The sequence below is a fragment of the Calliopsis andreniformis genome, chromosome 9 (genome assembly GCF_051401765.1).
Source record: "Calliopsis andreniformis isolate RMS-2024a chromosome 9, iyCalAndr_principal, whole genome shotgun sequence".
In the NCBI taxonomy this organism is placed as follows: domain Eukaryota; kingdom Metazoa; phylum Arthropoda; class Insecta; order Hymenoptera; family Andrenidae; genus Calliopsis; species Calliopsis andreniformis.
This window is the reverse complement of record NC_135070.1, coordinates 20,208,861-20,330,756: the sequence shown is the minus strand read 5'-3', so window position 1 is coordinate 20,330,756 and position 121,896 is coordinate 20,208,861. Positions and strand designations below refer to the sequence as shown.

General features: G+C 46.4%; 6 protein-coding genes and 2 long non-coding RNA genes across 12 annotated transcripts in view; 5 read left to right on the top strand and 3 right to left on the bottom strand.

Moving 5' to 3' along the window:
• The first annotated feature begins 21,560 nt into the window (after nucleotides 1-21,560).
• LOC143183027 (uncharacterized) lies at nucleotides 21,561-25,491 on the top strand. Its single transcript, XR_013002550.1, has 2 exons — nucleotides 21,561-21,714; nucleotides 25,089-25,491. It is a non-coding gene; the product is annotated as an uncharacterized LOC143183027 (long non-coding RNA).
• Nucleotides 25,492-25,505: 14 nt separating this feature from the next.
• On the bottom strand, nucleotides 25,506-27,957 carry Atf-2 (Activating transcription factor-2). The gene is made up of 7 exons (XM_076384402.1): nucleotides 27,654-27,957; nucleotides 27,481-27,571; nucleotides 27,251-27,396; nucleotides 26,857-27,179; nucleotides 26,564-26,777; nucleotides 26,127-26,472; nucleotides 25,506-26,055 (listed from the first exon to the last, which is right to left on the bottom strand). Exons 1-7 carry the CDS (start codon nucleotides 27,702-27,704, stop codon nucleotides 25,655-25,657), a joined length of 1,572 nt encoding a protein of 523 aa, XP_076240517.1. The 5' UTR covers nucleotides 27,705-27,957; the 3' UTR covers nucleotides 25,506-25,654.
• Nucleotides 27,958-29,226: 1,269 nt separating this feature from the next.
• Nucleotides 29,227-30,908, top strand: LOC143182740 (large ribosomal subunit protein uL16m-like). Of its 2 annotated transcripts, none has more exons than XM_076383924.1 (7): nucleotides 29,227-29,414; nucleotides 29,507-29,702; nucleotides 29,781-29,849; nucleotides 29,923-30,080; nucleotides 30,160-30,291; nucleotides 30,369-30,479; nucleotides 30,551-30,908. In XM_076383924.1, exons 2-7 carry the CDS (start codon nucleotides 29,663-29,665, stop codon nucleotides 30,764-30,766), a joined length of 726 nt encoding a protein of 241 aa, XP_076240039.1. In that variant the 5' UTR covers nucleotides 29,227-29,414; nucleotides 29,507-29,662; the 3' UTR covers nucleotides 30,767-30,908. The 2 variants fall into 2 exon arrangements, with proteins under 2 accessions (XP_076240039.1, XP_076240038.1); XM_076383923.1 differs by having other exon boundaries at nucleotides 29,504-29,702.
• A 5,581-nt stretch (nucleotides 30,909-36,489) lies between these two features.
• Dtn (transmembrane protein 132C dtn) lies at nucleotides 36,490-96,417 on the bottom strand. Of its 2 annotated transcripts, none has more exons than XM_076383921.1 (10): nucleotides 96,009-96,417; nucleotides 54,396-55,455; nucleotides 47,718-47,861; nucleotides 43,697-43,970; nucleotides 40,209-40,352; nucleotides 39,129-39,974; nucleotides 38,606-39,044; nucleotides 37,620-38,053; nucleotides 37,242-37,522; nucleotides 36,490-37,165 (listed from the first exon to the last, which is right to left on the bottom strand). In XM_076383921.1, exons 1-10 carry the CDS (start codon nucleotides 96,103-96,105, stop codon nucleotides 36,490-36,492), a joined length of 4,395 nt encoding a protein of 1,464 aa, XP_076240036.1. In that variant the 5' UTR covers nucleotides 96,106-96,417. The 2 variants fall into 2 exon arrangements, with proteins under 2 accessions (XP_076240036.1, XP_076240037.1); XM_076383922.1 differs by having other exon boundaries at nucleotides 37,620-37,954.
• Nucleotides 96,418-96,946: 529 nt separating this feature from the next.
• LOC143183356 (uncharacterized) lies at nucleotides 96,947-99,767 on the top strand. The gene is made up of 3 exons (XR_013002588.1): nucleotides 96,947-97,173; nucleotides 97,323-97,498; nucleotides 99,445-99,767. It is a non-coding gene; the product is annotated as an uncharacterized LOC143183356 (long non-coding RNA).
• Nucleotides 99,768-104,454: 4,687 nt separating this feature from the next.
• On the bottom strand, nucleotides 104,455-105,350 carry LOC143183355 (ras-related protein M-Ras). 2 transcript variants are annotated; one of them, XM_076384882.1, is made up of 4 exons: nucleotides 105,161-105,349; nucleotides 104,850-104,992; nucleotides 104,676-104,780; nucleotides 104,455-104,590 (listed from the first exon to the last, which is right to left on the bottom strand). In XM_076384882.1, the coding sequence occupies exons 1-4, from the start codon at nucleotides 105,318-105,320 to the stop codon at nucleotides 104,501-104,503; spliced, it is 498 nt and encodes a 165-aa protein (XP_076240997.1). In that variant the 5' UTR covers nucleotides 105,321-105,349; the 3' UTR covers nucleotides 104,455-104,500. The 2 variants fall into 2 exon arrangements, with proteins under 2 accessions (XP_076240997.1, XP_076240996.1); XM_076384881.1 differs by having other exon boundaries at nucleotides 104,676-104,992; nucleotides 105,161-105,350.
• A 488-nt stretch (nucleotides 105,351-105,838) lies between these two features.
• On the top strand, nucleotides 105,839-110,392 carry LOC143182919 (116 kDa U5 small nuclear ribonucleoprotein component). Of its 2 annotated transcripts, none has more exons than XM_076384242.1 (8): nucleotides 105,839-105,949; nucleotides 106,913-107,187; nucleotides 107,264-107,535; nucleotides 107,611-108,299; nucleotides 108,372-108,601; nucleotides 108,681-109,399; nucleotides 109,476-109,756; nucleotides 109,815-110,392. In XM_076384242.1, exons 2-8 carry the CDS (start codon nucleotides 106,942-106,944, stop codon nucleotides 110,318-110,320), a joined length of 2,943 nt encoding a protein of 980 aa, XP_076240357.1. In that variant the 5' UTR covers nucleotides 105,839-105,949; nucleotides 106,913-106,941; the 3' UTR covers nucleotides 110,321-110,392. The 2 variants fall into 2 exon arrangements, with proteins under 2 accessions (XP_076240357.1, XP_076240356.1); XM_076384241.1 differs by lacking the exon at nucleotides 105,839-105,949 and adding an exon at nucleotides 106,598-106,733.
• A 4,755-nt stretch (nucleotides 110,393-115,147) lies between these two features.
• LOC143183110 (uncharacterized) overlaps nucleotides 115,148-121,896 on the top strand; it is a 6,774-nt gene continuing 25 nt past the window's right edge. Inside the window, exons 1-4 of the mRNA XM_076384537.1 lie at nucleotides 115,148-115,288; nucleotides 118,098-118,240; nucleotides 119,063-119,661; nucleotides 120,029-121,896. The exon at nucleotides 120,029-121,896 is cut by the window's right edge and continues 25 nt beyond it. Of these exons, the coding sequence (XP_076240652.1) occupies nucleotides 118,123-118,240; nucleotides 119,063-119,661; nucleotides 120,029-121,780 (2,469 nt within the window). The 5' untranslated portion in view covers nucleotides 115,148-115,288; nucleotides 118,098-118,122 and the 3' untranslated portion in view covers nucleotides 121,781-121,896. The remainder of the gene's footprint in view (nucleotides 115,289-118,097; nucleotides 118,241-119,062; nucleotides 119,662-120,028) is intronic.

Here is a 121,896-nt window from a genome sequence, read left to right as displayed (position 1 = left end):
AGATTACTCCGAAGAAAGACGAAGATCGAATGCGCATAAAATTAATTATAGCTGAGAGCATTGAATCTCGACTATACTAGATCCATTTTGAAGAAAGCTAAATCTTTTTCCACTTGTTCGGCAAATATCAATGCCTGCCATTCGCTAAATCCTCTACCAATTAGATTAGAATAGCTCTCTGTTAAACCGAAGTGAACCAGTGTGCAAAATGGAGTCCAAACCCGCCGCGGCTTCGCGATTCCCGCAGCGCTGGCCAGGCGCATTGTGGCCATCGAGATTATCGACTACATAACGATCCTTATTGAGGCGGTATTAGTACACGTATCTGTCGAGTTGCACGCGTCGCGATTATCGTGTAGACTGCAACACCTCCGTCCCCGTTCGCCCCTCGCTGTCCCGCAGCCGCCTCTTTCTCCTGCCTCGATCTCGTGACAAAATGCCTTTTGTCGATCGCTCTAGTGGCAAACATGCGTTTAACTTGGCGAGCCTGGTTGCATCGAAATCGAGGGGGAGAGATGGAGAGATGTGGCAGCGACGATGAAGACGGCAAGAAGTGGGGGGGCTGGATGGACGACAAGGGTCAGCTGATAGCGGACAATTATCTCTCAGTTTAACCCGAGCGATCCGTGCCTCTGGCCGCGATGTTGTGGAACGTTATTGTGCGTACTCGGTTGATCGTCCACTACGAAATCAGTTTGATCAAACACTCAGAAGGGGATGAAAATTTGAGGTGGATGGTTGCTTTTCTTTATACGTTAATTATATATAAGTTAGTGAGTTTTGAAATGTGGATATTGGGTGGTCTGACAGAGAAGTCTTCAAGGTCCATTTTCAGCAGCATTTATCTAAGGTAAGACGATACCAAAGGGGATTAGAAGAATTGTTTGCTACAGTTTAGTCTCCTTAGTAAGCAGACGAAGTATTTCCGTTGCTTATCGGTCGCAACTGGCTTTTGCTGTATTATGTCATCGGTTGTATTAGATTCCTCGACGTGGCACGTCTCGCTGCTCGATCCGTCGTGTTTTCCAGTGCGAACTGCAAGCTGTCAACGATAAGGACCCCTTGATTTTCAACGAAACGAGCATATCATGTGACCCGTGCAAATTGATTCGCGTCTACCTTGATGCCTCGATCGAAGGGTCAAACAGAGTTATGGCTCGCAGCAATTAAAATTGTCGTGGCAATTATTTGAAAAGCTGTTAATTAAAAATGGAATAAATGACTCTGCAGATTACTGGGGCCCTTAAAATTGAAATTACGGAAGTTGGACAGCCGAATCCCCTGAACGGCATTCTCGCCTCCCCCTTCCAGGATTTGCTTAAGAAAATAGCTGGTTAGGATGCTCTTCGTGGTCCACGCTCTTCCACTTCTCCCCGTCGGGGTCGAGATTTCTCGTTAGAGGTTAATTCGCGCAATTGAGGCGGTTGCCATCTTAAAACGACTCCCCCTGCCTCCTCCTGTCGGGTGCCGTGTCTCCCTTCCCCCTGGCTAGTCGGGAAACCGTTTCCCGTTCCAGATACAGGTTTACCCCTGGTGTCTAATTTGACCAAACCGTGCAAGCGGGCGGAAACGGAAAGGGTACGGAAGAAAAACCAAACAGAGACGCGGTAACAAAGGCGAAATGTAACAGGGCCGAACGAAATGAGACACAGACGAAGGGGAGAGAGGCGAGAAAGGAGAGAAAATACGTTGGATAATGGCCACAAACTGGTTTCGCTCGTAGCAGATAAAACGGCTTGGAGGAGCAAAGAAACACGAGCAGTGGAGGACAGTGGATCGAAGGGTGCCAAGACTCGTAACGCAGCAGCGCGAAGTTGAGGAAAACCTTTACCCCGAGGCCTACAATTTAAAATTAATTCGCGGTTAAGTTCACGGATTCTCTGGTTAGAGGGGTAGTGGAGACGGCGGTGGAGCTTGCGAGGAGTGGCTTCGCGTCGACGCAGAGGGAGGGTTTACGCTTCCTGAAATTAGTTTGTACACGGGAAATTTATCATAACCCCACCCTTGGCCTCGCTCCAGTAACGTAAATACTATCGTAAACGTGCAGCCGTCGTTTGCGACCCGGGCGAGGAGCTGTTTCTCCCCGCAGAGAAAGAGAGAGTGACTCGGGGCACGGAGGGAAAGGGGGTAACCGGGGTCGATGTGCACCCATTCGGCTGGATTTCCATCCGAGCGACGAGAATCCGTCACGTTGAATACTCGTCACGAGACTAATGGCCCATTTCCGCTTCTGTGCTTTCGACTATGTTTCTCAGGTTGCTTTTCTTGCGACGCGAACTCTTTTTCTCCGTTCCCCCAGGCCCGATCAAGGGGAAAAGGAAACGTTTGGAAGAGGGAAGGGGAGGTGAGCCAGGGGATGGCACAGAAGAACAGTTAAGTGGATTATCTTCCGTGATTCTGAGGAAGCACGCTTTCCTCCACGATGATTGTCCTGGAGTAAACGTTCACCTTGTAGAGCGACGCTTTTCCTTACTATTTTCCAAACGGAGTAGATTTACCTAACGTATGATTGTACTGGGTGGAATTTGCTTCGTTGGTTAAATTTTCAATATTTGAAAATACCCTTGAAATAAATATTTTTGAATATTTGAAAATTTGAAGATTTGAAAATTTGAAAATTTGAAAATTTAAAAATTTGAAAATTTGAATATTTGAATATTTGAATATTTGAATATTTGAAAATTTGAATATTTGAATATTTGAAAATTTGAATCCTATTCAAAGACTTAAAAAGAAAGAGATAGGTTTTGTTCGTAATTACAATCTTGGAACAAAATCGTAACTATAGCCACTGTACAACTGCTCTACAAAGGTATCCAGATCATCCTGTTCACGAGTCTTTTTTCGGAAACGTGAGATAGTAACGAGAGATTTGGAAAAAAAGGTGAACAAGGAACGCGGCGTACAGGACGCGACAGGAGCAGGGGGGTGATTTGGGGTAGAGTGGTTCAATGGCCGGAAAGCACAAAACCCGATGCTGGAAATAATGCCCTCCCGTACCACACGGAAAAATCGCAACATGGCTGTCGCATCACATGCACTTTTCACTTTTTTTTACGCGATTCCTCCATGATTGATTGACAGATCATACCAGTTAGCCTGCGTGTCTCTCCCCGTTATCGTATATGTAATATTGCTGCGTTGGAGGGTCGTTTCGAACGCGAAGAAGATTCGTATAGCTGCCCAGACCACTGACAGACGGTATTTACCACTATTCGGGTGAACATCGTATCGGGACAAACGCGCTTGTCAATTTCCATTAAAATCGTATTCTATGAGACAAGAAATGAATGCTTTCAGAGATGAATTCAAAGTCTTTTCATCGCAATGTAATGAAAAATGTTACAATTATTTACAACTAGTTGAACTTGTCGATTTTTCATGTCTCTTTAATTCAGAAAGCCATTTCAAACTTTTCACCAGCAGACCATACATATTTCATAACTTGCTGCTTGTGGTAGCTGTCGAATATTCGTGGTTGAGCAAAGTCATCCGTAGTATACGAGTTGAAGCTCGACGAAAAAAGGCGTCGCTTCGTTAACGACACCCTGGTACTCAGCCATCCATCGACACGGCACACACAACGCCATATCCACATCCGACAGTCATCGTGATCATCTTTCACCGGAAGCTTTTGCCGCGCTTTCTCCGGACGCGTCAGCAGTAAACGGCTGGAGCACCTTTTCATCGCGAGTTTCCCGCGATCGAGCAGCTGGGAACGAGAGGCGAGCACGGAAGAATGAAACGCTTTGTCGCGGGAGAGGAACGGGGAGAGACAAACGAAGGATGTCGACGGAAGGAAGAGGCACGGGAGGATCGATCTGGACGATCCAATAAAAAGTAATGGTTCGAAAAGCCCGGAGTCTTTGGCGAAAAGTCGCCTCGACACCTTTTAAGCCTGTAGACTGTAGACGAACGTTCTTCCATCCACCCCTTTCGTTGCCCTTTTAGCTTAAACTGAATGCGACGGGCACGATCATCCTCGCGAGACACGAAATTAAGCTGCAGTTAAGTGCAGGCCTGATGAAAAATTAACAGTGACTGCAGGCGCAGATTTCCTTCGTTCCACCCTTATGGAAATTTCGGGGCGAAATTGTTCTCCTTCCCTTCTTTGCCACGCGCCCCTTGCCCCTCCCTGACCCCTCCATTGCTCGACTCGCAACGAAATTGTTTCCAAAATTTATTAGAACGCGCACTGTCTCGCTATCCTCGGTCGCGATTTGTGATTTCAATTACTCTGCGCACTCGTTTCTGTTCCGAGTCGCGGTAAAACCGACATAATCTCGAAATGTCCATCGTACATCCATCGTGGAATGGTCGACGTATAGCAACGCTCGCGGTGGTAATTTTCTGGTAAACGTGGGAAAGCTTCTCCTCCGATTCTTTGACACGACAGATATCGAGTGTGTTCAAACGCATACATACGGGTAGGATAAATAGCGGTTGCTATCGATGTCCGGCTTATCATACATCATCGATAACGAGCCCGCCGCGATGATGTAACGGTTAGATTTTTGCCATTGGAAAGCACGTGTGTCGAGTTTTCAACTTGCGCGCGAAATTGTGATTCTCGACGGGCATACGTCGAATTAACCACGGTGGGATCGGAGATTCAGCCAGGCTAGACCGATTATTTCTTTCAGCGGATTGACTCGCGGGCGTTAAGCTAGAATTCCCCGATAATCATCCCTCTCGAGCAGAATTCTCTCGAGTAAGTTGCAACGGCTGACAGAGAGGGTCGAGGAAGCAGGAGAAAGGAAAAAAGGACCGTGTCCCAGTGGTTATCAGATGCATCCGCGAATTTCATTTTCCCTTCTCGCACGGTTCGCAACCCACCGATGCGAGCGTATCCCGTCCCAGAAGGATTTCTTCTCCTTGCACCCTGTCTCTCTCCCTCTCCTTGCGGTGCACCCCTGCGAACAGCCTCCTCTCGCGTTCTTCTTCTCCTCTTCTTCCTCTCTTCACATTTATCCGTCGAAAGCTCGAGCCACGGAGGCCGCCCATTATCGCTGGAAAGATAATTAAAAAGGCAGGCGCGGGAGAAATATTAAAGCGTCGAAGAGAGGGTAGACTCTTATCAGCGAGCCGTTATCGTTCGACGGCCATGTTGCGGCTAACTTCTTCCACCCCCACCCTTAAAATTCTCTGCATCCTTGTCTCGTTCACGGTCTCGGTATATACCCCCTTCTTTCTTCATTTTTCCAGATTCTTTTCTTGTGTTTTTATTAACCTGTTTGTAACGAATCAATATTCGCTGGAAACCAGATCTTAGCTTTTTTTAACAAGCCGTCTTTCCGGTAAAACATCCTGTTTCGTTTTTTTCCTACCCTGATCCAGCCATGAAACCAGAAGAGGGTCGAGAAATGTGCACGTTCGCACGATGTTGCCCCGCAACTACCGTGGGGGGCTGCTCACGTGAGTCCCGTCGAGAAGGAAGGTAGAAAAGTGGAAGAGACCTCGGTAGGGGGGTGAGAAAGCTCCAGTGACGACACGCTCGACATCTTATTTCCTACGTGTCCGATACGACGCGAGTAATCTACAAAAGGAACGAACAGGCAGCTGCTTTCCTCTTTCTCTCCCTCTCCTTCTTTGTTTCTCTACCCTTCGGTCGGCGGAAGTGGCAGCGAGAACGCACGCAGGATCTTGACCCGGCTAGGGCCTGTCTCTAACGTGGATCTCGTGTGATAAGGTTATCGGTGGACGAGGAAAATTGCGCGCTCGATTCTTGCACCGTCGACACCGGAAAAATCTAGATCTTGCTAGCTACAGATTACATCACGACGCGAGTTTGAAGCAACCTGAAATAGTTTGCTGAAGTTTGTAGAAATTGTCCAACTAGCTTGAGATTCACTGTGCGTTTCTGTAGAATAATCCGTCCGCGTGTTTAACAGAGGCATTCGTGGCGGTTTAATGAACTAGATGAAACGACAGCATTAATATTCGAGATGGAACTGTGATGTCAGGCCGCGTGGGCAGTGTTCCACTTTAAGCAGGTGTCAGTTGCATACTGGATGCACCGATGCATCAATTTTGCAGCTCGTGGCACGTCTTCCCTTGGTCCCTCACGGTTTAGCCATCCAATTATATCTTAGTTACGACTCAGTGAAACCTCGACAAAGTCCAATCCGAAGGAAAGGAAATCCTCTTACGATTCAAATTTTATTGCCGAGCCACTGGGCTAGATTGATCCATTTAACGAGGCAGCAAATAAAATTGTCAAGGTCTAGTCTTCTCCGTTAGCCACGCACAGCGGAGCCTTTCACACCGACACCATCGTTCATTTACGAACGAATGAAAAGATTGGGCGCAATTGTCTCGTCCTGTATCGGGTCACATGCGATTCCTCCGTACCCTGCGCGTGCTTCTAAGGTCACCGAGTTTCGACCATGAGCGGAAGTTACGAAATTCTCGAGCGACAAAGACCGCGAGGTCAACTTCTACCGACCATTCACACCGTGACCGTCCCCTCCGTTTCACGCCTCCTGAATCAGATATACTGGAGTGAAAAGAAAAGTTCATTGGTGAAGTCTCCTTGTCAGTAGTTATTCTGACATAATGTATTTTGCTTCTGTGATTAGTTCAAGTAAGTACATCTTGCCGTTAATTGAGCCAGACCTATTCAATAATAAAAAATTAATTTATCATATTTAACTCCAGTAGTAAAAGGAACTCTGTAATTTACATGTAACAGTGCTAATAGCTCGATTAAAATACTCGAGACCATAAGAGAGAAACAGAAAATGGATAAACTAGTAAAACTGCAAGTATCGCTATTCGCAGCGGTCGTTTTTGTGGATACGCTTCGCGCTTATTAGCGGGTTTGCTGTTGTTAAACCAACCTTCCGGAAACAATGCATCGTCTTGATTGTTTCAAGCGGCGCTGCAACGAGGTTGCAGCCATGTTTACGCGTAACTTCGTTGCTCATTTAACGCATTGTGAAAGCCGCTCGGGATTTCACACAGGCTCGCGGACATGTCCTGGAACAAACAAGCCGTTTACGTTTTCTGATTAATTTCATTTACGCACGCTGTGAATATGTGTTAGCATAATAAAATATTGTCCCAGGGGCGAGATATAAATTCAAAGAGTTTATTTTAACCGCTGGTGCATATGAGCTGAGCACACAGTCAATTCGATTCGTTTCAGACCAAAAGTATTACAATATTCGGCCAATTCTGTTCTTCACTGTTGACATTCAGTTCTGAAAATAGGTTCGTCAGAGTTCCTCTATTTTACAAATACTTAACCATCCCCGAAGCCGTTACTTTGTCCATGCTGTTCCACCCTGCAGGGCAGCGTAATATTAATGTCGTAAAGTTAGCCTAGTTCTGTCCGGAAGCTCGTTTCAATGTTATTTTCTTCGTCATTAATAGCGCTCGTATTTTACACGACAGGAGTTAATTAAAACATTCACGCGAAATTAACAGTCTATCTCGTCGGTCCACCAACAACGCCAAGCGTCTTAAACATTTTTTCTCTCATGGCGATTAAACCGTTTCTTTTGGCGGCGGTTTTCTCAGACGCAAAATCGCGCGATATTAATTGCGAAGATTATCTCGGGTTGGCCGCGTTTCCTGAGACGCGCCGCCTCGAGAGCCAACTATGGACAATTTAAAAAATCGATCGTTATCGCGCTGCTTCTTGGCTACTGTTAGACCTTCTATCCAGTTGACCATTCTGGTAACAATTCACTTGCGTGAAAAGAGGTAATCGAATATTATAGATAAGAGTAGTAGCGCTGACAATGATATTATATAATCATTTGTTTCTATCGACACTTGTAATAATTCGCAAATGAGATTCGACGCCTGCAATGGCCAACACTTAAGATCGACGCTTCTGCTCCTAGTTCGACCCTTTTTCGACTTTAGGGTCTATCCCCTCATCCACATTCTCTTGACGGTTCGGTCATGACTTGCCCAGGGCGAGAATTAAAACGAGTATTAAAAATGTATTCTCGCAATCTGTGACTCATATTGCAGTTGATACACCCACATGAAATAGTGACGCAATCGAGCAAGGGCTGTAGGGGGTAAAAGATACTCCGACTAGAAAGGCAAAATCCGTGGGACTCGGTAAATGTCACGGCGACTCGTTTCACGAGCAAATAACGGCGTGTTCCACGACGTTAGCCTACTTTTATCGGAGGTCCCCAATGGTGGTGGCGGCTGGCGGCGTTACTTTTCCACCCCCTTCCACAGCGGGGGTTGCTTGAACGTCGCCGTTTACGAGCCGACTAGGCTCTTGCAACGGCGCGGCACATCGCTCTGTACACGAATACATATTGCCTGCTGGCGGTAGCGGTGCAATTAACATCACTCCTGCTTCAAACCCTCCGCCCGATGAGTGACGAAGGACGAAACGAGTCGGAGAACGGAGCAAGACCGCGGCCAACGAAGAGAGAGAGGAGAGAGCAAGAGCAAGAGCAAGAGCAAGAGCAAGAGCAAGAGCGAGAGGGAGAGAGGAGAGTAATAGTTTTCCCAGCTTTCTCTCCCCTCGCTCTCCTCGCTCCTCTCCTTCTCTCGCGTCACATGTTAACGGTGCGTCTCTCTCTTGACTTGTCTCTCGCAGTCTCTCCTGCCAGGCAGCCTCCCCTCGACCAACCCCTCTCTTCACAGTCGCCATGGCAACCGCTCTCGGTATTCTGTCCATGCGTCTCTCGTTTCCTCCCTCTCCAACCAACTCGCTCTCTTTATTCTCTCTCTCCCCCCGTTCTCCGCTGGGCTTCGCCCTTGCCACCGACCGACCGTCCCAAAAACATTGACCTTAGCATCGAGATTGCTGCCTCGTGCTCTGACGCGTACGCATCCCGTATTCGTCGGCTCTCCGCGACGTGTGAATCGAAAGCGGAAGCGCTACCCTCGAGAACCGTCTGGGTCATCCGGTCTGGCCTGCTCGGTCAGACTCTACTGGCCGCAGAGAGGCTCGCGATGCGAACCACTGCGTACGCGACACGTGTGCGTCTTCCTCTCGACCCGCCAGCTACCCGATCGCTCGATGCTCGTTTCCGTATCGATCTTTACCGCCCGCGGTCCATGCTGCCCTTGTCTCCCGCCACGAAATTTCGTGTTCCAGCTTCTCGAGTGTTGTACCCTCTGCTCGACCACGCGCGTTGCTTTATGAGCTTCGAACGAACGCTAGAGAAGCGTTGCACGCGCTAGAGCCTGCACTTGCTCGAGTGATGTGGTCGAGATGAAAAACGAGTAGCGAGGAAAAGGATCTCCGGGTACATCCGTTCCGCGAGCTTCCATTATAGCGTAAGAGACTGCCATCGGATTTCGATAGAAACGGAAGCGAGCAATCGTCGCTCCCCGCCGGCGAGAAATAAGCGGCGATCTTTCGAATAATGCACCGTCAGCGAAAAGCTCGCTCATAAGCGGCGATAATTTATCACTTTTCGAGAAAAGTGTTTCGTTGTCGGTTCTAAAGGTGCTCCTGCCCGCGACGCTCGCTCGTTCGACCGCCCTTCGATCAGATTAAATTCTTTACGGCTCGCGGAAACGTTGGCAATTTATCGATTAACGAACACCTTCGTACCACCGCCCGGGGAAAATTGCACGCTCCCCATTTCCTTGGGAGAATCCCCGCGAAGTGATCGAGAACCGAAGAGCGCTGGATGTCCAGTAATGCTGGAAGCGAGTGATTAACGACGCGCGGAACTAATCGTCCTGAGTCTTCGTATGGAGTTCTTTGGTCGAGCGAAAGGAGCGCGAAAGATACACGCGAGGGTGGACCGTCCCATAATCTGATTAGCCAAAGTGTGTTTGATCGTTTAAGGTCGGACACCGTTTCGTCACTACTATCGGCGAAACGCTTTTGTTTACTCATGCTCTTTCGCTTTGCATACTCGAATTGAAGCCAGAAGTGTTCCTGAATCCATTAACCATCGTTTTAGCTTCGGTTTACTCAACGCCCTGGGAATCTGCCAAGAAAGCAAAAACCTTTATTAGACGAGGACACTCTGCGACATATTTCTCTCGGAATTTTCTGTTTATTTTCTCGGGAGATATTCTTTCCCTCGAGCCGCGGGTTACACGTACGCTGCAGCAATTTCATCGTCGGACGTCTCGTGGACTGTCAACTGCAACGTCAACGCGAATTACGCGCGACTCGACGAACCAAAGAGACCATTCTCGACTCGACAAACTTCTCCTTCCCACTCTGCTCGCCACCGCGTGCTTCATCAATTTTAATTAAACCGACCTTACGTAAACCGTCATTTCCAGTCATTTGCCTAGACACGCTAGATTTCGCGCTGAGTCCCCACTGGCTCGCCGAAAAATTCCTCCGAGTGCATCGGTTAATTATCGAGCATGCTCCTCTCGACAGAAGCTGGCCGAGCCGTCCTTGCGTGGAAATGGAGCGAGCTCGCATGCGTGGACCGAATCCGTAATCGAGCGGAAACAGATAATGCCCCTGGAGAAAAGTCACCCTATTAACCCATTAAACACGTCGATGTGTCCTGTTTGCTCTTTTATTTCCGTTTCTCGCGTGATCGAGCTCTCCCCTTCTTCACAGCAGCTCTGTGAACTACTTTCCTTTACTCTGCTTTCAGGCTTAATCTTTTCCATTATAATATTATTATCAAAACGTATACTGAAACGAAAGTAGAGGCATACGTAGAAAAGCGAAATCAGGCGCAAGTTAAAAAATAAGACAAGCAATAAAATAGAAACGATTTATATCCGATCGATATCAAATTGTACCATTTAAGAATTCAATACGAAGCTAACAAACTATTCTCGGAATTGAGTGCACAGTGCACAACAACGAGCTGATCGAAATTGCCCGGAAAAGGGGAAAGATGGGGTCAAGAGAGTGGCACACGGTCAAAATGTCTGGTCAGTAGGAATTTACATATGTAATAGTAGACTCGTTGGAGCGGAACGAGCAACTTATGCGACCTCGTAACGACCGCCATCGCGAGAAGTGCACTCGGGGAACTTCAATTCCGTGGAAAGTCTTTCTCCCCTCTCTCCTTTACCCCTATATCTCTCAACTCGTATAAATATTTATCGGGAACGGGTCGAGCGACAGATAGGCGTGTGTACGATACACGGGTTTAACAAGGCAGGCGTGTTTCGATCGCGTGAATCGCGAGACGAACGAATGTTTGCTTAATTTGCCATTTTGCCTGTGGTCGTCGAATATTTGTCGGTGTCTGGCATACGTGGGGTCGCGCAATCGCCAGTCTTGCAAATTTTCAATCAATTCGGTCACGATCATGTTTCAAATTGCTTGAAATATAATTCCAGATTCAGAAATAATTATATACGCGATACTCGTGTCGAATTTTTAGGCATATTTCGCTCTCATCTCCTTCGATGATCGTTGCGTAAGTGTATTCTTTCGGGTCTCGGAAAAAGCATCTTTTTCAAATTTTGGAATTGCATAAAACTGAAATCTCGTTGCGCAAGAAAAAAGAAAGGACTAAAAAGAAGAAGAAGAAGAGAACTCGTCGCGAAGGACTCGACCTCGCTGACAGTTCTGCGGAAAAACAGCTCCTAATTTTAACAATTAGCGCCATTGTGCCCTCTTAAGGCGCTTATTATAGCAGTACCCTTGTCGAGTCATTACTCGAGCTTTCCGCGCGAACTTCCAGCGGCCGGGAACGAGTTCAATTGTCAAAAGATAGTCGCAAGGAAGTTCGCTCAAGGTGACGCATAAATTGCGAGTCTCTTCTCCCCCTTGTGCCACCTCCACGCCCTATTCCCCACCCGTGCCGTTTCAATTTTCCGTCGTAATTTCGGGGCTTTTAAAAAGTTCCGCGCAAAATCTCATTTCTTCTCTGTGGAAAGCAATATTTGCATGCGCCGACAAGCTAATATCGCTGTTTACTTGGGAAACATAATAATCGTCCAGCGTGCGGGTAAACTTCACCAAGCGAGAAGGTGAATTCCTAGAGCGTTGGCCCAGCTAGCCTTTCGACGTATCGACGCGAGAAGGAAATCTTGCGCTTTGTCGTTCAGCACCTCGGTGAATAACGAACCGCCAGCGACAGAATCGTTCGAGACTTTAATGTTCGCGCAGCAGCCAGATTGCCGCTCCAATTTTCCACAGGCGTAATTTTTTTCACGCGATATCGCTCCTCTCTTTTATGCGTTTATTTTTTCCGCCCCCTTTTTTTCGTGTTTTTTATTGTAACGACGGCTTTAAAAGTGCGTTCGCTAGGCAAATGCTTCGATGCTTCCCGCGTGCAATCACTATTCGAAATTCTCTGAAAAATTCACCGTCTCTACTGCAAACGAGTTTGTATAATATCGAGGCATTGGTCCAGAGCCGTGCAGATAAACAACGTTTCCTCTCCAGAGCCGATGCTTTTCGCCGGAAGAGCGCGTATGACCATTTTCGCAATCCAAAGCTCGCGAATTCCCACGATTATCAACACTTGCCTCGCGCTGATCGTTCGAGCTATCTGAGCTCGATGTTTGGATGGACTTGCCAGTTGAAATTTTTAGTCGATACCCTGCCCAATGGTGGATTGAGAGACTAGGAAGTAAGGAAAAGATAGGACCCGTCTCAAAGGAAGAAGTAAAATAGGAAAGCTTGACAGTTCCGTTTCTGCATATTAGCATCCAGAGAAAATTACAATTTTAAATTTCGTATTAGCATTTTACTTACGTCGGCCTCCGAGAAAAATGAATATACAAGCGAACGTGGCTAGTCGACTTATCCACCAGCGGAACTGTTACCGCGATAGAATTTTTTAAGAGGGTTTCAACGCCGATTCCTTTCTATCGATGAAAGATCACTAGTGGCTCCTCTGAATGAGGTTTGAAAACGGAAACGAGGACTTTGCCCATCGAAACTTCATAATGGATACTCGGTGAGCTTCCCTCGAAATTAACGAAGAATCCAGTGGAGTAGGTCAGGTGCAAGAAGGAACACGAAGAAAGTTTAAATAAAAAGATGGAGTTTTCGAACCAAAGGCGAACAGCTGGAAGTTTCCGTTAACACGAAAAAAGAAAAGTCCTTCTCTGGTTGGCATTGCTGCTCGTTAGCCGTTGTTGCGTTAACTTCGCGATAGTTTCTTGCTCGCCTATCTTGTTTGTCTTCCATCAAGCTTGAAAATAAATCAACTCTCCCCGCTATTATTCGAATTCTCGCGAATATAATCTCGCCATTTCGATATGAACTATAATCGAATAAAAAATCTTATTTCGATAAGGTCAACTGTAGCCCATGAAATCACATTTCAAATTCGATTTCGAATTATCGTATCCATTTCGAGCAATAACACTTCCATTGTAATACAAATTTAATATACGTCCCAGAAGCGTTATCCTTGAAATAGATCATAAATGATCGCGTTCGGTGGCAGTAGCGTTAATTTTGAGGAAAGAAGAGCGCTGTTCTTATATCGTGCGGTTAACAATAACACCACATTCGAATACAATGGTCCGCTCATTAGCATTTCATGCCCCTTGTGACCCGTGTCACCTCTGACCCCATCAATGAAACGGCCTCCCAACCGATACAGACCCGCGCGAATCTTTTTCTTTCCACCCGTCCACCAGCTGGCTAACAAAATGCTCGCTCGCTGGCTCGTTTGAATAAAGGGTGGCCTGGATTTAACGGTGGCCGAGCGCGGAGAATTCATTCTTGGATTTTTCCTTCTTCCCTCCGACGAAAATGAAGATTCAGGGAACAATCACAAGGTACACGTTGACACGAGAGACTTTCTCGCGAGAAAATACGAGCAGCCTCGTGTTCTCGTTAACCAAGAAAGGTTTCGATTTGAATTATTCTCCCGTCGTTGTCCCCGTGAAAAAAGAAGCGAAAGTTTCTCGTATTCTGAAGCATATCAGTCTTCTCACTCGTTCTTTTTCTTCCAATTAGATTCTTGACGGAGGGAAAATATGATCTTCATACTTTGACTTCTGCTTGGATAGATCTATTCGTTCCACGGTGGGTCGGGGTCAGAATCTTGTATTTCCTTATTGGATTTGGATACCATAGAATACTGCATTATTCATTATATGAATTTTAAAATGAAAAGTGAAGGAATGGAATGGATTGTCATACGTCTCTTATTAACTAATAACATATGTATTCTAGATAATACTCAGAAACACTGTCCATTTCTACGTTCCACATAAGGCCAGAATTCTCGATCCGCCACTGATTTCACACAGTTGATTAAACTGACGCAAAGCTCCAGCGATTACCACACGAAAGGCGTCGCACGAATGCGTTCTCCAAAGCCTTGCACGAAAAAGAGGCGAAAGGGTTACAGAACGGAGCAGTATCTCTTTTGATTACAGCAGCGCGCGGATGGTTGTTATACTTAATTAGGAAAAACCGTGGCGATACTGTCGGTTTTCGCGTTGAAAAAGAACCTCCTTCTCCTCCTTCCCCTTTCATGAAGCCACGGCGAAAGGATTCTCGAAAAGGGCAGAAAGCAAGGAGGAAATTTCCGCGAGGCTTTCGAGTCGGCAGATGAACTTTGAAGGGCCCTGTGCCGAGCCGCGCTGATATTCTTCCTTCTCGGCGATTCCGCGCGCGATTCACGAGGACGTCCCCGTGGATTTTCGTATTTCCCCGCGAATTATGCTAATTACCAGGCTCTCGGTGTCACGACATAAACCGAGGCGAGTGGTTTCGGCCGCTGCACGTTGTTTCGACTCCGAAGAAGCGCCTCGAGCGTTAATTCTCGTCTCGACTCCGGGGGGAAAAAACGAGCAACAGCCAGCTGGATGGCACTGCTGCCAGACACCGACCACCGCGACGGCCCGACGACCAGCTCCGGAAGAAATCGATTTATTCGACGTTACAGCCGTCGTTCCGCGCTCCTTTCTGATGGGACCAGGAGCGACGATGAACGGGACAAGCTGAGGACGATGCTAAACGAAAATGTGGGAATCGATCGGCGGTGAAAAGCAGAGAAAAGTGGAGAGAAAGGGGAGAGAAAGGGGAGAGAAAGGGGAGAGAAAGGGGAGAGAAAGGAGGGGAGCCGTGTTCTGAAGAGGAGAGTGAGTAGAGTTTATAACTCCTCCTTCGCTATCGTCGTCTGTACTCCCATTCTGAATTCGAGCCTTTCGGATGGTAGTTGGAAATCACGCGAGTAAGCTTGCTGCGGTTTGAGGTCTTACGCAAAGATACCCCACTGCGTTTATCAGCGTTCCAAGTACATACGCGACAGTAGAGCTCTCACGTTTGAATCGAGTCGAAATTGTGCCTGTTATAGCCAATGAAATTCGCGACGCGACGACCCGATAAAATCACTCGCAGCTATTTGCAACGTTGATTGTGTACAAGTGAGGCTCGATTGAAAACGGATGGGTGTAAAACGCAGCCACGTGGATAATTCAATCATGGACGAATTGCATGTGACTGGATATAATTAACGTTATATCGAATTAAAGAAATTCAATATGTACGTGTTGATCGAAATTAGTTGGAAGAGCGAAGTTTCGTGGGCGATAGATTGGTTACAGGGTGTAAACCCTATTCCATGATAGTGGCAAACAAAGAGACACGAGAAGTTCGATTCCAAGGTTCACGGAGCGCCGTTCATCCGTTATCTAACTTTCAGCTGCGCGCGATAAGTTCGCGTTTGATAAGTTCCGTGATCGAGATAGCGGCGAAGTTGGCGATAACAAACAGTGTAGGCGTTTTATTCGACGGCGTGGCCGAGGAAAATTTGTTGGAAAGGTATCGGAGGCAGGGCGATCCCTCGGTTGATTTCGATCTCGAAGCGCGCTGGCGTTGAATTAATCACGATCGGAAGGGCCTTTATCGTTCTCTGTTCGCAGTCCGATAAAAAGCCCGATCTCTCAATAGGAATTTCAAAGTCCACCAATAATTAACCGATGAGCGTCTAGTCGTTTTTTCTTTGGTTTCATCGGCGCGTTCCTATCGCAAATTACACGCCGTCGAACGTGTCCCAAATCTAGTCCTTAATGAATCATAATTTCCCGATCTGCCAGCCAGTCGTTCTTCTCCCCACCTTTCTCCCATTCACTTCTCTTTTTCTTTCCCTCCTCGGAGAGTCGTTGAAAACGAGGCGCAGCGACCGAGCGCACAAATGTACCTCAGCCCCACAGGAATCGAGGCAGGAAAAAAGTCGTGGGAAACCGGTGGAAAGTGGGTGGACCGGCCTCGCAAATGCGATATCTTGCTAACGAGCCAGTAATGTGCGGCGGGCCACACCAATAATTTCAATTTACCAGTAGCTGCTGGTGTCGAAGGTGGTGGCGACTACCCTGGCCAACGCACCTCTGAAAGGGGTGTGTTTCACAGCCTCGCAACTAGCGTTTCTTGCCTTTTTAAAAATCCTTGCTTCCCTTTCTACCGCTAACTTCTCGCCGCTTGTGAGGCCAACTCTTTGTAACTAGGCCACATCGGTCGACTGGCTTCAAACCTACTTGTCACAAATTAACTACGGAGTTGGGAAACCGAAAAAAGTCGAGGATCGACATCAAAGGAGGTACAAATGGTGGCTCTACGAGGGCGTACTTGTCCTTCAGCGGTTAAGTTAGACTCGTTTCCATTGATCACCCACAGACAAGGTGGATCGAACGTTTTAATTAACGGGCGAGGGTGGATGAGAATGTTAGCGAGTAGCCGGGATGCAAGATTTGTTCGTTGGCCAGGTTTCGGAGCTGGAGGATATCGAAAATTCGTCATCGAGGATAGCGCGCCCATGACATCGCGCAGCGCGTTAATTAATGACGAAATTGGGCTTCGAGGCATGCCAGAATTATGACGAGAGCGAGCTTGTTCGAAAATAACGCACCTGTGCCCCCTGATGGTCGACGACTGAGATATCACTGCCTCTATAAAATTATTTGAACGTGAGTGCTCCTATAAAATTATTCTCGGGCCGCGAGTCGGATTATAAATAACCCTTGCCACCGAAATCTACTTAATACGTCTAAATATAGACGCATTTAATAGGAACAGTGATATCGCTTTCCTGACGGAACAACCATTGCTCTTTCGTCGACCCCCTTTTTCCATCTAACCCAGCCCCGAGGGCACGGTTTGCACTTTTCACCCGAATTTCTCGATAGCACCGACGACATCAACCATCTCATTAGGAAGCGACGTCTCGACCTGGGAAATCGGTCTTACTCTCCACGGTTCTTGCTGTAATCAGTGCGTGGGCGGTGTCTTGGGACCCAACCTGCGACTCATTACTCGCGAAGTCCGTTCATCCCTTGAGACCGTGTAGATCTTCTCGAATCAACGAGGCTTGGAGATCAAATTTGTGTGACTTAAAGAGATACTCTGAGTCCATTTATCGATTGATTAAAAAAGGAGGTTCGATTCTCTTAGCAAATAGACTGAACCATTGGTACATCTTTTTGAGGAGCTTTTTGAGAGCATTCTATCATTCCTCTCGAAGCAACGAAGAATCGAATTCCATGAGTGGGCGACAAAAATACGGCTGACAGAAACGAATAGAAATAGGGAAAGAAGGGAAACGTGGCAGGGAGAAACAGTCACCGTGGTGAAACACATGGTACTCGAGGTTTAACCTTGACCCTTGCGGGAACCCGAAACTCACCACGCCCCGAAGATGAACCACCCTCGCCCCTTCCATAGATTTTCATGAATGTTTTAAATACTTCTTTGATTTATAGAGGGTTTCCAATTTCTTCTTGCGTCCTTCCCTGGAAAAAGTATACACTTGGAAAACGTGGAGGTGTTTAATTTGTAATTCGCTACAGTTGAGTTACCATAGCAAGGGAGGAACTTCATTTCCCAATCTTCGCAAATTGTTTCACCGAATCACGCCCTCGATTCCACTCCTTACCCTCTTCTCGCTCAGATAAAGGTAGAAAAAGAACTTGAGCGCAAACAGAATCGTGTGAGTTGAACACGCATGGAAAAATAGGGGAGGCAGTTTAATTATTCAGTGGAGTAAAACGAACGGAAGATGCACCGAAAGACAAATAATTGCGCTCCCACGCGGCGACCAAAAAACAGAATAGGTTAATTAAAATGAGCAGTATGACACGGCACGAGGCTGCGATAATTTGCAATTCGTCTCGAAACATTATGTAAATACGATTTAACCGCGGTTTGTTTTCGCGAAGGGTTCTCTTCGCAGAGACCTCGGTAATCGCAGCCTCCTATTTTTCCATCTTTCGATCCCTCTATGCGGAAGATTAAAAGCGTTCTCTTGGCATTCGCGATTATTACGGGCGAGCCGAGAGTAGCCGAGCTTTTACATTATACCCGCCCAGAAAATTCCGGCCTTATCTCCTCCGCAATGTTTCATTCTTCCTCTCCCTGTCTCCCCCATTATCTTCATCCCCGAGCGACCAGCATTCACCGCGCTCTTGCAAATTTTCAATCGCGTCGCGCGGTTTCGAATCGTTTCGAGCCATTCTCTGAATCTCAAAAAGGTTCAAAGCACGTCCCCTGCAACGATCTGTCTTTTCACTTGGGGCCCGCGCGCGTTCTCTATCAACGCATTTGCAGTTTAGCACTGTTTCTACTGTTTTCTTTCCGAGCTTTACGCCTGAATTCTCTTCGCTTTTAAATTTCACGAGCCAACTACGCGGATTGTCCCCCATGGAGTTTACAGAAATTCAGTTAAAAATATTTATCCCTCTTCGGGGCTGTGTGCATAGATGCAGGAGCTCGTAAGAGTCTCTTGCATCAGTAGAATTGCAGTTTCCATTTTTTCCTGTTCCGTGATTTCGCATCGCGTCGATCGTGCGCGATTTCAGCCGCAAGCCATTCACCAATGCCATTTCTCGTGCGATTGCAGGTCCAGAAAACAGCTGTCCCGAGAATGAAGGTCGCTGGCCATGGAATATAATTAGTCCGCCACTTATGGACCGTCAGGCCAGCTATGGGTCCACTGAAACGCGCGCACCAGCCACAAGAATCCACGGTGTACTTGGAAATCGGCCTTTGTACGAACACGTGCGGCCACAGCCAGTCTATTTCCTTCTCTGACTGGCCTCTTTCCCTCCATCAAACGCTCACGCAGCCACGAAAGAAGCTCTGGGAAATGCCCGAGCGGTTGGCGGTCAGAAAATCCTTCAAGAGAACGACTGCTTTTTGGGAAACGCTTGAGCTCGCATCGTCAGGACTTCCCGTGTTCCCTTTATGGTCACGCTTGCTTTACGACAGGATTTTCCAAATGAGGAACAACTGCTGGAAACGGTCGGGTGACTAGACACGTGCTATTACTGACAATTGTCATGGATGTTGGACGGCTGAGCAAGGTTTCTTTCGAAAAAGGATCATTGTCCAATTATCTTTGTTTTGTACTCAAATCTCGGATTCGTTTCACTTAATTGACCTTCATAAAGTTTCTCGTGATTGCTGAATTTCAACTAGAAATTACCTATACATTTGTTAATTAGTCTATTATCTACTTAAGTTTGCTAAAAGAAACAAAGAAAATGTTCCAGAATCTGGCCCACCTTCTCGACAATTTTTGCAGATTTTCCCTGAAGGAGATCGAGGAACGTCCAGGGCACGAACCGAGGACTCGAAGGCGACTCCTTGAAATTTTTCAGACAATTCGTTTTGCGATAGATGGAAACGGGGAGTCTGATGGAAAAAGGGAAAGAGCGAGGAACAGCAATTCCTTCGGATGTCGAGACGAAGGAGGCAGCAGGTATTCTTTTTAAGGCGGAACACTTTACTGCTGCTCGTTCCACGCTGGTAATGGAGAATCCCCCAGCCACCCCGAAGAATTAATTCGGGGCTAACGCCGAGACACTCCCCGATATCGAGTCACTTGCCTCCACGGACCCGGTGTGAGTATCTGCTTACCACGCTGTTGGTTAGCTTTTCGCCGTACTTTAGCCACTTTAACCAAGGACCACCTTTACTCTCCTCTTTCGTTCTCTGCTCGTTGGAACGATTTCTAATTCACCCCCGAATCTCGCCAGCGATCCTTGAACTCGTTTCACTAGGTCATTTCTAGGAAAAGGAAAGCCGATTTTTCGGGAGTCCTCTTTGTTCGCGATCTCCGCGCCCTGGCCTCTACTATGTTCATTCTTCTCATAGTTTAGCCCTCACTGTTCACCGTTAATCGCATCTTCGAGGAGCAGAGCTCTTTATATCGCCGAGAACACGGTTCTCAAGATGAAAAGCAAACTCCTGGCGACGTTCCACCGAAGTCGGCAAAGTCTCGGGAGTCGTGCGCGCGGAGCTTTTTAATTAGCTCGAAAAGAATTCGTCGGGGGACGCAGAAGTGCAGCCACCTAAATACGTAATTAAAACCTCGTTGAATTTCAGTGGTTACCGAATCTAGGGGTGTAATTGCCGCGCGATTCACAGAGGCTAATGGCGCAAAATTATACTGTCACCGACGAGAAAATCGGCCAGGTCACACACGGCCGACGTCTGCTTTCCCACCATGGTTTTCCCGAGATTCTTGGCGCGGTTTCTTGTCCCTTCGCCCGTCTTCCCGGAAGCCCTCCATCTCTTTATTTGTCCCCTACGAGTGAAATGGTCGCGCGTCTGCGCTGCCAACCGACAGCCACGCTTGAACCGCTCCTCGAACGAACAAGTAATTGATAGTAGACACGGGGACTGGGTTAAAAAGAATATCGAGGGGATGAAACGCGCACGGTATTGTGTCGAGAAGGTTTTCTTACCGCACGTTGCACAGCAGATGAAAACGCGATAATTTTGAGGCTTTTGAAAGTGAATCTGTTCAGAGGATATATCTAAAAAGATGGTTTTCTTTTCGAGATAATTGCCATTCGAAGCTATTTAAGAGAAAACTTCCCTTAGTCCAATCTCCTCGAGCTGAAAGTTGTCTCACAGATCTTCATTTTTTGTCGACTTAAAACGAGATTATATCATTTTGCCATCTAACCACAGACCTGTGTACTGCGTCGGTGTAGTTCTAAATAGCTTTTTCATATTTTACAAACACCCTTATATTGCATGAAAGTCTACGCAAGGAGCCTCTTCACCGCTTTTTCTCCCCGTCAAGTGGCTCCCCTTGACCAAGGAATAAAGACCGTGGAAATCCTCCACCCTCGACGTTTTTCCGAAGAAAGAGAGAATTCGCAAAAACGCGCTCGTGACCCAGAGCGATCAGGCTGTCTCCCGCAGAAGCATCTTTAGAATTTAGACACAGTTGCTTTTGCGCGCGCCAAACAGACGAGCGTGCTCGGGAGGAGAAGTGAGGGGACGAGCGAGAGCCGACGGCGGGGGGAAGCAGCGGCAGGAGAAAGAGAGGGAGATTCAAAGATGGCGCCACGCGTGCACGCGCGACAGAGATGGGAGAGGGACGAGGAACAGAGAGGCGACGACATCCACTTCCTTCCCTTTGGTTCGTCGTGACTGGGCCGAAACGTCCGAATCCGATCGTCGAATGGTTCAGTCGTGCGCGAGACACTTTTCGTGACATGTGGGTGATGTGTTCCTACTTCTTCCGAGCATTATTCACGAATAATCGAAAGCAGCTTTTAGGATACGTGAACTGCCTCTAATCTTCAGTTTCGTTGCGTCCAGCATCCCGACTTCGGTCCATGATGAGAGTGTCTCGTTTCGAGGATGGGAGTTGTGCTTCTGCTTCTCGTGATTTTCGCGTGAGAAGTGATCATGTACCTACCTATAACTGTGACGAAGATTCGCGTAGGGGATTCCGCGAGAGCAGACGCGTCCAGACACACAGGACGGAAGAGAGAGAGGAGATAGGGTATTTTGGACGCAGATCGATCGGTCGAGGCCGCTCTGGTTCGCGCCATGTGACCGGTCAAAGACCACTCGATGCGGGCTTCGAGGTTAGAAACGTCGCGCTTAATGCGTCCGAATTGGCCTACCTATCATCCAGAACATTACGAATCTTGATTATCTATAGCTCGAAGGTATATAGTGAACTGGAATGTACGTGTCCTTTGCAATTGTCCTTCAATTTTAATGCGCGCCGACTGCCAAGAGGACGACGTCTGTTTCCATATAGGGATAAGAATCTTGATTCCATTATTATAACGTAATATCGGTAAGAGCTTTAACGTAAATTGGAATTGATTATTCAAAATTGAATTTACGAATCAGGACTGAACAGACTTTACCAAATAAACTGCTTCAAGGTTAAAGGATCATACATGGCCATAACGTTGCTAAACATTAAACGTGAAGACAAGGTCGACTGGGTTTATCTAATCTGTTCATTCTACCTACATTTACCGCTTCAAATTACTGAGGTAGTTCGGTATAACCAGTATCAGCCTCGAGGCATACATTACTTACAATTCTTATTGAACGCGTCATTTTCCCTCGTTTCTCAATACAACATATACAATTTATTCTCATTTCAATCCACAGCACTTTAGTCTGATCGTTTAACTTCGTAAAGGTGCGCTTAGACCAAACGATAGGACATACACCTAGCGTAATTGGAACTCATTTAGTATGAATCGCCATCAAGCAACCATTATTCGATGTTCAACTTTCGATCCTACAAACAATTGAATCGCAGTCGCCTCTAAAAGTTTACTGGAATCTTGCAGAAGTGGTGGAAAAAGAAGTATTCACTCGCTTGGACTTGACGCACCTTAACATCCTATAGAACGGTAATCGGCGCATCAGAATCGAACGTAGATGGTCATCAATCGCTCGTCCCGGCGAAGGAAAGAGAAAGAACCGTTTCTATTTGTCTGATCGCAAATTGGATGTATACATCGGCGTGGCCAAAAGAAATTGGGACAGTGGGCGAACAAGTAAAACGCGTCGAGATAGTTCTGTCTCTCAAAATGGTAGGGGGATCTCCCGTCTGGGATAATCAGGCATCAGGACCAGCCATGATCTTCGCGAGAGACAAAACTGTATCTCTGTAGACGAGGGGGTCGTGGTCACAGTGGCGGGCGCTCTAGAGTGTCGTTGTCTCGGATCAGATGTAAAAATAAAAGGAAGCAGACGTGTCTCAAGGCTATCGAGCCGCGTATTGTCTCTGCCAGGAGCGTAAAATCACGCGTCCGTCTCCCTCGTCGCCCTGTATTTCGTGCTCCGCCGATATCCTGTGACGCCCGCGCCTCTTATCGCGGTTTCGCGCGCGCGTGTGCCAAGTTTAGGGAACAACGTAAAAGACGCTCAAGGAGAACATTTAGCAGACGTCTCTCTGCCTCCTTCTAAGAGAAATCGCGCTTTCAACGGTTCCTGAGAAACTATCGCCTCGTTTGTCGTGGGTTACGCTGAGTTGGGTTATTGCTGTGCAAACTTCGGGACGCGTCGATACAACGAACCGCTTAATTGCTCTGTTGATAAATCCGCTCGGAGGCAACGGGTAATCGATCTCCTTGGCTCCGTGCTGTTCCTGCGAATTCTTGTCTGCCGCGTTCCCTTTCGCGAGGCGGGAACACAAGAAGATCGTCGTGAACAAGGGACGAACGGAAAGTGATCGTTCGTGCGTGAAATTCCCCTGGAATGTATTCGCAGGAAGACAAACAAGTCCCGCGGACCGCCTTTCTATGTATCGACCGGTACGCCTCCTGCAATTCGGTCGAACGATCGTTCGATAGCGATGAAGGCTAACGGTTACGTGTTCGAACGTTTCGATACGATATCTGCGCCACGGTCAATGCTTGCGCGATCCGTGTGCGACGATTCCTCGGTCTCGGGCCAACATTGTTGCACATGTATGCCGCACGTCCCATGAGTCTCTCCAACAAAAGCTTTCCTTTTATCTGTTCGATTCTCTTCGCTACTCTACCGTAGTGGCCAAAAGGAAGATTAGTAAATTTAGTAGACCTTCATTCGTACCGCACTAGCGATGCGCGACAATTGTTCAAAAATTGTTTGCTCAGAAATAAGAATTAAAATAGTTTTGTGGTAAAGAAACGAAACAATGTTAGTAGATAGATATAACTGTCTGCGGTAGATAACATAGACTTATCTGGAGATCGAGATCCGCCTACCGAAACCTTGACAACTGTAGATTAACTTCAATCACCTCATTAAGTTTGAATATGCTACATATAACGTTTTTGTTTTGCCATATTGACGAGATATATCGATTTCAATGATATAAAAAGTAGAAGCTCGCGTTACTGTATGGCAATTCGTACAGTAATCGTATAGCAATTAAGAAGCTTAAGGAAAATTATTGACTTGTCTGTAGCGTTTTCCATAGATCAAAGACGTCAAAGCGAACTATTTATGGAATATTCTTCGTAATAATTGAAAACTAAAGAAACCAGCTAGTCTGGTCCAAGGTTGAGAGATTGCGCGCGTTGTATTACAGCCACGCGGCTTGATTCAGGGCCGTGAAACTCTGGCGCTTGCATAGAACCATGTGATCTATTTTTACTGTGGACTTGGATGTGTGAAGTATGAAAATGCGAAGATTTTGACAACTATGTATTATTTATCGCGAAAACAACTGCAATTCTCAGCGATATCTGCCAGAAATTCTCAATTCAATCATCAAAGTTACATTAAGTTAAATACTTTGTAAAAGTTGTTAGTTACCCAACGATCGATCGCTTGTTTTTATCAACGTGTATCAGCTTGAAAACTATTCTGTTTAGTTTCTGCTAGTTTTCTAGTTCGTTATCTTTGTCGTTCGCGAGGTCTGTTGCTTCTCTGAGAAATGCTAAAGTTCGTTGAAATGTAACAAGAGGGTTCTTTGCTTTATCGAACCCTCTTATCGGTATAGGAAAGCCATTTGGTTGGTATTTGCAGAGCAACCGATAATTCAGGTTACATCTCACTCGGCTCGTTGTATCGCGGCGCAGTGAGTCATTGACATGATTCAAAAGGAACAGGAAATCTTGTTTGCTGAAAAGCTGAGCGGTTTTTTTAATATGTTTCAGTTGATATTAACTTCTTTATTGGCAGTTGTTGCAAGCCTGGAGAAGCGTAGAAGTTGCTGACAAAATACTAGATTACGTTGTTCCTTGCTAACGCGACGCATTCCGTAATCGGGAATAAACATAAATTTCTCCCGCGATTAGATAATATTATGCGACAGAAGGGAAATGCGGTGTGTACCGTTCACCGCCGGAAGGAACGATTGGTCGTTAACACTCGCTTATCAATGCTGTCGTTCATCTAAGGGAGAAAAAAAGGGCGTTGTAGTTATACGGGGACCAAAGTATCGATAGAAATATCTTTTTCAAGGCTTAAAGGAGATTTTGTAACGTTGGAAACATTCCAGATACCATGGACTGGCTCAGGTTTCAATGATGGCACATGGTGAAGGCATACATTTCGTGCCCAAAGCCCCTTATCATTCTCTTGTCCGGTGTAAAATTGTCAGACGACTGGACGGAGAACTGATAAGGGCCCGAGGGTCACAGAATCATCGTGGGATTTTGGCTCCACTCAGAATATATCTCGACTTACCTATTTGCTACACTTTTGGGAAATGTGTTTATGTAAACAAGAACATTCTTCTATCTGTATGAATAAAATATGAAATCGATTACAAATTATTATTCTTTACCCTCGTCGATGCTAGGAAGATGTGACTAGGTAAAATTGACAAAATTCTATTAGAAAATACTTCTCTTTATTGTAACAAATAAATAATAAAAAAAATATCTGTAATGCTTATACTTACATAGTCTTTTACGTTCATTCAAATACTATAAATTCCTTTTCCTTAAACTAATACAGTAATGATCATTTGCAACTATTATAAAAGTTTTATTCAACATATATTGAGCAAGAATTTTGAAATTTTCAATGATAATTTGATTTGCAGTAGAGTTCAAGTTATATTCAAGTTGTGGCACTCTTTGATACAGTATGTTCTAATTCATAATTGGGATTAAGTTGAATTATTTGCCTAGAAGCGTTTTCAATTTTCCTTGGAGGATTTTGTACGATTAGAATTTGTTTTGTGTCCTCTTTCTCTGTTAAAAGTTGTCCCACTCCCATAATTTTGAGAGTGGGTATTTGTTTAATTAATGTTGCGTTCGGAATTGATAAATTTGTATTATAATCCATTTTTGGAAAGATAACAGGGTTTTTAGTAGGTGCCAAAGATAATTTTTTCTTTGGAACGATAGGCACTTCTGTCGAAGGGAACGATCGCTTCATGGAAGCCGCAAGTGGTGGTGAGTTAGTAGTCAGATCTGAATTTAATGATATTATTTTAGGACCCAGCAGTATACTATTGCCTATGAAAAATATGTAAATGTAAATGCAAATAAGTAACATCAGTTTTTAACTTTTACATTACTCTAAATACCTCTTTGCATCGCCTTTGTAACAGGACAATCTTTGTGAGCAAGTAGAAGGGTTTTCAACTTTGCAATTTCAGCGCGTAACACTTTTATCTCCATCTGTAGAGCCGCATTAGTCTCATTTACATTAGTGACTGTCCTCTCGAGTTGCTGTATCCATGCTCTTCTTTTTGCTCTTGCTCGCATCGAGCTAGCGCGATTTCTTTCGAGGGTTTCCTTCTTTTTTATCTGGTCTTCTATTGTCTTGTCTACATTTTCTTTTTTAGAATTGTTTGACTGACATTTCTCTAAATTATCATTGGGTTGCTGATTCTGCAAACCTGTATTCTTTGTTAATGCTTGTTTCAGTTTCTGTAATTACAAAGTAATCAAAAAGTGATTTCTTAAAAAGATATGCATAAAAATATATCATTTGAAAAAGACTCAAATGAATAAAAAATACCATTTTTGCTAAGGACAATGCAGAACTTGGAGGCTCGTTAAGCTCCAGCTTTGTAGTACATTGTAAAGGAGGTTCTGTCTTTATCACAACTGCTTGCTGTTTCATGAATGGAGTATTTGTAATAGTTGAATCACAAACTGGAATAGCAGATAACTGCATTAGTTTACCATCTGCTGTTTTTAAAAGTAGCTGTACTTCTTCGCCATTTATTGACCTTTACAAAAATGCATTTAATATCCTCAGATGAGAACTACTAAATATGCAATGCATTAAAAAATTAATAATATACCCACAATTGAGGTGTAGATTGTTCTTGTAAAACCCTTGATATCATTGGTGTACTTGTAACATGATCCATAATATTTTCAGTGAGTGTCTCATTTTTATGTGTACCTAACTTATCCTTCAAGAGATCATCTGTCCTGGTCAGCTTGATACTAGTACAGACTTCAGTGTCAATGACAGACCTTTCCTCTGTACTCTTTTCCGCGATTGAAATGGTACTAGTGCATTCTTGAACACTGCTTTCTGATAACATTTGAGTACTGCCAGATAGAACATCTGCTATGTGTGGAAATATATGAGGTGTATGGAGAGTGTCATCTGTAATTTCAACCTAAGGAAACATAAACTTAATCTAAAAGCTCTAGTAATATTTTTAAATCCACCTTAATACATTCTTTTTACCTCCGGCACTGTCAATGTACCAGTGTTCCCTGATTCCACCGCCCTTCTGAATGTTTCCTCAAAAGGATTTACATTTTGTAGATCTTGGAATAAACCCACCTCTTCGCAATTTCTAATAAAACGTGTAGGAGTTGGTGTTTCATCCGCTACATATTCGACAAAGGTATTTATTATTTTCTATTTCTTTTTAATAATATCAAAAATTATATTACATTAAATGAAATCTTTACCCACAAAACCAGTATTCTTACTGTTCCCTAGATTCAGCATCATGTCATGCTTTTTTTTGTGTAGTGTTAACTGATCTTCATCCGTAAAACTCTTAAAACATAAAACAATAATTATATTTCTTTTATTACTATACTTACAAACAGGAAAATAAGAATTAGAAATGCAAATTTACCATATTGCAACCGGATGACGAACAAACAAAAGGTTTCTCAGTATCTGCCATTGTTAACTAATATTATAAAAAACCTTACAATGGTTCACAGGTGGTACAATACAGTACAAAAACATAGCTGTAAAGCTTTCGAATAAACGCCGAAATGTTGAAAACTATCATTTTTTTCGAGTATCTTGTATGGACAACACATTTTCTATAACGGCAACAATTATTGACTGTTGATTGACTTGTTTAAAGTCCGGCAAACGAAGATTAAAGAAAAAAAACAAAGATTGAAACAAGTTTTGACGCTTCGATTGGAATCAGCTGTTTTCACATTGAATTGATTTACTGTCATTGATAAATGATGCACAGATGCGAGTGCAGTGTGTAACATGGCTTCTCAAACTCTATAGCCATCTAACGGCAGTACTAGAATTATAAAAATTAAAAAACTCGGTTATTAATCAATTTATTCACAATTCGAAGTAGTAAAATTGTTCTAGAGACGCTACAATGTATTATGCAACAATACGATGCGTCAAAATTGTTTATTTATCGCAAAAACAACATTTAAAAGTTATGACCAAAACACGGACAGTGAAACGCTATAGCCAGCTAGCGGTGAAACCTATGAACTAATCCTCCCATTTAAACTGAATGGAAGTATAAATATTTATTTATATAATTACTTTACTTGCAATTTAACTAACTATAATAATAGTAGACAGTCCTAATTAATTATAAATAATATGTGCATGCCACTGAAATAATAAATAAAGCTATAAAATAAACAAATATTATTGCTTTACTTATTTCTGCTTAATAAACTAATTGTTTATCGATTTATGTACACAAATGGCAAGTTTCAAACAAACTCTACAATATTCCATAAGTTTTTGCATAAAAATATTTCATGTTTATTATTTATTTAATGTTTTAAATATTTATTTCTGAGAGGGCACCAGAACCTGATGTTACGATCCTGACTGAGCCACCGCGCTAGTGGCGCCATCTATTATCGGCAAAATTTTTGAGTTTCCCCCCGCGCACCTCTCACCACCAAGCTGACCAGGGGTCGGAGCGGTCACCATCCCAAAGTTGACATCAGCTGCTTAACGTAGAATAACGCTGGACAATATATCTACTGGATTAAAAGTTAAGCAGCCCATATCGCGTTTCGGACTAAGAAGGGTGATCGCTATAAAAACTTTATTTATTTAATTAACCAATAAATTTACATTTTTTATACTTGTATGCGCTGTATAATACACAATAAGTTCTCTATAACTATTTAAAACCTGCAGATTATACATAAATTAATTAATAAATAGGTTTTGTGTTTGTATATTAATTATATGTTTAAAGCAGTTTTTAATTACAAATAAGCGATTTTAATGGTTAATATCGATGCGTAATAAAGTGTAGAGTCCTTGAAATAATTTTTTAGTTACAAATTGTTAATAAATTTATAAATAAATGAGTTTTTAATGCCCTGTGTATTTTATATGGGAGATTAGTTTGGGTGTTCTACCGCTAGATGGCTATAGCGTTTCGGTGTCCATGAAATGAGCTATTTTTTAAAATGTGTTAAAAAGGTTTTTAATGGCAATATTCTTTTGAATTAATTATCTAATTTTAATTCTTATCCTTCATAGCATTATAATGATATTTATACTCCATTAACAATATCAATCAGAATCTGCATATGGCATGCCCGCATACCCTATCCAGTATATCAAGTGTATACAGACCACTGGTTATAAATTAAATATAAATGTAAATGTTTACAATATAGTAGTAGATCTTGAATAAAAAATTAACCGTAAGTTGTATAGTAGTTGATTAATGATCTTTATTTCTTTTAGAAGTGTTTATAAACGTTGGAAGAGTTGAATATGCCTAGACGTACATATGTGGAAACTTGATTATAGGTTATATGGCTAAAATATTAGAACGCTAAACGTAAAAAAAAAAATTATTGATACAAATTTTGACAATTGTGATTAGATAATTTTATATACAAGATGCAAGCATTCAGGTGTACTTTGAGAGTGTTACTCTCACGTAAGTTGCCATTTTACTATTTTTATATAATACAAGTTAAAAATGCATTTTACTAATATTTGTTACTCTTTTTTGCAGCACATTCCTTGCATAATTATGTTCCAACAGCTGGAGTAAAATCCTTTTCATCGCCGAAATCTTTTGAATGTAATGAAATCATGATACAAATCAAAAATGAAATGTGTAAAACAATACTTTTAATGATATTTGTATGTTGTAGTTCTTGAGTATCCTGAACGTTCAAGACTAAAAGTGGTTTCTAAAGTTCCTCAGTATCCTCCATCAATGCGTCCTTTTAAAATGCAAAAAAGACTAGTCTTAATGCGTGGTCCAGAGATATATCATAATACTCTTTTACACAAGCAGTATGGTATTATAGTAAGAGCATAAATATTAAATAATTATTAAAAGTTTTCGTATATACTCTTTATACATATGAATTTATATAAAATTTTAGGCAACACAAGGAGGTAGAATGAAACATTGCCATTTTGAAATGATACGTTTCACATTATTAAAGAATATGGATTTTTCAACTGGATTTGCTGTCTGGAGAGTTCAAGAGCCCTGGCAACCAGTTACTAAAAAGGTTTTCATTACTTATTTAATATTAATAGAAGATTCAAGGAGTATACTATAATTATAACATTTTTTTTTATGATTTAGTCTCAAGGACATCGTATGGGAGGTGGAAAAGGATCTATTGATCATTATGTCACACCAGTAAGAGTTGGACAAGTTATTGTGGAAGTTGGAGGACCATTTGAATACTTTACGGTAATAAAACCTTGAATTATGATTCCAATATATTGTACAGAGTAAGAGATACATGAAATAATTTTTGTTAGATCAAACATGTTCTGAAGAATATTGCAAATAAATTACCATTTGCTGCTATGCCAGTTACCCAAGAAATACTAAAAAATAGAAACGAAACAGAGAGAAGATTAGAAGAAGAAAATCAGAATCCTTGGACTTGGAAGTATATTATCCAGAATAATATTCTGGGATGCAATAGTTGGCTATCGAGATACGATAGGAAATGGTTTAAAAAATACTTGTAAATTTTAGGCCATCAAAGTTGTAAATATAATAAATGCTAATAAATAAAGTTTTTAAATAAGAATGTTTCAAATCCAGTTTTACAAAATTGTAAAGTAATATTACTTCCATCGCTATTTTGTTGTCGTAGTTACAGTTCCACTAATTAAGCACAACAAATTGAAGGGATAGTAAATGAGCGACATCGATATGTTACAATTACAATATTTTATATATATCTTTGATGACGGTTTGGTGGTAACAACAGGTAAATACTACATATTGTACATTGAGTAGGCGATAGTCGTATCTTATTGTTTAGTTAACGTATCGGTTACGTCGATGCGGATAGCGACGTCCACGACGACGACAAACAGAATTAACGACGGGACGAGGGCGGTGAATACAGCGATAACAACAGCGGTAGCAGCAACAACAACAATCTCGATAACAATTAACAATAACAGCAACGATGACCGTACGGTGATCAATAGAATATAAAGATAATAGAATTGTGGCGACATGATACTGCAAGTAGGAATAAGTACAAGAAACTATTAGATTGTGCCTATTACAGTACATATTTATGGAATGGGCATTTGTCATCACCATCTTAACTGAAGCTACATATAAGTTTGTAATAGTTGTACTTAGAGCCATATTATCGTGTTCTGTTATAAGATGAAGAAGAAGGAAGAAAGATCAATTTCAAGCACCCTGCAAGACGTCTTCAAGATTCCATGCAAGAATATCGACGAAAATTAAAGCGGTATGTAATTTCAAATGCCTTAGCTTACATGTTACATATACCAATGACAAATATACAGTGTTTGCAAACTATAGGTACAAGCTTTACTGGGTATTAGACTGTACAAAAAGAAACGTTCCTATAAACATAAGTGTCCAGACCTATTTGTACTTGAGACATTCAGTTTCACACTAAGAAGCTTTTTTAGAACTTTCTAGTAAAAATATTCATACCTCAAATAGAAATAAATGCTAAGAAAACTTGGAAGATAATTCCTGTATTTAAAAAACAATGAAACCCGATAATAATCGAATACCTCAGAAACAAGTAGTTCGTACGCTTATGTATATTTAAATTTTTTAATTTCTTTCCACGAGTTCTATCAACCAATTAAGTTTGTATTTACATTTTTGAACCAATATGCATATTACATATAAGTTATTCGCGAATAGGATCGTCGATAATTGCCATCGTGGTCGTGGTCGCGGTCGTGGACGTCGTCGTCATCGCCGTCCTCGTCGTTTCCTTGTCGCCGTCGCCTCGTCAATCGATCGTCTCTATTATCATCATTATTATTATTAATATTAATCCGCATTTATCACACTTAAAACGTAGAGATATACAGCGACGACATCGTGTGTCTTTGAGGAATGTGTGTGAATGCAGAGTTTCAGCGTTTTCTTTGCGACGCGATCATATCTTTAGATTAGTCTATTACAATAGTTTTCCTTTCTTATGTATACATATATGTATATCATATGTCATCCTCCCTGATTGGTGGGGAACTTATCAAAAATAAAAAAAGGGGGAAAAGAGAGACCGGCAGCTTTTCGACTGTTAGGACGCCGTCACGGCGCTTACGCCTCGAGGATCAGCGGCAGAGAAAAGCTCCTCGAGGATCATTCCATATAGAAAATTCGGCAGTACGTTTGCATCGCGTTCTCCAAGTCGATCCTTGCCGATTCCGAGCGCGCCGTTTCGTTTTTCAAGACATCAAACGCGCGCCCGTGAATCGCGAAGGATCGATAGCAATGATTCGCTTCGAGTTTTCGCAGTGGGCGAAACCGTCAGCGAGAGATGATCGAGCAAACAGCGAAACTACGACAAGCGAGTCGAGAAACGTACCTATAGAACGTTTCCAGCTGTCTTTCGTTTGTGGGTTACGGGCCCCGAGCGATGGAGAAGAAGGAAAACGCGTGTCTCTGCGTGTATATACAATTGGGCGTAGTCAGAGCTGGAGGAAATAGTATTCTAAGTAAAAAATAGTAACTGTAAAGTCGTTTGTACGGCGATATCGGGCCGATTTCGTTTCTTCTCATTAAAAACGCAGCAAGCGAACATTCAGACAGCAGAAGTGCACGTGCCGTGCTTCTTCATCGTTCTCCAGATTATCTACACTTCCTGCTGACGACGAACATACTTGGAAACGAAAATACTTTCGTCTACTTGACGAATTTTGTTCTAACGCGTCGAAAAGGATACAGGAAGCCATTAGAAAGATGTTAAATTTGAGAAGATGACGAATAGGCGCGTACGGAAAGGCGGAGAACGTTTCGAGGAACTTTAGCGAAGCATCGTTGTGATCGTCGAGCGATCGAAGAACGTTCGTTATACAATTACCTCTGCCTTCCCGTGCGAGAAGCACCGCACGCAGTGTTTCGCGCGAAACAGCCTCGCAAGCTCTCCACTATTTTCTATCGTAAATACTATTTTTGTCCGGCTCTGCACGGGACACCTCGCCTCGCCGCATGGAATCGGAAAATCGATCGATCCGTTTCTGCAGCGGAAACGGAGTTTCGAGAGTGGACGAGGCTCCCTTGCTCACGATTCATTTCCTTTATGAGTAATTAGCGCGCGTCTCTCACTCACCGTACTCGATATGATTGATTCGTCTCTTATGTTCCACTGTCTCGCTAACGAGGAGCTTCGCGTCGCTCCCCGTTGTGAGAAGAGATGATGGCCAGAGCCGAGGAATGACGGTGCTTCGGCCAGCCTGATGATTCGAGGATACGTGTAGTCAGGCGAAAGGCAACGTAGATCGCGCTTCGCGTTCGTTAGTATTAATAATAATGCGATTAGTTACGCTATAAGACTAGAATTCTCGGCGGAATATCTTACGTTGTCTCTAGCATCCCTTAACCCTCTGCAGCTCGACTCGACGCGTCAGGGAAATGAAGTTCAACGAGCATGAAACGTGCCACCGTATATGTGATATTTACAACGATGTCGATTTACAGATCTACAAATGCTTGGTGTTAGCGACTCTTCTCTTTTAATGATAACAAGAACGACGAATATCGTCTCAATTAAATATAACAAAAATACACCAAAAGGTGAGTCAATCTTCTTAATAAAAATAAAAAAAAGTGTTAAATAAATATACTTTTTACACAGGATTGCAGAGGGTTAACGTGCGTGGCCCGCGTCGACGCGCCTCAACGCTCTTGGACGCCGACTTGAGCGTCGTCTCTGTTCTCTTTTTATTTTTCCTGTATTCATTAACATTATCACTATGCTCCACGCTCGACGTGCTACACACAACTTACAGATACATACATACTTAGACATGTAGTCCTTAGATGCCTATACAGGACAGGATCCATTGGGGATTCGCGAACCTATAAATCCCTGCGTATCTGCAGGCAGATCAGTACTTTTTTTTATAAGATAATCGAATACTAAACAGAGGAGAACAAAAATTGTAAGAACAAGCTAAAGAATTACTTAAATTTTACACGATGCAGTCTTTTGTATATTTCTGAAAACGCAATAGCATAAGAATCAAAAATAAGGACACTGTATCTTATACGAGACACATCGTGTACTGATTTCCTCGTGGAGATCGCAGGGAATAGCGAGTCGCCTGATTGGATTCGCAACAGGAAATCGAACCAATGCGGAAGAACGAAGGCTATGATGGGGGATGTGCGTGTATCTTGCATGTCTCACCCTTTCATTCTCCCTTCCATGCACACACACACACACACACACACACACACATCTGCTCGCGCACACACACAGACAGACATTCATGCTTGTATCTCTCACAGGTGTGTCAGGTGTGTACGAACGTGGACGCGTCTTCGCGATGGAACTAACGATGGCACAGATGCAGTTTACGCTTGCATTCGCGCGGGGAAGCACGCGCCAGGACTCCGACGCTTAGCTTGCGTCTTAGTAACGGCACGTACGCGGGCAATTGCGAAATCCAATCGGATCGGGGAGGTAAATCGTAATTAAAAGCGATATGGGAGCAGGATCTCGGGCCGCCGCGAGTTGAATTAACGTTCCCCACTTTGCTGTTCGCTAATTGTCAAGTTATCTGCCGATATACTGTACTCTGAGACTCTCTCGAGTAATCTCTTGATCTTCTGAGGTATTTCAGGCATTCGTGGCCTGGGATCGCTACTGTTTCAGACTTTAAACGCAATTAAACTCCTTTCGCAAGTATCTTGCGATGTTTCGACGGCTTTGCAGTTGACTTCCGAGTTCTGAAGACTTATAAGTTGAGAGAAATCGAATGAAAAGGCGATATTGCCGAAACGCGGAAATACTTTTTTAGAAGAATGCGACTTGATTTTATCTTTCGCTCAATTCTGAAGCAATTTGTAAGATAAAACGAGAAACTACGTTGAAGATCAAAGAGTTGGGAAACGTTGCTCAGATATTCTAGCTTTTAATTAGTTGTCAGTTAAGTAATGAAGAATATTGGTAGACAGACGTACGCGGCCCGATGTTTGTATCTCCACTCAGCCCCATCGTGCGACTAATACGCGCTTTGCTTTACGGATTGCCGTACAAATTGTTAACTTCTTTTATCCGTTAAGTCCTATAATTAACATGCGCTAAGTCGCGTATATATAATATATATATGTACACAGTCTTACAAAGCAAAATTTACAAACATTACGACGTACGGTCGATCGAATAAATATTATATACGTCTCCCTCGGCGCAGATCGGAAAGAAAAATGGCTGACCGACTCCGTTCGTCACGGTATCGGTCTCGAACGTGACTGAAATAGCGGTGGGAAGACTCATAGGACGACGATTTTAAAATAAAACACAGGAGAAAGACTTCTTTAGGAACAACGGTGGTTAGTGAACAAAAGGTCCTAGAAATGGTTTAAGAAAGGCGAAACCACTTGGGTGGTTCAGTGTAGGAGCCGAGATCGATATCGAGACAAAAAGGTCGGTGTTTTGTGTCGGCCATTTTGTGGTGAATGCCCTGTCCCTGCATAGAATCGAGAGTTTCATCCGAGTGACCCAGGGGCGAGGACTTGAGCGAGAGGATCGATAGTGTACGGAGGCGGAAGCGAGGATCGGCGGTCGATCGATCGTCAGACAAAAGAGGAGAAAGCTGGTCGGATCGAGCGCGCGATCTACCTACCCCACCGGCCACCGACGATCACACTTTTTTTTTTAAAGCCTCTGCGAGTGTTTATGTATGTGTGAGTGCGTGCAATCGATGCAAGCGACATAAAGAGCTCTTCGGGCAGTGCTGGAGTGATATGAGAAATTCGGAATCCTCCTTTCGATTACCACAGCTAGTAGCCATTGTTAGCAGGATTCCATTTACCCGAGCAAAATACTGCTCGGCGTTCAATTTACTAAACAGCCACCCGAACTACAGACTTCTCTCGATTAACGGGCTCGCTATACCACCTCCAGCGATTACACGCGTTTGGTGTATGTGTACGTGTATGTACCTGTGTATATGTTCATGCGTTTGCGCGATACTCTTGATGTGCTGCTAGGAAGCTGACTAGATTATAGCCTAGAATACGAAACGTCCAGGGCGTGTGTCGAACGGACAAGCTCGGCCCGCGGTGGTTCTCTGATGCGAATGTGCTAATGGCGAGAGGAAAGATAGAGGAAGCGGAGAACGCGACCGAGCTCATTCGCGAGCTTGTTCCCGATTTACTCGAAGAGGACTGCCCAACGTTTCGTATTGCCTGTTGACTACTCTCGGCCTTCTCGAAGGCCGAACGCCTTCACCTAGGCGTTCGACTCCTTCAGGTTGTCGAAGTACTGCATGATCTGATTGTAGTCCATGCCTAGATTCAGGTCGTCCAGCGCCACCGACTCCTCCTGCTCTTGGGACGAGGTCGAAGAGGAGGAGGAGGCGGACGAGGAGGCGGAGGACGAGGACGGCGACGAGTTAGGCGGCGAGGAGGACGATGAAGCCACGGTCGGGCTGGACACGTTCATCGAGGAGGCGACCGCGGACGTCGAGAACGACGAGAACATCGGATTACCCACGATCGTCGCCCTCTTCACCTCTCTGGCCCTCGCGTCCTTCGAGTGCCTGTTGTCATCGTGATTCACTAGCTCCACGAACTCCTCCTCCTCCGCGGTGTTCTCTTTCGGACTACCTACTCTAGCTTTACCATGCGGCTTGATATAATGGGCAGGCTTGCTATGACGCTGGTTGTTCCCGTGGTGACTGCCACCCGCGCTCCCGTTCGACGCCCTGTGACGATGCTTCCTCGGGGTCTCTGGCAGCCGCACGATCACCCCCGTGTTCCTGTGCGGCGGCACAGGCGGCTTGTAGTCTTCGTTACCGTTGTTGTTCGCCGCGCTGCCTGCTGGACCCAGGTTCGCTGTCGTAGCCATCGCGCTGCTTGTCACTGGCACTCCGTGCGGGGGTAAGGGTGGTGGAATGTCGTCGTTGCTGCAACAGCGAGTGTGAGTATAGAGTAAATTCAAGATGGAAGGTTTAGGGCGTAAAACTGATTTGAAATAATTACTCGTTTCGTGAAGTGGTTACTGTAGAGGTTGCCATAGACGCAGGAGTGGTCACCGTAGTCGCGGTGACGGTGGTTGATGGCTTCGCGGCAACCTTAGAAGCGAAACTGTTCTTTGAAAGCTTATCCCTCTTGCAGTACGTCGTCGTATCGACAGGGCCGGAACTACTGCTGCGTTGCCCAGCAGACGGTAGCTCGATATGGTTCGGATTGTCGAAGCAGGTAGCCAGTTCACCAGCTTCCCCCTCCGTTTCAGCGGCAAGAGGGTTGTTGGTTACCCGTACCTGAACCGAGCAATCGCGAAAGTTGCGTGTCATGAAATTTCAGGGAAGATTTGAGGAAGATTTGGGGAAGAGCAGATGTCGAGAATGAAAGACTCACCTGCTGGGGGGCGCAGGCTGCTCTCTCAAGGGTGGCTCGTCCCAACCAGACCCAGTCATGGGCGTTCGTGGTGGACTCTCTGGGAGGTCTTCGTCCCGACGCCAGCTGGTTGGCCGCGGCTCTGGCCCTCGCTGCACCAGAGAGAACCGGAAGCGCGGCTCTAGCTAGCGGAGAGTCCGGCGGCTGGGGCTTGAACTTGCTGGCGTAGACCACGCAGGAGACGACAAATACGACGATGGCGAAACAGAAGGCCGCCAGGAGGACGTACATCCCGATCTCGAGTGGGCTCATTCGCGCTCCGCCGTGGTGCCGTATACCGACGCCGCCCATTCCTCCTGAAGACATGCCATTAGCTATAGCCGTGCGATGCTGCCGTGCCTGCACCAAAGGCTCGTGCTCGTGCTCGTGCCCGTTCTCGTCTTTCAGCGGTAGCCCTTTGCACAGAAAACAAAGAGACAGAAAGAGAGAGGAGAAGAGTGAGAAAGACGCTCTGAATGGAACGCGGAGAGCACCGGAAGCTGCGTTAATCCTCCCGCACGACCAGCTTGGCTGCAGAAAGCGAGACGAAGACTTTGTGAGCATGCACGGGGTACTCTGACGGGACGATGGGTGGAGGATTTCTCTTCAATGTAACATAAGGCGTTCAAAGAGCTAGCCATTTTTTAATCCTTAACCCATCGCGTTAAGTAGTCTAACAACAAAAGGTGTTGACAGAAAGCGACAGCGTAGCAGTGGCGAATGAGAAGCAAAAGGTTCAAAGGAAGCAACAAAAAGGCGGCCACGAAAAGAGGAAACCCGACAATCCGACTCCCACGACGCTTCAGCGACGATTAGGGTTAGGAAAAGTCGAGAAAGACGTCAAGTAGATTCAGGTAGAGAAACAACAGCGATAAGTGCTACCAAAATGTAAGCATACACAGTGCGGCATTCTCGAAAACGAAAGTGGTGCGAGAGTGCTCGGGCAGAGGGGAACAGGGTCTATTTACCGATTAGAATGTCGTGTAAATCGGGTGCCATCTCTCCCCTGCTGGTCTTCCGTTCCCTGTGATGATGGGAGCCCACAGTTCCGCCTCCGTCGTTCTGCACGAACTCGGGTCTATTTGGGAGATCGCTCGAGGCAAAGTCCACCTCAACGTTAGCCGAAGCGCTGGCTAATGCCGAGGCAGTTGCTCTCTGAGAACCTTTCCCCGATCTCCTGCCTGTTAGGCGACAAGTGTCAGCCAACTGAAGGCTGACTCGCAGTAAATCGCCTCGTCCTTCGCCGACTGCGATCACTCGAGGATGATGGGAAGCCACCATCGGCGCGAAGGCCACCACTTCGGGATCTAGACTCTCGACTAGCAGGTGGTAGTCGCTGACAGCGATCTCTCTCAACGGTGTTCTAGTACTGTCTGAGAATTCGACGTCTATGTCTAGCAAACCCTCCTACATTTGGCAGAAACAATTCATTGTAGTATTATTCTTCGTCCTTCCTATATTAATTGAAATGATATTATCTCAGAAGCCTACCTGGTATTGGGCAGTCAGCTTCCTCGTTACCGACGTCTCCGCAACATATCCATTTTCGATCGCAGCATCCGGGCTGATAGTCAGCTGGAGACCAGACACGACCCTGACGGATAACTTGGTGACTGCTACTCGATCGTTCCCAACTCGTACCTCCTTCGCTCCGATCACCCTTCCTGTAATCGGCGAGAGTACTTGCACTTCTGTTCTGCCCACTCCTCGGCCTTGAACGATCCTGCTTTGCATGAGGGTCGCTATTCTGGGGTCAGACACCCTGATCATCCCCATGACCAAGTCCGTGACGCGTAGCCAAGTTCGTCGGTTCACAAAATAAGAGACTCTGCCTGAATCGTGATCAACGGCGAGAAATCTCGCGTGAACCTCGACTGGACTCTGCTGAAATCGGAGTCTGCAGTTGGTCGCAGGTCCCCTGTCGATGGAATTGATGGCGTCCCAGCCGTGTTCATTGCCTCGGTACCTCTCCTCCTGCTCGTCCTCCTCCAAGATCACGTCTGAGTCCTCGACGTCCATCGAAGTGTCGTCTATCGAATCCTCCAACTCAGCTGCGCTCCTCTTTTTCGTCTTCGGAACAGACTCATTGTTCCGCGAGGTCGTGGCATTCAGACTGCGTTTGCTTTTGGCCCCCACGGCGTGTTCCTCGGGAATTTTCCATCCCTTGATCTGACTCAACCTGGTGTCCCCCACAGTCACCTCCAAGGGGAATTCCGGCATCCACACGGTGAATTTGGCCAAGCCCGTGTAGGTTCCATACTTGACAAGAACTGAGGCGTTGCTAGAGCCCCGGATTTCCGTGCCGTCCACGTACACGCTGCTGCATGAGGATGACACCTACGGATGAACGTAATGAGAGGACACTTCAGGACATCAGTTTGCTACGAGGCGAAGTCTTGGTACTAGAAGCTAATACAGAAAGTGTCTCTATGCACTTGACAGCGCTGTTATATTCTAGTACTCTGTTCGCTTGTTCACTGTATCCTTTCCACTCGAGATGCAGCGGAAGTAGAGCTAGAGATTCAGATCGCAGCTCGCGCACGAGGCGTGCTAAGAATTCCGGAAGAGTACCTTGAGCACGCTCTCGTCCTCCGAGTGACAAGAGGATTGCAGCGTGACGTCGGCGACGGTTCCAGCCTGGCTCACGATGAACACCTTCATCCCCTGGGACACTTGTCGGCCCGTCAGCACCGCGGTGTTCATCACTTCCCAGTTCTGCGACAGTGGAACAGAACGAACTCGATTAAAGCGCCAGGCTTTGCCGTTGCGAGGCTCGTTAAAACATTCCAACTCCATTTACGGAGTCCGTTCTATCCTCCTCGATTTTAGGAGGTCGTACGATCGTATCGTGCGCGGTAGCTTTTGTTTGCTCTCCGGAACACGCTGCCGGAAAAGTTTCGCGAATGGTCGCGGATCGGAGTCGAGAAAAGGAAGCTTTTAAAGGGCAGACCAGACATAGATGTGCCCGACTATTTCATATGTACACGTGTACACGATCGCCTGGACGCGCTATGGAAGTTATTCTAGCCTGGGCACATTCGAACGAGAGGTCTGTGTGTGTACACACTTTGCAGCGTGCGCTGACTGTGGGAAAGGGGACGGCAGGATGAGGGGGACGAGCGAGTCCGGTGCACGAAGCCATTTCCAAGTTGGCTTCCGTACAGTCTGCCCTTTGGAAGGAACATCAAACGACTCGGATATTGCAGCGAGGGAATTTAAATCTCTGACCCCAGAGCGGCTCTCCATCCATCTACCCACACCCCGTCGATCTTACCCGTGTCCGTGTGTACATGGCCAGTCTGCGTTTCCACGCTGGCTGGCATCGATGAGCGGAAACCGACGTCCTTAAGCATGATAAAAAAGGTGTCATTGAGAGCGGTCGAGTGGCCCCAATCGGACTTTTTTCTCGTTCACCTGAGATATTTCCCCAGGTTCCCAGTATCTGCATGTCCTTGAGACATAGAGTGTGGCGTGGGACTCTCGAATGAATCGAGGCTGCAGAAATTCAGAGAATCATGCGGTTAAGAGGTGGATCGTGTCGCGATTTTCATGTTTAGTGACTCATAAAGACCTTGAGATATCTTTATCGCTCTAAATTTGTTGGACAGGAATTGAATATTAATCGGACACAGTTCATTCGGGATAAGAAAATGCGAGATTATTTTTCTGGCGAAGAAAATAATTAGCATGGGCAGCCTACGTGAATCCCTGAAAAACCGGTTACCATTTGTCTACGAAGGAAGAGATCTAGCCCTGTAAAACCAGCTATGAATAGCTCCCATTCTATGGATTCTACAGCCTTCTCAAGGGCCAGCCATTTCACTCGGCGGAGGGATCGTTCGACAAGCAAAGTGTCTTCGATCGAATACCCGTTTCCCTTACGCTGTCTGGTTTCATCAGCCGTTCCGTACACTGCACAAAATGCGAGCGTGATAGAAGCTATATCTCGAAACAAACATTTGAATGCATCGCAGCTGCCCGATCAGAGAGGATCGAAGTTCCAGGAAACTTCTCCGCAAACTGTAGGCGCGTCTGCATAGTCAGGAACAGTTCGTTGGCGCTGAACTAGCCAAGTTTATCGCAAATCTCTGATCCACTTAGCCACTTCGGTTCCCCCGTGTCGGTGAGATTTAGCTATGCATTATCGAGGGCTAGCGCTCCTTAAAGGACGCGTACCCCAGAGTAATACCTCGTGCAGATCGAGTTTCTTATTCCTTCGACCTGGCTGCTACCATTCGCTATTGTATCAATTGCGACCGAAATATTTGCTCCCCGCTAATTAAACGTTCAAATGCTCCTCCTTGGTTGGATGGCAGAGGCTGGTGTCAATGTCGGCGCTAAGCTGGACCCGGTGTTAGTTTACGAGAACGCCGGATGCGCAAGGCACGAAAACCAGAGCCAGGATTCTGTCTTTTAATTAAAAACCCACCCTCCCCATGCTGCGTAGGAGGAGGGAAGGGCAATTAGAGTAGGAATAATCAAGAAACGGTGAGCTTCCAGCAACTTCTCTGCGCTGTGATGTTTTCCGAAAATGTAAACGCGTTAATTAGCTGATTAATCGATTAAAGAAGCTAGCGACAGTCGAGCGATTGTACACAGCCTCCCCGTTCGCCGATCGAGCGTCCTGATTTCGCCGAGGGATCTACAAGCAGCAAAGAAACCGAGGAAACTTAAGAACGAAATCAATTAACCCCCGCGCTCTAAGCTCTCGAAATCCCGGTCAAAGAACCGAGCGTCGAATAAATTTCACCCGAATGCCGTATCGCTGGCGGACTGGCGATAAAAACTGCACAGGAGCACTTTATCTCGAAGACGAAACGGATGCGTAGCCCTTAGCGCTTTAGACAAAATTTATTTAACGTCGCCATTCTTTCTTAAAAGGAGGACACTATATAGAAATGATGGGCGAAAGAAGACACGAACTAAGTAGAGGATGGATAGAAGATAAGAAATCACGAAACTGAAGATTCAATTCCTACTCGCCACCCCACAGATACTGAGTCCTAAGGAACCCTTTAGCATTCCTAGGGCTAATCGATGCCCAAAGAACTCAATCAATCCATTCCACGTAGTCGAATTCTACCCCACATAAGAAGGGTAAGAAAAGCCTCACTTCGTTTGCGCTGTCATCGCGGGGAAGGGGCTGTCCTCCACACTTTTCTCGAGTTTCGACCCCTTAGCAGAAGCCTTAGCCCTGCTAGAAAAGGGTGGGCAGATCGCGGAGCGAGGTGTCGCGCGTGGAAGCGGAATCTCATGCTGCCATACGCCACGTACTCGCCCGTATCGATCGGTACTTCTGCCGCCAGTTATCGTGCAACTTAGCGGATTCTTTTTCAAAAGATTTCGAGGAGGGCGTGGAAGGGTGAGGGGCGCTGAAAATCGTGTCGGTTCGTCGAGTGGCGATATTAGTTCGCGCTGTCCTCACTCTTCCCCAGCTCAGCTGGGTCCTCCTATTTCCGGACGCGTCGATCCCGTCGCGAAATCTCCGATGCACGTTCCGGGCACAGTTGGCAGGAATGAAAATCGACAGGCACGTACCCCACACGTTGCGTTGGACTTCTCGAACAACGATTCGGGATTGCTGCGCTCTTATCGCCACGGTTCCCGAGTTTCTGGCCACGCGAGTCGAATGGCAAGCCTAACTCCAAATGCTTTTGTTGCTGAATAAAAGAAAGCAGGTTTCGAAGCGCTTCGGGGCACGTTCCTAGCTGCAGTTACATACGGGGGCGAAACGCTTCGTAGGAGAGTAGCTATTCGTAAACGTGGACGCCTTGGTTAATCTAAGGCGGGCCAATCTTCTGCTATTTCCTGGCACTTAAAGCGTTCGAATTCGGTGGCAGTACCTGAGAGGCTTCGCGACAAGTTCGGGTATCGCGCATCCTGACTTCAACATCACTGGTTTAAGATTTCACCCGTGAGAGTGCACTCCGAGGCATAGCGAATTCTTCGTCCTGCACTTGTAGTGTGGCGGAAATCAATTTCACTTCGGGTGGAAGAATCGAAGAGTAATTAACATAAGCACTGGGAGTTAAAAAAGGGATTCGAATTGCATCGCTCACCTTCGAGATGGGCAAAACAGCCTGGATATCGTCCTTCTGTATCTCAAGACGCGCCTGCAACTTCCGTCTCTCGGCGTGGTGATGATGATGGTGCTGCATCTGCCTTTGTTGCAACCTCTGCTGCAGCTGATCCATTCCGTTCAGCTGAGAGGCGTTGTCCTCTTCGCCCTCGAAAGCGTAGCGCACACTCCACACTATACGACCACCGTCCCAATTTCCTTCCACCCCTTCTTCGCTCGCTTCCAACAGCATCGTCAGAATCTCCTCTGCCGATCTGAAAACGAAGGAGAATCGTCCTGATAAACGCAATCTTTGCTACGACTGCCGCTATAAACTCAAATTCCGTTTCAACTTCGCTGGCAAAAGTAACCTCTGCGCGAGTTGACTCTCGAAAATCGCTCGCGATTCCTTCCTTTCCGATGTGGCCAATGGATTGAACAGTAAATTGCGCCGGCACTTGTCGAAACGAGAGACGACGGGGGATGTGTAATTGGATCCATCAGGAAAAATCAAGCTGAAGAGGAGAAACGAGTTTATCCGCTTAAATAGTCGCCGCGACGCGAAAGCCAAAGGGAGAAAGGAGCGTCGAAGCGTCATCGTGGCAAGTGTTTGTCGAGCTTCGAGAAGTTAACGAGAGAATTTTGTTCAACAGCCCATCATCCGGCGCGGCGAGATGTGGAGAGTGCATATCTCTCCCGTCGACGGCGCGTTTCCAGTTACAAATCGCCCGGCATTACGTAATGCGAGCGCAACACGTCGCACACGTCGCACACGTCGCACACGCTGCGAAAGCGCGACGGTGCAGTTACGTCGAACGCATTAACGACCCTTCCATCTGCGTCTGCCCCGTCAACGAGGATCTCCCCCTGAAAACGGACGGTTATTACCGGTGGATTTACGAGTCGGAGCAACCGTATTCGCCGACAGACTCGACAAATTGAAGCGCGGTGCACGTCTGGAGATCCTCTGGAGTTCAAGGAGCGCGAGATTTTCAAGTTCGAAGCGAGACCCGATGGAGATTCAAGGATAGGGGAAAAGGGAATGCCGATAGATGGACGGATAAAAACAGATCGAAGCACATTGCGTCTCGTTTTTTCTTCCTCCATCTATAGAAAGCTTTCCTCGCGCAATAAAAGGTATTATCGACGACTTGTCGCGATCTCTGTTTCTGTTTCTCGCCGTTTGCCGATACTCCAACTGAGATAAAATCGCGAAGAACTGTGAACGAAATTAAACAGGAGCTCGGGACGAGATCGGCAGCGAATTTATTGCCGTTGCCTAGAAAGGGAATTCCGAATTAAAACGACTGAAAGGCTGTAGTCGACGGTCTCGAGAATAGAACGAGATCAGAGGGAAATAAAAGAGACGGAAATTGTGGACTAAAACCAGCGAGAAACTGCTGTATCCATAAACAATATAGATTTACATCCGACATGATTTTTTAATTAAATTTAATTTCAGATACACAGCAGCATTTTTGTCGATTCTCGTTTACTTATCATATATTACATGTGTGATATAATAAAATCGTTATTATTATTATATGACCGTTATATTTCTTAACTACTTTCACAATTGTATGCTTAAATTCATAATTAAGCTTTCTGCGCCAAAGAACATTATTTATTTAGTAAATATTTTATAAAATATGAATGAAAAATTCTTTTAAATTTGTAAACGTTTTCAATAATACTCGCATTCTCTTTTAATTCAAAATGATATCAAATTAAATTGTAGGAAATAACGATTAATGGCTTTTTATTCCTCTTTTTCAAATATGTATGTGTATTACTATTTAAGCATCAATAACGCGAACATTCGATATTTCAAATGAAAGGCGATTGAGCACTAAAGAAGGATGGATGGAAGGAAAGATAGCAAGACCTCTGGAGGCACCGTTTTATCAGGAGCATAGGTCTCGACTTTTTCGTTATTTCCTCGATCGATGATCCAAAAGACCGCGACAATAAACTACTGATCTCGAACGGTTCTGGGAAAGAAGGAAATCAAATCGGAGCATCTCTGGGTTAGCACCGATAACGACATCCACCATGCAGTGATACTCACTACTCGAACTTTTTCACGAATATTTGAGACGTTACGTTTGCCCCACGACCCGATAGAATCTCCTTCCGGTTCTCGCCTCTACGACCATCGACTTTCCGGCGTTCGTTCACGGTGTCGTTTGCATATTTCTCGAGCCTTCCGCGTCCTGGGAGTTGCATCCTGTGAAACGGTCTTTGGAATCTCCTCCGTTTCGCGAGCTTTGAAGAATTCTCCGAAAAAGGATAGCATCGAGACGGTCGAATTACGTAACTTTCTACGACAAAGTCGCTCGAATGGGGAACTGTATCCGCTCTTCCAGAAGAACGCAGAAAACAGCAGGCAAGGTCGCGAAATGAACTTTTCGCGCTGGCGAACGTGACAAAGACGAATGTCGGAAAAAGCCATCCTATCTCTCAAGGGACAACCCAGTTCGCGAGTCACATTCGCAAGAAGAATTCTTATACGCAGTTACATCGCAATTTCCGTTCCACGGTGATCCAATAACAAATTAATCTCTGACACCGCCGATTCATCAACGTTTGCGTCCTCTTGAGTACCACTGCTCCGATTCGTCATTTGTTTCATGCGTTTATCTGACGCCCGTGGCTATATAAACTCACGAGGAGACCGGTCGGTAAAGTTTCATATCGCGAATTCTGCCGTTCAATTATCGTCAGACGCAATGCGTGCCACCGTATTGATCGTCGCTTTCTCCGTCGTGGTGGCCTCGGCGATTCTGGCTGAGGCGTACCCCTTGACCGAGGGCAACCTAAAGAATGAGGCTCAGCAAGGTGACAGCCAACCTGCACCGGAAGTGTTCATTGGGTTGGCAGCCATAGACTCGTCGAGTCAGGAGTCCAGCAGCGAGGAGAAAACCAGGAAGGAAAAAGCTAAGAAAGTAGTCGCGGTGATAGAAGACTTGATCGAGGCAGGTGAGAAATCTAAGAAAGACATTGTGTTGGTTGAGGACGAGGGACCTCTCGGGAGGATGAAACGCGGAGCTGATTGTAAGAAGGACGACGACGATGACGATAGTAGCAGTAGCAGCAGCAGCAGCAGCAGCAGCAGTAGCAGCAGCAGTAGCAGCAGTTCTTCGAGCGACGACGATGATGATAAGGGTAAGAAAAAGTCGAAGAAAAAGGGCTGCGATGACAGCGACGATGACGACGACGACGATGACGATGATGATAAGAAAAAGTGCGGGAAAGGCAAGAAAGATGATGACGATAGCGACGACGATGACGACGACGACAAGAAAGGCAAGAGGAGGAAGAAGAAGAATCGCTGCGACGATGAAGACGACAGCGACGACGATGATGACGGTAAGAAAAAGTGCTCGAGGAAGAAGAGGGACGTTGATGAGCAGGATAATGGTTCGAATTCCACGTCCGAAGAGAAGGGCAAAATTCAGAAGCGACTTGCCGAAGACGACGGAAATAGTAATTCGTCCAGTCAGGAGAAGAAACCAATTTTCGCGGTTAATTAAGAAGACGAGGCAAGAAGGGAGGCGGGAAGATTCTAATCGAGAGTTCAGTAAACGACGCGATAAGGCGAGCGGAGGGAAGTCTGTCGAAAGTCGTGACACATAAATGGAACGTTTATTACGCACTATCTCGATGATAACGCGAATTTTGCCAAGCTCCACGCTTCAGTTCTTAATACGCTAATTATGTCATATTATATAGGTGGGAACATCCCATCACATTTCGCGATATCTTTTGTACACATTTACTATTATACCTCCGTGTATTCTATAGTCACCAAATTATGCTTGTTCTTTCTAGAAGATTCACGCAATAAAAAATATGTAGTCTTGGTTTAATCTAGTTTCATTTCCCATCTAGACTACTAATTTGCTCTAGATAAGAGCAGAGACTCAGGTTTCGACGTCTGCTAGGAAGAAGGTCGCATTCGTCTTCAGTAGCGCCGAGGAGTAGATAATTAGAACCCTATCACGAAATTGTGACGTACTTACGCGCTTGGTACTCGCGAAGCGTTCTCCTTACGCCTCGCGGTGAACGTCGCGATTGTATTCTTCGCATTTATGTCACTCTCGACGGTCCAGTTCGTGTTGCTCGACGAGGCGTCCAGAATCTTGATGCCAGACTTCACCCTGGCCCTGCAACGTAAAACAGAATCGCAGTTAATGATAGACATCGGTTTAGCAGAACAGATTCGATCGAACGTGTTGGCCGACGAGTGACGGCTGGGTTCGTTAAACGCTGTTAAATCCGTCGCCCCGACGGTTCATAAATCGAGGGCGTTACATTATTCAGAAACTGCGGGTGACGTCACGAAACGAGCGAATCCGATTATTAGTGGGGGCACAATGGGAACGTCGAATTTCAGGGTGCAAACATTGCCTATCGACGGGGACGTTCGAAAAGCGAGGGGACGTGGTGCGTTCGCATCGGTCATGCTCGTGGGGAATCGTAAAAAGAGGAGGTCGATAAAAACGTCGAAAGTATTTTAAAAGTAAAAGCGGAAGGAAGGAAACGATCGAGGGAAGTCAGAAATATTTTAACGACTCAGTACTTTGGAAGAGCTACGAGGAAATATAATTTCATCTCCGCCGTAAAAATCTTTGACTAGACAAGCTCTCGAACCTCCCATGCTTTCACAATTTCATTCCCCAGATGAATATTTGATTGAACAAAATTTGAATCTATCCAACAAGAATTAAGGTCGACATAGTATCTCTTGCTTTCCTAGAAAAAGTAAAGAATGAACAGGGTCGTTCTGATACAAAGTCCCCTCAGTTATCTTCTATCATGAGCAATAACAATAAGAGAAAGGAGTTCTACGTAGCGCCAACGAGAAGTGTAAATTCCGAGCGAAAGTTCAAGGGTGAGATAATTCTGCCAGCGTCTACGTTTTCCAATAACTCGATAGTTTCGCAGAGGCCCGACAATTATCCGCTCAACTCTTTGGAATAATGCGAGACTGGCCGCCACGCTCGTCAAGTCTCCCAGCCCCCTGCGTTTTTTCAATTATCCTGACCGGGTGCAAACGAAGCGTCACCATCACGTGTGTAGGTACCTATCGGATTTCCGTTCGATCGCATCGTCGCGAACGAGTGCCCTCGTCACGACACGGTTACGCCGCGCCGCTCTGCGCCGCTCCGCGCCGCTCCGCGCTGCGCCGTTCAGTTTCATTCCTCTCGTTGCAATAACGCTTGTCCTCTCCTCCTCTCCTCCTCCTCCTCCTCCTCCTCCTCCTCCTCTTTCCCTCTTTTCCCTTTCTCTTAGTCGCCGAGCGAGAGCAGCTCTGGTGCACGCACACCGGATGCCTCCAGGAATCGTTTATCCCCTCGCGCCTTATCCCCTCGATTACAAAGTACCGGATTGGAAATTGAATTTCCACGAGCGCGGTGAAATATGGGCTCCGAGGGTGGTCACACTCGAGCCGGTTCGCCGCTCTCGGACAAATCGTCGCCTCCAACGAGACCGTATATCGGGGAGTTTTCGAAAACCTTTGTGCTCGAAACAGTTTCCCGCGCGACGCTGACGATCCACTCGAGACGAGTGCTAGCGTAACTGCTGGAATTTGTACGCGCTGATGGTCGCGTTTTCGGATAAGTGAATTTGGAAAATTGAAAGCGCAGAGATTGAAGGAGACCGAGGGGATCGTTAGAATTTTACGTCAAGAAGTTAACGCTTTGACGACTCTACCTTTTCGAGATAAATATTGAATCCGAGATTTTAGGAGTATAAGTCAATTTTATAGCTTGAAAACCTAAAAGCTAGTGTATTATGTAGTTAAGAATTGTGTAGAAATGCGACAGATTTCGTTATTTGCTAGCTTATAGCTTGCTCAGTATTGCATTCCTTTATTTTCTCCTCTAATATTGATTGCGCTAGTAGCAAAAGTCATAGTCAACATAGAAAATCGATTGGAATCAACTAAACTCGGCATAGGAGGAGTCGGTACACTTTGGACCGTTTCCATAAATTATTGTAGAGCAAATTTGCGTTTCTCTCCGATGAATCTCTCTGATAAACTGACGGAGGAAGGTAAATCGATTCGGAAAGGACACGACCCGACGTTTTAGACTACAGACTCTGAGTGAAATAACGTCCTCGCGGCAATATCGCACACCGAGGACGCGTTTCGTGTTCACCAGTTCCGCAGAGATGCAAGAAAATCGTTCATCCTGGGATCGTCGTGTCGCGGTTTGCTGCGCAAGATTGCAATTTAAGCGATCGACCCAGAGGAGCATGGATCGCAATATCGAGACGTTAATAATGAGAAATCTAGAGGGTACGAGTCGCAGTAGGTCGCAATTAAAACGTCCCGAAAATGCGGATTAATGCTGAACGGGCCCGCAAAGCCGTAATGCGTTCTAATTAGAGGAGCGTGCGCGCAAATCACGACAGCCTAATCCTCTTCGTCGAAAAAATGACTCTCGGGTATAATTACAACGCGCTTCAAAGGCGCACGTATTTCTCCGAATGGGCAAAATATTTTGTTGCTGAGCAGCGTTCCTGTGCGCGAAACAGCGCCGAGGAAAACGAAGTTTCGCCTCACTGTTCTAAATTCGCGCGAGTTGAAACGAAGTTTAAATGGCGCTGAACGCGAGGCGGGAGCAAATCAAATGAGGCAAATGCCAAGCCGATCGGTAACTCCGTCACGGAACGAAAAAAAAATCCCCCCTTCCTAGTCGATTCGAAAGGACGTTTCCTCGGCGTCGCGACGCCGGCTCGCCTACGCTCCTCTCTCGTCGGAGTCTTTGCTCCCGAGAATTCACGCTCTAGTTACGTGACCGGGTCACGGGGTCGTCGTTACAGAGGAGCCTCGATGCTCGAGGAACGCTATCCGCCGTCTATGCGACGCCACCATAGGCCGCCAGTGCACGCGTCTATAGAATGCAACATGCAACGTCTGCCAGCGGTTCACGAACCGGGAGTCAGTCAATTCCGTGCTGCCAGTTGCAACGAACACGTTGATTGAAGTTTCATGAGACTTCGCTAACAACTGCTGATTCTTTTTGTAATTAGATATTCAAATTGATGATACTGAGGTAGACTTTGACTAATTAATATTAAGGTGAGGATTGCATTATTTAGTTATAGCAGAGTAATTATACTTCTCTGTTTTAGGATGAGAGCCAATATTAGTTTCGGTAATAAATTAATCCCGTCGTTATGTGGAAATCTGTGGATGAGGATTTAATTCGTTTTTGCTGATTAAAAAGTTAATATTTAAAGAAGGAGATAAAAACACTTTTACGAAACGAACATGTGCATGAGTAGTAAAATACCTATACGAATTGATTGAATTACCCTGCATTGGGAGACGAAAGATGCGCGACTAGTTCGGTTCTGCCTCTTTTCCCATCGAATTCTTTGCCTTTTCCAACCGAGACTCTCGTTGCCAGAAAAAGGGAATCGCGGACGATCTATTCAAGGCGAGGCTGGAAAGAGGAGAAGGGAATTTCACGAGTTCTCCGAGTACACACATCTTGAAATTTCACGCGACAGAATTCTTCCTCGGCTACGATCGAATTAACACACGTACAAAAACCCTTTTTCCTCCCCGGTGAAAAGGTACACTAACACGATTTTTAATATTCTGCCTGCGTCATTATTCTCCGCTTTCAGAAATATCCTCTGTTATTTTACGCGGGCAGAGACTGTAATTGGAACGAATAATTCTTGCGCCGCGCCCTCGGCGCTCCCATTTTTCTAATACGCTGCGCGCGTACCGAGCGTAGGGCAAGCAAACCGTCGAATATCCTAGGACAGAGGAAAATCGGTCGCATGAATTATCGAGAGATCGACGCTCCCTGCTGGAAATAGAATCCAGCGCAAGCAGCAGCGAGCGAAGCGGCCCGGATAATTCGATCGACGATGCAAAACAAGCGGCAGATTCGATTTGCGGGCCCGCAGACCGAGTAAGTCTTCCGCTTCGGCCTCGTTCCCGCGAGCGACAGGTTCACGCAGCTCCGGAAGCGAGGCTGTCAATCGATAAGCTGCGCGATCGAGGGGAACCGAGGGAGCAGGGCTCTGTGAGAGGCGTTCGTCTTTTTCCAAATCGAATTACACCTGGTCGAGGCCGATTATCCGAAGCAAACGAACCCCAGCCCGCGGGGATAATTGAGTTAAGCTCCGGTTAGGAGCAAATTAGGGTTACGGGAGGTTGTGGGAGTCCGGCTTGATATTCACTGGTGAGCGAAAAGGCCAGTTCTGCCGGAGAAGGGTAAAGCGCCCCCGCAGAGGGAGAGAACAGAATTGGCTAGCTTTTCAAACGAACCGCGCGGCATTAGGGGACTGTCGCTGGCTTTGTCGGTCGATGCTAACTCGGTAGGACGCAAGTTGCTTCCTTTTTCGATAATTTCCAGTAAGACATGTCCTTCGGGAGAATAATTGATACAGTATGAGAGTCCGTGATTACATCTGAGAGTCCTAATGATGGAACTCTCTTTTCTAAGGAACTTGAAACCATAGCAATTTGGACGAAGAAGCTTTTCAAAGATTTTGTGAAAATTGATGTCGCTAATAGAGGAATTGATATTGCTGGAGTACAGGTTGTGATTTCAACTAGATGCCTGTTTCCCATCAATCTCCGAGTTCTCAATAGATGGCACGATTGCATCTCGCACGCAATCACTATGCAGTCCGTCTTTGGTTACGTACAAATGCTCCTCGAGGTCCTGGGGGTCCCTAAAATGCGTGAACGCGGTTCGATCCGTGAATGCAATTACAGATCCGAATCGGGTTATTTCCGCGGGGCCATGGGGACATTTACATACAAATCGGCGACGTGCAAAGCGGCTGCTATCGGGCCGATCTCGCGCGGGGGAGCTTTCCGGCTCGCGTTGACGAACGGCCAGCGTCGATCGCGCGCGGCCACAATTTATTCAATGACTGCCACGGTTCCCGAATCGATCCCGAAACGAAACGGCGTCCTGGTCGATTGCGTAACCGGTCCAGCCGCGAGGAACATTCGCTCGATTAAGCTTCAACGTGTCACCGATAATTCGCCCGATAATTATGATCGAAACAGAGGGACGATCGAGAGGTCTATCTCTCGGCTTTGCCTGACAAATGTGAGCGCGCTTTCGAGCCAGCAGGGCTGGGGAATTTGCCGATATCGCGCCCCGAACGCCGGAAACTGTCGCGCAGCGAGCCGCGAGCGAGGCTGCTTTTATATGAAACTTCTGACCGACAGACAGACTGATAACTATGGAAATACAATTCGAAAAGGTTCTGGAAATTCTATGCACCTTGATACACCAAATGTGAGTCAACTAAATATATTATATATGGAAGTCTTTAACTTTCGAAATAATATATTGGATTGTACACGTCTGTTCTAGAAGTACTGAACCTCCTTGTGCTCTAATTCAGTTCGCCAGGCCAGTACGGTCTTATTAAAACCTTCAATCAAAAACAGGAGGTAAAAAACGTTGTTCTACATTTTCTACTTTTCATGCAAAATCTCCCCCCTTCTAAATTGCACCGGCAGCTCGCTGACACCCCTTATAGAAAAGCTCGACTTTTTCGGATAAGACACGGGAGGAGCTGCGCTAGGAGAAATTCTTTTATCTCGGCTCGGTGAGCTGCCGCGAGTAAACTTCGTCCGGTAATCGAATTTCTAAGCGAGTCGAGACCACGGCATCGCTGGTCTTGATTTCTCGTTAAGGGGACAGGCAGACAGTTCGCTCGCGCAGGGAAAAATTGCTTCGCTTTTACTTCTTTTTTCTAGAAACTGCACCCTCTTCCATGGGCTCCTCATGTTTACGCGCTGATAAAACAGGATTCCATTTTCAACTGCTGCGTGGATTCACAGAAAGAATTCGAAAAGATGGTAGAAGCGACTCGTGAACTTTGCGCTTTTGCGCGTCCGTGTCCATACACTGACGGTGGCTATCGACCGCATGCGAGTTAGGTCAAAGTCGACTGACGAACGTCGATTAGTGGATGTCACAGGGACGTTTTTTTCACGCATGAATTGGTACAAGCCCTAGCAATGAGAACGACGTGAAAGTATAAGAGTTCACTAACAATGAGACGGTTACAAGTTCGAGCGCGAGGTGCTTGACAATTCATCCAATTAGGAAATTTTTGTCCCGCCTCCGCGCCGTGTCCCGCTTTTTCCCCCACAGGGAGAGCACTCCCGCTTCTCTCGAGGACGCATTAAAACAGTTTTCGTGGGCTAAAAAAGGGACAGCGAGCGTGCGCGAAACTATAGCAAAGTAAATTTCTCAAGCCGACGACCCGTTTTACCCATGGTCTTTGCAGCGTTTCGTTGCAGATTTCCCGGCCGTTGCGTGCATTAACAAAAACGAAATGGAAGTTGCAAAGTGTTCTGCCGTGGCAGTCTTGAAGCGACAGCTAGACCAGGGAAAACCTCGCGAACATTCGACCCACGGGCAATCTCGAGCTGCTTTGTCTGGCAAGTTTCCCCGCTGTGAACACAGCTTCCTCCCCTTAAGCTAGTTTCCCCAAGATTTATAAGCAAGGACGAGGGAAACATAACAAACAGAGCGCCTCTAAAAAGCGACTCTCGTGTTAACTAAATATGACTGACACGATTAGACTTCCTTTGCACTGCCGCAGTCTACTGCCAAACGGAGAGCTAGCCTAGTCTATTACCAAGAAGACTACCCTCGGTCTGCCCAAAAAGCAAAGCAACCACAAGCCAAACTCACCTGAGGTAGACGGTAACAACTGACGGTGGTCTCTCCTGCCTCGAATCAGTGGACTTGGACGGATGCAGGAACGCCGGAACGTGAAGCCTGGATCTTGGATAGAGAGGTCCATGGGGCACCAGCAACGTCAAAGAGTCATCGGCTTTGAGCTCCTTGTAGTCGGCTCGGTTGGGGGCCAGAGGCACTTGGCCGAGAGGCGTGACGGGCTGGATCTGCACTCTGGGCCTGCAGAAGCCAGCCCCGCTGTCAGGTGAGCCAGTGTCCTCGGTTCGCGGCTCCAGCACAGAGTAGGCGACCTGCACGAGCCTGGGCAGGCTCTTGACGACCTTGACCCGGCCAGAGGCGTCGGGCGGAGGTAACGGTGCCCACCAGTCAGCAGGTATGGTGATCTGCGCGAGGCAGACTCCGTTTTCTCCATCGGGGCTGCAGGCTGCCGTCAAGGCGGCAGGCGAGGAGGAGGAGGAAGAAGAGGAAGAGGAGGAGTAGCTTCTGCCGCTGTTCCTGCTGGCTGTGATCCTCGACGGCGTGGCCAGGCTCGCGTGCAGGACTACGCAGACCCTCTGGTGTCGCGCCAGGAGCAATTGACGCCTTCCGCCAGCCTCGCTTCCGGCGTGAAAGAGCACTCTTAGCACAGGTGAGTCACGCGGCACGCTGTTGCCGACTAGGTGAGCGGACATGTCCAGGTGACGCGCGCCGAGCTCCTGCGCGTCCAGAATCGTCGCCGCTGTCAGGTTCCGCCTCGTTTCCGGTCCCGGCAGCGCGTCCAGCGGGTCTGGGACAATGTAGCGAGCCGGTACTGTCTGTTTCGTGCTAAATGGTCCATAGGTAGCGCGAACGGAGACCGGCTCGCTCGTTTGAAAGACCGTGAACTTGTCTATTGACAGGACCGAGCCTGGCGGTGGCGACGGGACGCCACCACTTCCGCTCGTCGATGTTCCTGTCGATGGAGGTATTACTGGCACGGAATCTCCTCGGGCTGGATAGTATTGCCTCGGTGTATGCTTCAGGAAAAATCCGCCATCTTTGTTCTCGAAGTGTACCTCCACTGAAGCCGCCACGTCTGAAACAAGAAGACCATGGCGGGTCAGCGATGCTTTGGATTCATATTCTGTAACTACAGGACTTAATCCTGACTTTATTATACCTATTACATGTATCTAATGACATCATTTTCATTTCTGTTTGCGCAGTGGTTCTACGGGAGAAAATCCTGCGGTTTTATAGGATTAATGGCGGATGTGTATATCAAGATATCCGTATAAGGAAAAATATATTAAAGAACCTGAAATTACGGGAGACGAAAATGGAGTTCCAATAAATGGAGGGATATTATGTCACATGTTTGTATTTATCTTTCTGACATACAATGTTCCTATATGTGGCTGCTTAGAGGCAATAAATAGAAGAAAGAAAAGGAAAGGTAGAACAGGGAACAGTGCATAGCAGTCGCAGGAAAGGTGAATCCTCGTTCGTTTCAAATACGCGGGGAATAATCTCTAGGATTATAAAACTAATGACGTACCCAACCCGTAATTCGCCTACCGTACGCGTTATATAATAAAAACTTACGGCACGCTTCGGTCAGTATATCAGAATTTTAATTATCTGCCCTCTTCCATGCAATCGAGATTAATTCCCAAGGATACAGGCATTTCCTTTAACGCGGTAATAAATCCACCGCGTCGCGGCATGTTTCCATTACACCCAAGTAATTTTCAGGATTTATATCCGCGTTGAATTAACATAGAAATGAACACGGTGAGGCTCGAGGTTCTAGCTCGGCACACGCGCCCGAGGAGGCCAGCGCCAAACATCTTTCGGCCCTATTTCCGAACTTCCGCACTGTCCAGATTATTACACAGGGGAGTGCTCGCTCGAAGTGCGCGATTCGATAAAAATTTCCTGGATGGGAGTTCGAGTGGAAAGTCCTGTAGAAATATCAACGATTTCCTCGATAACGCGTTACTTTCACCGGTAGTATCGACTCGCTCTCGCCCTCACCCCCTTCGGCGCCCGTTGTCCGATAAATCGAGGAATCGGCGGGTCGATCGCGAGTCGCGGGGATTGTTTCGATAAGAGGCATACAGAGAACGGGAATTCCCCGGCTGAAACAAAGTTCGTGTACTTATGCAGCGCGTTCGAAAGTCCGCACAGGTGAGCGGGAGAAGTTGTAAATCGAGGGGGGAGGAGGGGGAAGCAGGGGTGAGAGGTGGTCGAGGCGTGGCGTGGCGCGACTGCGCTCGATCCGAACATAAATTTCCGGGGAAATCCTCCGCTAAGCGCCAGCTGCCCGCACGCCCTTCCCCGCGTGCAAGTGGAGGAAAATGCGCGGAAAGGTGAGGCCAATTCAACCCTCGGTCGCTTATCTTCCACGCTGTTCGATGCCTCTGCTTCCCTCGTCTCGCTGTAATTTTTCCCCCTTGCCGCGAGTTAGACGTGTAAAGGGAACTCGTTTAACTCGCTCAAGATCGTTTACGCGACGTCGTAAAGCGTCCACCCTCTCTGATTCATCGTGTCTGTTCACCGAGGCAACGCGATACTCTTATTTTATGGACGCAAGGTGTTTACTGTACACGAGTTTATTCGAGAATCCAAGCATCCGAGTACAATGTTCCTCGCGCTCGAGGATCGATGAGATTCTTGGTTGAGGACGACGACGACCATCATCAACGAGGCTTACTCCAAGTTCGAAGCTTCACTTGTACAAAGGCACGTCGAACCACTGGTACTTCTTTGGTTGGCTCTCGTCCAGCTCGTACTCCAGGCATCGTTTAGGATATCTGTCGGAGATCGTTAGAAAGCCCTCTCTTTAAACTGGCCTGAGCACGAACGCTTTCGATATAGACGATGATCCAATTCTCGGAGCAGTTATAAGTTCGACAATGTTCGAGCTCGGAGGGAACTCCGAGGTAAGATGACTTACGTCGTCGCGTGCTTGCAGCCTACGATCGGGTAGTCTTCGCGGAAACACTTGGTGTCCAGGACGTCGAAGTAGAAAAAGCCTACGCTGCCACTGGCGCCGTCTTCCGATCGCCGGAGACAGTCGAAGAATTTCTCGTCGCAGGAGCATTGTAACCTGTTCAAACAGACCTTCGATACGTTTCCTATCGCTTTCCCTTGTCACGGTAGCTAGGAAACTAGGAAACTCTACGTGTCGTTTACGGAAACGTTTCTAGATAAGGTACCGTGAAATCCACCGAAGTTCGTCGTGACTGTTAATTCATGGAGCACAAATTCGACGGGGTTGCTGATCTTGACTCGCAGGCCGTTCAATACTCGCGAATAGAGTGATTCATGCGAGCCAGCAGCCGGCTCGGCACGCCTACAACTCGCTCGCACGTTACGCCTAATCGCTCGCAATTTCTCACCGTATGCTGGACATTCGGCCGCGAAAAATCCCGCGTGGGCGTGCACGCGAACTCGGCATTACCACGATCGTTAACGCGGAACGGTACATGGTATCTGGATATTCCTGGAATGACCGATCGAAAACGAGGCGACTGCTCGCTGGAAAATTGCAAAAAATGTTACGTTCTTCTTTCCAAGAGGGATTCTCTTCATTTTTTAAAGCTTTATTTTTCTCTACTTCCTGAAACCTAGAAAACCTGCATAATTATTCTACCACGTTTCAAGCAGCTATTTAACGTAAACGACACGGCTATCCCTGAAAAACGAAAAACTCGTCGAGGCTTTCTCCGAACCGCGAAGTACGAGACGCACTGTAGAAAGTCGGAGCCGTTCATCGGGCAGACCGTTGCGTCAGACTTGAAAACGGGAAATCCACGCGGAGCGACTAAGAAAAAGCACCGCTCGAAGGAAGACGAACTAATTTAAAGCAGCCGGGGCTCGCGTCGGGGCCACGCCAAAAGAAACTTTTCCCCGGTGGGACCGCGGGCTATGAGCTTCATCGTCTGCGCGGGCGAAAGAGCACAAAGAAGCGAACGAAGTTTCAGAACCTGGTGTAGAAGGTGGGATTAGTAAGGCCGTGTTTGCTCTGTCCAGCTTCGATCACGTCGGCGCACATATCGTGTTCCCTGCAGCATGCGTCGGTCTCCATGAATTTGCCGAGGTCGTCGGGACTCGTCGCCACGTTCCCGCTTCCGCACCATTTCGTCCCTGCCGGAAGGAAGCAACGACAGAGCGTGGAAAGCTCGTTACGAACAGGCTGTACCGATTCCATCGCGATCTTTTGTACTCCCGCAGACCCTCCCCAACCTTGCTCCATTCCCCTCTTACCTGGGAATATCAAGTTCATTCTCTGCTCCGGTGTCTCCGAGACGTCGTTGTCGGAGACTCCATTGTCGTCTCTATAGTAGATCACCCATGCATGAACCGAGACGTCGATAAAGAACAAGAACGCGAGAATCGACGACGATGAGCCTAGGACGAGCATCTCTCTCCAGCAAAGGCACACCGTGGGAGATGAGACGAAGAACGAGGCCTAGGCCCGTTTAGAAGACCGTCTTTGGGGAAGATGGACGAGATGATGGGAAAAACGGTTCCTTCCGGCACGATGGACGAGAAATAAGACCGCGCTGCGAGTCGGTCTTCAAGCTTATATGGAAGAGTCCACCCTTTGCGACCCACTTTTGTTGCTTCTAATCGTGAGAATCGCGAGTGGCCTACGAAATAAGCTGCGTCGCGATAATCAGCCCACGGAATTCGACGAGCAGGAAGAGTCTCTACCGGAAGACTGCAGCTAGAACCCTCCTCGTCGCCGACGGAATTCGGAACAGGCTAAGCGCATATTTCACCGGCTGCTCGATGTAATTTATGCCGTCGAGTTAGAAGGTAAACAACGGTAGCGCTTCGACCGGGTTAATAACTTTCCGCGGGCCGCGAAATACATAAAATGCGCTGGAGTGGCTGAAACGTGTCGATGTTTTATAGCTGCGAGCCAGGGAGCCTCGAGCTCGCGTACGCGTCTAGATATATATTTTAATGATCGCCACCGCCGTACGTTGCTCGTTAGTTTAAATAACGGACGAGCCAGGTCAGGCGACTGGTATCGGAGTTCTGACAAATACGCGGGTACTAGCAACACGTGTCTCTTTGGGGATCGCGTTCCCAACAAGAAACGAGACTACTCGATGCTCGATTATCTAGCGCCATTCGTTATCCTGTCCTTTTTGTAATAAATGGTACGAGTACATCTCCGTCGTTGGTTCTTATCTGGTTGTTTTGAGGTTCAGAAGAGACTGCATTAGAACTCCGTGAGAAAATTGCCGCAAGTCGAAGATATTAGATTATAACTTTACATTTGTAATTACTAATATTTCATTTTTATAGCCTCTGCGCTTCTTACAGCTCTATAATTCTATTGTATCTTACTCTACTCCTTCTATTCTTTTTATATTCTCATTAAGTCTTGCATTACCGCTCCCATTCAATCCTTTACGTCCTCCTGGTAGTGATCTTCAAGATCCGGACAAAGAAAGTGCCTGATATTTCGCGGACCAACCATCCCTTCTTGTCGGAGGGAGCATTCTGTCAACCACAGCCCCACAGCCGTAATGCGATTTGCCGAGACCGGTGGACCGATTCCCGGCACACGAAAAAGCGTCTTCAGACAGCCGTCCTCCACCTCGTTTTTCATTCTCTTGAGGAACTCTTGGAAGGGGTCGGGTGGCGGAGGCGTCGGGACGCGTTTGGGTTCACGAACCGGCTCGAGGCACTCGCAAATACCTTGAAGAATGCTTTCGAGTCCAATAGGCACGTAGTCGTCGATCTCCTCGTCCACAGCTTCTGGTTCGGCTTCCTCTGCGTCGAAGTCCATGGAGAAGTCGTCGGCCATCTCGTCGTCGATAATATTGTCAGCGCTGTCTGGGGCCACGTCGTGGACCGAGTCATCGTGATCAAGTGGGGCGGGCTCCTGCGTCGCTGACAGCTGAACGAAATATTTCGTGCTTCACAAGGGCACGATTAATTCCTCTCAGCCCCGAGCGCAAATACGCCCTCGGTTGGGAAGCTATTCGCCGATTGCAATTTGCTTCGCCGCGGCAAGAAAAAAACCGAGAAGCCGAGCGAGCAGTAAGCAAATACCAAACTCGTTCCCCGGGAAAATTAAAGGAACACGGTTTTTCTCTATTTCCAGGATCAGGGAAATCGAATTCGAGCCGTGTTTGATCCGGTCGTTGTAACATAATCAACCTTCTCAACATTCCACGAAAGCTTACACTTTTAATGAAAAATTCGAAAAATTCTGCCCTTTGACTTTCAGTTATTTACGAACCTCGCGTTTCCGCTGTTCCGACGAACGATCTATCCTCTGAGCCTCGATCTCGACCTCCTGCGGAAAAGGCGGCTGCTTCTGATGCACCTCATCAATTTCAGAATGCCTCCCGTCGGTACCGTAATCCTTCAAAACCTGCAGGATCTCAGTGGATCGGCTTTCGCTGGAAGATGCTCCGCAAACATCCTGACTGGTACCTTCTTCCTGACGCGAGTGTTCGATTGAAAATGACGTGTTTACTCGAGACCGGACAGGCGAGAGGAAAAATGCTCGAAAGGGTATTAATTGTCAACGATTGACGAGACCCGTGACCGACTCGACTCGTCGGCGATCTCTGCTGAAATTCTCGGTAAAAAAAGGAAAATGACGTTTCGCAAATTTGCACCTCGACGGAACGTTTTTGCATGTTACAAAGCGTTCAACCCGGGGAATAATTATTCTGTCGCTATGGCTGCTTCGATTGTGCACGATTCCATTTGCATCGACGTGTTATTAACAAAATTATACTCGGTCGTCGTAGAGAGAGAGCACTTCTGTTTGCTTTGCGCGCGACCTCTCATATTCCATTAATCGTGGACGAATGGGTCGAAAAATGATTTGCTGCCGTGAATAAGCGGCTGAATACAGTCAATAATACGAGGATAGGGCTGTAGCAGGAGTCCAAAGTAAGCGTGCGCCTCGCGAATTTCAAGTTTATTTTTAACTGTAAATAAAATTGTATATTAAAGCTGGATTGGTTTGTTTTAATATACATACAGCATTGAATGAAAGGAAATTGAAAAGTTGAAATGATATAAAACAGAAGCTACATTTCCATTTGATTCGTTACAAAGGAAAATTTATTCTGTTATTGTATTTTGAAATTGTAGGATATCAAAGAAATATTCTGATGTTGTGACTCCGTTAACAAGGAATTTTTTTTCTCTCTATTTATGACGCATAACATTATTAACTTTTTTATATGTAATCTGTACTGAAAATCCGCCAAAAGAATTTGTTACGATTTATAAAATGGAGATATTTAAACTTTCATTAAAACATATTTCCTCTATAGTAATAATGCATACAAAAGCCAATAAATAAAACAAAACATCATAAGAAATCGGTAGGCCATAACTGAGTCATCAAAAGAGGATGTCTCTTTCAAGATGAAAAAATTAAAAAATTGCATAGGCCTCCTATAAAAAATAGTCTTCGATCAGTTAAAGAATGCACCAAAGGGTGCAAATGTTTTCAGTTAAGGTGAGACCGCTGTACTTTGAAAACCCATCCTTTCCACCGTCCTGATCGAACACCCTTCGAGCAAGGGATTACCGTGGATCCCCTCCCACACATTTGCAAGGTGCACGTTCATTCTCACTCTCCCTGTGCATTTTTCCTCTCGTCTAAGCAGTATATCGTCGAAGGAATCGAACGACGTATTATCGATTCGGTGAAAAACGAGGCTAGGTGGGTACCTCCTCGGCGGCAGAAGGCACACGGTAGAGACTCGAGTCGATGGTGGAGGACTCATCGGAAACGGAAGTCGGACCGCAGGGGCGAAAAAACTCGGTGGCCTCTTGTATGACACAGGTGCACTCGCCGCTGCAGTCGAGCTCGGCCAGATATCCGTACAGTTGAAGAAACGTCCGCAGAGGTATCATCGCTGATCCGCCTTCTGGCTCGTCCGTCAGCAATTCGCACACGTATATCATCGTCTCGAATAGGTTCTGCGCGCGCGGGAGCACAAAGCCGGTGAATCGTAGCGAATTGTAATCGTGGGCAACAATGGCGGGTGATTAATTTAATTCAACCGGTAATGATGATTCATCGATTCGCATTAAATCACCGTGAATTAAACACACACCAGCCCGAGAGAAACGTTATGTATCTTTGAGTCGGCACTGACGAACAATGTGCAGAGTAGAATGGCTCTCCCGGACGGCTGGAAAAAATCAATTAGCGTAGGAGAATGTTTTGTTCCTCTCGTGGAAGCCGCTAATTGGACTGTTCAGAAATTGCGACGCGATTAGACACAAAGAAAGGTGTTTCTATCTGTCGCCAGCTCGACGATTTCACTTTTTTCCTCCAACCGGGGATTCATTTTTTCGAGCAGTCATATTTCAGGACACAGAAACGGCCCTGTCACTTCTACTAATCGTTTACAACCGAAAAAACGTCTCCATTTGTTGCGGATTATGTTAATACCCGAGTAGACGACCAAAAGGAACAGTCTTGCTTCATCAATCAGGGTCTACGATGGGCCGCGCGCCAGTGCCGAATCGATTAACGACTCTTGTCTAAAAATATCGTTCATACGGGGTTGGCGATAAAGATCACGCGCCAGGGGCGGAGGGAGGGAGGTGATAGACTAGCTCTTCTATTTTAGGCGTTCCATGAGAGAATGTCGTGCGAGCGGGTCGCTATTTTCGGCTCCAGACATGGCTTACCTTGCCCAAGAATCCGCAAGCGATCGCGAGGAATTTGTAAAAGTGACACTCTTCGCCGGTCATAAATTTGCCTACGAGCAGGATCTGGAAGAGGGATGGCTCGGGTAGAACGATGCCTTGCCATCTTAACAGGAGAGCACCCAGGGGAACTGTCTCAACGGGACCAAAGGCGTTCAAGAGGGTCTTTAGGTAGCCAGGCGTGATGCCTGTCGGATGACGAAACGGAGGATACTCCATTCTTTCCTGCGAAAATATCGTTTGGGGTTAGAATTCATGGTCAACTGCCACTTCGATCGTGGAGTTAGGTCATGGACGGTGTTCCCAGCTTAGTGAAGTCAGCTTGATTGCTTTCGACGTTACAGTCGAACGAATATCGAGTTTTTCCCTTCCAGGCGGAAGAGCTCACTGATCGTAACCCTTCATTTCGATTCGAGTCTCATCAACAGCCTCCTTAAAATTATTCTGGAGTTTTCCTCCCTCTCAGTCACGAACTCAAATTTTTCTGAATTAGGTCACTTGGGTCAAGAGATGTTCTCGGTCTTATCGTCCTTGTTACACGGAGGATCCTCTACTTTTAATTTTCAGCCCATTAAGAGAATAATGTTGGCCAAACGCGACTAAAAAGTTGCTCCGACTTTTGGGCAGCGTGCACTATACAGTGACTAACTACAGTTACCCGAGTCTCTAGTATATATGGACGAAACTTCACAGCAAAGATAAAGACATAATTATCAGTCGCAGCAAACCGAACCAGGCTACAGTTACCTTGAACATAAAACAAGTCGAAAGTTTTTAGTTACCCGACTAAAAAGTTGCCAGAGCGCGCAGTTCCATTAGAGACAACGTGTAGCTAAAGGAGTTATCAGAGTCTGTAGTCGTAATTCTACAGAGAGATTTTATTAAAGGTTTTTAGTCGCAGTACGTAACTCCTTTCTTCGATAAAAGCTCATTGAAGTTCCCAACTCGGCGCAGTGATATTGCAAAAATAAACACGACCGTCTCGAGGCTGAAATTTTTCCATCGACCTTGCAGCATTTCGTCGCCGAGTCGCGCATCGGTTAACGTCCGCCTATTTGACGTCGTTTCCGTAAATCCAGGGGGACAAATCTGGCTGTACGAATAGAAATATCGTCGACGATATCTCGCAGTAATCCCTCGAGCATAGCATCGGGTCACGGACAACGCTTATACCGTAGTTGAGGGGTTTCTCTGACGCTCCCGCGCGACGAAAAATCCTGCGAGCGAGCTGCTAGGAAAAATAGGGGAATCCGATAGTTCAAGGCTTGATAGTCTGCTGGCGGGATTTCTATCCGCGCGGTCACGGACGCTGTTCGTAATGCGTCCACGACAATCCACGTGGAAACAGAGAAAAATGCCAGCGCTGGAGCCCGATACAGGGCTGCCGGACCAACCAATTAATTTATAGTGATCGGCTCCATCGACCGATTTAATCGTTTTCCAGCGGCTATTGCGGCCCATTAAGCAAGCCGTTGCGGTCGAATCTTCGGAGCTGGATTACCCGCGAAACCAATGGAAATTAATAGCGTAATTCTTAATGGCGATGGAAAATTTCGTCGACGCCCTGCAACTTTATTCGATCGTATCGACGATCCGTCGGAGACGATTGGATCAGACTGTAAGACGTAAGCCGACCAGCACCATTAACCCCCGACCACGGATAATTAAATCCGTTCGTCGGATTGATTTACTTATCTATCTCGGTTAATTACGCGGCCATGGACCGACGCGGGAATAAAATATTGGACGTACAATAGCAGCAATAGAAAAGATTACGGCTAACGACGCCATTCGATTCGAACCAGAGCTGCATTGGGAACGATTTTAATCGACTCTTTGTGCCCTAATAGGGGCGCGAAAAGGATGCGCCAATGATTCGTTTACGACCGCTGCCATTTCTATCGTCAATTTCCCTACGCTTTAATCATTTCCTACTATTGCGCGAATTATGTCTAATACTTCAAGTAATTGATTTCCGTGAAAACCTGTTTGCTATTCATAACTGCATGACGTTATAAATTGAAATAATTCCCAAAGGACCACTGACCATTAACACACCGGCTGCATTTGGCTCTTTGAGTCGCAACATTTATTTACACTGAGACTCCACTTAAATGTATCTAAAGATATTTCAATTTTCAACTTATATCTCTAAAATGATTAAATCTCTATATTTACTATCTCACGAATTGCAATAGAAATCCATAAAGTGAAATACACCAAAGTAAACAACTTGAGTGCATGCTATTTAAAACTTAATCTTCTCTCTTAACTGAGCAAATAGATAAATTGTCCCTCTGGAGTCTTCCATATCCTCTATCCTTTCAGCAGAACTTCCCTTTGCACTCTTTTCTATTGTACGTAAAATCCCCAGGAGGACAAGAACAGAGGAGACGTTTACTTTGACGGGAGGAACATCATCGTCTGCGAGTGCTCGGAAGTAAGCGCAGGTCCATCGCAGAAGGTCGTAGGGTTGCGTGCGAATGGCGGCCTTCGCGTAGAGTTTCAAGATGTGCGGGTACGTCGGCGGAATTTTAATCTGCTCCGCGCAGTAAATGTCTGACATGTTTGACGGGGCAAGGAAAAAGTCGACTAGCGACGATTACCAGCCAGACCGCGTCGTCGCCGCGTTCGATCGTACTCTCGAACCTGGTTACTGTCATATTTCAGCAGGGAGTCGCGGAAGGAATTTCCAGCGAAAACTTCAAGTGGAACCGCTAATTCCGTCGCTTTGACGTTCCCTGAAAGGATAGCAGTTTTGTTTCGTTGCACGCGAGATTGAATGGCTTTGCGAAAGCAACGGGTCCTTTGAAACGCGCTTTTTTTCACGGAGACTTCCGCCCTTATAGCTTTTGCAGGAAGCGCGACTCGAATCGCGTAAAAATTCACTTTCCTGGGAGCAGTAAATTAAAAGTGTATGTGGCGTCTTCCTGGAACCCGGAAGTTTATTTTGAAGACATTATTTATCGCTGGCGCCTTTGCCCTCGTGTCCTCAAGAGTGTAATTCGTGTCTTGCACGAAGACGAGTCGCGATATCAACCAGAACTGTATTTATTATTTACTCGATCGTTGAGAAAATACCTTGGTCGAAGGAACCCATTGGAGGAGCAAACATCGAACGACGGTCTGATCTGAACGAGAGAGACTGATATTTATCTTTTATCCACTTTAATTTTTCGGTGATCCTGCGGTATATCTGCGACACATAGCAGAGTCGATCTTCTCAACTTTAAATTCGAACCTACTCGCTTAGAGAAAGTTTGGAAAACACCTGTAAAAGATTTTACATTGTTTCCTTTCGATTCCAAGTTTGTTTTGGGATTTCATCGTTGGTACGTCGGAGACACACAGAATCCAACGCGCTAGAAGTCTTCTTACTCATTCTACTTGCGAATCTTTCGATCGGAAAGTCCTTTGTGTTCGCGTCAGCTAGTTCAGATACCTCTCTATTGTTTGTCACTTCAATCCTTGAAGAGTCAAAACTGACGCGTCAAAGAGAATTGTTGACGGAAATCGTGGTGTCGCGAGAGAGAGGAAAACAGTTGCAGCCCTGGGGGCTCGTCGACTGTTAGAAAAGCTTCGATTGATTTCTCGCGCCCATTGTCTCTGTTATTAGTCCGTTATCGTGACCGTGGGGCTCTCTCACACATACAGTGTCAGCTCGTGTACATTCCCTATCGTTCTCGTTGCACTTGCAAAGATCTCGTTCGAATGCATAATGAATCGGTGGCATTCGAGAGAGCGGACACGATCGTCTCCCCGAGCCGTGCGCGCGTTTCCCTTCTTTCGGCGTCTTCGTCGAAACCACCAGCATCCCTCGCTGAAATTGTCCTTCTCCCACCCCGCCGCGTAATGGCCGGGAATAGTTTCCAATCGATCGATCGCGACGAGTGCTCTTCAGCCAGCGTCGAGCACGGAAAAAGGACACCCCAACACGGGAGCGAATCCACCGTTCCTTCATTTCGCCCCGGCATGAATATCGAGAAAGCCAGTTCTCGAGCACCACCGGAAGCAATTCCCCCGGTACCCCATCGGGAATGGCCTTAGCATCGCTGCCGCCAGGGACAAATGCGCTGCGGTGAGCATCCGCTCGACGCGCTCCGGAATCAGGGAAATAATCAGCCTCGTCAAATCTATCGACGGCGACCTTTGACTCATCCCAGTAGGAGAGTTATTGGGATCGTGAGTCCTGGGGTTCGGTCTCGGAGCTTAGGGAGTGAGGATTGGGGTCTTCTCGATGTCTCATCGACCAGGAATTCGAGCTACTGAGTGAGTTGTTCGGAAGTTCCCCTTTCGAACGTTGTATGCCTCAATTTAGGAAGACGTGCTACACAGCTTCCCAGGAAATCTTCCTTTCTCTTTTTTATGAGGGTCTTATACATAATGTAACATGTGAGAAAATAGGATTTTCTCGTTTTCTTGCTGTTTAGGGATTCTATGAATCCTTGAACTTAAATGTTGAAAAATATGTGATGGTTTCTTGCAGTGAGAGCGATATTTTCAGTAGAAAAGAGATCGTTGACTTGCCAATTTCACTTCAGCCACGTAATGCTGGCTTCTCTAAATTCGTGTATATAATGCACGGTTTGTTTTCACTCGTGATTTCCCGCTAGCTGACTGTTCCACAGTGCAATAAAAATACAGGCAGCTTGTGCTGGGGCCAAGTTTAAAGTGTGCCTGTGAGACACGTGTTGATTTCTAAGCATTGCGAATATTCGGTGGTCAGGCGGAAACATTCGAAACAGTATATTGCGTGCACACCAATATATTTTCATATAAATTTGCGTTCCCAATTTCGTTGAATCAATGACTCAATTTAATAATAGCAGCAGTGAAATGTTGGGAGAGGCTTCAACCATGGAAGTATATTTCCAACATATGATTACGCAAAAAACAAACTCCTTTTGTTTACCTTATCAACTGATTAACAGCTTGGAATCTCCTCTGACGCCGACTGTACAAGTAATTGGCGGCAAGGGCAGTAAGAAGTGAGAAGGGGAGTGGCAATCGTCAAAGTCCGCGGCAACTTTGAGAATGGCGACCTTTATTTACGGGGAGTTCATTACTTCCACTATCATCGCATAAATTACCCGGTCGTGCGAGAGGTCGAGCAGGCAGTTCTTATCGCGCGATACGTCATTCCTTGCGGAAGTGGCGGCTAAAAGCGCGCGCTATAAATACGCAAAGGGAGCTCGCTCGCGGGGCCTGTGACGCGGCAATAAAAATATTTCACCGAAGGGGAGAAAAGCAATCGACCGATCGATTCTGGTCCCATGATGCAGTTACTGTAAAAAGTTAAGCGCCGGTCAAAGGACTCGAGAAGATTGATAATCCGAGACACGGAAGAAGCATTAAGATAAATCGTCGGCAAGGACGATAAACGTGCTCGGTCGATCGTAAAAATCAAACAGGCGACTTTTTCGCGAATTCCTCACGCGTCTGTGCAATTACAGGACGGATGAAGCGAGAGTTGCGTCGCAATGCAACGAAGGCGAACGCGTACCTGGCTTTCCGAAGCTTGCGTCCTGCGGATGGGAGGGGTATATCGCCAGGTCACGAAAGCCAAAAGAATAGTAATGTCTTGATTGTGCATACAGGAAGTCCATGAATGTTCCGTCTACATTATCTCAGCGCATTTACATATTTCTCGAGCAAAGACCAAGATAGTTATATAAATAACATAATTTGCCACCTAATCCTCGTTTAATAATGTTTCAGCCTACTTGCCCACGCAATTGGGTAAAGAGCAGAAGTTAACAGCCTACAGTCACGTCTCGTATTAGCTCCCAGTCTTATCAAAGGGGATAGCCATTTTGGGATCCTATAACGACTTGCGAAAAACACATTTGGCGACTCGCAACCTTCGGGGTATCGCCTCACGCCCCGGTCGAGTGGGCTTCGAGTAGCTCGCTATACTTCTTCCAGTCATAAAATCGAGGGAATGCGTCGTTACGTAGGTGTAAGCCGCAGCCCCGATGAATACCCGCGAGTAGCGACGCGTAATGTACGTCCGCATAGTAGTTACGTGACCGGAGAACGAAAATAGATGCACACCCGCCCATTTTCCGTCACGCCAACTTGTGCACACGGTTGTAAGATAAGCCCCGCGGCCACGATTTCAGGAACAATAATTCCTCGTCCACGAATAAAGAAAGGTGGACGGTTTAACAGCCTGAAACGGTGACTCGGACGAGTGGATTCGTTTGGAAGTGCGTGAAACGGCCCGTGCTTCGCGGAAGGATTAAATAAATACAGGGTTTAATCGAAATTAGTGACGCAGAGAAATGTTTGAGATACCAATTGAACAGATCAATACTGCTTTTTCCCTAGAGAGAGCCTAACAAGCATAAATTTATAACTCTTCTCAACTTTTGCTCGACTGAGTACCAGAGAATTCAATTAGATACAGCAAATACGAGGAAGTATTTGCACGGCCTTTACAGACGTTCTCGAAGGCTTCTGTGTATCTTATCGCATTAATAACTTGTCAAAGTAGCGACTCCGTGATGCAATATTTCTAATACTTAAGCTCAAACGATTATCTCCTGCTAAACGTTCGAGACTTCTCGACCAACGAAAGGTCTCAGAGTGAAATTTTTCAAGGAAAATCTGTACAGATAAAACAACGTTCGCCAGTGTTGGGCCGTGTTTAACGTAAGCCGCTCCGCGTTCGTCTTCAAAGGCTTAGGGGACAAGGCGATAGGGCGCGCTGTGAAATTATGCAATAACTGTGCCCGCTACGAAATGCGGGCGGCTCTGGTAATTCTACTTGAACAGTATAATGATACAAGAGGGCGAGGCTCGTCAAAGTAAGCCGAGGGACTAGAAGGGACTTAACCCTCCCAGTGCATAATTCGTAACACATTAGAGTCGGAGGCTCGTGCGCGCTTGATCTTCGTGTACGCGTTCAATCCTTGTTCCCTCCCCTGGACCCCCGCCTGTAATATGTCGTCCAATTAGACCGCGGCAGGGAGAGAGGCACGCGTTGAATCGAGACAAAAATTATTCCCGACCTGTTTGTTTTTCCCCTAGCGAAATGAAAACTTTCGATCCTTTCGTTTCAATTTAAAACGTCATATTTCCAGCGGGGCGAAGCACCGCGCCGATGAAATTCTAAATTGTAATTTCGTTATCCTCTCTTTTTTTCTCTCACAGTGGGAGAGCCTCTCTGCTATTTTCTTTGATCATCCTGTCGCGCATCCAACGCGAAAAACGAGATTACCGTTTTACATTGTGCGCCTGACAAGGAGGGAGAGGGACAGAGAGAGAGAGAGAGAGAGAGAGAGAGAGAGAGAGAGAGAGAGAGAGAGAGGACGTTCGAGAGCTCTTCGAAGAAATTTCTCCCGGGATGTCCGAGAAACCCTTCCGTTTAACAACGGGATCCATTTTAACGCCTCGCGCCAGAGAAGCCAGCGTCGCGAGAAATAGCGGCGGAAAATCTATCTCGATAAACGAATCGACGTCGCCGGTGAGGAAGGCTAAAGGAAAGGAATGGAAGGAAGGGAAGAGGGTATTTTTCAGTAGCATTATCCTTGGCAGTTCCATCGAGTTTGTGCCCCGATAATTACGTGTCGTCTTGGAAGGACAGTGCGGAAGGTCAACAGGGGAAAATAAAGCGGAATTCTGGTGCGGCTCGGAGCGCGATCAACCGATTAGATCACGCCTGCGACGCAAAGGCTCGAGGAAGAAGAGGACCCCGGGCCGAGACAGGGAGAAAGAGAGCCCACGGTCGAATCGACGACGAGTCGGGTCGAGTATCGATTAGGTTGGTGTAGGTAGAGCGAGTCGAAGTCACCGAGATACCAAGAGAAAGAGGCGGTGGAAGGTGGTGGCGGCGGAGGCGGCTGCGACGCCGCCGAGGATCGATCGTCGCCTCTGCCCCAGCCGAAACAAATAAAACCGTAACGAATGTTCTCGTGACCGGTTTCCAACGGACCCCATCACGTCTTTTTTCCCCCACCGAATGCATCGTCCTCCCTCTCTCCTTTCAATCGATCCGAGATCGGGGGTGAAGAATGGATTTTGATTAGCGAGTCGAAGGGTCCACGCGACCCTTGTCCATTTCAACTTGCTCACTAGCTTCAGTCGGGATTTCAAATGGACTCGGACCTTGGGAAAACTTCGGTCATGGTGTCAATAAAAGATACGATCAAGAAGAAGTAGGGAGATACTCTTGTTGACCTTTGACAGGGACTGACTAGGAGGTCGATGAAAAACGCAATTGCCGTGGACAGAGCGATTTGTCGAGGACAGAGTGCTGGATTATACGAAACGGGAAGAAGAAATATCCTCCGTATTTCTCGTTTCTAATCAGCGCTCTACTATTTTTACGTCTATCGTGGAAAAACTTTGGTCACAGAGTCAATAAAAGATACGTGAAGACACGGAGATATCTTCTGTTGACTTTTTCGACAAGGACGGGACTACGAGGTCGATGAGAAACTGTCGACGTAGACAGAGCCGTTCACTGAAACCCGAATGCTGGATAATTTGTGGCGAGCTGAAGTACACTTCATATTCCTCGGGAACTCGAGCGAACAGAAGCATGCGGAATAATGACGAGCATGCAGAGGGATGCGCATCGATCAACTCTGTCGCATAGTGTGTGAAAGCTTATAGACGATACACAAACAGGCTGAGCCACTAGCCGACAGTAGACTAGGAATGATACCTTCATCGAACCGTCCTCGCAATTTCGAAGTTTAATTTCAAGAACCAATAAACCGCTAGAAATTACGCGCGACGACGTAAGAGGGCAAGTGGCTTTTAGCCATTTGATCGCTTTATGAAAGGCCTGTATTACTCCAGGACGTGTAAACTCTACTATTATTTTCTTACACGGAATTTTTCATAAGATGTCAATAATTTAAAAGACGACTCATACGCCACGCGCTACTAGGTATTACAGTAGCAAACAACTTGAATTTTTGAAGCACCCTTTCATCGAGTGTAGCATACGAGATTCCAATTCAAAAATCACCTGGCCACTCAACGCTATTCATACTATTTCCATCGACCTCTCTTTCAGTATTTCATCGCTCTACACATATAGTTTCACCACTCCACTTTATCACCTGCTTCATTCCCTTTAACTCTCCCCACCATCCTCTGTAGCAATCCCTATTATTCCGTTTAGCAGCCCCTATCGCACCGCTTAAACACCCCCATAATACCATTTGGATATTCGCTCCAATCGACCATTCTCACCATTCCATTTACTTGCACGTTCACTCCGTTTGACTACCCCTAGCGTTCCACCCCCTGTCTCCTGGTGCACGCAGAGGCTGAATTACGCTCGGCACGAATCATAATGGGGGACACGCTGGTCTTCGGCGACTAACTGTTTTTGCTTAAACTATACATTGCGCGGCGGTCTTTCGATAGATTCAGAAGTATCGTGACCCGCAAGGTGTCCGATTACGAGGAACGCGTGCAGAATTCGCGTTGCGGCTTTCCCGGTGATATACAACACGCTTTATCGCGGCTGGGACAGCAATACGGCGCTGGAAAGCGTGATCGATCATCGGTTCCAGCGGAACGAGCAAGAGTACGCGGTTCCAATGCCAGCTTACACGGTCGAGCGGCCGTTTTACGCTAAGGTTGGCACATCGGCTTGGCGAATGCGGGTTATTCAGTCGTGTCGCGATCGATGCGATTTCGCGCTCCTTCCCGTATCTCTGTTTCGATTATTTTCCCCAGCGGGGGAGGGGGAGCGAGGTAAGTCGGGGCCGACGACCTCCGACCGTCCACCGATAATCCGATAAACGGTCCAGAAGTAGCCAGGAGAGTTCGCGTAATTGCTCGATCAATTTTCTTCGAGCAGCGCGAAGCGAGACAGAGCGACAAAGAGAAGAAAGGGCCAGGGCGTGTAACGTAGTTACGAGAAACGTTATTTGAACGAGCTCAAGAGACTGGTCGACGTTCCTGCAAACCCGCCACACGACACGCCTTCTCCTTCGCCCAATTTGAATACAGAATCGACACGCATCGGTGTTATTAAGTCGATGCAGGCATTCCCCGCGTTCCGACCACCGACACCGGAAACGATCCAACCGGGTTTCACGTCGGACAATGGCACGACAGCGGTAAGAGGATTCCGGTAGCTAAATCGTGCTGAGCAGAATTGCAAAGAGATACCGACGAATAACCACTGGAACATCCCCTTCCGATTGATGTACGCCTCCTGTCGCTCCTACGCGCGACGGAAGAGTTGAAATACTTTGGCCGAAACGCGGAGCCGACACGACGATTTATTCTCGTTCATCACCCCGACACTGTCCAGCAGTTTCATTACGGTCGCGATATCCGTGTAAGCAGGACAGGAGAGTGTCGGTGAGCGATATTAAAGCGACGCGAATGGACGAGTCGCGGTGTTAAATTGCCGTGAAAAGCGGTATTCACTGATTTGCAGATTAATGGGATACTTTACTTTTTATCGTACACCTGTACTTACTATTGCTACATACGTCCAATTTATTTAACACTTTAATTACCGTGTGGTAGTATCAATTAGTGACAGCTTCTTATGAAGCAAGGGAGATATGCGATTACGCCCTGCCGTGGTCTATACTCTGTCGAATACTCATAGTGGATTTAATTTGTAGAAAAAGTTCCAAACAGTTTTAACGTTCAATTCATTTCAGATTAAAAGCTAGAGAATATTTTTCCGAGTATGAGGCTCCCCAATGTGTAAATTGCTTTCGTTAATACGGTTTAAAGCAATTTCATTTATTTTACCTTGATTACGTTCCTATTTAATATCAAATTTATATAATCTGATATAAAAGTGATATTCAAAAGCAACTACTATGACTAACAGGAGTAGAATTCTAAAGCCCTGGTTTTGAGATTAGGGGATGCTCCCCCAGGCGGTATGATGTCATCGTGAGAGGGGTGGAGGAAGGTGTCCGTGAAGGGGGACCTCATAAATGATAAATCATAAGCAGATACAAGGATGGCACAACTGCGCGTGTCAAGGAACCTATTGAAACCTATTTTGTAACACGGTTGCAATTTAGAATTCTCTGTCTAGGTCAAATTGTTCGTAAGCGAAGAGAAGAAGAAGGACAAGGTCTTGAAACCTTCAAAGAGGAGCATCAAAGGAACCTTAAAAGGCAGTGTTCTGAAGTGCAAGCAGAAACAAAGGAATCGAATTCATCAAAGTAGAATAGCCTGTTCGATAAAATTTGGAGCAAGACCTTGCACCATTACCCTGAGTCTGAGCTTCAAGCATATCAAATTCGATGCACGGAGACACGTGTTACGATAAAGTTGCCATGCTAGGAAAATGCATCCAGGCTTAGTCGAGGAGCATCGGGACGCGTATAAAGTATAGCCCATAGGTTGGCAAGACACACCTTCCGGAATATGGAAAAGTTATTTCCGCGGCGGTCGGCCCGCACGTAAGTTTCCACAAAAGAGACTGCGGATAGTTGCAATTTTTCGCAATGTCGCTTTACGAGTCTGCTATCGCGTACGTGGAATACTCGCGTGCCGATGCAGGGTTCACACGCGTTTATTCGCAGCGACGAACGCGCACAACGCCACGCGCGGTTTTACGAGCCGATCTATAGTCAGCGCTCGGTTATTCGGGTTAACTGCGGTCTGAGCGCGATTTATACTCATCGCCAATGTATGTGTACCGATCGGCAGCATAGTGCTGCGCCATTGATAGCGTAAACTCGATAGCGAATCTGCGAACTGGTAATCAAGCTGCGTCAGACTCAGTACACTTCGTTGAAATTACCGTCATGTATAGAGGGGAAAACGAGGGAAATGAGGATGCGAGAAATTTTTCGCGAGAGAGAACTTGGAGGATGAGTACTTGAAATTGTGCAGAGAGGATTCAAGTACTTACACCCTCGCTCAGAGGTTTTATTGTTAGAACAAGCTGCATTTGCTCGAAATGTAGAAACGTTGAAAGAATTACAAAATGTATAATGTTAACATATGAAAGCTTGTATTGACAAAAAAGTGAAATTTTTTCGTTAATCTATCGGTCAGAATTTTTAATATATTCTCCCAAGTATCTCAACATTTTCTAATGTGAACGTACCAGCTGAAAACTGACAGCGGAATGACTGGCTGTTAAGGATTCTGGATTAGCGGAGATGTGTACGAGGAGTATAATGCGAGATCAGATGAAACATCACCGAGATTTGGACACAGAGCCGATTAGAGTTAGATAGTTTTCACAGCAACGAGTCGTTAGTGTGGCACTAGAGAATTTAATAGAGTTTGTTCAAGAGTTAAAGTTATAGAGTAGTTTGTGAAGAGTTGAAGGAGGTACGTTCTAGCGCCGTTCGGTAGAGTAGTCATTAAATGTATTTGTGAGTGTTAGTCAAAGAGATCTCCGTGCTAAATCTCCTTGTCCATCTGACATTTCTACCAGCGAAGTGGCTAGAACTTTACGTCGAATGGAGACAGATCTACTCGCAGAATCTGGAGCGTACAACTGCAAGCTGAATGAAAGACAATGGATTACCCACATTACCCGTGTACCACTTTTTCAGCTAGACTTTTTCAACGCGGAGATCACTATAATTGCTTCTCCGCCAAAATGAACAAATGGCTGGGTCATTAAAAGCCGCGGAAGGCCGATAGAAAGAATCTAACGAAGTACCATAGAGAGGAACGGCTGGGCATAAAAACGCGAGCTTCCAGCAAGAAGTCGGAAGGTCGACGGTAAGTCCACTAATTGCCGACGAAATCGCATTTAATTGACGGGTAGACGCTTCATCAGCATTACGAAGAAGCAAGGAAGCAGGTGGTAGCCTCTGAGCCGCGACCCTGCTGCCGCCCTTACGTTTGTTTCCGTCGAGGGGAAGGAGAAACGAAGGGACGCAGGGCCGCGATGGATGAGGAAGATGCTGACAACGAGCTAGCTGGTCCTTGTCAGTTATCGGCAAACCCAGGATCTTCCTCTGCTGCTTCAGCAGATCGTGCTGTACGACTCGAATCGTGTTACAACTCCCTTTCCTTAGATGCTGTCCCGTCGACCTCGGGGCTTCTGCGACCGTAAGTCACCTCTCACCCTCGAGCCTCGCGAGTACTGTCCCCGACAGTTTCTGGATCCTTTCATCGCCTTTTTGTCGGATTACGAGTGCTACGATGCGAGCAGTACAGTTTATAGAATAAGGAGGTTCCAAAAGAATGGAATTTCTAAGAGGAAATTATAAATAAAAATAACAGAATTTCGTTTCAATAAGCGCTACGAACTTTTCTAGTGAGTTAATTTAAATAGTGTGCTGTAGGAAGTGAGGCGTGACTTAGGTCGTGCCGCAGCTGGAGAAATAAGAGTGCAGGGGCTGGGGATGAAGTTAGACTCTCCCGTAGTTTCTGCAAGTTCAACTATGAGACATTGCTTATATTAGTTTACGATTTGTACGTGACGACTAAAGATTTCGTTGTATTGCAGTCATAAACCGTGACCTGCTTGCAAATCTTTGGGATGCCGAAAAGATGAACAGACCGTAAGCCATTATAAGATAAACATTTTACAGGATTATTTCATGTAAGAACATGACTTCATATATTCGAAATGATTTAAAAGCATGATTTAAAAAAGTGAAAGAAGAACAAACTTGAAGCAGAATCTCCGTGGTATCAAACGCTCAGGTGTCACACGGCCACGAGGTCGGCAGAGCGTAAAAGACAATGTCGTGCGAAAGGAAACGTCTTCCCTCTTGTTCGATGTGTCCTGCCAAAGGTTTCGAGTTCGCGAAGACGCGACTCCTCCTACGCAGAGAGCACTTTAACCGCGCTCTTTTGTCTCGAATCGACGACGCTCGACAGCGGTGCCCTGGTTCTCCGAGGAAATCGCCGCGAAGAAGAGAGGGTTAAGCTCCGTGTCACGCGATTCACGAGGCACAGACAGCGAAGCCGCGGGGGGGAGAAAGGGAGCAATGTAAATCTTTGCGCAACGCTTCGCGAACCGCGCTTCAGCTTCTCGCGACTTGTATAATTCAGCGACCCGGGGAAAAGCGGCCAGGCCCCGCAAAAAGCGACTCGAATGCCTCGGGACGTATGTAAATTCCTGTTTTTTCTGAAAGTAAACCGATTAACAGCGAGGACGGAGCCGCGGAGGGGAGGGCGGGTCGCTTTATTCCAGCTGTCGCTTCGTCTTCCTCTCTTCAGCCAGCGCTTCGTGCGCAAAATCAATACCGTATTCGCGATTTATTCGTTCCAACACGAACGCAGCAACAGATGCGAGCTAACAGGCCAGGAAGAAGTGGACCGTTTTAACGGAAGCATTTTGTCCATCGCGGAAAACGTATATACCCGGTATTCCTGAAACTGGTGACCAAACTTTTGGACAGCGCGACCCGCTGTTCAACTTAAGATTGAAGCAACGTTTCGCGGGCACAGGAACTAGAAACGTTTCCTCCCCTAAGTTACGCTCGTTCTTTATGACCACCGGAGTTCCAGAAGAATACCTGGGAGTTCTCGTGGTTTTGCTTCAAGCATACCTTTAAAAATACTCTTCCGTCGGTCGTAATTCCTGATAGAACTAAAACAAGGACGACTATGGAACGAGAAATACCTTTTTTCTAAGAAGATGCAATTACGAAAAAACATGGAGTGGCGCAATTGGACTGTATGGAAAAGTGGGAATTACAAAATAATTAAGCAAAATTCCTTTTTCGTAATTCTGAATTTATTATACACAAATGTAGCGTCAATATGTCACAGACACTTTCAGATCCTGTAAGGATCTAAAATCGGAATTTATTATCAAATAACCTATTTCCTGGAACTCCATAATTACAGAACTGTTACAAGGTGCTATTTTAGTCAACAGACCCCATTACGGAAATGCAGTGGCGAAGAAAAAGTGATCGTAAAATTCGAAGAGGTAGCATTTCCATGCCGATATCCACTCGCCTTTGTGGAATATTTTGGGAAATGCAGCCATCCATTTCAAGAACACCCTCTGTGGGTGCTCGTCTATAAAAGGCGTACGAATAGATCAGAGGAGGCGAATATCCCGGCCCAGGGTGTCCGACCCGCCCTAACGAGACCTCGTTGAGGCTTGATTTAATTTCCAGCCGGCGAAGGCTTTCGGTGAAAAGCTCGCAATCACCGGGTAATATCCAGACGACTGTTACAGAGGGTGGGCAACCACGGTGCCGCGATGGACGTGACTGGCAAGACGGAAAATACGTCAAAAGGGGGTCCTATCCACGGCGAAATAAAATATCCCTCTCTATTGTGCCGCAAAATGGCCGTAGGGAGGGTGGGGGAGGGTGGTGGAGGGTAGCGAAATCGTATCGCAATGGCGGAACGATAATGCCAGAAAATACAAGTGCGTTCGCAACAAAAGTTGCCGCTCTTATCGTCGTCGCGAATGCCATTAGCGTTTCCGTGGATTCGCGAGTATACATTCAAGCAAGTATTTTTGGAACGGCGAGCGCATCCCATTGCTCCTCGAGATTCTTGGCAAAGTAATTTAATGTCAGCCGAGTTGCGAGTTGTGCCATGATCTTAATCAATTTCACGGCATGCTCAGCGAGCATTCTCGCGAGAACGCGACTCTAGCGCAACGAAGGCACGCGGAATGTGCTTCTCTTTGTGTATCCCGACTAAGTTCCACTGGGGTGGATTTGGTGTCGTTCATTCTATGCTGTATTACGACGATGGCCAAACCATGTCTGGCGAGCCCCATGTAATTTTTCTAGATAAATACTGTGATTCCTAGGTTTTGGAAATCCTCTAAGAAAATTTTCAAGGGAAAAGACCACTTATACTTTCACGTCTCGCAGCCGAGTATAAAAGCATCTTTAAAGAAATTCGATCCAGAAATGAAGAAGTAGAAGCTTTGAAGTCTTCTGTACTCATTCCAATGATTTTGATAAAAGGGATAAAGAGGCTAATTCATCCATATTTAATATACTGATGTTGGTTTATCGACCCGACATCTTCGGAATAGGAGAAAACCTCAGCGATAGGAGCTATACATGGTGTTATGGATAGCTTATTATGCGACAACATTTGTTCGTGTGTATTCAAATGATATGCGAGTGACAATCCCCCCGGAGCACAGCTCCAGCCATGTTCGATTCCCGAACTGCGCGAATTCTCTACGAGACGCCCCTCTCCCTTGTTTCGGAGTAACTCGAAACCTTGACACGGAATGCAAGACTTAATGCATGCAGCGGTAGCATCCCTGTTAATAGGAGACCCGTGTTCGGCATTCCGTGCACGTTTTCGAGGAGTGAAAGACGGCCAGAAAAGTTGCTTGCCTTCGAAACGCATCGTGCACCTTTGTAACTCGATGCAAACACATCTCCAGGGACGGTGCATTTCTGCATTTGCAACTCAGTGGCACCGATACGATGCAAAAGATTAATGTAATACACGTTGCACAGTGTGCACGCGGCATGGAGCAGGCGCGAGCAAGCACCGGGTCTTAACGAGGTCTTGTCGAGGTCTGATTTAATTTTCAGGACGCGGAGGCATTCGACTGATAATACGCGCCCCGCTGCTGACGAGAATCGCAGCTGCTGCAACGTTCCCCGCTTGTTTCACGAAAAATGGAGCATCGCAATGTTTCGTTCAACGATTATGGGGCAGGTGTGTGCGAAATGTCATTTCTCTTAATAAAAGCTCAAGGAAATATATGCTTTTTATGAGCTTGCATTCTAGTTATGAGATAGATAAGACGGAAATGGGTACTTTCAAACTTCTAATTAACTTTCAATACCCTGAAAATGATATTTTCAGTAGGATGATTGAAGTATGAGGAACTTTCGAAAGTATTATATAGCTCGAAGCAAACAGAACTAAAATTGATAGTCCCTATATCGCGACGCCAGCGAGAAAAATGTCACGACTAAAAAATATTCAACTTTTATTTCACGTTACGTTTCCAGCTTGTGACAGTTTTCTCACTCGGCTACGATATTCTCTCTACCCATCGAACGGCCCGAAGAGTAACGATTTTAAACAATGATAGATGGCTAAGAGCGAAGAAGGGACATTTTCGGTGTACAGGCCAGTTACATCGATGAACGTAATCATCGATTAATGAATAATATTAAGTCATCATTATCAGCACCCTATTACGTCGATGGACTACGTGCGCGAATCATTACTCTTCGTTAGAGCTATAACGACGGCTCATTACATAATTGATCCCATCAAATTATAGCTCATCATCGAACCAATTAATCCAGCATATTTCCTTTCACGGTTCCCCGCTCTAAGAGGATAAATGGCCGAAGACGAAAGCTAGCTACAGGCGCCTAGTGGCCATAAGGCGGAGGCACCTAAATTTATCAGCATCGGCAGACACGGAGGATACTTTATTCATAAGAAGGCTCGTTACCAGCGGCGGTCGCATCTAAATGCACGCGGGCCAGCGGGCCTCGAGCCTGCATTGAAAGCTGGAAGGCAAGTCGGAAGCGTGTTTACATGTGCCTTCTCGTAAAGCTAAGTGGACCACGCGAGTGACCGGTCCTAACGAGGCTTCCTCGTTGCGGTTTGATCTAATTCTCGAGACGCGTTGGTCTCCGTAGTGAAAAGGCAGAGGTCCAGCAAAGACCCCGGAAGGGTTCGACGCAGGCAGCCACTCGTTGAAGAAGAGACAGTCTCTGGGCAGGATCAGCGCAATTTAAGAGCCGCAGTCTGCGCTCGTGCACAAACTTAATCCGTCCCGATGCACGGAATGCGGAATGACGAAGGGGAGAGAGGTCTATCCCCCCCGTCTCCCTGTATATCCATCTCGAGAAATGGAGTTTCTTCGTGGAGCATCCCTCACGGAATACCGAGACACCGGATTCCACCGGCCGGATATTTGTTTTTCCGGCTTGAATGCTGAACACTCCGCCGGATGAAGTATTCATAACGAAACGGGGACGTGTACCTGCTGGAACCCCGAGAAGCCGTTCCGTCTCTCTGAGAAAGTTAATTGGACGGGAGCTGAAAGGCGGACCTCCGCCTTAACCGCTGTATCGCTCTCCCGGACCCAAATCCACGATTAATTCCATAAGCAGCCTCGTCAATTTTAGACGAACCTCGAGTTCCAGGACCTCCAAGTGGAATCGCGGCTGAAATCGATTCGAAAGAGGCGCGAGGGTTGAAGCACGGCTCGCGGAGAGAAGGATCGACGTGCGTTACCGTTGTCGACGCCGTAGTTAGATCCTCGTCTGGGCGTGAATTATGAATCGAATGGAAATGAGAAAATAGACGAAGGCCGGAGAAAGGGGGCGAGGAGCGAATCGTCGGGCAGATATTGGACAGATGTCGCGAGGGCTGAGCAAATGCAGTATAGGAAGGAGCGCGAGGCGGAAACTGGAGCGAGAATCAGAAGCGGCGATGACACACTCCGTCGTCTCGTCATCCAACACACCTACGAGCCCGTGCACTCTTGACACGTACTATTACCAGGGGCACACTCGCGCAATCCCGTGCGGGCGTAATACAACCGCCGCGGCTTCGAACAAGCAATTAACGAAGCATTAAATGACGCGAGTAATCCCAAGGACCGTCTGTCTCAGCTCTCGGGCGTCATCCGAAAGAATAGAAGCAAGGAAAAAGGCTAGGAAAGGAGGATCCCTTAGGAGACTTAAAGAGCCATAATAATTGATTAGTCGCGAAGAAAAGGAGGGTCTGGTAATGACTCTTCTGGAGATCACAACGCGTCGTAAAATTACGCCATGTTCCAATGAAGCTAATTTAACTACGACTGCTCCGCTAAATCCGCGGCAAAGTTCATTTCGCGGCGGCGTCTCTTGTTCCGTTTCGAGATGCGATTCCGCAGATCTCCGTGGATAATGGTGCCACTAGGTAGCTCCGTTTTGTACTTGTCTCGCCGTCCCGATATGTCCCCACCCCGCTGCCGCGTTCATTATCGACCCTGTGCGCTTGAAAGCCGCGAAATTAAAGCACCTGGGGGGACTTTTGAATCTGTGCCGATTTCCGCTCGTCGGTGCTCGCTCAATTAAGTACTGAATTGCTGAAGAGCTCGTCGTTTCTGACGAGCTCCTTTGCGTACCTTTCGCGCTGCGGCTGCTTTTCGAGTTTCACTTTTATTGTGAATGATAACACGCGGGGAACAGTACGTACTTCAAGTTCTAGGGAAGACAAAGTCGAAGTTCCAGTGAACACTTTTAGTGATGGATGGCCTACTTCGTGCAGAGTCTACGGGAGTAGGGGAAGTCGTTTCAACTTCCAAGAAGAGTGCCAGTCTTGTCATATCTTGAGCTAACTCAATTTTTTGTCTATAAGTATTACACGTTATCGATAATATCTTCCGAGCATTTTGTCGTCGGCGAGAAGTTACATGTGTTGGAAAAATGTTATTAAAGTTTGGAAAATGCTGCTATACTCTCACCGAAATTACATTTTTTAGATGGTTATATTTTGTTGAGAACAAAATTTTAGATCGATACTGTTGGTAATACGTACTATTTATCTAGAGACAAGAAGGAACACTTGGGAACTAGCAAGATTGATCCTAAATAAAGGACAGGGTGGAAACTTTTAGTCAATTAAAAGGGGTAAAAACCCGGCATTAAATAGGGAATCACTGTAATTAAAATACACCAGTTACAAGAGTAAAATACTCTTCTTGCCAGACAAGAACGTATCTCGGCTGCGAGTCTTTGTAGGGTCGAAATCAAAATCACAGCTCAACGGATCGGAAGTTGGGTATTCTATGGAATTTTTTAATTAGGGGATACATCAAGTCGGAAGGAGGGGATCCCGATTGAAAGCTGTTCGCGTCGAATTCCAAGGCAAAAACTTTTTTAATATGCTTCGTAAGGTTGATCGGAAAAGCACGTTCGAGCGAGGGAATTCGAGTTGAAGAGACGTACTTAGGTTAAACTCGATGTATGATAAAACGTTTACCAGGGGCGGTGGCTGGTCGTTATCATAGTTCCGTGGAAAACTCAGAAGCTCGTTCCTGTAATACATTCGCCCGTATTAAATTTTCATAGGACGGCTGTGTATCGAGGGACACGCGTCGTCAGAAATATAACCGACGGTGTTATTTGTTGAGGCCGCGTCGTTGCAACCATTTCAAACTTACGGAATGCATAATGCAGTGGCGACAGAAGCCGCTTTGCAACAGAGAGCGAGCACACGAGGTCCAACCGACGACCAGTTTCACTCGCGAGTACCGGTCTTAATCTCTTTATTAGCAGAAGGTGAAACATGCGAAGCGTGACGGCACTCGAATCGAGTCGTCCTCGAAAATTCAATTGGTCTTTGCTCACAGGCACTGTGTTTCGGTCTAAAGGTTCGTACTCGGTCCTGAAAATTACGAGTAAACCCGACGCGTCGGTAAATCCCTAGGGGAATTTCAGAGGGTCGATTTATGGGGGGAGTTGAAAAGTCCCTGTGAGCGTTGCACAACAGGGATTCCACCTTGTAACTTCAGCCGTAGTCACGTTAATGACTTCTCCAGTTTTTGGAAACACACTTGCTTCGCGTTCAACGATCTGCCGAAAGTTTTACCGCGGCAACAGCAGCGGCCCATTAATTTCTTCGCTGAATCGCGCTAGAATAAAGCGCCGAGTGTACCACTTTTATTGCGTTTTAATAGCGTAACGGCTCGTCGCTCTTTGAGCTTGCAAGGATATGAATGCCGGACTCGTTGAAAGCGCATCGTATAACATGCAAATCGATACTTGATACTCTCATCGTCGAAGTGAAGAATTTATTAATTGGACCAGTCGGTGATTGATAAATAGCAAAAAAAGAGGGGATATCGAACGAAAGGAGCGGTATTTCAATCTTCCATATAGCATCCTTTAACATTTTCCCCATCCATGTCGTTTCTACCGAATATTCGCCACGAATATTCCGATCGTCTGCGAATAAACACAGTTCAGAATCTAGGAAACACGGAAGCCACGAATCTAGTGCACGATCACGACGTGCATGTGTACACGTACGCAGATATATATGGAGTCGAGGGCGATGCGAAGATACCAGGGCGGAGAAATACAGAACAGAACAGAGAACGTGGACAGAAAGACGAGAAGGAAAGGAAACACGGATAGATAAAGTCGCAGAAGATATGGCGAACGATGGAAAAGGAGACGAGATTGCAGTGCCTGTGCCCTTTCTTGAATTTTGTTATAGTCAAACGAGAGGAAAAGAATCGACTTGATAGCTTGGGTAAACGCTACCATCCCGAAATCTAAATCTGTTCCTTCCGTCTTTCTCCTGGAATTCTAAAATTCATGTTCCGTTTATGTCCTATAAATAATTCCCATTTTTACCTTAAGATTTAGAATTCGTCTAAATCGTTCTGTCGCAAATGCAAAGTGTAAGAGCACTCGCCCCGAGGTGACCTCACGGGTAGAATCAGTTGTGAACTCGTGTCAATAAAAAGTAGCCTTAATGGAGCTATTTGCAGTAGCACCCTTGCGTAAAATTCGCCTCGCATTTTCGCCGGCCTGACCCGCAAAACGACGGGACGAACAGTTCACAATGTAATCGCGTGATCGTGGAGGAGCTCTCGCGAGAAAGCCCCGTTCCGAGAAGAAAGCGAAAAAAGTGGAAAGCGGGCGAAAAGAGTAGAAAAGAGTAGAAAAGAGTAGAAAAGAGGAGGTCTGAGTGGACTGGCTGCCGACGGCACTCGCGAACGCTATAGTGGCACTCGCTTCCGGTCCCGCTTGCGAGTCGACGACGGTCTCGTCTCGAGTGTTCCGTGGGACTCTTGCCACAGACGACGACCTGCCGCTATTCCTGGCTCACCCTCGCGCTCTCTTATCACCGGCGCACTCGCCGTTACTTTGAGACACCCGCTCCGAGAACCGTCTTTGACGCGATCGTTAATAAAACGTCCGAGAGGAAGAATAATCCCGTGGCTTCGCGGCTCGTTTCCTCGCGCTTCTTTCTTTCGACCCCTAACCCAAGGATACTCGCGCGAGACGAGCGGAAAAGAGACTCGTCGAGAGTTAAAGTCGTTACGTGCTCGAGATGACACCCTCAAGGAACGTGACGCGCGAATCGAATCACTCGACAAATGAAATTCAATGTCAAACGTGTCTAGAGCTCGCGAAGGAGACCAGATTCCAATTTATGAAAAGGGAAGAGAGAGAGCAGAGTGTTACAAGAACCACTGACCCCATATGGGGCATGATTTGTGATTGGAAAGTCAACTCTCCTTTTAGGAGCACCGAACACAGTATGTTAGGTGTCATTCGTACAAGAAGCCCTGTCTACTATAGCACAGTGCCTACTTGATTCTTGTATCCCCATTTACCTGACACACGCTAATGCTGTAGGATCCTGTAGGAAGCGCGACTCGCGTTAGTACACCATTCCCATTGTACTCGCTGGTGTGAGATGATCACTCGTCGCTAGTAGACGCGCGCTACATAGCAGGGAACCCGTCTGGCCAAGGATGCGCATAAAGCAGCTTGGAAAATGAAACGAGTAGCCTGGTCTCCGACGCTACTTTATGCGTCGTGTATAATATGTAAATGACACTATATACTAACTAGACCGTCTACGGTAGCCCCTTCTTACAGCAGGCCGATCGATGTTCCCGCTGAGCTGTTTCAGCTCACTAACGGCAGAAGGAACGAGAGAAAAACTCACTGGGAACTCGTATTTCTTCGCTTTGACTTATCACCGTCGCATCATGGCGAATGCTGGGTAGAGGTGCTCGGCCTACGACCTCGGCGTGCTTCCAAACGCGCTCCGAACGCAAACGAGAACGCTTTTTCACCGCGTCTCCGCCGTGCGGCAGCTTCAAATCACTCTCTCGATATTCCCTGGTGGCGAAACTTGCTCGCCAGTCACGACCAGGAAATTCGCTCGGGAACCGCCGTGCTGTGGAGCCGCGTCAACTTTCGCAATTGAAATTACTCGCGAGCTGCAACGGGGGCGAGCAGCCCGCTGGGTTATCGCAGGTCTACAATAATCACGGGTGGTAATTCATCGTGTTATTGTTTAACGGTAAGAAATACGGGGCCGCGGCCCGCTCACAACTTTCCCCCTGTACGTGTCTCGTGTCGCGAGTTGCTCGCAGTAACTTCGGGGACACGGTAACAGGGTAATGTGCATGCCGTTCGCGTGTTCCAAGACGCGGAGACCTGGTTTGTATTACCGCGGCTAGGCGAGCGCGTTGGACCGACTAATTGAGTTACGACCCCTGCGCGTTCGTCGTTGTTATTGTTAATTAATATTCTCATTAATTAGGTAAATGCAGATGGGGATCTATCGAACGTATAGGGTGCGAGGGGATCACCGGAAGTGGGTGGGAAAGAGGGAATGCGTCGTAAAAAGACTCTTTTGAAATATAAAGTGCTTGTATGCATACTGAGGACCCTTTTAATAAGTATACTGCGCCCTTAAATAAAGAGGAAAAATATTAGCCAGATGAAACGTTGTTCAGGAGAGAACATACCAACGCTCGTCGCAAACTGCACCCAGTCAATTCTGAAAATTTCATCGAAACAAAAGAATGCCATGTAGTAGGTGCATCAGATAGAGCTCGGCAAACAGCACACGTTTTTCATCTAACGATGTCTTTTATCTTCACTTACAAAAGGGCTCTGGCCTGACCCAATATTTAGAAATCCCTGTACAACGCAGCCCCGCTATTGGCACAACCGAGAGGAAAGTAATTCTTTATGAAGAAACGACAGGAAAGAGGAGAATAAAATTCCTCGAATGAGCTTTTCCGAGGAAAGAAAAGGAAGGAAGTCTGGTGAGTCGTTGTCTGACGCGAGGCGATAACGTCGAAGTTCGGGGCCCACGTTAACGAGGTAATATACACGCGGTGCACGTCTATGCGAGCTGCAAGCCTGTAATTCGTATCACCGGTAAGCGCGCTGCACCGAGTAACTCGGTTACCAATCCCCTCTGTACATACAGCCAACACACGCGCGTATGCCGAGCGACACCCGAAACTGCGATCCATTTCGTCGACACCGGGCGAAACACGAGAGCCAAACGGTGGCGTCGACACGAATTTTAAGCCGCGGCGCGAACTTGCCTGCCCATCGACGTTACTAGAAATTCAATTCCACCCCCTACCGCTGCATCCCTTCCCTCAGTCGGAGTTCACCGTTTTCAAACCGGTCGGTCGTGTTAAAATGGTTGCTCGACGCTCGTTGCTCGTCGCGAAACTACCAGCCATGACGGTAACGTCGTTACGCTGCGATGCAAAAGCGACGGAATGATCGCGAACGAGACACCGTGACACCGTGACCGCTTCTTCAAATTCCCTGCGAGAAGATCGAGCTGCGAGGACTGAGCGGAACGTTACCGCAAATACCGCCACCCGATACGTCCAGATGCGCGACCGCAAACTGGAACGGTTAATCATGCTGCTTCGGCTCCAATTTAATATACGGGTGTCTCGAGTTTCTGATAGACAAATTTAGCCGACATAAATGTTTTGCGATGAGAGGATGACGATTAGTTGTTTAGGAGGAATATTGAGAAGCTGTACGATAAGTGGCGATATGAAAGATATCTCTGAATCTGTGCTTGCAGACAGTAAACGTTTATGACAGTTTTGTATAGAGCGTTGATGCAAAATTTATCCCTGGGGTTCATGTATAATAATAATGCGAATGTAGGGTAGTCTGATAAAGTGTGGCGTAGCAATCGGAGAATATGGATGTCCACAAAGTTAGCATTGAAATGTTCCATATATGTCAAAATTCCTATTATCTACTATCAAGCTGACGCATAACTAGTTAATATACACTATTTTACTTTTATATGTTATTTATCTACTGGATATTCCAACATCGATTTCGCCACATGAACGAGAAATGGCTAACTATTGAGCATTTTGATTCCCGACGATTCGGTCTCGTATAAATTCATCTATTAACGACAGCGAAAAGATGTCAAATAGCTGGCAAATACGCGTGGCTGAGCACGCCGAACATTCCCAATGCGCATTCGTTCCCGTTTCGAAATCGCGTTGCTCGCGGCGACGCGGAATTTCGTGGGAAAATCGAGATGGCAGAATCCCCAGATCAACGCTCGCGTCCCGAAGTTTCGCCCGGCGCACAGTGCAACCCGCAAAGTCGTGAACTCCCGTCTACAGAAGGAGCAACTGCGATTCGAGGCAGCGAGGCTAAGCTGCGGCGCTAACGTTAAGGAGAACTGCATCTCGTTGCAGCAGGATTTAACGGCGGCCAATGTTCGAGGCTCCCAAGGCCTGTTCAAGCTGATCCGACAGACTCCTGTGTACGTAAGTGAAGCAAGCTGATCGCGACGTCTGTAATCCATAAGCTAAGCTGTTGTTAGAGATCGCTGGCGCGACCGCAAGCAAGCCAAACTTGCATCTCTTGCCGTGAGTCACCTGCATCGATTGCAAAGATGAGCGGAAGGCTCGTTCGGGTAACAAAAAAGAGGGGGAACTGTGGAGGGAGAGATAGATAGACAGATGAAAGGGGAGGAGGGAATTTACGCGAGCTTCGACTGTTCGTTTCTCGATAATAACCCGCGGTGGTCGATCGTTGTCCCTCGGCGACCCAGATTCATTTCGAGCTCTATGCAGTGGTGCGTGTACACCACGAGGGGGAGTCAAGTGCGATCGATTCCCGGGCGCATAAGACGCTTTAACTTAAGTCTCTTCTAGCCAGGAGTGTGTGCATTTCAATAGAGCGAAGCGTCGTCGGTATGCGCCTTAAGACGCCCTTACGGCTCGACCTATATTCTTCCGGCGACTCTTTGTGAGCCAAGAAGCGCGTCGTGTCGCGTCGACCAGAGAACGGATAGAATTCAGTATCTTTTGAGCGCGATGAAGCCGCCCCCACCCTTGGACAGCTCCATTCTTAATTTCGGCTGGCACGAATATTCCCTGGACTACATTCACCAGTCTCCATAACGACGATTACTTTTCTTGGACGATCAATTCATTCTTTCGCTTGTCGCATCGCGTCGACGAGCCCTACGGGCTATTTCGGTTCAATCTGTCGATATTCCTGTCCATCCAAAAGGTGGGATTTCAACGTCAACTCCATTGCAGATTTTAAATCAGGAAAAGGTCAATTGATTGCATTCAGATCGCTGGAAGATCGTTTCTGGAACGCCTCTCGAACTTCAACCTATTTCGTGAACCTCCTAGAACGACCACGCATGCTAATCCCTCCTTAAGTGATCGCGCTGCGACGTATTTAACGATCACTTAACGAGGCATTAGCGTAGGTACGTAAACTCGCCAAACAGGATCAAACTAACTTCGAATCGCGTTTATCTTTCACCATTCTAGCTGCGTCTTGTACACAAACTCCAAAGAAATGTGTAACAACGATGTCGGAAAATGCAAGTTTTCAACTACGTTGTTTGTTCTTTCTACCTCCTGAATCGTGCAGTAAGAAAAGCATAAAAAATTGTTTCGAGTGGCGAGACAACCAGTCACTGCGTGAAATTAAACTGATTCCGGCGGAGCGGGCAATGGAGCGGTTTCTTACATCACCGTGTGAACTACCCCATTCGACATCGCTGCCTGTATGTATGCAAGGGTGAGGACTGGGATGAAAGTTGCGGGAGATCAGAGGTTTCCTGAAGGTTGCGCGGGTGCTCGAGGAAGAACGTGGATGGGCGAAACTGCAGCGTTTCTACGCGCGAGAATTTTGCGAATAGGAAGTACGTGCTCTTCCACGCGCGGACAAAAGTAGCGTCGATGCAATTTCACAGCCGTCGCATCGCAGGCACGGGGAAATGCATTCTTTCGTTCTGGGCGATGTGCGACGTCGACCACGTTCGTGCTTAAAATCGCACGCGAAACTACGAGATTGGAAAGCTATTTTTTCCCTCCACTGTCGCGACTTTTCTTTCGTGCAGCTTTTTAGACCGTGACAGCAGGAAAACCGTGCCAAGTTGCTTTTGATTCCGAGAAATACCCTAAGGGGTTCGCCTCGGATTGAAGTTTTCCGGTCGCGTTAAGGCAAAATTGAGGGTTGAAATGAAAGAAAATTTGATCGATGTACAGAGGTGCCTTGGTTTATAGTCACGTTTTTTGAATTCACGTGCAAAGCTATTTGTAAGAAGGTAGAAGGTTGTTCCTTAGTTTGAACTACAGAAATAGAAGCAAATAGAATTCGGAAATTTAAATATTTGAAAAGTTAAATATGTGAAAATTTAAATATTTGAAAATTTAAATATTTGAAAATTCAAATTTTTGAAAATTCAAATATTTGAACATTCAAATATTTGAAAATTCAAATATTTGAAAATTTAAATATTTGAAAATTTGGGATCAATGGCATTCAGGACACTAACTGCGAGAAAACTCATCCTGAAATAGACACGTTTCTGAGTCATGATTTATTAGCGGTGCTTCGCTTTCTATTTCACCAACACCAGAAAAAAACTGTAGAGTGATCGAAAAAGAATGAGAATCGGAGTGGTTACTAGCCACACGACAAACCGTCATTACCGAAATGCAACTGAATTATGACACAGCATCCCAGTCAATCTTCCGTGTGCCCACACCTTGTCAGGTTTAGCAGAACGAAAAGCAATGAAGACAGCAATGAGAATTCATAGCAGCGTGAAGGCGATTCTATATTTCACTCTACCTGCAAGCGACTGTACATGTAACAAAAGCTAACCGTACCTTCAAACCTCGAACGGAACACAATCGAGCGCCATCCTACTTCAAAATATGCGAATTCCAGCTCCGAACGGCGCTCGTAGTGTTTCTTTAGCTCGTTAATCATTGTACAGCCACAAATTTCCCAAATGCGATTCCTTCGCCAACGCACATACAAGTTCGCGGTTCCAGCGGGCAACACGCAAGCGAAAGGAAGGGAAGGAAGGGAAGGAAGGGAAGGGAGGGAAGAATAGAAATCGATAAACGGACACGCGACCGACACACACGATACAGAAGTTAATTCGATTAGGCGGGCTAGCGGCAGGGCGAAGGGAATGAGATCAAACATGTTTTAGATCCTCGATAACAAGCTCGGGGAATGCATGCGAAGCGGCGGCTTTGCGCGCCGGTTGTTCGCGATGACCGGGCGAAATCCTCGACAACGGCAGCGGAACGTTTATACGACAAGCACGGAAAAAGCATTCCGCCATTCGATACGCGGGCCTGGCGCTCGTCGAATCGGATATGGGTATCTCGTGGCCGGATAGCGGAGATCGATTTCAAATAAAGCGGAAAAGCCAGAGAGAAAGAGGGTAGGACAGAGAGGACCGCTATTATATTTGACTTTCGGCTTTCCTCCCACGTTCGCCAGGTATTCTCGATTTCACCGAGACTCGTCATGCCCGATTCAAAGGGTTCGCTGGAGCAAAGCTCGGTTCAGGTACGCGACTGTGTCCGAAACGATTCTTCCTCGATTTCGTATCGCGGGCCGAGCCGCAAAGAGAAAAAGTCCTCTCCTCCCGCAGGTATGCGAGCAAAAACGAAGAGAAACTGGTCCCCGCGGGGTATGTTTAGTGGCGGCGCAGGCGAGAGAAAAAAGAGAGCGAGCTTACGGGCGTACAGAACACATCTGTCCATACTACTGTCCGTGGAGGGTGGATTTCGCGTAGAAATTCAGGTAGGTAAGAATAAAAAGCTAGAGGACAAAGCGTGTATCGCACGGAACACCTGCTCCTCCTCGCGTTCCGAGGGATACCTACTGGATGAGATGCACGGCTGTCTACCGACAAGGTTCGCGTAGCTTGCCAGAAACCTTGGCTCACCTACCTACCTCTCCCAGGTGCTCCCAGCTCTCTCGTTTACCCCAACAAACTCAGACCTGTCTCTCCTCCTCTCTCTTCCCCCTTCCCACCCCCTGCCCCCCAATTTCACCCTGCCTGTCTCCGTTTCCCTTGCTCCCTCGATTTCGTTACAACGGTCGATGTAGCTGGCACCAGAGACCCCGTGGAATCATGCGACTTCGTTGCCAAGACGACCCACCTCGTGTATCGCGAAAAATCTTAAGAACCGCCGACCCTGACCACCAACGCGCGCCCCAATACGGTCGATCGAGCTTCCCCCCTGTTTTCTTTTTTATTCACGACCCTCGTGGGCCCTCTTCCGCGGTCGGAAGTAAGGATCAGCGTCGAGTCGCGGCCTCGAAACCTCTGAAACGCTAGCAATAGAGAATGGGAGAATGGCTCGGTATTTGAAGGAGCTTCGCGACTCTTGAACCATAGAGAATCACTTTCCGGAGGCAGCTGAGCGTCGCAGATAACGAGGCGCCTAATTGTTTCGGGCACTTTAAAGTTTGACGCGATTATTACGCGAGGCGACGAGGTTACACGGAACAATAGGGAGGAGGAGCTGCAGTAAACTTCGGTTCGAGAGTCAAAGTCAAGAGCGACGCGAGATGCGGACGGATTAGAGGCGGCCAACAAAGATAACGAATTATCATAGCCCCGCGAGCTGGACTTTCTTAATTCATCTCGACGGACGCGATACAGCGAGAGGCAACGTCATCCCACGCTCACCGAGTAGATCTTTGTTAAGCTGCTCTGCAAGAAAGACGCTCGCGAATTTTATTTGACACCTGAAGAATGTGCCCGTGCCGCGAAAAGGTAATGAGAATTCCTGGATCGTACGCGAGTCAGGTATGAAGTATCGCTTGTACGGATAATGAAACAGAAAGAGGGAGCCTGGCTGGCGGAACCAGTCGCTGATAGCTGCCTTCGAGCAGACGCTGGTTCTCGAGATGGAGCGAATAAGTTGGACAGCCTCAGAAATTTCGCGCGACGTTTTCGAACTTCGAACTTCACCAGTAATAATAGAATTGATGGAATGGCCCGTTGAAAGAAGAAAACGAACTGTGCGCTTTCCAATGAAACTGGGTTGGAAGTTCGAAGTTGATGGTCGTAAACAAGTCCAAGAGTACCTACCTGTGCGGTAGAAATTTCAAAGGATTTTCCTAGCTATTTTATCCGCTTAGTTTATAATGAGCCACACTCGCGATACGAATTAGGGGCAGAACCAAGAATGGTGAGAATGGAGAAATGGTAGACCTCCTTAAATAGCTAATAATCACCAATTTAAGTCACAAGTTCTATTATCCAATAACTCCTCTCGCCTCAACAAAAAGCAATAGATTAAAAGGAAAACAAGTTTTCCACATCCACGACAGTCACCCATATTTCTCCCTCACTTTCAATAAAAACGGCATTCTCCCAGGTCACAAGCACTCCTCGTAAGATAGTATTCCTCGGGCGAATCAAATAATAATCGAATAAAGGAATTCCCGCGGGAGGTCGAAAGGAAATTGCTTCCTATCGACTCCATTGTATCGCATTCCTTATCCTCCGAGATAATTTGTATTACAGAACGACGGCGCTCTTACGAACTGGAAAACGTTGAAACGGATACGATGAAGCAGATAAATACGCGGAGAGGTCCCTCTTCGTCGGAGTACAAAGGCACGGCAAACGTGAATAAACGCGAATAAAATGCATCGAACGATAGTTCCGTTGAGCGATGAATAATGTATGATACAATCTTGAGACGGAGGATCAAGGCTCGAATGCACCGCGAAGGAGTCGGTGGGCAACCGGTAATTGATTCGTTACGAGGTCGTAAACGTTTGATGAATGAAAACCAATATCGGCGTAAACAAGCGAAGGCGGAAGCCTATCAGCGAGTCGGCCGATTGGTGTAACGGGAGAACCATCGGCGAAAGAATGCGATACACATTTGCGCGGCAACGAGGAGGCGAGCGGAATCAACGAGCTGCTTATCCGCTCTGTTCCATTTCGAGTGGCGAGAACGAACTCGAACGAACTCGAACGGGTGCTTTAATGTTCGAGTAGGACGCGTTTCTGTTTGATGAGCTCACCGAGATGAAAACGTCTATTCGAGGATCGACCGAGGCGATTTTGCGAACGCGAAAGATTTCGATTCAGCTGTGATTCCTAAAAGGGACGAGCTGTCACGGAGGAACAGCTATGGGAGAGGGGACACGCGGAAAACTTCGTTTCCATCTGGGGCAACGATGAAATAAACCGCGAAACGACGGAGTACTTGTCGTTTACGTCCATTGAATACGACGGCGCCAGAGCTTCCTGGATACAGTGTTCCGCTTTTTCTCCACTCGAGTTTCTGCCGAGGTTCCGCGTATTTATCGTGACGGGACGAGTGCAGCAGCCCAGGGCCACCCTTTTTCACGCGAAATCCTCTAAATCGGACTTGGTTGCGTCAAAGGAATGGCGCTTTTAGCGGGAGCCTCTCGAGCCGAGCGAACGCAGAAAAGGAGCGTCGCGTCGATGCCATTTACGGAGAGACCCGCGGGAGAAAGCGACCAACCGTGCACAAGCTGTTCGATCGTTTTTGAAATCGAGTATCGCGATGGAACACTGATCGATCGCGATCGGCGAGGGCAATTACAGAGACTGCGATGATGGAAGACAAATCGGGTAGGCTAGGAGCGATCTACGATGTTTCTGTTTTACGTACTTCGTGGCTATAAATAAGATTCTATGGAGGATATCCTTTGTGGCTGTCCCGCTCAGAACTGTGTAGATCTTGAACTTGTCTAAAAATACTGTTTGCAATTATGGCAAGTATATCACCAGCACAATCAACAGTATTAATAAATCAAACTCGGGATTAATTTTATGCCGAGAGCATGTGATTACTTGAATCAGCCAAGACAGATCTCAATAAAAACTGAATACCGTAACACTTGAACAATTACGAATAAAGTGGACTACGTACTACGTTCTACCAACCATCTCATTTGCGTAACGATAAGAAGGAAGTCAATTAATAGACCTCTGGTCAATAAACCTCTTTGTCGATAAGAAGTCTACTACTACGTTTCCGGTCATTAAAGCGTTACGAAGAGTTAACGAATTCCGCTGCACCCTCAACCTACAAATTCCAAACACCCCATATACAACTTATCCCCCTGATATCTTCCAAGATTAAATCTTATTTCGTTCTTCTCGCCGCGTCCCATTCTACAACCTCAATAATCGGGCAGTTCGATCTGCCAGAACGAATCCGAACGAGGCAATAGAAGCAGGAAAACGAGGAACATTCTGTGTCCAGCGACCTACTAGACGAGCGTATACAAGGGTGGTTGACTGCACGGACCGAAGATACGACGAGAAAGGACAGACGGGACGGTGGTGGATTACAAGTAAAACCGGCTGTGAGGAAGAAAGAGTCATAGTAGCAGGAAGACGAGGAGGAGCGTGCAGTAAGGAAAAGGATGGGCGGAGAAAGGAGTGACGAGGAGAAGACGAATCCGTCCGAATGTGTTGAAATAGAAGGTTGTAACGTGCCCAGGGACTGATGGATCGAGAATCCAAGTGGAAGCGTGAGGGGGCAAGACGGGGGCAACAAGAGGGTTAGACGAAGGAAGAAGGACGAAGAAAGACGAAGAAAGACGAAGAAAGGGACTTCCCTGATCCCCGTCTGCTCATCGGAGAGGATGTCAGCCATCTGGCATTGTACAGCCGTGCTTCCCTACGACACTGTGCACTGTCCGAGAGGCTTGTACTCGGTGGCGCCTACCCTGCAAGTCCTCGGACAGAAGCGAGAGCAAACAACTTCTCCCGAAGGTAATCGGGGCGAAGGGGGCGATCGAGAGGAACACAACGGGGGGACTACTCTCGGCTCGTCGATTCCTCGAAGGCTCGGTCATGCTGCTCGCACCGGGAGCCTTGAAACGCACCAAAAGCGGAGTATATCCGCGCGAGCTAAGAGAACGAAAGTGGCGTCGATTACTCCCCTCCCTCCCCGATGTCTTGAATGAACCGAGTCTCTCAGCCATGGCACAGATACGACGCACTTACTCGGCGTGCCGCACGTGCCTGTTGTGCATACGTAATGCGTATTGACACGTCGAGTGACAGCACGCGGACCAAGTCACGCTGCCAGCACCGCGTCCAATCGATAAGCCGAAACGGCGCGACAGAAGGCTCGCGAGAAGATGATCGATCGGTGATTTCGGAGCACCGAGATCGATGGGATCCAGAGAGAGAGGGAGAAAGGCGAGAACGCGATTAAAAATAGAAGGGAAAGGGTGCAAGACTCACCGGCAATGGCGACGAACAGGAAGAATATCCACGTATCCATGAGTATGCCGGCGAGGCGTAGCTGGAAGTTGGTGGCTGCGGACGCGAGCTTGTCCATCACGCTTCAGGATGCATCGTTGAGGGTGGTCGTTCAGGCACGTAGCTTCTGGACCAAGTCCCACCTCGTAGATCCTGGTCGAACCGCCTCGTCGCACGGAATTCACCCACTGTCCGCGTGAAACGAGGAACCGCGCGAAGAAGTTCGTCTCGCACGTCGCGGCCGGTCTCGCGCGTGTCGCGTCGCCTCCCTCGCGGTTCCCTCACGGCTCTCCCACGGAGCAGGCTCGCATCGTTCGAGCGCTGAAGCGTAGGAGGAGGAGGAGGAGGCACACGGCGAGTACGGCGAGTACGGCGACTGGTTCGGGCCGAGGAACGCAGGAGGAGGCAGCGCTGGACACCGCGGCCTATCTCGCGTGTAACCAGCGATACGGACCGATGCGCGCTCGCTCGTCACGCGTGTCCGTTAGCTCGGTGCGCGCGTGCACGTCCCATCCGCGAGTAGCGGTGGCCGAGGAAGAGAACGGGAACGGCGACGTATCGGCGCTGGGTGCTTCGTTCGTTCGTGACGCGAGCTTCTTGCGTGAAGTACACGAGAGAATCTGTGTCCGCGCGAGCGACGTGGAGCGACGGCGTGCACGAGTACGAGGCGAGCGTCGTGTGTGCTCTCACCGCCGCGTTGCCCGGAGTATTGACCGACTCGGCTCGGCTCGGCTCGGCTCGACACACGGTGCGCCGCGCTGCGGGCCACGCAGGGGGAGACGCGGAGGGGGCGCCTGCCCTCGCTGACGACTACCATACGACTGATCGTACGCCGCTGGCTGCGCGCGCACTTAGGCCCCTACGAGAGCGGCTCCGTCGAACGACCTACACTCCCGGACGAAAAGATACTACGCCTCGGCTATCTCCCATTTGTCAATCGCTTCTTTGCGCTTTTCCGAATTTGCTGGGACTAAACATGCAGGCTGCTCTTAGGTGGATGCAACGCGAAGACCTATTCTGTTGCCGTAGGACTTGAGGGCAACGCCAAATAGCATAGTAAACTCTATTTATAAATCATTCAGCACTTCTTAGTCCCCCGGTCAATGAAGATGCGTTTCTACTACGGAGTTTTTTCTGTTAGAATATCGTAAGTGCATCATTGACGGATTATTAATAGCGCGTACTATCTGGCTACTTAAGACTGTGTGTGTGTATGTGTGTGTACCCCATGCCAATTCAATCGTTCGACCACGGACCTTGGATCTCTTGCTTCTTCTATTTTTTTTCTTTCTTTAGGCTTTGTCTCGGGACCTGTCGCCGTATTTCTTCACCAACGTGCTTTGCGGGTAAACAAACGGCTGGCTTGTACCATGCTTCGATGCCTCTCTCCTTTGTCCGGGAGCTTTTTCTTCAGATCTTGTGATCGCGAAAGGAAAAGTGTTTATACGGAAAGTAGACGCGAGCCCAGCAAGGTACAGTAGGAAAAAATTTTATGGTTGCACCTGAGAACCCTTTAATTTCTCCCCTTACAACTTAATTGCATGTAATCTACTACTTGAGACCAGTTAATAGTATTTCATAATCAAAAAGTGGGGATTTCAGGTGAGACAAGGGGGAAATCGCTTGTCCTGAGTGGCGCCTGGAGACTCTATAAGTAGATTAACATCGATATACCGATATCGGAAACTTAGTTAACAGATATCTATTTTGTTTCAAAAAGCAATGATTAGCTTAGAAAAGCTTCTGTAAACACGGTAACAAAGGGGAGCTTCCGTATTGATACCACTGCACTTGCATTGGAAATCTAGTGCTTAGATCTCCATTTGTTTAGAGACGAACCAAAGACTTTCGCCAAGCGTCAAGAGACATCGTTTATCTTCACAGCCGCTGTGAATTCGCAACTACAGTAGGGTTTTTCTACTTTTTTCCTCTTCTTCTTTTTCATTTGATAAGCGTTATCGCGGAAACGCGCGATCAGCCCAAGGCGGATAAGGGGTGTATAATGGAGAAAACGACTCGCAGTATGATGGATGATTGTATAAACAAAGCCAGAGCAAACGGTGCGCTGCACGGAACCTGTTTACCGGCAATAAGAGATCCCGCGATATCGTGATAACGCGTTATCGTAGTTGAAGTGCTTCTTCTACAGAAAAAAGGAAAGTTCATGACGCAACATTGTTATACGATGTGGCGGTGTCTCTTTTATAGTCTAGTCGAGTACAGAGTCTACTTCACAACAAGCTTCTCTCGCTAGATATTGTAACAATGGCAATTCCTTCTGTTCACGTTTTTCTTTGAAATGGAATTCATTTTAAACTGAAAAATATTCCTATTGCCGCAGCACAGTGCACTTGACAATGAAATTGAAATTCCAAGTAAAGAACCGCGGTATACATTTTTCGTAAGAGCGTCGATTTCCAGTCGTACGAATGCGAGAAAATACGGGAAGTTCTCGCATCGACTTCGGATCGAGCAATTGACATAGGGAAATTCAACGATACACGAACGCGTCGTAAACGGTGAACGTCTACCGGTAGTCTTATTCGGCGATCGATACTTGGATAACTCGTCCTACCGTGGAGAGATCCGATCTCTCGGAGCACGACGTCTTCCGGACTTAGCAAAGAGATCTATGGGCCGGATAAGGATCCGGCTAAGATCCAGCAGGTTGTTCCACGTGGAAGAAGGGATTCGTCTGTGTATAGCATTCACAACCCTCCAGACACGAACTTTCTTCCCGAATGCTATTCGAGAAAGGAGGTGTGACGGGGTACCAGAGGAAGGAACGATCGCTCCTTTCGATTTTATCTTCGTAAAACTATCGAGCCGTGAGCCATAGTACCGCGACAATGGCGTCGAGCCGTAGTTAGCCGCACGCGACCCACCGAGCCGGTCTAACGACCTGTATGGTACTGCTCAGCGGGGTACTTTTGTTTAACCGAGTGCCGTTTATTAATCGATCAGCCTGTACGCGACTCAGCGGAAAGCCGCTGCGCATTTGACGGTCAAATGCTCTTTTTTCCGTTTCCTAATGAAGAACGACACCGAATGCATCCTTTGATGTCCCAGGAAATGTCTTGTTAGAGAAATCTCCTGTTCCCTTCGAGGGAACGCAATATCTACGCGCCACGTAATTTGCCGTACAAGTCGAATGGAAAACGGGGCGCACGGAGCTCGGGCTTCCAATTACAGCTGGAGCAATATTATTGCTCGTTGCACTAGTACTTGACGAATCGAACACATTTCTCTAAGGAGATCTTCCACCGAGCTCTCTGTATATTCCCTCGGTTATTCCACTGTCAATTATCCTCGAACATTTCCATCGGTATTATATTCTGCGTCGCGTAAAATCTCGAAAAGCGCAAAAGTTTACGAACTGTTTAATCGAGCTAATAATTCTGAAATATATCTATTCCAGGCATAATGGTGGCCCCGAACAATGGATGCACTGGCTGCTCGTCGCAGCTGCAACGATTTGGCTGCTGCCAACGAACGCTATAATAGCCCAATTTACATTAACGGGCCCACCGTGTCAATAGGTCGATTCGTTTTATGATGTACCGCGGGCCGATCGATCGCATTTACAACTGGCTCAATGTGTATTAGCGTTAATAAAACGAACGAAAATAACGCGAATCTACGCGCGTGTTAGTATCAAAGGGTGGCGGCCGAGAATGGAATTACTCTTTGTGATCCGTTGCATGTTGCGCGATGCGAGTACACGGAGATTCTATTACAATAAACAGGCAGGCGTACACGGAACACTATCATTAAAATATAAAGCTGGAGAAAGGTGAGTACGGACTGGAACGGCGTAATCGGCGACAATTAAAGCGATTCGACGACGGCGACGACTGTTTTTGAGAGCGTTTAATTGGGGAAGACAACGTCGTTTGGTAAAGCAAAACCCACAGTAGCCAGTGATTCGTAGCAGTCGTGCCCATTTCGAGGCATTAATTCTCTTTAAACTGTAGAAAATGGCGCGAGTTCGGTATATGTACTTCCGCGAGGCCAATTGCCAGCAGAACTGACGCGCCCGCTGACGCAATTAAACTTTTTCTAAACGGCCAGGCTTCGATAGGTCCCGTGTGAATTGCTTTCTTTATCGTCGCTCGATTAACGTCCGTTCATCGATTGAGTCTGGGATAGAAAATTAATAGGTCAGGCTTTCGTTTTCTTGTAAACACGTGTCTTTATAATTTATTATCAATTGTGTATTCCATACAGTGACCTGCACAATTGGTGACATTCTCGCACGCACACACGCACTTGCAACGAAAAAAATATACACACGCGCTTGGGATCGCGTATTACACTTATAGAGGCGCGCGTGTGTAACACCCACGCACATATTTTTTTTATACATATACAATATAACGTATTTACGTCGGTATTCTCTCGTATATAAGTATGTATGTATATAACTATCGTCGGGGAGGAATTTTCGTCTTCTTCTCTTGTTTCTCAAAATATATATAATATATTTATATCTTCTTTCGTGGCTATCTATAGGACAAGAACGGTGGCAACGATCGTATTCCATCTAAAATCTTCTTACTCATTTGTTACGTGTAATTCATTATTTCCTGTGCATCAACAAACGATTCTTTTTCCTGTTGTGAGACGTGACAATGGATAGATATATTTGACGCGCGAGGGGTACAATGAGTTGTAAATAATATAGAGCAAGGGGTTGAGAGAGGGGCGAATTTAAGGAGTTCAAAGTTTCCAATTTCCTTCGATTCATCGATAGATGACGATAATCTTAATTAACGATATCGCATTGGTCGTTCGATCGAAGGTACGATCTCTCGAAATTTGATCGAAAAAGGTACTCTTTTTTTTATGATATACAGCGGTTAACTTCGATGGGTCTCACAACCACAACATTCACTATATCGCGTCATTTCGTACTCGATATCACAATGATTCAAAGTATTGACTATTTTATAAATACCCCACATCTTTCCCTTTTCTCATTTCATTTCCGTGGTTGCCAATTTCGCGATTACCGACTCCCCTTCTTCAACGCCGATCGTTGTTCCGTTCCGTTGAAGAACTCGGTCGAATGTACGGCATCATGGTCGTCTTTAATTCTTCTATCTTTCGTGTGTAACCACAGGTGAACTTCCGTTTCCCCTTGTCCTTTCACGATCTTTTCTCAATGGACGGCGATAAAAAACGTGGCGCTTTCGTTACAGATTATTACGACATGCGAGGAACGCTAAATATCCTGAGTGTTTTAAAAGTTCGCGTAACACGCGTACGCGCGTTGTACACGGTCCTCTTCCTTGCTCTTGTTACAATAATCGCTGCTTTTATGTCGCAGATTGATTCGCACTGCGTAAACTGTTGCGCGCTTCAATAACGTAATCCGTTTACATACGAGATACAGTAGAAACTTGACTACCTGCAGCACGATGTTCACGTAATCAAGCAATTCGCTTTTCAAGTAAAGGAGAAATGTAGCTGTAATTTTGAAATCTGTTATTCGTATTAGAACCAACACGTTTCGTGCCACAGAGGAACCTAAGTTCTCTAAAAACTTCAATAGAGCTCGTCATTTCAATATTTCAAATTGCATTAAATTCTTTTTAATTTTATTCTGATAATCGAGGTTCTACTGTAATAGAGCATCGCTGTGGTGCTAAGATTAATTTGAATGGGATCCACGCAACACGTTTCGATGATACTATGATTGGATCTATGGCTTGAAAAGCTTTGATCGGATCGAGTGGATGGTCCACATTGTTTGCGACAATAACGAAGCAGCGATTCGTTTCATCTTGACCAGTGTAAATTCGTATTGTACTGCGATACGTTTACGTACAGTAGAAATCAAATCTGTTTTGTCCCGTGTGCGCACGATGAATTTTCTGGACGATCGATATACGCTTGCGTGCAACTGGTAAATTTTACATAGGACGATCAAGCGTATTACTGAAATTATAACGAAATCGTAACTCTGCGGTATCATATAAACCCTTCATAATCAAAATTTGTACGATGAATGATTCCTTAATCCTGCGGTGCAGTTTTAAACTACACGTTGAGCCTTCTCGAAATCTGAGACGATGAGTCGGATTCATTTGACGAATCTCTCGTTGGCAAATCAAAATATCAATAACGCGAAAATACGCCGTTCGTGATTCTGCCTAACTTCGTAATACTTCGTTGCGTTATCAAACCTGATTTATTCGATACTGAACCGGTTGTAGAACGTGATAATAACTTTTTGTTATGAAAGAAAATCGAAGTGAACGTTCTACCTATGGCAACTACCCGGATCCCTTCGCTAATCTTCACCGTTCCTAATACAGATTATTTTTATCTCAAGGCAAATATGTTTCACTGTTACAATTACAGTCAGGGCGAGATCAAGTGACCGCTCAGGGCCAATGGTGAGCCATGTCTCCACCACTTTCTTGTTCTAATTTGATCTAGTAAGCGCATAAGGTCCACCCATTCGGCTCATGTAGTTAGGGAAACAGCGACATGTGACAGATACTTAGCTAGCCAACGAGAGAACATGAGCTTGAACATATAGAAGGGGAAATAGACATATAAGAGCTCCACTTCTGGACAGTAGTATCATAGAAACTGAAGGAATGGCTTTCAGTGGTCACTCAATCTTGTTCCAACTATAGTTTGTTGTGCCAACACGTTCGTGATGCACATTCGCATCGTGCGTATCATAAAATTACTATTCGAGTATCTCACCATACCTACACATAGGAAAATCACTTTGTGCGTACACTAAAATATGATATCGTGATCAAACTTCAACAAGTAAACTGAAGACTGAACTTTCGGTACACAGGTTCGCATCCTTGCTGAAAAATTCTGATCACGTCATCCTCTACTGAAAATTGTTAAATATGTAGATACTTATAAACTGTCGTCTTGCATTACCGTGCGCTCTTTGTGTTCTGTACGCAGCTCGCGCCGATTATTGTTAAATTAAACGTTTCTCGTGTTAATTCGTTCTATGGATAAGTATCACGAGTCGGACGCTCAAACTCTCAAAGGAAATTTAACGTCTATCTCGTACATAAGGAAAGACAGATACATGTAACTAAGGATTAAGTTCCTCTGAATCGTAATCTTCTCTCTGATAAACTCGGTAATTACGTATTTCGTACATATGATAGTGTAAGATGAATGTAATGTGCCCGAAAAATAATCCACATGTAACATTAAATTTCCTTTACACACGCACTCTTATCATGAGTGCTCCATAAACATACACATTTTCTTTCTTTTTTTTTCTTACGTTTAAATACTAATGTAGGCCATGGCATTATTTTCTTAATGTATATATAAAAAGGTCTGACATAATTTGCGTGAAAAAATGCGATGTTGGCTGAACTTTTTTTGAAACTTGTAAAATTAGCCAATTAGTGGATTTATTTTTCGATTCTCGTTATCTACAATTTATGTTTTACGTATCTCTTCATTTGTACGTGATAAATTTGTACGTGATAGATTGTTACGTCAGACCTTCGTGCACAAAAGCCAATAATCTAATTAGCAGAGGCAAAATGTTGCCTCACATCGAATACTTTATTCCTGATTCAGAATATTAATTACCCATTAGGCTTTGGACACCTAATGCACAACACTGATAAAATTCAAAGTCGTTGTAAATTTAAAAAATTAAAGCTTGAACATTATTCATAACTTTACTACGAATGGATAATCGTGTAATAAGCAAAAAAAAAAGATTAATGAAAAATATAGTACGAAGAACGAATAGAACCGTAATATTTCGAATACGTTTTTTCAAAATAAAAAATACGACAAATTGTTGTAAAATATATCACAATGTAAAACAGGCAGTATAAGAATTGCTTAATTTAATGAAACAGAAATAAATATGCTTAAAGCTATAGTTTTTTGACAACTATTCGAAAAATGAGCTGAGTCGATATACGAAACCATTATAGTCATTTCATGACAAGATCTGAGGAAGTAAAAAGATCCTATAAGATTATGCATTGTGCAATAAAAAACGCTCAATTCCATAGTATCTCATCGATGGTAGAAAATTGATGTGTATGCGCAAAAAGAGACGTAGTCTCATATTATCGAGATTATGATGAACAGTCAATATCTCCGATGAATTTTTTCGTTAAGTCTTAGATTGACGTCGAATTGGTTTTTCTTGTTAAATCTAATAGCATGTCGAAGATAAATAGCATTGTTCCCCTTTGGATCAATGCATCTCTTATCGTTACTATTTTGTACAATCATTATATGGGAATGGGATATCGATCGCTCGATGGTCATTAATGCTACGAAATCATGTGTGAATAGAGAAGAAAAACAAAAAAAATTCACGAATCATAGGTACCTATTTATGATGGAGGACAGAAGACCCATTTGTTCATTTTTTTGGCAGATGCGTTTCACTTTTACGAAAACCGTAACCCCTTCAGAAGGTCAGTGCGTGATTACCCCCTAATATTTGACATTTATAAAATATTACATTTCCCTGAACGTCTCCTTTTCCTCCGATTTTTTTCCAATTCAGCAGGAGGTTGATTTCTGATAATACGTACAACCTAGGACAAAATGAATCAAGCCTCTTAACTAGCTCTAGCCTATATGCCAACTAAGCAATAATCTCCATCTCTCCTTAGCCCCTACCTCGTGGAATGCTGCATCTACATTTAATGGCGGATCTTTGGCAGAGGTTTCAATGTAAGGTATACCCAAACGGTGAGCCAATTCCCTTCCCTGTTCCTCTGTAACCTTTCGCAAATGTACCAAGTCAACTTTATTGGCTACCAGAAGCATTGGGTATACATCTCTATCCTTTACCCTAAGTATTTGGGTATAAAAATTCATGATATTCTCGTATGACTGTTTGTCAGTCACAGAATACACTAAGAGAAACCCATCACCCTTGCGCATGTATTGTTCACGCATTGCACTGAATTCTTCTTGACCAGCTGTATCTAGCACTGTTAGGTACAAATATAATAAATCTCTGTACACGTAAGGTACAATCTATATTTACTGCCATGTGACAAGCATAATCCAAATATAGCGAATAGCATAATATCCCATAAGATAAGAAAGAAAATGTAAAAAGGCAATGTAATAAAAATTCATATCATGGTTTCACTTACCATCTAAGATACACCATTGTTTATCTACCTCTGTATGTTGAATGTAACTGTCTTCAATAGTCGGATCATAATCGGTGACAAATAATTTTTGGAAGAATTGTATGGTGAGTGCACTCTTTCCAACGCCTCCATCTCCAACCACGACCAACTTGAAGGTCATAAGGTTGTCATTATTGGGAGGTCGTGTCATACCGCCTCTTGTTCTCCCACCCCCTCCCCCACTGCTCTGCCTTCGTCTGCCTATTCTGTCAACTCTTCTAATATATTCTCAGCAGTGTATCTGCCTGTCAATTGTCAAGCCAGACTATCAGACTAAGGTCCCCTGAAAGGGTTAGTTTGCTTAAAACAATGGAACTGACAACATAATACTCATGAATATTCCAATAATTCTGATACAAAACTAAAGTTAACAATTTTATTTACACGAGAACTTGAGACCCAAGTACTAACGCTCAATGTAACAATTATAGCGGGTGTGTCAATTACAGTTAATAGGACAAAATTAGAAGACGAGTTTAGGTCATACAGTTAATGTCTACGAAGCTATAATATGTTCGCTTGATCGTCCGAAACGAATTTATTCTTCAACAAAACAAAGAATGCTTACCTTACATGATCTGCCACTCCTGCTTCGCGTTCTTCCAGCTGTCAGTCTGGGCCACTGTGCGCAACGTTCGTATCTATATAGAAAGTATGTTTGTGTAAGTTTTCAGTCGTGTGTATGATAAGTCTTGTATACTTCTATAATCGTTCCTGCGAATATAGAGCGATTCAAAAGTTACGTAATAAGTAAGTTTATAAACGAAGTACTATCATTATGATAATGACAATTTTTTATGATATAGGTATTATTTAGTAGAACTAATTCTCTTAGTGGGAACTATAAATTCTAGCGCAATTTGTAACACGATTAAAATACTTTGGTACGTCTAAATAACTTTCCTACTCAATCACTATGTCAAATTATTATCTCGAATACTATTTATATAGTAAATTCTTTCTATTAATTTATGTAATATTACCTAATTTTTGATTCACGAAGGGCATGACTTTTGAATGATTCGATACATTTTTACCTCTGCGGTGTATCGTGCAGTTATCAGCACAACTTGTCTTACAGGCGTACCAACACCTTTTAATTCTTTAACTATATTCATAAAGAGTTAATCTGAATTATTTATATTTCCATTAATAAAAGTCTAAATATATGGAATATGTTATGCATATTTGATAGTATTTTACTATTACATTGATACACGATAGAAACACACGATTCGTATAATTTTATTATATTGGCTAGTCACTTTGTGTTCTTGCGTCAAATTTCATTCAATACAATTTTATATGGATCGTAGTGTGTATAAAATTTGACTACACACGTGTAATTTATCCGAAAATAAACAAAGATATTATCTTCTATTTATACCTTTGATATTGTAATAAAAAATTGTTTGTAAACGTATTTTGTTTCCCTTTTATTCCATTGACTCACATAATGCAGGTTATACGATCATAACCAATTGAAAATACGACGTCGATTAAAAATACAATTATTGAAATACTATCAATTGTGGTAAGTATATAAATATTAATAATCATTATTTGTAAACATTGTTTTACTTTCTGTAAAATCAGGTATGCCTTAATGGCTTTTTTGTAGCTTTATCTATGACCGGCTATTTCTCAAGTTTTAGGTTATGTTCTGATACCTTATTGTAAACAATCACATACGAAATTTTTCTATTCTTACAGGTGTTGCTTAACTCAACTCAGGAGTCACCATGGATGCAGATCTATATGATGAATTTGGGAACTACATTGGTCCTGATTTAGCCTCTGATAGCGAAGAAGAAAATGAATATGGAAATGCAGGAGATGATGCAGATGATAGAGAGCGTTCTGATGAGGAAATGGAGGAGGATAAAGATGAATCCAGAGAGCAAGCAGATCAAGGAAACTCCATGGCAGTTGTATTGCATGAAGACAAAAGATATTATCCCAGTGCATTAGAAGTTTATGGACCAGAGGTAAGCTTGTTGACAGTGAATGTACTGTTAACTGCTATGTCAATAATTAACACTGCTTAATTGTAATGTACAACAGGTAGAAACCTTAGTACAAGAAGAGGATGCTCAACCATTAGATAAACCACTAATAGCACCAACTAGAAAGCCAAAATTCCAAATAAAACAACAGCAACTTCCAGAAACAACATATAGTATAGAATTTTTAGCTGATATGATGGATGCACCTCATTTAATACGAAATGTTGTCCTTCTTGGTCACTTGCATCACGGCAAAACTACTCTAGTAGACTGTTTAGTTAGACAAACACACCCTTATTTACACAGTGTGACAGATGAAAAACCATTGAGGTATAGTACTGCTTTGTAAACCTTCTAAGTATTCTCTATTATTAACTTCTAACAAAAAATTGTTTATGTCGATAGGTATACAGACACACTATTCACAGAACAGCAACGAGGTGTGTCAACAAAAGCAACACCAGTGACCCTTTTATTACAGGACGTAAAATCCAAGTCTTATCTCTTGAACATATTCGATACTCCAGGTCACGTGAATTTTTCCGACGAGGCGACTGCAGCAATACGTTTGTCCGATGGGGCGATATTAATTGTAGATGCCGCTGAGGGTGTGATGCTAAATACGGAACGTTTGTTGAAACATGCGTTACAGGAGAAACTGGCATTAACAGTTTGTATAAATAAGATAGATCGACTTATTTTGGAATTGAAATTACCCCCTCTAGATGCCTATTATAAATTAAGACACATTATTGAAGAAATCAATGGATTGATAGCACTCTATTCAGACTCGGAGAATCCAGCTTTTGTATCGCCCGCGATCGGAAACGTTTGCTTTGCAAGCTCGGAATACAATGTTTGTTTCACCCTAAAATCTTTTGCCGCGCTCTATGCGAAAACCCACCCCACATTAAATGCCAATGAATTTGCTAAAAGGCTATGGGGTGACATATACTTCAATTCAAAGACCCGGAAGTTTACGAAAAAGCCACCACATAATACTGCACAGCGCAGCTTCATCGAATTTATCCTGGAACCATTGTATAAGATATTTGCACAGGTCGTGGGTGATGTCGATACAACCTTACCAGATGGTTAGTCAATTTCTTACATGTTACTAGGTTCTAAATTAATATTAGTGTATTTATCTTAATTTTGTTCTACAGTGTTGGACGAACTAGGCATCAGATTAACATCTGAGGAGATGAAAATGAACATCAGACCTTTGTTGAGGCTTGTTTGCACGCGTTTCTTAGGAGACATGTGCGGATTAGTTGACATGTGTGTAGCCCACGTTCCTAGTCCTCAGTCTCACGCACCAGTAAAAGTTCAACATGTATACACCGGACCAATGGACTCGCCTCTCGCCCAGGATATGGTTAATTGTGACCCCGACGTTAGTATCTTTTAATTACGTGCAGTCCAAGGTTTCTTCACACTTGTGTAATATTAAATGAATAAACTAATACTTCCAGGGAAGGTTAATGATTCATAGTACGAAAATGTATCCCACCGAAGACTGCACGCTCTTCGTTGTCCTTGGAAGAGTAATGTCAGGCACCTTAGAGGCAGGGCAACGCGTGCGCGTCTTAGGAGAAGCGTACTCGCGCACAGACGAAGAGGATTCCCGTGTGCTCACTGTTGGTAGATTATGGATCAGCGAAGCACGTTATTCAATCGAACTGAACAGAGTACCGGCGGGTAACTGGGTCCTCATCGAAGGCATAGACAGACCCATTGTAAAAACTAGCACGATTACTGATCTAAATAACTCAGATGACCTCCACATCTTCCGACCTCTCAAGTTCAACACACAGAGTGTGATTAAAATTGCGGTCGAACCAGTTAATCCCTCGGAGTTGCCCAAAATGTTGGACGGTCTAAGAAAAGTAAACAAAAGTTACCCTCTGTTGGGTACCAGGGTCGAGGAAAGTGGGGAACACGTAGTGTTAGGTACTGGCGAATTATATCTGGACTGCGCAATGCATGACCTTCGTCGCATGTATTCAGAGATCGATATAAAGGTGGCGGACCCTGTAGTTGCTTTCGCAGAGACAGTGGTGGAAACAAGTTCGCTCAAATGTTTCGCTGAAACACCAAATAAGCGCAACAAACTAACTATGATTGCTGAGCCCCTTGAGAGAGGTCTTGCAGAGGACATTGAAGCGGAACACGTTAAAATCACATGGAATAAGTGAGTATGAAGCGACGAATGATTTTCGAAGGAAGATCGATAACTTAATACCAAAAAATCTTGTCAATCCTTACAGAAAACGTCTAGGAGAATTCTTTCAAACCAAATACGACTGGGATTTGCTGGCAGCACGAAGCATATGGGCGTTTGGTCCAGACGCCACTGGTCCCAACATTTTAGTCGACGACACGCTTCCTTCGGAAGTAGACAAAACCCTGTTAAACAGTGCACGAGACGCTATCATTCAAGGTTTCCAGTGGGGTACCCGGGAAGGTCCGCTTTGCGAGGAGCCGATTAGAAATGTGAAGTTCAAAATTCTGGACGCTGTCATCGCCCAGGAACCTCTTCACCGAGGAGGTAGATAACTTCCATCTCTCGTCTATGGGACTGGAACTAAAATTCTATTTTTCTATAGGTGGTCAAATAATCCCTACTGCCAGAAGAGTAGCCTACTCCGCTTTCCTTATGGCAACACCTAGGTTGATGGAGCCTTACTTATTTGTTGAGGTCCAAGCACCTGCGGACTGTGTGTCTGCAGTTTACACAGTGCTGGCGAAACGAAGAGGTCACGTGACTCAAGACGCCCCTGTTCCTGGAAGTCCCCTGTATACTATTAAAGCGTTTATCCCCGCGATCGATAGTTTCGGTTTCGAGACTGACCTGCGAACACATACACAAGGTCAAGCGTTCTGTCTCTCCGTGTTCCACCATTGGCAGATTGTGCCTGGCGATCCATTGGATAAGAGCATCACTATTCGACCTCTCGAACCACAGCCAGCCACTCATTTGGCCAGAGAATTCATGTTGAAGACACGGCGGCGTAAAGGTTTATCAGAGGATGTTTCCATTAACAAATTCTTCGACGATCCTATGTTGCTCGAATTGGCGAGGCAAGATGTACTCTTGAATTATCCATTGTAATAAATAATAGCTGTAATAATTCCGCTCTATGATTTTAGTGTAAAGACGTATTATTAAAGGATTAATTTTTATATGAAATATGTGTGTTAATATTCAGATTCTCCCTTTCACCATCCCAATATGTGTACCTATATAACAGATGTCAAATGAAAAAAAAATTGCTCTCCAAAGCTATTAGATTCTAAAAAACATCGATTTGCAAAATTCTAATTACCATATCTTCGAGCAAGATAATACTAAAATAATTCTGCGTAAAAAATCGTTAAATTAATGTTTCATCAAGTTAAATTCCAAGACAAAAGAAGAATGCAGTTGCGCAACATCGAGCACAAGAAATCGAACTATAGCAAAGAATTGAAACTGTACACGTTTCACTTGGGCGTGTTACGAAAGACTACCTATATAAAATTGCCCACAGCATATGGACAAGAATCCTACTCCCATCCCTCTCTCCTTCTTTAACAGTTCCAATAACTTAGGATTTCTCTATATAAGAACCATCGACAACTTTCGAAGACAAAACCCAGACCGCCTTCATCCTAAAAATACAGACGGACGCAGCAGTTCTAGCCATTGCTCGAACATGGGGAAGCGCTTTAACCTATTTCCACCTAATCCCTGATTATGCCTAATTGGTGCTTTGTAAGGAAGTTCCACAGTAGTGAGACAATTCAGAGATCATAATTTGTGAGTCCAGAAAAGGAATGAAGGAGAAAGAAATTAGATACGCGGCCGATGCCAGAGATTCGAGACGAGAAAATGTAGCGTCGGCAGCGGGCAGCGCGCGCACTTAGTGGGCGGGGCCGCAACTGCGCAGAGTCGAAGGGGTGGACAAAGTGGTCGGAGCCTGGCGCCATTTTCCCGCGGCTAGCCCTGCCCATTGGTCCGCCCATTGGCGGCGAATCGACCAGAGAGCTGTGCTCGTCCGATGGACGGGAAACCGGGTTCGCTCGGCTTCGACTATCTCTTTTCAAGGCGACGTCGCTATGCGAAGCGAACTACCGCGTCGTCGCCGATCGATCAGACTGCGTATGCTTCTCTATCGCCTCTCTCCCCTCCTCATAAGTGCCGTGGTGCCATGCATAAATGTGCGTTTCTTCCTTGCGTATGATCTCTTCATTACGGCACAAATAGGCCAGAATGGACACGCGACACATTACTGTTGCTATGCACAAATGGATGTCTTTTGGCAAGCTCGTAATATGGGTAATGAAAGATTGGAGTAAGACCTCCTGGACGTAATGGGCTGCGTTACTTGCATAGCTTGCAGATGTGGCTACTCCATTTGTTACTAAAACTAGAGATCGTCGATTTGTCATCGTGTAATGGGAATTCGCAGGGTTTAAGTAGATACAGGTACAATATCACTGATGAACGAATGAAGTCAGTGGCAGATAATCTCCAGAAACCTTCCGCGGTTTTAGAGTTAGTTCCAATAACCAAAGTCTGATTAAACCATTGAGTCATGCAATGCATCCTCTAGTATCCTCAAATAGTTCTCAAACATAATTCCAAAGAAAGCAATTCTTCGGAGCAATATCTCGAGGCAAACGTTCTCAGCCTATCACGCCTGCGTTATCCAGGCACGAAACCGGAAATCCTCCTCAAGGACAATTATCTCCGACATTAAACCCGCGCCTGAATTGTGTAAAATGTGATAAACGCGAAAGGTACGATGGCTATTCCGTAGATACGTATCAAAGAGCGCGCGGTAATTGTGCGGATTCGCTGGAAGAAAAGGCTCGCGTAGGCTGATGCGATAAGTGCGCGCAACGCGGCCAATCAGGATCAACCGGTTACCAGTTCTATAAATAGCGCGACGATTTAAATTTACAATGGCACCGGTGATGTACCGGCGCGCCGGATATTTCTCGAATACGGTTCGTTCGGCTGGTTCATCGCGTACAGCTGTTATCGGGAGAACGGCGCGCGGCTGTATGTGTGGCTATCGGCGTAACTAGAGTGACGCCTTTTACGAGCAAGCTGGCCGGAGTGGAACACCCGACCGTTGGTTTCTTCGACGCGTGTTTGCTGATCCAAGTTACGAAACTACAGGCCTCGAACTGTGACGAATCTAGCGTGTTTGTTTACTAGTTGCGCGTGGAATAGTAATTTTCCAAGGTTCGAATTTCGCGATATGAGATAGTAGAAGGTTCTCTGAAGGACGATTGGGTGTCCCATCGAAGGATCAAGAGACCAATTTAACTGGGGATTTTTTAATTTCAGTTTACTGTAGCTGTAGGATATATATTTACCCGCTTTAAGTGAAACATACTAGAGAGATAAGGATAGGTAAATTATGAGGTAGGTATTAAGAAATTGGAGCTTCACCAAAGAGGCATAAGCCTGAGAAGGGAAACTTAAGAAGTCAAGACCTAAGAATGTTAGTGAAGTTGTTAGGACTAAATAACTACTCCAATACGATAAACAGAGGTTTTTGTATACGAAGCAGAACACAACATGGTTTCTAGAAAGATATTTTTACGGCACTACTTAATGAAGGGGATAACCTTCGGCACCGAAGAAAATCGGACTTTGCCCTATTAAGAGTCATGAGAATTAAGACTCTGAATTGAAAAACAAACACACTGGGGATTAAGACGATAGGAAAATAACAAAGATTATCAGTCAGTCACTCTATTGATTCAAAGCCACCAGAAGGTTAGTCATCCAACAAAGTACATAGTTTCCGTCGAACTTCCGACCTCCATTTAACCGTAGCATCCTAAGCTCAGCCAATCGATTGTGAAGAAAAGCATAAAGAAAACATGTGGAGGCTATAGTATCTATAAGTTGCATGCAAGTTTAATAAAGCCCACGTCGACGAAGTTCAGGTTCGCATATGACAACGTAATAATGAGCAGCCTCGCGGAGCAGTGGCCCATGTTTACCAGCACGCAGTGCCACCGTTATGTCCCTGCGTATTTATCGTGCGCGTCCGTGTCGATATACTTTTATTGCGGCACGGGACAAGCCACCGTTCGTAACGCGTTCCTCGAAAGCTGTTTTTTATGCTCGATGCGCAACGACGGCCCGATAATTAGAACGACGTGGAAAGGGACTGACATGGTCAGATGATGCCCCAGCGTCGGTCCAACGAGTTTCTCGCGCTGATTAGTCGCGCGTACTTCGACGTCTCGCGTGTGCGTTCCGCGTCGTTATTAAGCTTACGAATAACGTGCTCGCTTCGGACGATTTAAGCCCCAGTTGCTCATTCGTCTCTATACCGACCATCTCGAGCACCTGTATTCTGCCCGCGTAGTCAGACGGCCGAGGGAACTTCCTCTCTCGGTTCTCGCGGAGGTTAAATAGCAAAAGCGACAACGGAAGCAATCGTGGTGGTAAGGGCTGCTCTTCCCGATACTGAAGAGCTAGTGTAGCCGGTGTAGGTGCATTTTAACGGTGGAAGAATCGAATAAAAGAAAGATGAAATATCAAGATGAAGAGGGGGTCGCCTATTATCCAGAGCTCTGAATTGATTTTCACTCTTAGAATACATATTGACCAGTGTCAAGGAATTTTGTCAATTTTGCCAGTGAATTTTGGAGACTGCTCGATTGCCTCCCTGCCTCCCCCTGTACCTACATGAAATATCTGAGACAGCAGTCACAAGGTGTAAAAGAGTCTCCGCATAAGACCTGGCATCGATTGACATCAATGTCGATCGACGAACCGATCGATGGTGCCTGGTGGTGAGGGAGGGGCACGAAGGGTCGCGAAGGGCGAAACGGTGCAAGAAGAGGAAAGGTCGGGGCCGCGTGAAAGGACGAGGACCGAGGGAAAGGAGTCGCGGGCGGCTCGCCGACGCTCGCCGACGCTCGGCGTCGCTCGTGCGGCTCCGTCGCAGCGAGGCGGGGTTTAGGCGGGGTCGATACGCGACCAGAGCCCCGTGTCTTCCTGTCGTTTCCGTGCAGCGTCGTTCTAATCGCACCGTATCGAAAACTGGCAACGACTGCCGCCGCAGTTCGGCGCCACCGTTGCGCACACTTGCTCTGCTCGCCGGTTCGCCGCCACCGCGATCGCGATATCGTCGTGTATCGTCGCGCTGCCTCGAGAGTCGGCCGAGTGCAGCGAATCGAGTCGTGGCCCCAAGAGAACGGTTGTTACGTTAACGTCGAGTCGCGAGAGACGAGACCCGTGCGAGCGACGAGTAGGAGTAGGGTGGGCGGAGAGGGCGAGGGGGAGGGAGGGGGGCGGCGGAGCGACAAAGACGGAGGCAGAGCTGGCAGAGCGGTACAGAGAGGAGGAGAGAAGAAGAGAAGAAGCGAGACAGGAAGAGCGGGCGCGCGGGCGCGCGCGCGCCTGTCGACCCACCGGTCGATCGACAACCACGTCGTCGTCGTCGACGACCGCGACGAGGAGGAACGTGGCACGCGAGAACGGGAGTGACGAGACGAAGCCGCGGGCGAAGCAGCAGGCGAAGCAGCGGGCGAAGCAGCGAACGCGAAGGAAGAGCGGCGATCGAAGCTGTCCGAAAGACGGTGGAGGAAAAGGCGTAGTAGAGGCTGGAACGAGGGGGCGAGAGGGAGCCGAGGAAGGTAGGAAGTGGAAGAATCGGGTCGAAATCGCGGCGGGTACATGTGCGGGGACATGTGCGCGGCGCTGTGCTCGCTGGCAGCAGGGACGTGATGGTACGTAGCTGGCGGCACGCGAGTTATCAGGATTGCTCGCGGTCACGGGTTCGTGGTGGCGAGGAGCGCGACGGCGGCGTGAGCGACGACGACAACGGGAGCGCGCTATCGCGAGAGAGAGCCTCGAGCTGCCGCACGCCGACGGACGGACGTAGGAGCGGCGTTGCCACCTCTCCTCGGCCGCTGCACCGCGCGAGAACCGATACGGCAACCAAGAACACCGTCGTTGCCACGTCCGCGCTGCTACGTTCCGCTGCCAGCCGCACGGGACGGCGGCTCGCTGCCCACGACGACCGTCTCTCTCGCTTAGCTGGTTAAGCGGCACCTACACACGCTGGTAAGATTTTCTCTCTCTCTCTCTCTCTCTCTCTCTCTCTCTCTCTCTCTCACTCACTCTCTCACTCTCTCACTCTCTATACCCGCCCTGAAAACGTGTGGTAGTCGCGCGAGAATCGACCAACGGCCCGATATACTGCGCCTCTCTCGCTCTGTACCCGCGATCCTCTCCCAAAGATAGGAGCGCCGCGACGATGCTACCGCCGCGAGGATCCTGTTGCCTGGAATAGCTACCGTGCTCTCTCCGACGGGTTCTACTTGCTGGAAAAGGCACAGCCAGCTCGGGGATCGAGTTAGTCGTAACGATAGTAGCATGTTTACCGAGTACAAGGACACTAGAGACATCGTCGACGAGCTGCAGTTTCGGATGACGAACTTTGGTAAACAACTACGCGCTGGGCTTCTGCGGGTAACAGACTGAACGCGGCTTCGTGACGAAAGAGAAACTCTTTCGCGGGTTGACCCCCGCGAGGGTATCGAGTTAACACGCCACTCGAGCGTGTACTCAGGTGTTCACTGTATCTCTCCCATCGACTATAAATTGTTACGCGCTATTTAGAGTTCAGTCGCGAATTCGACGAGAAGCAGTCGGCATATTTCAGTGGACGTGTTTATCCAGGAATAATCGGGGACGAATTGATGCAAGAATCGGCGTATCATTCGGAATAATTCGATTCGGAAAAGTGGTCGCGAGATCGAAGGTCGCCTTTTTATAATACTGCGTAATAAACAGGCACTGGTGCAATAGCCAGCTAATAATAGAAAATTGGTGCGTCACTCGAGATGACCGAATTCGGGGAGCTAGTTCAGTCTTATTACAGTATTGCGCAATAGATTGATTTAGCATCCTAGATATGCGAGATAACTCAGTCATGTGCTTGGATCACCTGTCGATAACTTTCTCGCAGCACTCGATCAATCTTTTTTTACCGCTCTTCTACCTTGTCGCGATCGAATATCATTTTTGTTGTCGTCCCTCTTTCGACCTCGCGATCCTCGAGCGTGGAGAACGTGACCAGAATCGGAAAGACACTTGGTTCAGTCGGGCCGATGAAAAATTGAGATCGCGACTCCCTCAAGAGGGACACCGTTCGCGAGGAACATCGCGAACGAATTCGGTTCTCGGTAGACTTGGCGCCAGACCTTTCTCAAGTTCGAGTCTAGAGGCCCTTCTCTACTCGCGCCCCTCTCCCTTTCTCCACCCTTCTTCATTGCTCCTGCCATTCCTGGTGACCCCACTTCGTGTCCCTGCCGTGTTCCCCGGCCTTGGCGAATCATTCACGAACCGAAATTGCCTGAACGCGAGTAGCCTGTGTCGCTTGTCAACGCAGGTGGTCGGCCTTCCCTCTCATTCATTTGCATTTACGAAGAAGATGCTTTTTATTTCGGATTCATTTAGATCTTTTCTGAATCAGAGTTTCTGTTTCATGTGACAACTAAATTTCGTGTGCCTCAAATTTTTGTTTCCGTGATACCACGTTGAGATATTCAAATTTTCGGAGAGCAACTTTTGTCGCTTTAAAGACGCATCTTCACGAGCTCAAAGCGCACCATGGGACATTTGAGATAAGATCTTGACAGTACGAAAAGATTGCCTTGCAAAGAAAGTGCATATCGGAGGAACATCTTGATTGTGCTCTACATGACAAGTCGCACACGTGGGAACGCGGCTTAATGTTATCGCGCGGGAGATCTCTTGGCACGAGCTCTAAAAACCTAGTTTTTCCAGGCTGGCGTCGTCGCGTGACCAGCCAGTTTCACTGTCAAGTACCTTTCACGCGAGGACCTCGTTGTTCGGCTTCAATAAGCGCGCTCTTCATCGCGCATCACGAAGCCACCAACCTACTGGTGCATCTTTTCCCTGGCAACTTTGCCAATACCTTATCCAGAGCGTCCCATTGTTCTTCCCTAACCTATTACACGACATTCTACATACCTAACAGAAAGATGGTGATAGACATTAACCCTTATATGTGTGCCATTAGCACATAAAGTATGAACGTAGACTCTGAAACTTAAAAAAGTTGCTAGACGGAAGTCATCGTCTGGCCACTTTGACGACTTAGGACTCAGCCGCTAACGCATTCGAAACTTTCAAGTAAAACTCGAACCAGTCACAGCAAACGTGTTAACGAGGAACAGCTTGCTCTCGGAGCAGTCCAGCGCACAATCATGCAGTTTCCGCGAGCATGAACGAATCAATTTCGAATCGCTACGAAGCATCGTCGCGACGAATAGGTCTGACACATTTGTTCGGTGAAAAATATTATCGAATGCTGTAGTCGGGGAAGGGAGAGAAACCATCCCCTTTAAGAGATAGACCTTAAAGTCCCAGCGTAACTCGTTTCTGCCCCTTTCTCGGCCCGGATATCACGAGATATTTCATTATTCTAAATATATCGACGGCGTGTATGAGTGCCGCGTAAATGGAAATCGCCGTCTGTGCGCGCACTCTAACCCGATTACGTATGTGCATAACCCACTAGCGATACACAGCGCGTCCGCTACCTGTATTTCGGAGTCCTCGATATCACGGGTGTCGGTATTAATGCCTACCATGCCGCGATTTAATTTTAGATAAGCCAGAGATCATCGAAACAGAAGGCTCTCTGAGGTCTCTGAAACGAGTCGCGACGATGCGTACGAATTCTGTGTCTGTACAAGCCGCGTGCAATAAGAACGGAAGAAAAGGATGCGACACGGATTTCGATCACACGTCGCGAAACGGACGATAACATCTTGCGTTGCAATTAAAGAAGTCTAATCGTCCCTGGGCACGACAGCCGCGGATTAACAATCGGATGGCACAGCTGTTTCAGAACCGAATAGACCGACATGGAGGCGAAGGAGAGGGAGAAGCCGCTGGTTAAAGACTTGAACGAACATATCGTGTGTCCTCTGTGCAGGGGCTACCTCATTGATGCGACGACCCTCGTGGAATGCCTGCACTCTTGTTAGTATTACCATTTTCATTTCTCTAGAGTCTATACGATTTCGGCCGTTCTCGGTTGTCGACTCGCGATCGATCGGAAGGAATCTCCGCGCGTATCGCGTGTCATCAACTCGTTAGCATTCATTTGCAATGGAAAGACGCACGATTATTCGAAAGCAGCGCGATTATCGGTGTCGGTGGCGCGGCGTGGCGCGGCGTGGCGCGGCGTGGCGCGATGCGAAACGATGCGTGCCACTGCCGTACTACCGACGACTGTATCTACTTGCCGTGCGTGAAGCAGCCCATACGCTTATCCACCCCTCGGGCAGGGTGGCTAAGTTCGACGGAGGGTGACTAACCGCTCCGATCTCTCTCTGTCTCTCTGTACCCGGCGTGTTTCGGATCTCCCTAAGCGGAGATTTCAGGGGGACGGTAAAATTGCAATATTTGGACGTCGCCATTATTTAAATGAGTTCCTTAACGCGTGGACGGAATCGAAAATCGTGAAACGTTACTTTTTCATGCAGATATTAAATAGTAATATTAGAAATTGAAGAGGTCATGTCAAAATTAATCCTTGCCATTTTTTTATCTTTGTTTAGAAAAGCAAAAAAATACTATAGCATCTTTAATTCTTAAATAAATCTTAAAATTTGACAAGGATAGTTTTATTATGACCCCTGCAGTTATTGCAATTCCCCTACGGTAGTCGAGTGTCATTTCAATTTTGATTCAACCGGTATACGAAATAAGAGTCGAGTCACTTTGCACGATGACCAGGCACAAAGCTAATAATAAGAAAAAGTCGCGAGGAGCGTAAAGTACAAGGCGGACGGCGATCAGTTTGCAGAGGTTGCATAGTCAGACGGCTGAGCAGCGGTGCACGAGCGTGCCCCGTGTGCAACGTCGCGACGTCCCCACCCCTCCTACCGGATGTGAAGCTGCAACGTCTGGTGTATCTGGTGGTACCGGGCCTCTTCCGGTCCGAGCTCGAGCGAAGGCGCCATTTCCGACTGGTAAATCCCCAGTGCCCACCTGTGGCCCCACCCTTGGGGGCGCTCGACTTGACCTTGGACGATTTCGTCAGTCTGAGCCTCTGCGAACTCGACGAGCCGGAAGAGGAGGCTCAGTCAACGGAAAATCGCACTGGGTCGTCGCGACACAGAGACAACGTCGATCAAGCGAAGGAAGAAGACAACGATGCTCGGGTTAGGAGCACGCGATACCTCAAGTGTCCGGCAGGGGTGACGGTTCGACACCTAGTGCGGCTGCTGATGCTGAAGAGGGGCTGGGAAGAGGCGAATTCCCAAGGGTCAAATGTCAACAAGATCGAGATGCTGTGCGAGAAGAGCGATGAGCACCGACGCGGTAGCTCGAGCATGATGATACTGAACCAGTCTTGGACTTTGATGGACCTTGCCTGCATATTCGGTTGGAAGAGAGTGAGTCTTCCTCTGTAATTTACTCCTGTAGCCTATCATTTAATGGTAGTAGTAGTTATTTCCTTGAGTTCTTTTTGCATCTCGTTTATACGTAATCCTTGTTGTTTACACATGGGTCTACCGTGATAGCACTTTCAGCTATCGTTGTCATATCCTATGCTTACTGCAAACACAACTGAATAAGGTCAGGTAGCATTTTAGCGTCATTTTGTTAATATGATGGGGAACCAAATTGATGGTAGAAGCAAAGGGTTATTTAACGTGAAAAGTCGCCTATGAAATCACATAGACACTGGCCCTGACCGATCAGTTGGTTGTGTGCCAAGTCTAGTATATTATAGGGTAGGTGGTAATGTTTGCGTTGCAGGAATCACCGATGAAGCTGTTTTATCACGTGGTGAAGAAGGAAGACGCCATCTCCGTCTCGACTGTGAGTCCCTACAGCGGCGAGGCGACCAAGGATGCGGCCGCGAGTATGGAAAACATTCAAAGGCCGCCGACACCACCGCCGAGTCCCAAACCTGCCCCAGAATGCGACGTCGAGGCTCGTAAGATTTTAGAAAGTAGCGTCGAACCGCCTCGATCGTTGGAGTCGAATCTGGAACGCGACAAAGAGCCAAAAGCGAAAAAACCCCGCTGCGAGGTGACGCCGGTTATGAGAACACCTGATCTCGTGCCGCTGCAGCCGAGCCACGCGCCTGAGAGCACCAAGACCAAAGAGTTGGCCAGACTGGAACACCGGAAGCGCAGGAAACGGCGGAATAAACGGGTCATTGCAGAAATCACGACCACGCCGCGAGAGGATCTGCTGAAGCTGAAAGTTCGACTGACGCCGTGTCCTCCGAGGATCACGTCGAGCACGGGAAGTGGACAGACGAAGGAGAAGCTGTTGCAGATGAGAGCTGTCCGGAGGGAAAAGATCAAAGCCACTGCGATAGGTCAGCAGAGGTCGACGACGAGTTCCTTGGTTCGCGAGGAGGCTGGGGCAAAGGAAAACCTCGGCGAGACGGAGGAAACTATAGAAGAGATTATAGACAGTATACCAGACGAAGTGGTTAGAATCGCACAAAATATAAGTACCCAGGGGGAGGAGGCAGTTGTCGCCGCGGAGAGGATGGAACAGAGGAGCGCACCCTCAGCTTGCAGGCCTTCGCCAAAGTTTAAAGAGGAACCAGAGCCTGAGACGAAGGTGGTGGTGGAGAAACTGGAAACAGGCCGACCGAAGCAGGACGAGGAAATTCTTCGACGATTGGGTCTGGTGGCGGTGAATGAAACCAGCGATAACTTCCGTGATAAGACGAAGCAGCGCGCCCAGAATAATGGAGAGAAGGTGGACAATTTAGATCGAGAGAAACTCGAGAAGCAATTGCGGGAGAGTAAGGCCAATCGAGTGAGAAGCCTGCTAGCTGAGAAACAGATGCGAGATGCCCTGAAGAGCATAATGTCCAAAACGAAAGAGGAACATCCCCCTGCCGTGCAAGTGAACGCTGTTCCGAAGAAGAAAGGCCCGCCACCACTGGCGCCTCTGCGCGTCGCGAAGCCCTCAGGATTCGCCACGACCAGCGCCATCTTGGAACCGAATAACTCCAAGTACGAGATTCCGTTAGATCTGAGCAGCGGCGGAACCGTGCACAATAATATCTTAGACTTATCGGCCAGTTTATCGACCAGTAACTTCTCATCATCCTCCTCATCCTCGTCTTCTTCTCCTTCCTCCTCATCCTCGTCATCTTCTTCATCCTGTTCCTCATTAAATCCGAGAGGTCCACGACCGCCGATAGCTACAGGAAGCTTGCTGCGAGGAAAAACGAAGGACTTGGAACAGCGCCGAGGCCAAGAATCCAACCTCGTCACACTCTCAAACGCGGCTGTGTCCCTCCTCAGCGAGTGCATCACCGACAAGAACTCAGTGGATCCGCTGGTGCTTGGCTCAGCTAACATCGCCAGCAAAGTGGCCCTCCGTATACCGCAGCCTCACCAGAGAATCTCCGGTTTTGGGATGAAGATCAAGCCTAATCTTGGTATTAGACACATACCCAATCCCCAGGCAGTGGTCGCCTCGCAATACAGAAATCAGAGGGCCAGTTACTTCAACGCCGCCTCGCAGCAGCCACCTTAAGCGGTCTATCCTTTCGACAACTGAACTGCCCCCATTTCCTCCACTTCTTCTCCACTATTTCCTACTAATAATTAAGTATAAGAACGCTCCTACAGAAACGAGATTCCTACGTGACC

Excerpts from the sequence above, each read along its gene's own strand:
- Dtn (XM_076383921.1), bottom strand. The coding sequence starts at position 96,105 with ATGGACAAGCTCGCGTCCGCAGCCACCAACTTCCAGCTACGCCTCGCC. Across the intron at positions 40,353-43,696 it reads CTGTTTTGCCCATCTCGAAG|AACTGGGAAGTGATGAACAC; the intron begins GTGAGCGATGCA and ends CCACTGTCGCAG. Across the intron at positions 37,166-37,241 it reads GTAACCACTTCACGAAACGA|CAACGACGACATTCCACCAC; the intron begins GTAATTATTTCA and ends TCGCTGTTGCAG.
- LOC143182919 (XM_076384242.1), top strand. The coding sequence starts at position 106,942 with ATGGATGCAGATCTATATGATGAATTTGGGAACTACATTGGTCCTGAT. Across the intron at positions 108,300-108,371 it reads CGATACAACCTTACCAGATG|TGTTGGACGAACTAGGCATC; the intron begins GTTAGTCAATTT and ends TTTGTTCTACAG. Across the intron at positions 108,602-108,680 it reads TGGTTAATTGTGACCCCGAC|GGAAGGTTAATGATTCATAG; the intron begins GTTAGTATCTTT and ends TAATACTTCCAG.
- LOC143182740 (XM_076383924.1), top strand. The coding sequence starts at position 29,663 with ATGCAAGCATTCAGGTGTACTTTGAGAGTGTTACTCTCAC. Across the intron at positions 29,850-29,922 it reads ATCGCCGAAATCTTTTGAAT|TTCTTGAGTATCCTGAACGT; the intron begins GTAATGAAATCA and ends TGTATGTTGTAG. Across the intron at positions 30,480-30,550 it reads GACCATTTGAATACTTTACG|ATCAAACATGTTCTGAAGAA; the intron begins GTAATAAAACCT and ends AATTTTTGTTAG.
- Atf-2 (XM_076384402.1), bottom strand. The coding sequence starts at position 27,704 with ATGGCAGATACTGAGAAACCTTTTGTTTGTTCGTCATCCGGTTGCAAT. Across the intron at positions 27,397-27,480 it reads TAAGAATACTGGTTTTGTGG|CGGATGAAACACCAACTCCT; the intron begins GTAAAGATTTCA and ends TCGAATATGTAG. Across the intron at positions 26,473-26,563 it reads CATTGTCCTTAGCAAAAATG|AAACTGAAACAAGCATTAAC; the intron begins GTATTTTTTATT and ends TTGTAATTACAG.
- LOC143183355 (XM_076384881.1), bottom strand. The coding sequence starts at position 105,350 with ATGACACGACCTCCCAATAATGACAACCTTATGACCTTCAAGTTGGTC. Across the intron at positions 104,993-105,160 it reads ACAATGGTGTATCTTAGATG|TGCTAGATACAGCTGGTCAA; the intron begins GTAAGTGAAACC and ends TGTACCTAACAG. Across the intron at positions 104,591-104,675 it reads TAGATGCAGCATTCCACGAG|GTTGTACGTATTATCAGAAA; the intron begins GTAGGGGCTAAG and ends ATTTTGTCCTAG.